General features: G+C 42.3%; 3 protein-coding genes and 2 long non-coding RNA genes across 8 annotated transcripts in view; 2 read left to right on the top strand and 3 right to left on the bottom strand.

Annotated features, from left to right (window-relative positions):
- LOC106585594 (bone morphogenetic protein 1) overlaps positions 1-39,493 on the bottom strand; it is a 67,101-nt gene extending 27,608 nt beyond the window's left edge. Inside the window, exons 1-8 of one of the 2 annotated variants that reach the window (XM_014171981.3) lie at positions 39,124-39,493; positions 11,061-11,174; positions 10,723-10,807; positions 10,293-10,436; positions 9,876-9,993; positions 8,293-8,471; positions 8,028-8,133; positions 507-631 (exon numbers count right to left, since the gene is read on the bottom strand). In XM_014171981.3, coding sequence (XP_014027456.3) covers positions 507-631; positions 8,028-8,133; positions 8,293-8,471; positions 9,876-9,993; positions 10,293-10,436; positions 10,723-10,807; positions 11,061-11,075 — 772 coding nt within the window. In that variant the 5' untranslated portion in view covers positions 11,076-11,174; positions 39,124-39,493. The remainder of the gene's footprint in view (positions 1-506; positions 632-8,027; positions 8,134-8,292; positions 8,472-9,875; positions 9,994-10,292; positions 10,437-10,722; positions 10,808-11,060; positions 11,175-39,123) is intronic. The other variant, XM_014171980.3, reaches the window with a different exon arrangement.
- A 4,964-nt stretch (positions 39,494-44,457) lies between these two features.
- Positions 44,458-55,375, bottom strand: LOC106585595 (KAT8 regulatory NSL complex subunit 3). 3 transcript variants are annotated; one of them, XM_014171982.3, is made up of 20 exons: positions 55,042-55,374; positions 54,238-54,507; positions 53,873-54,043; positions 53,601-53,691; positions 53,261-53,446; positions 53,011-53,142; positions 52,603-52,719; positions 52,393-52,491; positions 52,157-52,228; positions 51,143-51,217; positions 50,838-50,995; positions 50,567-50,630; positions 50,186-50,368; positions 47,689-47,845; positions 47,338-47,415; positions 46,744-46,920; positions 46,426-46,513; positions 46,104-46,231; positions 45,587-45,693; positions 44,458-45,491 (listed from the first exon to the last, which is right to left on the bottom strand). In XM_014171982.3, exons 2-20 carry the CDS (start codon positions 54,447-54,449, stop codon positions 45,255-45,257), a joined length of 2,532 nt encoding a protein of 843 aa, XP_014027457.2. In that variant the 5' UTR covers positions 54,450-54,507; positions 55,042-55,374; the 3' UTR covers positions 44,458-45,254. The 3 variants fall into 3 exon arrangements, with proteins under 3 accessions (XP_014027457.2, XP_014027458.2, XP_014027459.2); XM_014171983.3 differs by lacking the exon at positions 46,104-46,231 and having other exon boundaries at positions 45,587-45,677; XM_014171984.3 differs by lacking the exon at positions 46,104-46,231 and having other exon boundaries at positions 45,240-45,491; positions 55,042-55,375.
- Positions 55,376-66,853: 11,478 nt separating this feature from the next.
- Positions 66,854-73,431, bottom strand: LOC106585597 (uncharacterized). The gene is made up of 4 exons (XR_001323985.3): positions 73,293-73,431; positions 68,275-68,362; positions 68,046-68,151; positions 66,854-67,039 (listed from the first exon to the last, which is right to left on the bottom strand). It is a non-coding gene; the product is annotated as an uncharacterized LOC106585597 (long non-coding RNA).
- A 380-nt stretch (positions 73,432-73,811) lies between these two features.
- LOC106585599 (uncharacterized) lies at positions 73,812-76,072 on the top strand. Its single transcript, XR_001323986.3, has 4 exons — positions 73,812-73,951; positions 74,396-74,483; positions 75,447-75,555; positions 75,777-76,072. It is a non-coding gene; the product is annotated as an uncharacterized LOC106585599 (long non-coding RNA).
- A 783-nt stretch (positions 76,073-76,855) lies between these two features.
- Positions 76,856-133,451, top strand: LOC106585598 (anthrax toxin receptor 1). Its single transcript, XM_014171985.3, has 18 exons — positions 76,856-77,496; positions 92,959-93,030; positions 93,231-93,302; positions 94,226-94,307; positions 94,482-94,515; positions 94,672-94,751; positions 100,021-100,089; positions 100,213-100,293; positions 101,353-101,413; positions 102,079-102,177; positions 116,240-116,309; positions 116,430-116,508; positions 116,742-116,837; positions 118,413-118,454; positions 120,298-120,393; positions 120,654-120,821; positions 121,564-121,644; positions 131,089-133,451. Exons 1-18 carry the CDS (start codon positions 77,336-77,338, stop codon positions 131,545-131,547), a joined length of 1,902 nt encoding a protein of 633 aa, XP_014027460.3. The 5' UTR covers positions 76,856-77,335; the 3' UTR covers positions 131,548-133,451.
- The last annotated feature ends 4,452 nt before the right edge of the window (positions 133,452-137,903 follow it).

Below are 137,903 nucleotides of genomic sequence, written 5' to 3'. Positions count from 1 at the left end.
AATTTGTCTTACCATGGACTGATGAACATCAAGGCTTTTAGATATACTTTTGTAACCCTATCCAGCTTTATGCAAGTCAACAATTCTTAATCTTAGGTCTTCTGAGATCTCTTTTGTTCGAGGCATGTTTCACATCAGGCAATGCTTCTTGTGAATAGCAAGGCAGCTCTAACCAACATCTCCAATCTCATCTCATTGATTGGACTCCAGGTTAGCTGACTGCTGACTCCAATTAGCTTTTGGAGAAGTCATTAGCCTAGGGCTTCACATACTTTTTCTAACCTACACTGTGAATGTTTAAATGATGTATTCAATACAATAATTTGTGTATTATTAGTTTAAGCAGACTGTGTTTGTCTATTGTTATGACTTAGATGAAGGTCAGATAAAATTTGATGACCAATTTATGCAGAAATTCAGGTATTCAGGTAACACATACTTTTTCTTGCCACTGTATACACCAAAATGTGTTTGAATATTGTTTGCAATAATTGTACTGTTCTTACTGGAACACTTGTAGAGTTTGCGTGCCTGTGTGATATCCCCTTTGCTTAGCCTTGTCCTCTGGCCAATTGGCGGTCTCACTGCATTGACATCATAGCGTGGCAGGATGGTGTCCAAGAAGATTCCTCTGCATTTCAGGAGAAGAGACCGCTGTTAGATCAAAACACTGCATAACCGAGAAGGCACTTGCACATACACACTGGTACACACTTTCTCAGAAAAGACACCATTCAGAGGGCAGTGGTGAACCCTAAAGATCCATCAGCCAGCGGCTGAACTTCTGACACTAACACTGACAGTAGGCATTATTCAGTGATTTACTGAGGATGCTGACATTTATGGAAGCATCAGGCCACAGCTTTACCTGTGTGAGTCTGGCAGCCTGCAGCCAATAGGGCCTGAGCTAAGGAGTGCGATATACTGTATGGGGAGCATACAGTATATAAAACACAGTTGTTGTTTTTTATTGATATGGTGCCAAAACACCACAAAACATGCACTGGAACATTATGCCAGTTAAGAGAGTGGACTGAGTGTGATCCCAAGCCGTGCTGCCCAACAATGTGGTCTCAGGGCAATTTGTATTATTCTGTACATAAATCTGTGACACTCCTTTTAGTATGATATGATACGTTAGGTTACATTATAAATGGAATAACATACAATAACATACGTACTAGAGGATGTGTAGTATCATACGTCTTACTCGGTGGTATAATATCATACAAATTGGATGATGTACCTTCTCATACATCTTGGTTGACGTATAATATTGCACATCTTTATCGGAGACCAGGTTGCTTGTTGCGCCGTAACAACAAAGGAGAATTATGGGGAGAATTTACTTGCCGGTTAGGAGAACTAAAACAACAAAGGTTAGGCAAATTTATGTAGAAGGTTAGGTGAATTGGGTTAAGTTTAGAATATGGGTTAGGGGAGAATATTGGTTAGGGGAAGGTTAGGTAAAACGCTACAGTGGGACCCGACGCAACTCGAGCATTCAAGCTTTGGATTGCTAGACTGTCACAGATAACGCTCACCCATCCTCCCCGACCAACCTCCCTACTGTCGTTTCTGTCTCAAGTAACTAGACCATTAGTAGGTATCATACATCTTGGTGGTGCTCAGAAACACGTCAAGTATATTTTGTATGGCTCTGAGGCAAGGCGGTACCCATTCAATTTTTCTCATCAGTGAACTCAGCACAGAGAAGTGGAGCCACACCCATCAGCAGACCCATGACCCTTATCAACACTGTCAAAAACAATGACCTAACTTCAAATATTATTATATAAAAAAACAACCAATTGACTGTTACTGGTCAGTGGTCCCCTCCAAGGCTGTAGGAATGTCCTCCTCAGAGAGAGGAGGTAGTTCAAACAGGTCTGGGGGTCAAAACTGACCTCCTACTGACCTCGTCATGTGTGCTGTGCAGATGGAAGAAAAACACTATCCAATTCCAATACTAAAAACCAAACGCCCTCCTCTGACAACTCTATGGGAAAATCTAAAACTTGATTGGTTTGTTGTATGGACAACAGCAACATTTAGCATAAGGATTAAAAGTCCAAAAGAACAAGAACAATTAGAAAGATGTACAAAAATCGCATCATGGTGGCTTGCCTTTGGCTTGAAAAGGAGTCCAGAACAGTTGATGCTGAAAAACCAGACCTTTTCACACCACTTTCTCACTTGACACTTTGCTAGTTTATCATCTCCTTTTCTCTCTCTGCAATGGTGAGCAAAGCCTGGTTCCTGGCTGTTCCCATGGTGACGTACCCATCAACGCCAGGCATGTGCAAACAGAGCAGCCTGAGCTAACAGTTTAAGCACTGTCTGTCTGTCTGCCTGCCTGCCTCCAGGAGCCCGTAAGCTGGCTGTCGGTGAACAACGCCACTCCAGCCAGTGTCAGAGCAGACAAAGGGCACACTGGCAGCTCTTTATTTGAGTTGGCTCTGCTTTATGCACCAGGCCTGAAAAATGTCCCCAGCGCAGAGGGGCGGATAAAGCCCAGGGTTGGGTAACATGCCCCAGACAAAAAGCATGGGGAGCTGCCTTACTTGTCCCCAGGAGACACTTCAAAACATGAGGGCTCCCCATGAAATCTTACCAACAACAATCTCGGCAAAGGCCCTGGCTTCCCACGGTGATTTACAGTAAAAACGCTGTGCAAACACACAGGCTAATAATGGGGAAACAAAGCTAGACATTGGGACAGGTACATCAGCATCAGAGGAGGTTGGTAACACCTTAATTGGGGAAGACGGGCTCGTGGTAATGGCTGCAGCGGAATGAGTGGAATGGTATCAAATACATCAAACACATTGTTTTCATGTGTTTGATGCCAATCTATTTGCTCCGTTCCAGCCATTATTATGAGTAGTCCTGCCCTCAGAAGTCTCCACTGATCAGCATGCAGGGGAAGTGTAAACTGGAAACTGAGAAAAGCTAACAGGAGTCCCTTGTCTCCTAATAAGGTGCTCTGAAAACACACTGACCACGCTCTCAATACAATCCATTACTTTTTCATCTCTAAACAGTGAAATCATTAAATAAGGCTGGCTATACTCAGGGAAAATAGGACATGCTCAGAGAGGTTGAATGACAATAGAGCAGAAAGCATCAACAATCACAAACCTACTTCATTGTCATCCCCTGGAAAGCACATTGCCTGTACAGTTAGAAAAATAAAGGGCTAGGCAGCCCATTCTGTGCAGTGGCCTGAAAGAGTGTTTGTATCCAATCTCAGCCTCCTTGAAGAGAAAGAATCTCTCCCGGTTTCCCAGAATCCAGTTGCCACGCGCACATGGCAGGTTATTTGGGACAGGCTGCAATAGGAGGTATTGAGGAAAGGGCCAGCCTCGGTGAAAAAAGGGCAGAAAATTTTGAACAAAAGGAGAGCCAACAGCTGGTTCTCATACCAGAGAGCTGTGTAGTAATGATTCCAGTCTGGTCTGGCCACCCTCTCCTCCAGCTCTCACTCGCCTTGCATGTACCCAGGCTCACATTACATTCACACTGGGAAGCAGGGGCATGCCAAACCCCTTCCTGCAATTGGGAAAGAGGCATTGAATTGGAACAACAATCACTCCTGCCGATGTCTGTAGCTCTAGACAATTTCACATTTTGTTTATGTAAAAGATCTTTCGAAGAAAGTCCACGTCGAATTGCACAGCAGGTACCAAAAATGTATCACACACATGGCTGAGGGAGGGAACCGCATGTTACCGGTATGTTAAACTCAGTGCCAGGGTATCCCCCCCATTGTCATGCAATCCACTATAGACTGCACACTGCCTGACAAGGATGTCATGCAACCTTCATGCTGGGCTTGTATCACTTATGTAATGACAACAAATTTACAGCTCAATCTCCAACTCAGTCCCAAGTGGACCTTTTTGGCTTTGCTTTGATCTAACGGAAACAGACAGAAACAGTGCCAAACTGCAGCCTAAAAAGCGAGGAGATGGGTAAAACCCAAATAAGCATGCAGTCGTCATAGAAGCTGGGCTGGTCCAAATCTCAAACAGCCACTATGACACCACTGTCTGTATCTGTGACTAACAGGACAGCATCTGGAGAGATTTCCAGATGCATCCGACAGGGAGTCTGGGAGAAATAAAGAGGTCAGCTGGCACAGAGGGACGCACTGGCACAGTGCAGTACCAAAAACCATGACACATGCACTGCTCTCCTTTTCAAGCATACTTCAAGGACAAGAAGCAATTTCGTGAAATATGAATTTCAAATCGCAGCAGCATGTACTACAACAGCACTTAAAGAGTTTGGTTTGAGTGGATAACGGTCTTCCTGCTGTTTAGTATTACATAGATTCTACTGAAAAAAAAAAAAATCTTAGAGGGCAAAGTGTGACAAAAATAGAATCTTAACAGATTCTATCTCCGTGGCCATGAAAAAAAAAAAGCCGTGGGATCTTTTACACTCCTTTTGCCCTTTATAAAAGCTGCACAAACCATCTATGACGCCTTGATCACAAAGGCCACAATAGATCAATCATATCAACAATTTATTGAAAAATCTATAGCTTGCAGTCAGAACGCACCTGAAAACAGGATCAGTTTGATTCTGTACTCTCAGAGATTTGACTTGTCAAGTCAATGTCGGGGAAATGACATTGAATGGTCTCCATTTCCACATGGAGACCTAAACATGTTTATGTGATCATTAGTGGTTGACCTAAATCATGCTAGCAAGTAGACCTGACTTTTTTTTTTTTTTTACACCAGGGAGCCATGAAGCTAGCCAGCAGACACCTTGGGAATAAAACCCTATAACCTCCTAAAGAAGCCTGGTATGTGGGATCATGTTGCTAACGACGATCAAAGCCACTTCAAAGGGGCTCTATGTGGCATAATGAGGCAGTTCACACTATGAGAGGAGAACTTTTACAAGGAGCTTCACAGAGGTATGAGTGTGCCATGTAGCCTGATGTGCTGCAGCAGGGCCACTGGCGCTAGCGGCTCTACCTGAACCTGGGGTTGGATGTGGAGGTTTACTGGGCTGCTGCTACACACACAGGCTGCTTGAGCCAACCAAGGGAGTGATAATTGGAACAACCTGTGGCTGTGGGTAAAAGCTGGCTCATCAAAAGGTAGACACAATCAAGCCTTATGGGTAATTCCACGGAAACGGAATTGCACTGAGACTCAGATTTTTCCACTTAAAATGTGCGCCACACAAAAACCATTGATTTCAAAGTTTAACAAACCATATAACTCTACGCACAAAACCTTTTTTTTTTTTTTTTACACTGACATTTTTACCCCCCAAAAAAATTTCCTGGAAGAACTTTGCAGATGTAAAGTTCGGTAACAGAATTTTGGTGAAATCTCCCTCAGTTCTCTGTGTCCAAGTTTTCCAAAAACTCTTAACTATCTGCTCCGAATTAAGATTCAAAGACGTCTGCAGAAAGAATGGGGTGTCAGCTATGACATGACACATTAACTTTGAAAAAATCTACTTTGGTTAGAGTGGATTTACACCTGGTAACGGAATTGCGGTAACGGAATTTCATCTTGGGTCCATGATCTGTACTACACAGAAATGCATAATTATGGATATGAATGTCATTCTCTTCATGGTGATGTATCCTGAACAGGTACACAAAGGTAGAAATATGCAATATCCTCTTTTTCATATTTGGGTATTATTCCGCCCCGAAACAAGACCAAATTTGGTTGGTCCAGACCGTACCAAATCTGAACCAATCATAGACGTCTACATTTCACAACTTTGGACATTAAAGTACAGCACAGTAGCCCTCAGGAGAGTAGAGGTCAGTACAGTACATTATTGTGTACTCAACTCTAGTGTGTACTGTATTTTTTGGAAATTCCTTTACTGATTTTTTAACAGAATTGAGTTTTAATCACTTAATAATTCATAAACAAAATTGATATCAGTAAAAAGACTATAACTAATTCATAGGTCTACCTTTACTTGTCACTTCTGTGAACTTTCATTATCCTCCCTCCTAATGAGGGAGAGAAATTTAAAAATATATTTTGGTGACAGGTTTTTGGTAACAGAATGTTTATGCACAAGGCAGTTTCTTATGCTAGGCATACACTACATGACTTCTAAAATCGTAACAATTTGGACATGCTCACATTTCGCCATTTCCTTTCACAGATCTTTTCATTCCATCCACATTACAATGATTGATCCTACCCTGCGTCTCTCGGTTTTCGGAGGAAAAACATTCCGACATGCAAATAGTGAGTTGCTTTGTAAGTGTGCACATAATTATGTGCAGAAACATAAAAACACGAGACAGAGGCGCAGAATACCTATTATGAAAATATGAATAATATTTTGGGTTTCTGTCATGGTAGGACATAGAGGTAATATTGTTGGATTTCGTTTTGCATGACATGCTGAATACTCATTGGCTATTGGCAGCAGCCCTTGCCCAATTGCGTCGCAGCACTGCTACTACAAGATGATCGACCAAAATTTCAGATATGTCCAAAAATTCTCGGGACATCCGACAGGGGTATGGAACAGCCATCATTGGTGCGGCCTTGATCCGCGCGAACTATGCCAGTCCCGACCTACTGATCCTAGCTCAAATTCATAGGATTTCACCCCAATTATCAAAATGAATCTGGGACGGCCAAAACATGCCATGGCAAAATCGTGTAGTGTATGCCTGGCATTAAACTTACAGATGGCTGAACCATTTCTCCTAAACTAAATATGTGTTGATATTAGTTGGTAGGCGTCTTTATTATCTTTATTATTATGTTTTCTAAGACCCCATCTGTTTGACCAGAAATCAAAGCCTTCGCTTAATTCAACATTTTAGGATGGAAAATGGTTGAAAAATGTATATATGCCTTAATTTCTCAAAAATATAGACTCTTAGTTTTCATTTGACACCCAATTTGACATGCTCCTATGAACTTCACATGTTGGTGCTCATGGATCCTTTTACATGGAAATAGCCTTATCCAACAAATACCCCCCTTAATACATAGCTGCCACTGGACAGCGTCCCCACTGAGAGACGTAGCTACCTGAAAGACTGGAAGCAATCAATATGATATATGCCTAACCACATAATACAAAACAGACAGGCATTGTATTACATGGGGATGGTAAAGCATGCTGCAGTTTGTGTGCATTGATTTTTGTAGGTGCCCTTCTACTACTAGACTACAGATGGACTGGGTAAGGTGGGCTATACAAGATCAAAAAGTTGGGGCTGTCTAGGAAAACGTATAAAACATTCACCAGGATTGAAAGCGAAAGCTCTGTAATCCTGCTCTTTCTGGGCCCCAAAAAGCTAAATGGGCCAGATGTGTCAACTCTAATGACACGTTACTCCAGGCATCCTGGTGGATTACACTTTTTTACCCTTAGAAATCTCATTACATGGACAAGCAATATAATCCGTTCTGCATCTCACAGAAACCACATCAGTTTACCCCCTGAGCATTTCCACTGCATGCTCAAATGTAAGCGGTGACTGTTGAGAGAGTTAAAAGATCCAAGCCAAAATAAATTGGCGGAAGAGAGAGAAAGAGTAGACACTCCCAAAAAGTATTATATTCTGCAGATGTTCTTCCTTTAAGCCAAGGCACTGACACGTTCATGAGGTCCATCACTGAGTTGTGTCTTTGTCCTGCTTCCCTGTACTTTAAATTCATCAGACCAACCATCATACAGGCTAAGTAACACTGACAAGTCAGCAGTATATTTGTCCCCCAGGCTATGAATGTCAGCAGGTCATTAACTGAATAGTATCTAAGCTTCAATTTGCGCCACCTTTCCTAAGCCTTGAAGTCAGCCCCTGGCTCTAAAATTAAACAAAATAATGGAGAAAAAAAAGAGACATTGACACATTGTAGAACTATGAAGTGACTCACATGGAAAAGACCTGAAGTGAGACATGAGAGCAAAAGTGCCAGTCTGGGAAACTGCTCTCTGGCCTAAACTGTAACTGATTTCCATGATGTCTGTTCTGCTGTGTATGAAGTGGAACTTGACCCATCTCCTACCTTGAGAATGTATTCCTGGCATAGTGCATGATGCTGTCAAAGTCATACACTTCACCCAGAGAGTCCACCTCCCCTGGCTCCATCTTCAAGAAGTTATACTCCTGTCCTGTGAATGGAAGCAAGAAAACAGATACTGAAACCTGAAACCCACCATTACCTCAAATACTGTACCAGAATACTAAATAGAAAAAGCGGGAGGCTATCTCCTAGAAAGGGAAAGATGAGTGGGCTGTTCCATACACAGCCGTCTACAAAGCAGTCTTACCTGGCTGGATGTTGTCCCTGATGATGCTGACGTGTTCGTCTCTGTCGGGCCGGGTGTGCTCGTGCCAGAAACCAATCACGTGGCCCAGCTCATGCACCACTATTCCAAACTTGTCACAGTTCTTTCCTATGGAGATGGCCTGGGGACCGCCACCCCTGCGGCCCACATAGGAACAGCACCTGCAGGGTCCAACACACAGAACAAAGATCAGAGACAGGTCAACAGGCAGGGTAACAAGCTAGTTCAAAGACTGTGGTAACTGGCTACATATTAGACTAAACTAAGTCACTTTTAACTTGGCAGACACAAAGATGAGAGCATTAGCTCAAGATTGGCCATCGTGCTTACCATAGTACTATGTAAATGCTACATTTCTGTGTACATCTCAGTCATGTATTAAGAACTTGGTGAACTTCGTGTTACACCGGATATATAGAACTTTACTTCCACAAACATGAAAGTGTAAACCAGAAGGAGTGAACAAATAACGAATAAGCCAAGTGAAGTAGTCTATGGAAGGAATCCCTGTTCCTGGAGAGAGGCAGGGTCTGACCTCAACAGTTTGTGGTTCAACTCACATCTCTAATGCATATATACAGTATTAGGAAGAGCATTCTTAACAGACTTTCTAGCACGTCATAGGAAAACTAGCGGAGGTGAGGGGACCCTACATCCTAATACAGTGGTGACATTCATTGATGTGTGCTTCACTGTAGATGGAAGGTTACAATGTGTGACAGTGAAGGCTGGCTGACTTTAGACTGCAGGGCTCTCCCTCTCTCCCTCCCTGACATGAAAGGGTCAGTGTGGAAGCCTGGTCCATGGACACACACACCGCACCCCCGTAGGCCAACCAGCCTCTCTCTAATTACTGTGAGCCAGGCTTTCCTGAGACGGGCCTTGAACTTTGCACAGGACAGATGGGGCCTGCAGCAGGCCAGCCCAGAGCCCAGGCATTCCCACTAACTGCGGCCGCCTGAGTGGATAATGTCATCCCTGTTACTCTGGAGGACAGTTACCAGGCTAAAAATGGCTATCAACAGCTGGGTGGAAAAAGGTCAGTTTATGCTCCATATCCACTCTTTAATATGTTCTTCTTGGTAACGGATTTACTGTACATGCAGAGCCAGAGTATAACGCCATCAACGTGGCTACAGTTTTTGTGTGAAATCTTTTGAACTTAAAAACATGCATAGCTGGGAAAAGGACAAAATGTATAATGTGGAATTACGGGTTATGGTAAAGCTGAGGATGTCTCCCTTGGGTGACATTAAAAAAAACATGTGTGACACCAGTGCTCAGTGAAATAATTGCCTGAACTATGAGGCACAGCATGCATTCCTTGGGCATGAATGGCCATCTTTCTCAGGACTTGCAGGGGGCTGCAATTAGCACAACTCACACAGACAGACTGTGGACAGAGGGGATGAGTCAGCACTAAAGGACAATGGAGGAGTGGTAAGGAAAAGTACTTAAGCGATAACTCATTATGGCTGTGTGGATAAAGAACTGTCATGTCTGAGCAGGCTGACCAGCTACACTTCCTTCCTGAGGGAAGTGAGCCCAGGCCTGCGTGGACTTACCCACACGGACGGTAAGTGAACACAATGTAGCTCTCCTCTGTTGTCCTTTCGATAAAGGTCACGCAGGTATGCTTCTCCCAGTGACGCATGGCCTGGCGGAATATCGCCCGCTGGCTGCCTGAATGTGACGGGAAGAAGGGAGGAGATCAGTGAGGCTGACGTCCATAAATCACATAAAAAGGAGGATAAAATACCAACGCTAACAGCTTGCTCGTAGTGCCAAATTCATCCCAAGTAAAGTTAATAAAAAATATTATGTCCAATAGCTGCCAAGACATTCATTTTAATGTAGTGGATGCAAGTATGCTGAAGTATGCTTAATGGACACCAGCTACCACCTTTTAGTAGGGTACTATGTTACAGGGCGCATATAAGACACATAGGGCAAGTAAACAGCAGTGATGATGTGGGACTTACCACTGAAGTTCCCACTGATGACATAGGGAATGACACCTTCTGGCCACACCCTCTCAGGTCTGGAGGTCGCCGCCCTTTTCCTGCGGTGTGATCCTTGCCGGTTTGGCAATGCTCTGTTTCGACTGGACTCATTGGCAGAAGACCCTGTCATTCCCAATTACCAGCCAAAGATGAGGTTTGTACAATATAATCACAGAAAACCACCAAATTAAAAAGTTCAACTCTGGTGAGAACATGGTAAAAACCATGATGAGATTACAACATTTCAGCTGTTCCTAAATGGTAAAGAGATGATAATGACAATGAAGCATGCTTTATAACTTTGTTGAGCATTTTCTTTACATAAACACTTTGGGAGTGCTGGTGATAAACATGCTGTTTGTTTACAACAGGTGTCTTGGCCAACCCAGTGTTGGAGAGGAGTCATCACCTGGTGCTGAGTGGTTCATGCATCGTATGCATCTTCCTGGCAGATGCACTGGGAGAGAGTTACAAAGCCTCCTTGCATAATTGGCCTTGAGGTGGGAAAATGTGGGAACTATTTAACTGAATGCAAGTTTTCTTTCTTGGACTGGTTTGTATTGTATCATTAAGGAGACATTTTAGTCAGCACTATATAATAGCACATGCAATAATGGAGTCAGACTTTTAGAATTGATGACAGGCACGTTTACAAGAAAATGCACGCTTTAAGGCTATGGCGATAGGCCTTAGTCTTTATTCTCAGTAACCATGACCAGGTCAGCCAGCCTCACAGCTCTTGCTCACCTGTGGTTGTCTCATTGAAGGTCTGGACGGTCCGTTGGGCCACGTTTATAATCCGGTCCACCTTAAACATGCGCATGTCCTCCTCATCCAGAGCAATGTCTCCCCAAAAGGCAACTGAAACAGACACACAAAGAGAGAAAGCAAGTCAGACATATTTAAGGCGTCTTTACAATATTGTTTTGCACCATTCAATAGCCTCAAGGTTTTCCTGCTCTGCAGTCCGACAAACCCTGTCGATCACATAGGCATCCATTAAAACAGAGGGTGAAAAAGCTAGACATTCTCTCCCTCTCACACTCCCTCCCTCCCATCTCTTTGGCCCCCTCTCCCCTCTCGCAAACAGACACACAGAGTTGTGAAACAGCAGTTATGTGAAAGTTTGAATAACAGGAGAGGAATGTGGTCTGAATCTCAGAGCTCTATAAGCTCCAAGCTAAATAAGTCATACCATCAGGGGAGGGAACATCTCTGTATGACATTCAGTGGAGGACATATTCAATCAATTAATGAGAACTACATTCAAAAGCTTTCAGATCAGCATACCCCAGATGTGCTGGGTCAATCCAGTTGCCGTTGAGAAAACTCTGGGGGAATATTTCACTTTGTACCGTTAATGAGTCCTCGAGCAGACCTAATACTGTAAGATGCTGCCTCAATACTGTATATGGGGCACCTTGAACAAGTAATAAGTTCTTAATGAGGCCAAGGAGAAGGAAAAATAACCAAACAGTCACCCTTTATGAAGAATGGTATTCCTTGCTAAATGCCCTATTTCTTCGGCAGTTTGGGCAGGAGTCCTCTCCACAGATACAGGCCGCTCTGTTTTAAAAGCTTTTAAACCAGCACGTTTGCTGAATTTACGTCCTGTCCCGTGTGCAGGAGTGGACCATACAACTATGCACAAGTACTGCTTTAACAATTTCCACAATTTTTCTTTACAAAACACATTTAGTTGAAGAACAGTGCAGATGCAAAGTTCAGTAGCAGAATGACGGTTTGTGCTGTTGTCACCTAACTTTGCATCTGCATTGTTTTTGTAAATGTGTTTTGTAAAATGTTAAAGTCGTCCTTGTGCATAGAGTGCAAAGTTAAACAACCCATGCAAATCATTGGTTTTTGTTTGGCATACATTTTAAAGTGACAAATCGAGTCTCAGCATCATTCTGTTCCTGTGGAATTGCCCTTCTGGGAACTGCTTTACTGGCAAAAACAACATCAACTGCTATAGTGAAAGATGGATAACTAAAAACTGACAAACTGTGGTCTGGGAATCAAAGTGAATGCATCTTTTCAGGGCTTAAGGTTGTTTTTAGAACTCTACAACAATCATCTAAGACTGTTATAACTGAGCTATCATTGGCCCGACCATTAATAACAGTCAGATCGTGGTGTGCGTTTGTGTCAGAGAGAAAAGACGACGAAGGAAAACAATAGAGGAAAAAACTTTTTAGCTTGTGTCCCTTATCCACCAGAGGATAATTATTTAGACAATAGTTGCTGGCTGAGATGTAGCCACAGTCTCACACAAGCAACAGAGGGTCGGAGAGGGCATGTTGTGGGCTAGCAAGATTACAAGCTAATGACAGCAATAAGAAAAGGTGTAAATCTTTGCCTGCAACTTATTGCATGCTCAGAGCTCAGCGGGCAGGTTTAAAATACCATAAGTCAAAGGGATCCTATCATTTGCACTCAGAAAAATGCTCAATCACTGTGAGTGTCACCAAATCCCCAAAACATTAAAATAGACTATTCGTACTCAGCTCTAATATGGACACTCTGTGCCAAGAGTATACAGTGCCTTCAGAAAGTGTTCATACCCCTTGACTTATTCCACATTTTGTTGTGTTACAGCCTGAATTCAAAAACGATTAAATATATTTTTTATCTCTCACCCATCTACACGCAATACCCCATAATGAGAAAGCAAAAATATGTTTTTCGAATGCTTTGCTAATTTATTGAAAATTAAATATAGAAATATCTCATATACATAAGTATTCACACACACGAGTCAATACTTTGTAGAAGCAGCTTCGGCAGCGATTACAGCTGGGAGTCTTTCTGGGTAAGTTTAGGAGCGTTGCACACCTGGATTGTACAATATTTGCACGCTTTTTACAATTCTTTAAGCTCGGCCAAGTTGGTTGTTGATCACTGCTAGACAGCTATTTTCATATCTTGCCATATATTTTCAAGACGATTTAAGTCAAAACTGTAACTAGGCCACTCAGGAAAAGTCAATGTCGTCTTGGTAAGCAACTCCACCGTAGGCTTTATTTGGCATTGTGCTTTAGCTTATTGTCCTGCTGAAAGGTGAATTTGTTTTATTCCATTACTTTTTATCCCAAAAAACTCCCTGGTCTTTGCCGATGACAAGCATACCCATAACACGATGCAGACACCACCATGCTTGGAATTAGGCCTCATTGGTCTCATGGTGAAATTCCTGAGTGGTTTCCTTCCTCTCCGGCAACAGAGTTAGGAAGGACGCCTGTATCTTTGTAGTGACTGGGTGTATTGATACACCATCCAAAGTGTAATTAATAACTTCACCATGCTCAAAGGGATATTCAATATGCTTTCTTAAAAAAACTCCATGGTCTTTGTGGTTGAATCTGTCTTTGAAATTCACTGCTCATCTGAGGGACCTTACAGATAATTGTAACTGTGGGGTACAGAGATGAGGTAGTCATTCAAAAATCATGTCCTGAACTTATTAAGGCTTGCCATAACAAAGCGGTTGAATACTTATTGACTCAAGACATTTCAGCTTTCTTTTAAAAATGTATTTACCAAACATTTCACTTTGACGACATGGGGTATTGTGTGTAGGCCAGTGACACAAAATCTTAATTTAATCCATTTTATATTCAGTAACACATTTGCATAAAGTTTATTATTTAAATTAATAGGATTCATACAATACATTTAGAGATTTTTTATACTTTCAAAGACATTCAATTTGACTCCTCAGTTTCCAGGAAATCCGCCAGTGTTTTAATGTCCCAGGTTCATAATTTTGTCTTTACCTTCAACTCCGCCTATCCATGCAAGCCTATGGGGTCCCCTGGGGAGCAGCACTAGCAGAACACCCATTGGTTAAACTTCTAACGGACAGACCCCCATCAAAGGGAGTTGTTTCTAATATCTATAGTTAATTAATTCTAGCAGCACAAAAGCCATTAACTCTATCCACTGTATGGGAAAAGGATTTTACACTTGCTGACAGACAAATAAATTGGGAGACAGTGTGGAAAAATATATCTGGATCATCTAGAAACCCCAATCACCAATTAATTAATAAAAACATATCTGGTGGTTAGAGCGTTGGGCCAGTAACCAAAAGGTTGCTGGATCGAATCCCGAGCTGATAAGGTAAAAATCTGTCATTCTGCCCTTGAGCAAGACAGTTAACCCACTGTTCCCCGAAGACGTGGATGTCGATTAAGGCAGCCCTCTGCACCTCTCTGATTCAGAGGGGTTGGGTTAAATGCGGAAGACACATTTCAGTTGAAGGCATTCAGTTGTACAACTGACGAGGTATCCCCCTTTCTATCTAACACCTCAAAAAATACATCACAAGGGCATTAGTCCATCGCCATTATGTGAGTTCTGCACAACAGGGGACCTTGGTACTTTTTAGCATATGCTGTGGATATGCCCGCGGGGGGGGGGGGGGGGGGGGATGAATTCTGGGGGAAAGTCAACAATGTCATCTCTGTACTTATAGATAAAATAATGCCATTAGATCCAATAGTGATGTTGCTCTGTGATGACTCTGATTTGCACTTGTCAAAACGCCAACAGAGAGTGTGGTTGGCAGGAACCACAGCTGCTAAGAAGATTATTGTACAAAGGTGGATTCCACCTCATCAGTTACCATTGCAATAATGGTTGCTCACATTTAAGAAAATTGTACTTATGGAGCTCTCCACGGCCAGGATCCACCAGGGCCAAGGTCTCCACTCTGGACACATGGAAAAAAGCAGCAGCGGACATTTCTGAACTCTTAACCAACGGGCCTTTACATCCATGAAATTACTATGTAATATAAATGTATTTGTTTTTATTTCATGATTTATTTTACTTTCTATTTTATTTTTAAAAGCGGTGTGAATACTTTCTGAAGACATTGTAACTGATCACTACAAGCTACCAGCTGTCCATACAGTATGCAATGGATACAAACTGACTGTTACAATGCTTTTATCCTCTTGTTCTTACTTTTGATTCCAAGAACTGACAGCATTAAAGGATGAGAGAATAGAAAGCACTTCGACAAAACCAACATCAATTTGGGGCTGTCACCGAGAGGACAGGGAGCACTCTTTCCACAGTGGAAGATAAAAATGCAGCTGCAATTTGATGACTTAATTTATGAGAGTAACCCTGCTTTACCTAATACGTAATGCTACAGTAATACTAAACTGAGTTACACACAGTTATTAACATTGATTTATTGGCCTAATGCTAGAACCAACTAACCACACAACAAGTTGCAGGATTGTCCCCACCCCCACGCCACTGCCGTGCACAGAGGGCTAATGTACTTTCCGTCCATGGCTGAGACCCACTCATCCACAAAACATTCTGGGGACAAGCTCTTAATCCAGCATATAATTGTTCCCTGACAACAGCTAAGATTGAAGTGAGCAAATGCACAGCCCCGGCGGCATTAGGTCTCATTTCCCCCGGGCTTCCCAGTCGTCCTGGAGACGCTGCAGGTTTAGGGAAAGTCTCCCAGGGATTGAAAATTAATCCCCTTGTCTACTGGCTTTAATTATCCACGGACACAGACAGAATCTGTGGATTCTTCAATATGGAGCACCGGGCAGAGGACAGGATGGCAGTCATTGCACTGGCCAGTTGAGTGAGTGAGTGAGTGAGTGAGTGAGTGAGAGAGAGAATCATTATTGAGCACAGCACTGCCACCACTCTCTTTCGAGCAACATTCATTACCTAACTGACAACAGCTGCAACGATGGAATTAATTTCAACAGAAATGTAAAGGTTGAACAATTTGATAATTTCCGCTCTAAGAGATCGTTCCATTCCAGTTTAAAGATGATATGGTTCTCAGTGTCCTAACATTAACATCTATTGTGGAGAAACACAAACAACAGGCATTTTCATTTACGTGCCACACTTAGTGGCTGGGACAGAGATGCTGTTCATCACTGTATGGGACATACTGGAAAGATAAAAACAGCCTTTGATTAAACATTTGATTGATTGCACTTTGTGCGTTACACTTTCTCCCTCTCCTCCCCATCGCTGGAATGTGTCTTTAGATCATCTTAACCATCATAATAGCTTTCATCTCAGACCACCCCCATCAATCAGTTTGGCCCGTCAGATTACGCACGAGATCTCTATCAAATTAAACACCATTTGATTCAGGGAATTCCCAGGACACGGCCTCCTTGGTGTAAGATACACACCATGACTGAATTGCAGATTTGCGCAAACAAAAACCATACAACTTTATGTACAATGACTACTTTTAAGAATTTTCACTCAACATTTTACAAAAATACATTTACTAGAAGAACTGTGCAGATGCAAAGTGTGGTAACCGAATTTTGGTAAAATCTCCCTCAGTTTTTTATGTGACCATGTTTTAAATAAACTCAGAAATATCTGTTCCGAATTAAGATTCAAAGATGTCTGCAGAAACAATCGCCTGTCACCTATGACATGACACCTTGAGTTTGAAAAAAATCTGTGGTTATTGAACTACAGTAAGTGAAGTGTATTTATACCTGGTAACAGAATTTCATCATGGGTCCCTGATCTGAACACAGAAATGCAAAATTATGGATATGAATCTCATTCTCCTCATGGTGATGTATCCTAAATAAGTACACAAAAAAGGTAGAAATATGCAATATCCTAATTTACATATTTGGGTATTGTTCTACACACTTGCTATTGTTTTAATAAGCTCCGACACCAACCAAGACCAAATTTGGTTGGTCTGGACAACACCAAATCTGAACCAATCACAAATTTGAACATCAAAGTACAGCACAGTGGAGCTCAGTAGAGTACAGTGCAGTACAGAACAGTAGAGTAGAGTTCAGTACAGCAGGAGTTTTCAAACTTTTCTTGCCCAGGGACCCCCCCGCCCAGGAAAACCTGCAACCCAGGGACCCCCATCATCCCACTGCCAGCAGCATACCACCATGCATCCCACTGCTAGCTTGCCTCTGAAGCTAAGCAGGGTTGGTCCTGGTTGGCCCCTGGATTGGAGACAATATGCTGCTGGAAGGGTTGTTGGAGGGCCAGCACTCTTTCCTCTGGTCTAAAAAACAAATATCCCAATGCCACAGGGCAGTGATTAGGGATATTGCCCTGTGTAGGGTGCCGTCTTTCATGGGATGTTAAACGGGTGCCCTGACTGTCTATGGTCATTAAAGATCCCATGGCACTTATCATGAGAGTAGGGGTGTTAAGCCCGGGGGCCTGGCTAAATTCCCAATCTGGCCCTCATACCATTATGGCTACCTAATCATACCCAGATTTCAATTGGCTAATTCATCCCCCTTTCTCTCCCCTGTAACTATTCCCCAGGTCGTTGCTGTAAATAAGAATGGGTTCTCAGTCGTCAACTTACCTGTTAAAATAAGGGTAAAATAAAATGTAAAAAATCATATGTTAGCAAAAATTTTAATAAAGAGTGACGTCTTGTCTTATCATCAAGTCAACGATAATGGCAAGTAGAAGTAATCAACATTTTAAAATGAATAGATTTGGTAGACAGTTTCATTATTTTAATTAATTTTGACCTCCCCACAGTTTATTGGAAGAGGACGTGTAAACTCTTGGCGGCATAGAGCAAATGTTGCTGTTGCAAATTTTCTGCAATAAAAACAAAACAAATACACTGAGCTGAGAGAACATTTAGCAGTTTTGCCATGGCTAATGCTGTGTTCCTCTGCTCAAACATTATAACAAAACTCAATGGGCTGTGCCTGAATGGCCATTAACATTTCATTTATTTTTTTTAATTCTTCCTGACTGTATAACTTATTTCATTGTTAGTTCTCAAATAACTATTTTATCTGCTTGCCCAGAGTTGGATAAACAGGAAGAGCGAGCATGCTAACTGTTCCCGTAGACTTCCAATCATTGTGGTAGTTGGCTTGTGAATATCTAATAAAAAATGTAACCCTGCAGTAGAGTATAGTTCAGTACATTATAGTGTAGGGCTGTGACGATACCGGTATCGCAATATTTTTTCCATGGCAAAAATGAAAACGTGACGTAGGTCAAACTCCTTGGTCCTTTAAGAACCTGCTGTATGTTAAATAGTGTGCTAAAACTTGGAAAATAAATGTGACTCTGGATCACAACATAATGATGTTTGTTTCCAACTGTCACGCCCTCTCTATTTGGGTAGGTCAGGGTGTGATTTGGGTGGGCATTCTAGATTATGTTTATCTAGTTTCTTTTTTCTATGTTGGGGTTTTTGTATGATTCCCAATTAGAGGCAGCTGGTCATTGTTGTCTCTAATTGGGGATCATATTTAAGTAGTTGTTTTTCCCACCTGTGTTTGTGGGAGATTATTTTGAGTTAGTGCATGTTGCACCTCTGTCGTCACAGTTTGTTGTTTGTTTATAGTTTATTGTTTGTTTGGCTAAGTTTCACAACATAATAAAGATGTGGAACGATATTCACGCTGCGCCTTGGTCTCCTCCTTACGACGGACGTGACACCAACATGCTGTTTTCTTAAATAAGTTAAATCCGCTTCGTGTTTTGGTTCCTTGCCACGATACTAACGAGTATCGCGATGCTGGTATAGTCCCGGCCCGATTAGTGTACTTTTTTATTTTATTAATTTTTTATTTCACCTTTATTTAACCAGGTAAGCTAGTTCAGAATAAGTTCTCATTTACAACTGCGACCTGGCCAAGATAAAGCAAAGCAGTGCACACAACAACACAAAGTTACACATGGAATAAACAAGCGTACAGTCAATAACACAATAGAAAAAAAATAAAGTCTATATACAGTGTTTACATATGGCGTGAGGAGGTAAGGCAGTAAATAGGCCATAATAGCAAATGAACACTGTTGTGATAGATGAGCAGATGGTGATGTGCATGTAGAAATACTGGTGTGCAAAAGAGCAGAAAAGTAAATAAAAACAATATGGGGATGAGGTATGTAGATTGGGTGGGCTATTTACAGATGGGCTATTTACAGCTGCAGCAATCGGTTAGCGCTCAGATAGCTGATGTTTAAAGTTAGTGAGGGAAATATAAGTCGTCAGTTTCAGCAACTTTTGCAATTCGTTCCAGTCATTGGCAGCAGAGAACTGGAAGGAAAGGCGGCCAAAGTAAGTGTTGGCTTTGGGGATGACCAGTGAGATATACCTGCTGGAGCATGTGCTATGGATAGGTGTTGTTATCGTGACCAGTGAGCTGAGATAAGGCGGAGCTTTACCTAGCATAGACTTGTAGATTTTCTATGGGATTAAGGTCTGGAGACCTGGAGCCAGTGGATTTGGCGACAAGTATGTAGCGAGGGCCAGCCAACTAGAGCATACAGTGGGGGAAAAAAGTATTTGATCCCCTGCTGATTTTGTACGTTTGCCCACTGACAAAGAAATGATCAATCTATAATTTTAATAGTAGGTTTATTTGAACAGTGAGAGACAGAATAACAACAAACAAATCCAGAAAAACGCATGTCAAAAATGATTTGCATTTTAATTAGGGAAATAAGTCTTTGACCCCTCTGCAAAACATGACTTAGTACTTGGTGGCAAAACCCTTGTTGGCAATCACAGAGGTCAGACGTTTCTTGGAGATGGCCACCAGGTTTGCACACATCTCAGGAGGTATTTTGTCCCACTCCTCTTTGCAGATCTTCTCCAAGTCATTAAGATTTCGAGGCTGACGTTTGGCAACTCGAACCTTCAGCTCCTTCCACAGATTTTCTATGGGATTAAGGTCTGGACACTGGCTAGGCCACTCCAGGACCTTAATGTGCTTCTTCTTGAGCCACTCCTTTGTTGCCTTGGCCGTGTGTTTTGGGTCATTGTCATGCTGAAGTACCCATCCAAGACCCATTTTTAATGCCCTGGCTGAGGGAAGGATGTTCTCACCCAAGGATTGACGGTACATGGGCCCGTCCATCGTCCCTTTGATGCGGTGAAGTTGTCCTGTCCCCTTAGCAGAAAAACACCCCCAAAGCATAATGTTTCCCACCTCCATGTTTGATGGTGGGGATGGTGTTCTTGGGGTCATAGGCAGCATTCCTCCTCCTCCAAACATGGCGAGTTGAGTTGATGTCAAAGAGCTCCATTTTGGTTTCATCTGACCACAACACTTTCACCCAGTTGTCCTCTGAATCATTTAGATGTTCATTGGCAAACTTCAGACGGGCATGTATATGTGCTTTCTTGAGCAGGGGGACCTTGCGGGCGCTGCAGGATTTCAGTCCTTCACGGCGTAGTGTGTTACCAATTGTTTTCTTGGTGACTATGGTCCCAGCTGCCTTGAGATCATTGACAAGATCCTCCTGTGTAGTTCTGGGCTGATTCCTCACCGTTCTCATGATCATTGCAACCCCACGAGGTGAGATCTTGCATGGAGCCCCTGGCCGAGGGATATTGACAGTTCTTTTGTGTTTCTTCCATTTGCGAATAATCACACCAAATGTTGTCACCTTCTCACCAAGCTACTTGGCGATGGTCTTGTAGCCCATTCCAGCCTTGTGTAGGTCTACAATCTTGTCCCTGACATCCTTGGAGAGCTCTTTGGTCTTGGCCATGGTGGAGAGTTTGGAATCTGATTGATTGATTGCTTCTGTGGACAGGTGTATTCTTTACAGGTAACAAGCTGTGCTTAGGAGCACTCCCTTTAAGAGTGTGCTCCTAATCTAAGCTCGTTACCTGTATAAAAGACACCTGGGAGCCAGAAATCTTTCTGATTGAGAGGGGGTCAAATACTTATTTTCCTCATTAAAATGCAAATCAATTTATAACATTTTTGACATGCGTTTTTCTGGATATTTTTGTTGTTATTCTTTTTCTCACTGTTCAAATAAACCTACCATTAAAATTATAGACTGATCCTTTCTTTATCAGTGGGTAAACGTACAAATTCAGCAGATCAAATACTTTTTCCCTCACTGTACAGGTCGCAGTGGTGGGTGGTATAAGGGGCTTTGGTGACAAAACGGATGGCACTGTGATAGACTGCATCCAATTTTCTGAGTAGAGTATTGGAAGCTATTTTGTAAATGACATCGCCGAAGTCGAGGATCGGTAAGATAGTCAGTTTTACGAGGGTATGTTTGGCGGTGTGAGTGAAGGAGGCTTTGTTGCGAAATAGGAAGCCGATTCTAGATTTAATTTTGGATTGGAGATGTTTAATATGAGTCTGGAAGGAGAGTTTACAGTCTAGCCAGACACCTAGGTATTTGTAGTTGTCCACATATTCTAAGTCAGAACCTTCCAGAGTAGTGATGCTAGTCGGGCGGGTGGGTGCGGGCAGCGAACGGTTGAAAAGCATGCATTTGGTTTTACTAGCGTTTAAGAGCAGTTGGAGGCCACGGAAGGAGTGTTGTATGGCATTGAAGCTCGTTTGGAGGTTAGTTAACACAGTGTCCAAAGAAGGGCCAGATGTATACAGAATGGTGTCGTCTGCGTAGAGGTGGATCAGGGAATCACCCGCAGCAAGAGCGACATCGTTGATATAAACAGAGAAAAGAGTCGGCCTGAGAATTGAACCATGTGGTACCCCCATAGAGACTGCCAGAGGTCCGGATAACAGGCCCTCCGATTTGACACACTGATCTCTGTCTGAGAAGTAGTTGGTGAACCAGGCAAGGCAGTCATTTGAGAAACCAAGGCTGTTGAGTCTGCCGATAAGAATACGGTGATTGACAGAGTCGAAAGCCTTGGCCAGGTCGATGAAGACGGCTGCACAGTACTGTCTTTTATCGATGGCGGTTATGATATCGTTTTGTACCTTGAGCGTGGCTGAGGTGCACCCGTGACCAGCTCGAAAACCGGATTGCACAGCGGAGAAGGTACGGTGGGATTCAAAATGGTCAGTGATCTGTTTATTAACTTGGCTTTCGAAGACTTTAGAAAGGCAGGGCAGGATGGATATAGTCTATAACAGTTTGGGTCTAGAGTGTCACCCCCTTTGAAGAGGGGATGACCGTGGCAGCTTTCCAATCTTTAGGGATCTTGGATGATACGAAAGAGGTTGAACAGACTGGTAATACGGGTCGCAACAATGGCGGCGGATAATTTTAGAAAGAGAGGGATTGTCTAGCCCAGCTGATTTGTATGGGTCCAGGTTTTGCAGCTCTTTCAAAACATCTGCTATCTGGATTTGGGTGAAGGAGAAGCTGGGGAGGCTTGGGCAAGTAGCTGTGGGGCGTGTGGAGCTGTTGGTCGGGGTTGGGGTAGCCAGGAGGAAAGCATGGCCAGCCATAGAGAAATGCTTCTTGAAATTTTCAATTATCGTGCATTTATCGGTGGTGACAGTGTTACCTAGCCTCAGTGCAGTGGGCAGCTGGGAGGAGGTGCTCTTATTCTCCATGGACTTTACAGTGTCCCAAAACGTTTTGGAGTTAGAGCTACAGGATGCAAATTTCTGTTTGAAAAAGCTAGCCTTTGCTTTCCTGACTGACTGACTGCGTGTATTGATTCCTGACTTCTCTGAGAAGTTGCATATCGCGGGGACTATACGATGCTAGTGCAGTCCGCCACAGGATGTTTTTGTGCTGGTCGAGGGCAGTCAGGTCTGGAGTGAACCAAGGGCTATATCTGTTCTTAGTTCTACATTTTTTGAAAGGGGCATGCTTATTTAAGATGGTGAGGAAAGCACTTTTAAAAAAGGACCAGTCATCCTCGACTGATAGGATGAGGTCAATATCCTTCCAGGATACCCGGGCCAGGTCGATTAGAAAGGCCTGCTCGCAGAAGTGTTTTAGGGAGCGTTTGACAGTGATGAGGGGTGGTCGTTTGACCGCGGACCCATAGCGGATGCAGGCAACGAGGCAGTGATTGCTGAGACCCTGATTGAAAACAGCAGAAGTGTATTTGGAGGGCAAGTTGGTCAGGATAATATCTATGAGGGTGCCCATGTTTACGGATTTAGGGTTGTACCTGGTGGGTTCCTTGATAATTTGTGTGAGATTGAGGGCATCTAGCTTAGATTGTAGGACTGCCAGAGTGTTAAGCATATCTCAGTTTAGGTCACCTAACAGAATGAACTCTGAAGATAGATGGTGGGCAATCAATTCACATATGGTGTCCAGGGCACAGCTAGGAGCTGAGGGGGGTCTATAACAGACGGCAACAGTGAGAGACGTTTTTCTTTAGAGATTCATTTTTAAAATTAGAAGCTCAAACTGTTTGGGCATAGACCCGGAAAGTATGACAGCCTACAAAGTTCTATCTCTAGAGTAGATTGTAACTCCTCCCCCTTTGGCAGTTCGATCTTGACAGAAAATGTTGTAGTTGGGTATGGAAATGTCAGATTTTTTGGTGGCCTTCTTAAAACAGGATTCAGACACGGCAAGGACATCAGGGTTAGCGGAGTGTGCTAAAGCAGTGAGCACGCAACTATAGTGTGCTCTACTGTGTACTCTATTCTACTGTACAATACAGGACTGTGCTGTACTGTACTACACGACACTGTACTCTACTTTACTGTCCAAACTTGTGAAACATAGACGTCTATGATTGGTTCAGATTTGGTTCAGACCAGACCAAATCTGAACAAATCATGGACGTATATGTTTTGGACAAACGAAGGCCGGTCCGGACGGCCAGGGCGGACTGACCAAACTACTTTTCAATGTCCATGGACTTCCGGTGTCGGACCGTGCACAGCGGGTGAGGATGTTGGTTACAGTAAATGCCTAAATCAGCGGTGGGCAACTCCAGTCCTCGAGGACCTGATTGGTGTCACGCTTTTCTCCATCCCTAGCAAACACAGATGATTAATCAAATTGCATTCTAAACTGAAGATCATGATTAGGTGATTATTGGAGTCAGGTGTGTTAGCTGGGGCTGGGGCAAAACTGTGACACCAATCAGGCCCTCGAGGACTGGAATTGCTGTCAGTAAGATCCGGGAGAGATTACATTCATTGGAGAGAGAGAGGAGAGAAGAGGGAGAAGAGAGAGAGACAGGGGTTGTCCAGATTTTTCACACTTGCTTTGACTATCAGATGACAGAAAGAGAAAGTTTCAGCTGAACATAACAGTATGCCAGTGGAAGGGAGGACAGTAGCAGGTGACTCTGGTTTGTGACTACTGTACTGTGCTGTCCAAACTTGTGAAACATAGACGTCTGATTGGTTCAGCCAATTCAATTGCAGAAATTCTGTTAACGATTTTTCTGAAATTCTGTTACCGATTTGGTAACAGAATGAGTTTATCACTTAATTCAGAAACAAAATTGATTTCAGTAAAAACTCTAATTGATAGTTCTAACTTTACTTGCTAGTTATGTGAACTTTCATTGTCCTCCCTCCTCAATTAGAAAATATCTTAAAGATATTTGGGCTTTTGGCAACAAGGCAATGTTTCTTAAAATTACAGAACGCGGACAACATTTTCCTTAACTAAATATCAGTGTTGATATTAGTTGGCAGGGGTCTTTACTTCCACTTCATTGTGTGTTGATGTATTTCTAATAGCTTTAAATATTTCTTCTGGCAGATGTTTTCTAAGACCCCATTTCCCTCTGTTTGAAAAGAAATCAAAGCCTTTGCTTATTCCACATTTTTAGGATGGAAAATGGTAGAAAAATGTATATATGTATTTAATAATAAAATAAAATAAACAGACTCTTGGCTTCCATTTGACATGCTCCTATGAACTTCACATGTTGGTGCTCATGGATCCTTTTACATGGAAATTACCCTTACTGATCCTCTTTACTGATTATTCTCCCTGTGTGACCACCAGGACACCACATCTGGTACAGTAAAACTACAAACAACCTCTAAAAACCAACACCACTTTCACATAAAGGAAAGTAGGATCACTAGGAGACCTGGACTTCTCTAGTACTCAGTTTGCCTGAAAAAAAGTGATATTTTCCTATCGAAGACCCTGAGATGAGATCTGGAAAAGAACAGCTGACGTGGGCTTGAAATGCATTACAATGAAATGGCAATGCCTCTCACAGTGAGGGTGTTTTGAAAACAAACATGCATTTGAATTCCAATGGCAGCCAATAGTGTATTGCGTTAAGATGATTACCATCTGATGAAAAGGGCAAGTATCACTTTTCAGGTTTCATTCTGTGAATGCCAACCCTATCTGACTTCACACATGTTGGCTACAGTGTGGCAGCAGGGTGATACACTACACTCATGGCACATTTCCACATAGGATTTACCCAAAAGGCTCAGACTTTTCTGTTTCCATCTACGCGGGCCGGCACCTGTGTCTCAATGGGCCATGGCTCCGGCAGACCTGCTCTCACTTGGGGCCAAAGCTAGGCCACTGGTACTTTTCAGATATCATTTAAATAACAATGGCTAACTGTGAACTTCAACACCTTCTCACAACGCAACTGTTTTGATTGCGCAGAGGTTGTTGATTCTGATCTTTCCCTGTCAGCCCTAGCTATGGAAACATATTTTGTTACACTTAGTATACACTAGGGTAACACTGGTTTTCGAGTCAAAATGAGGCATCATTGTGCCTTCTGTGGCTGTATCTTTAAAATTCCTGAGAGAAAAATACAAACAAAATATCCAGGCACCACGAATAGTGAGGCAAACAGTGTTACAGTCTATGAAAAGCTTATAGTAAGAGGTGATTGGTGGTATTATGGAAGGTGGGAGTCTTGTAAATATTGTGCCCCTCTCCTTCTGTAAAAACAACTCCAGCTGTTATTCTTGAGCAAATGCTTACCTTGATACTTCCTCACACTGCAATTTGAGCCCAAGGCAGGAGAAAAAAAACATAACTAAAGGTGTAATTAGGAGAGATTCCGGAGAAGCCTCAGGCTAAAGCCCCAGATTCTAAGAGGGGATTACACTCCAATAAAAGCCTAGAAGTCTCATCAGGCACCACAGCAGAGATCAGTCCAGAGTCATATTATTGACACCATGAAGACAGCTTCAGCTGGAGAGCCACATGTCCAGAGCCTGTCTCTTCTAACGTATTTCAAACTCCATCAGGCCCATTAGCAGGATCTGATTTCCCACATTTATCCATGTCTAAAATGTCATCTTCAAATCATGACTGACATCGTGTTCTCCAATAACTCCCATATCGTATCTTTGCGATGCATTTTTATGGCTAGTGAAGAGTGGTAGCTACATAAGGTACAAATCAGAGATTAGAGAATTTACTTTAGAATTATCATAGTCATTAGTCAAGCTGAGATAGGCTTAAATATGCATTGTGTCATGAAGAGACATCCAAGCTTCTTTAAATAAATTAAAAAGGAGACTTTTAAAGAAACTACAGGTGGGGAAAACACTATTTCCAGATGAACAGTAATGGAGCTCAAATGAATAATTCAGACAAGTCAAAATGAATGACAAATGGGACTGAACTGTAAAGAAGTTCCCTTTTTGCTTGTTTAGCTCCTTATTATTGTTGCTTAATTAGGCATGCTTTGAGTCATTTAAATGAGCACTCCCAGAGCATTTGTTATTTCTTAGCATTGACAACAAACATATTGTTCCCACTAATGCACCCAGATTATGACCACACCATGGCACCCTAATCACCTGAAAATTACAGGAGCAAACCTATTGATGTAAACTACATTATGTGTGGGCTGGTTTGTATACGTTTCATCTTCCATGCATGGCTGCAAAGCCTTTAGATAACTAATTGCCTTGGGAGCTTTCTAGAAGCAGGTCCCAATAGTAACTAAATGGAGTTGTTCTATTTATTATTATTTGAAATTGTTTTTTTGGGGGGGGGGGGGGGTAGATCAGCATTAATACTGCAGATAGATTGTGGATTCCATCAATGTAATTGTCTGCACCATTTCCAAGAGTGTGCAAAGCTTTTTTGGTTACTACATGATTCCATATGTGTTATATCATAGTCGTGATGTCTTCACTATTATTCTACAATGTAGAAAATATAACAAATAAAGAAAAACCCTGGAATGAGTAGGTGTGTCCAAACCTTTGACTGGAACTGTATATATTGAGAAACAGACGCCTCACAAGTCCTCAACTGGCAGCTTCATTAAATAGTACCCGCAAAACACCAGTCTCAACGTCAACAGTGAAGAGGCGACTCCGGGATGCTGGCCTTCTAGGCAGAGTTCCTCTGTCCAGTGTCTGTGTTCTTTTGCCCATCTTAAGCTTTTCTTTTTATTGGTCAGTCTGAGATATGGCCTTTTCTTTGGAACTCTTCCTAGAAGCCCAGCATCCCGAAGTCGCCTCTTCACTGTTGACGTTGAGACTGGTGTTTTGCGGGTACTATTTAATGAAGCTGCCAGTTGAGGACTTGTGAGGCGTCTGTTTCTCAAACTAGACACTAATGTACTTTTCCTCTTGCTCAGTTGTGCACCGTGGCCTCCCACTCCTCTTTCTATTCTGGTTAGAGCCAGTTTGCGCTGTTCTGTGGAGGGAGTAGTATACAGCGTTGTACGAGATCTTCAGTTTCTTGGCAATTTCTCGCATGGAATAGCTTTCATTTTTCAGAACAAGAATAGACTGACGAGTTTCAGAAGAAAGTTCTTTGTTTCTTGGCCATTTTGAGCCTGTAATCGAACCCTCAAATGCTGATGCTCCAGATACTCAACGAGTCTAAAGCAGGCCAGTTTTATTGCTTCTTTAAATCAGAACAGTTTTAAGCTGTGACAACATTATTGCAAAAGGGTTTTCTAATGATCAATTAGCCTTTTAAAATGATAAACTTGGATTAGCCAACACAACATGTCATTGGAACACAGGAGTGATGGTTGCTGATAATGGGCCTCTGTACGTCTATGTAGATATTCCATTAATAAAAATCTGCCGTTTCCAGCTACAATAGTAATTTACAACATTAACAATGTCTACACTGTATTTCTGATCAATTTTATGTTATTTTAAAATGGACAAATCTTTTTTGCTTTTCTTTTAAAAACAAGGACATTTCTAAGTGACCCCAAACTTTTGAACGGTAACGTTAGTATATAACATTCTATTGGTTGCAAGAATTTTGTATAATAATTTAAATGGAAAAACTAAAAGTTTTGAATCCAGCGTTATTTTGTGTATTAGTTCATAAACCATGTGTCATGGAATCGGTACATCGAAAATCTCTTCCCAACTATTTTGTAATATATATATGGCACAGCTGTTAATTGTTTGGTCCTTAAATGAAACTAGTATACCTTTTTAACCAATTTTTCTTTAACCAATTTCGGTCTTTAATGCAGGGCCGACAAGTTCTTTACTTTCTCCCCCTTCCACTTGCCTCTTCCATTTTTGCGGTATTGCTGCAATAAGCACACCTTTCCATATAGTTTTGTTAGCTGCATGTATGACATAACTCCACCAGTCATATTTATGATATCATTTACAAAGACTATACCGTTAATTTATTTTTCTCCAAAAATAAGAGATGGAGAGTTTAGTTCTAAAATCAACAAACCATATAACAGACATTAAAAAACTATTGGTTTACAACAACGCTGATATTTTAGATGTTTTTGTTTTGTTGAGTAATATAATCACCTATCAAATTCTCTCCCAATGACAAACATCTGGCTCTTGCTGTCTAAATCACACAAGTAACATTTCACTAGATCTGTTAGAGAATAACCTTACCCGCTGGGATCACATTTTTTGAGGAGTGATTTATATTCAGTGATTTAAATATCCAGGTTTTGAACCCTTGAGTAGCACATGTGAGGTCTCTTAGAGAACATGGCCTCAAGCTACAAGCTCCCTCTGGGGCACACTATCAACAGCGCAGGACACCTGAAATTAATTAGGGAATTATCCAACTAGACTCTTCAGATGACAAAGACATCAGAGTAGACAGCTGCCTTCCAAACATCCCCTATCACCCATGATCCATTGTTTATTATCAAGTCAGAAACTATCTCATAGTCAAATGCATAAGTAATGGTGGGGATGATTAAAGGCTTGGGTTGACTGCATGCATGCAATCCTCAGGGCCAGTTAACAGCTCCTAGATAAGCTGCCAATGGGCTTCACTCACCTTATGCTGGCGTGGCCAGTCTGCCCAGCCTGCCCTCCACCTTCCAGCAGCTCTGCCCTGGCATGGCGTGAATGACCTACAGTACAGTCTGTGGGAACTGCTAGGGACAGTCAGAGGGGAGAGGAGGGGGGTGGGGGAGACAGGAAAACCACTTGCATAAGCGAGGGCTGCTTGAGGCTGGTCTCCTCCTCACCCTCCCTATAGGCTACAGCACGTCTCTTGGTAACGCTTACAGCAGAGGAGCTCAAATGCAGGGCAAAGCCTGTTGTAGCCCACAGACTTCAAATTAAATGATGTCAGAATACAAATTAGAAGGATATATGATTTAAAATCCAACAGACTCATCCCTTGAAAGAAGCTCCTTGGTAAGTCATCTACCCCATAATGCAAACTCAAATGTCACGTCAGTTTCTGCTCTCTTGAAGATCTATCATGATTTAAATACAGGAGACATTGAGCGTGACTTGCATTTTTTATATAGAATTATAGAATCCACTCATTTTTTATAAAGAACTATTTTATATAGAAAATGAGTGGATCTAATCTTAATAGGTTTTTACAGTAAACAAGTTGCTGGGATGCTGCCATGGTTGGAGCTCTGAACTAAGGCGTTTTCCATCAGATAACCTGTTTTAAAATGGATTTTCCCCATTTACAATTTATATTAATCAATTTGTAATGTTAGCAATTCTATTTTGCTCAAGTAAACAATTTATTGTTGAACTTATTGTTTAATCTTGTAATCTTGTAAGCGCACTAACCACTGTTGACCTAAAGCTAACCTTGAAAGCAGCAGACTGCTATCAAATTGACTAAATGCAATGGTATCCTTTAGTAAAAATCGATACAGGCACTAGCGATGGAACACTACACCACTGTCGATTGCTGACAGTGGTTGTCACCTTTTGCGAGAGAGCATGAGTAAGTCAGTGAGCGAGTCATTGAGTGAAGAAGTTTGAGTGAGACAGCTGAAATGGGGCGGAGGCTAGAAATGGGTGGGTGTTGTACTTAACCGTCTTTCCAGAACCTGTCCTTAACATTGCCCACGGGTACGTGTGAACATATTAACCCACTGTTCAAATGATGATGGGACTGGTCTACCATCACTACTAAAATAAGTAATTTCTTGACATGTGTGATTCCTTGACATTTGTTTGTTTGATTTTGGTCATTTGCTCTGTCTAGACAAATTAAAGATATCATGTTAGGTCAATGGAATAAGCAACGAGCAAACAACTGACACCTCGGACCTTTGATCTTTAGCAAACACTGCACATTTTTGTTTATGTGGCATCCTCAATTCCAGCCCATTCAAACCTTACTTGAAGACATACTTGGTTACATTTAGGAATCCCACTTGGAGCACTTGTACTGATTGATTTACTCTGCTTCCAGGGGGCTCCTAACCATTCAATCCCGATTTGAAGACATACTTGTTTACATTTAGGAATCCCACTTGGAGCACTTGTACTGATTGAGTTACTCTGCTTCCAGGGGGCTCCTAACCATGAGTCATGTGTCAGTTATCCTCTTGCATATCAGATCCCACATTTTCCTATTTATAAGTAAAACAATTTGCCTGGACAACTGAGATGACAAATACTATAACTTTGCTCCCCTAAACACATCTATGTAGATAGTAGAGGAAGCAACCTCTTGAACCCCCTGTAAAAACATCTCACGTAATCACGCCTTACTACATACAAGAAAAGTATAAACAAGCTATATGAAATTAGAGCAATGTGTGTGTGATGGATTCTGTATTGCAAAACACCACTTTTATTATGTTCTGCCTCTGGTCATTTCCATGTAAAAGGACCCATGAGCACCAACATGTGAAGTTCATGGGAGCATGTCAAATTGGGTGTCAAATGAAAGCTAAGAGTTTATATATATATATTTTATATACAATTGAAGTCGGAAGTTTACAAATACATTTAAACTCCGTTTTTCACAATTCCTGACATTTAATCCTAGTAAAAGTTCCCTGTTTTAGGTCAGTTAGGATCACCACTTAATTTTAAGAATGTGAAATGTCAGAATAATAGTAGAGAGAATTATTTATTTCAGCTTTTATTTCTTTAATTCCCAGTGGGTCAGAAGTTTACATACACCCAAATAGTATTGGTAGCATTGCCTTTAAATTGTTTAACTTGGGTCAAACGTTTCAGGTAGCCTTCCACAAGCTTCCACAATAAGTTGGGTGAACTTTGGCCCATTCCTCCTGACAGAGCTGGTGTAACTGAGTCAGGTTTGTAGGCCTCCTTGCTCGCACACGCTTTTTCAGTTCTGCCCACAGATTTTCTATAGTATTGAGGTCAGGGCTTTGTGATGGCCACTCCAATACCTTGACTTTTCTGTCCTTAAGCCATTTTGCCACAACTTTGGAAGTATGCTTGGTGTTTATACTTGCGTACTATTGTTTGTACAGATGAACATGGTACCTTCAGGCGTTTGGAAATTGCCCCCAAGGATGAACCAGACTTGTGGAGGTCTTAGATCTTGGCTGATTTCTTTTGATTTTCCCATGATGTCAAGCAAAGAGGCACTGAGTTTGAAGGTAGGCCTTGAAATACATCCACAGGTACACCTCCAATTGACTCAAATTATGTCAATTAGCCTATCAGAAGCTTCTAAAGCCATGACATCATTTTCTGGAATTTTCCAAGCTGTTTAAAGGCACAGTCAACTTAGTGTATGTACATTTCTGACTCACTGGAATTGTGATACAGTGAATTATAAGTTAAATAATCTGTCTGTAAACAATTGTTGTAAAAATGACTTGTGTCATGCAAAGTCGATGTGCTAACTGACTTGTCAAAACTATAGTTTGTTAACAAGAAATTTGTGGAGTGGTTGAAAAACTAGTTTTAATGACTCCAACCTAAGTGTATGTAGACTTCCGACTTCAACTGTACGTACGTATGTACGTACGTATGTATGTATGTATGTATGTATGTATGTATGTATGTATGTATGTATGTATGTATGTATGTATGTATGTATGTATGTATGTATGTATGGGAAACTATGCAGTATTTTTTTTTTTTATGTGTTATTTCAGAACACTCGCATTAACATCTGCTAACCATGTGTATGTGACAAATACAATTTGATATATATTTGTTTTTTTAATTTTAATTTTAATTAAGGCATATATAAATTAACACAATGTTGAACTAATATCAATATTTAGTTTAGGATCACTTTTTCTGCCTTCTGTAAGTTTAAGAAACATTGCCTTGTGCTTAGAAATTCATATCTTTAAGATATTTTCTAATTTCTCTTTCCCTTGTGAGGAGGGAGGATAATGAAAGTTCACAGAAGTAACAAGGAAAGGTGGACCTATCAGTTAGTTTGTGTTTTCACTGATATACATTTTGTTTATGAATTATTAAGTGATTAAAACTGAAGTCTGGAACCCTCTCTCTCTCTCTCCATCTCTTTCCTTCTACCTCATCCCCATACTATTACTTACCCTCTTGCACCCCAGTATCTCTACTTGCACATCATCATCTGCACATCTACCACTCCAGTATTAATGCTAAATTCTAATTATTTTCACCTCTAGAGCCTATTTATTGCCTACCTCCCTACTCTTCTACATTTGCACACACTGTACATCGATTTTTCTATTGTGTTATTGACTCTGTTTGTTTATGTGTAACTCTGTGTTGTTGTTTTTGGTCACACTGCTTTGCTTTATCTTGGCCAGGTCGCAGTTGTAAATGAGAACTTGTTCTCAACTGGCCTACCTGGTTAAATAAAGGTGAAATAAAATAAAAAATAAAAATGAACGCGACCTCTCCCAACTCTTACAGACACCTACCCATGAGCCCCCTCTATGTAATTTCCTATGTAATTCTATAACCAGCATCCTCCACCAAATCAGAACCATTCATAGATGGCTATGCTTGGACAGCACAGTACAGTAAAGAAAAATAAAGTAGAGCTTAGTACAATACAGTTGAGCACACTATAATGTGCTGTACTGAATCCTATTTAGCATACATCACCATGAAGAGAATGACATTCAACATATCCATAATTATGCATTTCTGTGTAGTATAGATCAGGGACCCATGATGAATATCCGTTACCAAGTGTAAATCCACTTCACTTACTGTAGTTCAATAACCAAAATATATATATTTTTAAAACGCAAGGTGTCATGTCATAGCTGACACCCAATCATTTCTGCAGACATCTTTGAATCTTAATTCGGAGCAGATATTTGGAAAACGTGGTCACATAAAAAACAGAGGGAGATATTCCTGAAATTCTGTCCCAACTTTGCATCTGCACAGCTCTTCCAGTAAATGTGTTTTTGACAAATGTTCATTGTACATTTTTAAAAGTAGTCCTTGATCATAGCGTTATATGGTTTGTTCAACTTTTAAATCATTAGTTTTGGTTTGGCATACATTGTAAGTGAAAAATCTTAGTCTCAGCGCAATTCCGTTTCCATGGAATTGCCCAAATATAGTGGCTGGTATCATGCTCAACCCAGCTTCTACTCAGTAGTTTAACAGGACAAAGAATCCAGGCCACTGGACTGAGGATACATGAAGACAGAGGAGGAGAAGTAGGAGGAGGAGAACTGAACTAACAGGGACATGAAGGACTTTACACATACCCTTCGTCTGCCTGATGCTGTCAAGCACGAACGAGACAGACACAAGCGCCAAGCAATTTAAGTACCAGGAGCCATGTCTCTTGTCTGTACCATAAATGCCTTCAGCAGATGGGGAAAATTATCTCTAGAAATTCACCAAAGACACTTTGGGAGACAGTGAATTCACAGCACATTGTTTATTACGATGACAACTGAGATATGCTCTTCCACACAAAATATATATGCCTATTCTGTTCTGAATGTTGTCATATTTGTAGAAATAAACTAGCCAGAGGATGGTGTAATCAGATCTTGATGTAATCAGAATGTATTGATTGGATTTAATTAGGCTACACATCTTACCTGGGTTATAAATGAAGCACCCCTACAACCATAGCCATAGTTTGGGGGTGGGGGTGGTGCAGCTCAGCTAAACCTAGGGTATGGCAAAGCGGGGTGTGTAGAAATACACCCGCCAGTTGAAGCTCATTTACTCTACTTATACACAATTTTAAAACAATAAAATGCTATTTGGAGAACAGCAAAAACAAACAGAAATGTCCCCCAGGCATTATCACGTCAATATTAGGTTTAAATTTCTGTGAAATGGCGTGTACAATGCACTACTCAACCTCATACATATGCTACACAGACTAATTTAGCCTACTTGGGGAACAGCGCAACATGAAGAAATAGATGCAGAATACACGCTATCAAGGCCGACATTGACACTATGCCAGAAAAATCCTGCACATGTATTGAAATAAAAGGCATACATAAAAGGAATTACTTAGGCCTACAATCGACAAGGTCAAACAACTCGACCAAGGAATGACGAAAAACCTACGCATTAAGGCAGCGTTCGTGATTCAGCACCGCTGAATGGACAGCGCCTCGGTACAGGTAGTGTATCTGTATGTAAATAGTCTGTCTGTAAACAATTGTTGGAAAAATGACTTGTGTCTTGCAAAAAGTAGATGTCCTAACCGACTTGCCAAAACTATAGTTTGTTCTCAAGAATTTTGTGGAGGGGTTGAAAAACAAGTTTCAATGACTCCAACTTAAGTGTATGTAAACTTCCGACTTCAACTGTATATATAATTTTAAAAAGCAGCCAACAAGTGCTCAACATATGTGGGAACTCATTCGAGACTGTTGGAAATGCATTCCAGGTGAAGCTGGTTGAGAGAATGCCAAGAGTTTGCAAAGCTGTCAACAGGGCAAAGGGTGGCTACTTTGAAGAATGTATAAAATACAATATCTTGATTTGTTTAACACTTTTTGTGGGCACCACATGACTCCATATGTTTTATTTCATAGTTGGGATGTCTTCACTTTTATTCTACAATGTAGAATTAGTAAAAATAAAGAAAAACCCTTGAATGAGTAGGTGTGCCCAAACCTTTGACTGGTACTGTGTATATATCTTGGCTGTTGTTTGTTTACGTGGTATTTCTCTCATCATATGGATAGTCTCCCATAGCCTAGGTTGTAGGCATAGCCGTGGGAAGTAGGGGTGCTGCTGCACCCCCTGAAAAATTGGAATAAAAAAAACTATATTATGCACTGGGCCTTAACCAGTTCTGTATTAGCATTTCGATATAGCCGTCTCTAGCGTGCCGAAAAATCTCAGCACCCCCCTCCAGCAGAGGCAACAACAAGAAACGTAGACTAAAATCATACCAATCCATATTTAAAATTGCAATGGCTGTTTACCTGTAAAGGCTGGCTTTAGGACCATGCAAAGCATTGGAGAGCAGCTTCTAGCCTGTGCGCCTTTTTCTGTCACTTTTAGAAAGCAGAGGGCAGAGACAGTGCCATTTCCTTTGCCGATAAGCTGTTTAGGCAGTGTGCTGATTGCTTTGAATTTGATGTTGGCATTTGAACTTGGTCTTGTAAGCCTTGTTGTAATCTGATAGCCAGGGGTTCATTTTAATTGGGAGGAGGGGAGTCCTTTTTTGAAACCAAAAGCTGTTTTATTGCTATTAAAATATAGGTTGTGATAGCTGTAAGCCTAATTTATTATTTTCATTTATTCGTCCAGCAGGCTATCGCAATTTTGGTTTCAAGTAGGCCTATTGGTATGAAAATAAACTACTGAACAAGAGCATTTTCCAAAAATACATGTCTTGTTTTTGGTTTCGAAGACAAAAACAATTGCAGGCTATAACAAATGTGCAGTGACAGAATGATAATTGAGATCATGCAAATAATTAATGATTATCTAGTTGGGCTAACTTTTTTTACTTCTTGCTATACCTGGCAGTACCTACAGTTGAAGTCGGAAGTTTACATACACTTAGGTTGGAGTCATTAAAACTCTTTTTTTCAACCACTCCACAAATGTCTTATTAACAAACTATAGTTTTGGCAAGTCTGTTGTGTCATGCACAAAGTAGATGTCCTAAGTAATTAATCCAACAATTGTTTACAGACATATTATTTCATTTATAAATCACTGTAAAACATGTTTTTTACATACACTAAATTGACTGTGCCTTTAAACAGCTTGGAAAATTCCCGAAAATTTGGTACAAAAGGTACAGGTACAAAAGTATCTATATCCACAGTAAAACGAGTCCTATATCGACATAACCTGAAAGGCCGCTCAGCAAGGAAGAAGCCACTGCACCAAAACCGCCATAAAAAAGCCAGACAACGGTTTGCAACTGCACATGGGGACAAAGATTGTACTTTTTGGAGAAATGTCCTATGGTCTGATGAAACAAAAATAAAACTGTTTGGCCATAATTACCATCGTTATGTTAAGAAGAAAAAAGGGGGAGGCTTGCAAGCAGCTTGCAAAGATCGTACTTTTTGGAGAAATGTCTTCTGGTCTGATGAAACAAAAATAAAACGGTTTGGCCATAATTACCATCGTTATGTTAAAAAGGAAAAAGGGGGGTGCTTGCAAGCCGAAGAACACCATCCCAACCGTGAAGCACGGGTGGCAGCATCATGTTGTGGGGGTGCTTTGCTGCAGGGGGGACTGGTGCACTTCACAAAATAGATGGCATCATGAGGATGGAAAATTATGTGGATATATTGAAGAAACATCTCAAGACATCAGTCAGGAAGTTAAAGCTTGGTTGCAAATGGGTCTTCGAAATGGACAATAACCCCAAGCATACTTCCAAAGTTGTGGCAAAATGGCTTAAGGACAACAAAGTCAAGGTATTGGAGTGGCCATCACAAAGCCCTGACCTCAATCCTATAGAACATTTGTTGGCATAACTGAAAAAGCGTGTGCGAGCTAGGAGGCCTACAAACCTGACTCAGTTACACCAGCTCTGTCAGGGGGAATGAGCCAAAATTCACTGAACTTATTGTGGGAAGCTTGTGTAAGGCTACCCAAAACGTTTGACCCAAGTTAAACAATTTAAAGGCAATACTACCAAATACTATTTGAGTGTATGTAAACTTCTGACCCACTGGGAATATGAAAGAAATAAAAGCTTAAATAAATCATTCTCACTACTATTATTCTGACCTTTCACATTCCTAAAATTAAAGTGGTGATCCTAACTGACCTAAGACAGGGAATTTTTACTAGGATTAAATGTCAGGAATTGTGAAAAACTGAGTTTAAATGTATTTGGCTAAGGTGTATGTAAACTTCCGACTTCAACTGTATGTATGTATGCATGCATGCATGTATGTATATATACACACACACACACACACACACACACACACCCCTTAAAATAAGTGGATTTGGCTATTTCAGCCAGAGCCGTTGCTGACAGGTGCAGAAAAAAAAAGAGCACACCGTCATGCAATCTCCATAGACAAACATTGGCAGTAGAATGGCCTTAATGAAGAGCTCAGTGACTTTAGCGTGGAACCGTCATGTGATGCCACCTTTCCAACAAGTCAGTTCGTCAAATTTCTGCCCTGCTAGAGCCGCCTCGTTAACCGTAAGTGCTGTTATTGTGAAGTGGAAACATCTAGGTGGAAACGTCTCGGAGCAACAATGGCTCAGCCATGAAGTGGTTGGCTACACAAGCTCACGGAACGGGACCGCCGTGTGCTGAAGCGCAAGAAAATCCTCTGTCCTCGGTTGCAACACTCACTACTGAGTTCCAAACGGGCTATTGAAGCAACGTCACCACAAGAACTGCTCATCGGGAGCTTCATGAAATGGGTTTCCATGGCTGAGCAGGTTCACACAAGCCAAAGATCACTATGTGCAATGCCAAGCATCGGCTGTAAAGCTTGCAGCCATTGGACTCTGGAGCAGTGGAAACGCGTTCTCTGGAGTGATGAATCACACTTCAGCATCTGGCAGTCCGATGGACAAATCTGTGTTTGCCAGGAGAATGCTACCTGCCTTAATGCATAGTGCCAACTGTAAAGTTTGGTGAAGGAGGAATAATGGTCTGGGCCTGTTTTTCATGCTGGTGTCCACATATTTTTTGTCATGTAGTGTATAATTAGAAGATCACATAGGCTCCCAATTAATGTCAACAGAATTGGGATTTTGAGTGGTCAGAAATGGAGATCATACATGAGGATAAAATAAACTAGGTGTGGACTCAATTACAGCACCCCCTCCAGCCGCTTGTTTTCAGTGGTCACATGAACAGCCGGTGAAGTATTAAATGCACGTCATTTTGCGCAATGACAAAACCAAGTGGGTAACACTGGAGCCTCATAACATACTAAAATGCAGCGTTTTTCTTCACGATTAAGGCCTACTTAAGTGAACGTAAGATCGGTAGAATGGATTATAATAGTTTCAATTGACAGTTCAATAGGTGGTTATTTGATGCTCTCCAATGGATCTTTATTCTTCCAAGTTATAGCCTAACTCCTTAATCTCTTTAAATAGGCTATTCTAAAAATGCCATAATGTTTTAACTACACAGAAATATCATACATCGAAAATACTTTCTATAAAGATGACAACACTTTTAAACTAATAACATGTTTGCATTATGCTCCAGTAAAAATTCAAAACTTTTTTTTCTTCCATGCTTTGAACATTATACCCTGAGAAATGACAATGTCCTTATTTTATTTCAACGAGTGCCAGCTTTCCACCACCAGCTATGTCAACAGTATGTTATGTTCAACGCGTGAATCAGCAAAACTATGACAATAGGTCAAAAATAAAGACATTTAAAATATCCTTATACCTTTTAAAACTCGATTCACCGCTGTCATCTCCAAATGCATTTCCTTCACTGACCACAAGCTTCCAGACACACAAAAGCATTTCGTGGCATGTTTGAGCTCCACATAAATGAGGTAAATAGCGTTCCAAAATCTTACCAGCTTTACAGGGATCCTTATAGTCGATCACATCTGATGTGGCAGTGGGCTCCACATAGTAGCTTGTTTCAATTGCTTCTAAATCGATCGCAGATATCATGCAAAGGCAGGGAAGAAGAAACAAACATCTCGTTGTGAGATCCATGATTCGTGAGTGGGGGGTAGGTTACAGCGAAAGACGAAAAATAAGAGATAAAGAAAAAGGGACAGAAGGAGAGAGAGAAAATGGGAGGTTTTGGGGAAATTAGATCTCTCCGGAGGGCGGGTTTAAAATCAGAGCTCAGCCTCTCCACAAAGTCTTGATTATGGGGCAGTGATTCGCTCCCTAGTCGTGCTCCGGCAAACTTCGGTGATCGTGGCACATCATCACGTTGGGCTCTATGGAGAGGAGCCACAGCGATGGGGGCCCGTACCTACTCGTCTGTAAAATACTTATTTATCTTAGTCTTTAAATACAATCCCTAAACTTAACAAACATGATTGCATTGTGTAAACACATTTCATTTCAACAGCACAAGATCGAAATGTGCATGGTCAATACTGGAAAATGAAGAGCAACCAGTCTTATGTTTTTGGGTACCATGTGTTCCTGTACATATGAGAAATAAACTAGACTTGATTTGTGTAATTTGAAGGTAAGTCGAAAACCTATCATTCCAAAGTTACAAATAACATTTTGTTTCATCATCCCAAATGATCACACCCCTCTGCTCCCATAGTCGATATATAAAGAAAGGCCAATGGAGATGGATTGACACACACAGCACACATACTTTTATTCCTGGCTGGCATTGTCATCACTAAACTACTCAGGTGATTTATAAGTCACACAGTTCATCGTGTATTTTGTCTAGTTGTAAAGAGACATTAAGCTGTTTATCAGAGACAGGCTTCCCCAGACACAAGGCAGAACCCTTCCGTAGATGTGACAAAGATACCACAGCCTTATTATCACTTGATGAAATCTATAAATCAGATATCAAACTAACTATGCAATTAGAGACAAAAATAAAAAGGGAGTTATAACTCATACTGTGTATCATTAAGAACCAGAGTTAAAACAGTAATGGTTTTTACTGAGTTGAGCGCCACCTGTTGCCAACACATGGAATGATCATATTTTACACCAGTTATAGAAATATTTTACCTGACAAGAAAAACACAACTTATTAGTAATCTAAAAGTAAACACGAAGGATGACAAAGATTGATTATTTCATTATTAACTGAATACAAATGACTCGACAGCAAACATGTAAAATATCAAACATTCCTACCTGTTCCACTGATCATGATACTGCACAAAATGATCAATTGTGCAAACTTGAATGTAGACAATTCAAAGTTTGCAAAAACATGTAGATCAGTCTGCAAAGACAAATGAGTTAGCGTTTGATTTGTCATTGCTGAGTTAGCATTTGATTTGTCACGTGTCTCATCCCAGTGATTTGGGAGTGAACAGGATGGAGCTGTGTTGACTAAATACAAGTGACATTTTGACACAAAGATCCTGATCAAATGTGGCCTGAATCATTTCTCAGTAAGTGGGGGTCTCACTCAGTAAGCATGGGAAGCAACCAAGCAAATATGTCCGTTTTGGAGATTTAAAATACACTACATGGCCAAAAGTATGTGGAAACCCCTTTCAAATTAGTGGATTCAGCTATTTTAGCCACACCCGTTGCTGACAGGTGTTTAAAATCGAGCACACAGACATGCAATCTCCATAGACAATCATTGGCAGTAGAATGGCCCGTACTGAAGAGCTCAGTGACTTTCATCGTGGCACCGTCATAGGATGCCCTGCTAGAGCTTCCCCGGTCAACTGTAAGTGATTTTATTGTGAAGTGGAAATGTCTAGAAGCAACAACGGCTCAGACGCGAAGTGGTAGGCCACACAAGCTCATAGAACTGGACCGCCGAGTGCTGAAGAGCATACAAATCGTCTGTCCTCGGTTGCAACACTCACTAAAAAAATCTAATCAAATGTTAATTGATCACATACACGTTTAGCAGATGTTATTGCGGTTGTAGCGAAATGCTTGTGTTCCTAGCTCCAACAGTGCAGTAGTATCTATCTAACAATTTAAACAATACACAAATCTAAAACTGAGTTCCAAACTGCCTCTGGAAGCAACGTCAGCACAAGAACTGTTCATCAAGAGCTTCATGAAATGGATTTCTATGGCCAAGCAGCTGCACACAAGCCTAAGATCACCATGCACAATGCTAAGTGTTGGCTGGAGTGGTGTAAAGCGCGCCGCCATTGGACTCTGGAGCAGTGGAAACATGTTCTCTGGAGTAATGAATCACACTTCACCATCTGGCAGTCCGACGGACGAATCTGGGTATGGCGGATGCCAGGAGAATGCCATCTGCCCAAATGCATAGTGCCAACTGTAAAGTTTGGTGGAGGAATAATGGTCAGGGGCTGTTTTTCATGGTTCGGGCTAGGCCCCTTAGTTCCCGTGAAGGGAAATCTTAACGATACAGCATACAATGACATTCTAGAAGATTCTGTGCTTCTGACTTTGTGGCAAAAGTTTGGGGAAGACCCTCTCCTGTTTCAGCATTACAATGCCCCCTGTGCAGAAAGTGAGGTCCATACAAAAATGGTTGGTCGAGATTGGTGTGGAAGAACTGGTCTGCACAGAGCCCTAATGACTGGTCTGCACAGAGCCTTGATCTCAACCCCATTGAACACCTTTGGGTTGAATTGGAACGCCGACTGCGTGCCAGGCCTAATCGGCAAACATTAGTGCCCGACCTCACTAATGCTCTTGTGGCTGAATGGAAGCAAGTTCCCCCAGCAATGTTCTAACATCTAGTGGAAAGCCTTCCCAGAAGAGTGGAGGCTGTTATAGCAGCAAAGTGGGGACCAACTCCATATTAATACCCATGATTTTGGAATGAGATGTTCGACGAGCAGGTGTCCACATACAAAGCTTAATGTAGAAAGTGTTTGAGACAAACACTTGCAGACCACATTATAGATCACTCTGTGGTAGGAGTGAAACATGGATTGCCTGAAGGAATGGATATTACCATGAACTGTGGGGAGGTTAGTCCAACAGCAGTCTCTGGCTGTCTTCCTGACTGGCATACTTATCCCCTGTTTATCACAGACAAAGCCTGGCTTATATAAGAGCTAAAACATACTCTCTCCTCTATCTTGTCTGACTGTTACCCATGTGTGTAATGAAGACACAGTGCAGAAGAATAAGGTATGAAGATAATGATGTGCTTGTTCAATGCTTCACTACTAGCCAATGATGAGCTATTCAAACTTACATGAAAAGCTCAAAATGATGGTGAACCTCTGTTATAACAATCATGTCCTCTCACCTTGCTCTTGTTCCATTTAAAAGTCAAATGTTTGTGATCTGTAAATACACATTTACAACACAGGAGTAGTCCACCTATTAATAAACACAATCAATGTCACACACATATTTTTGAAACATCTTGCCAGGCCAAAAAGCTTTATAGAATTCCTCTCATGAGATGGAGGTCAAATTATAAATTAATTGACCCAACTGGAGCCAAACAAAGTTACAGAACAAAGCATATAGAAAAAGACTGTTAGGGCTATCCTTTTCAATGATGCTGAGGATTCCAAAATGTGACAAAATACCTTCAATATTGTATGCCCTCAACTGTCAACATATGGCAGTTGGGTTGATGGAGAGTGCCTGTAGCAGAATGGAGACTCATCCACTATACAGCTAGTCATCTCAAACCATGGGGAATGAATCCTTTACGTAATGCAGTGTTCATCTGCTGCATTGGGGTGGGAGTAGACATAAGGGCAGGGGGTACATAAACTAACCCATATCTACATATCTGAATAGTCAGATCATAGCTCCGTTCAGGATGATGGCATCACATTTGGCATCTGGCATGATTCAGTCATCACGGTCATCATTAGGTCATCACTGAAAAAGAGGATATACAGTGTACAAAACATTAAGAACACCTGCTCTTTCCATGACAGACTGACCAGGTGAATCCAGGTGAAAACTATGATCCCTATTTGATGTCACTTGTTAAATCCACTTCTGTGTATGAAGGGGAGGAGACATGTTAAAGAAGGATTTTTAAGCCTTGAGACATGGATTGTGTATGTGCCATTCGCAGGGTGATGGGCAAGACAAAATATTTAAGTGCCTTTGAACAGGGTATGGTATTAGGTACCAGCTGCACCGTTTTGAGTGTGTCAAGAATGACAATGCTGCCAAGTTTCACACTGAACAGTTTTCCTGTGTGTATCAAGAACGGTCCACAACCCAAAGGACATCCAGTCAACTTGACAATTGTGGGAAGCATTGGAGTCACCATGGGCTAGCATCCCTGTGGAACTATTGACACCTTGTAGAGCCCATGCCCTGACAAATTGAGGCTGTTGTGAGGGCAAAAGGGGGTACAACTCAATATTAGGATATGTTTCTAATGTCTGTTCCTATATGTTCCTAACGTTTTGTACACTCAGGATATTTGGTAACAATCCATTGTTTTAGAAAATGTGATAAAAGTTAAGATATGTTTGCTGTTTGTGAGGAGACAGACTTTCATATCAGGATGTTTGGACAGCATTCGTGCCACCCACAGCCTAGCCCAGTGCAGTCATTCTGCTGGGCTGTCCTCGCAGCGTCACAATTATATTTTTGGGGGCTCTCAGCCCTGCTGCCAACACACAGAGATGGCATGGGTTACACACCTACTCAGATCTTTTAACTAGATCTGGGTGTCAAGCTTAGTTCAGACAGAATTTTCCCTCAGACACAGCAAAGCAGGCAACTTTCCAACTGACATTCCTGAACAGCGAGTGTCTAGCAGTGTTAATCCGATGGGGGAAAAAAATATTTAAATCAGATCAAATATTTCTTCAAATGAAACTAAGTTCCCAAGGGCGTATTTGGTGTTTTGGCTGTATTTTCATGTCTGGCTTGCTTTTCTCAATGACAAGAACAGTCCATGTCAAGAGACGCAGTGAGGAAAGATCTCAATTGCATACTCCTCGCGTCCTCTCTCCTTCTCAAAACCCATTGGATGAGAAAGCCAGAGGTCCCTGTCCTCAAATGGGTTTTGTGTAGAGGACACGAGGTGTATGCAATTGAGATCTTCCCGTATATACAGGATTTCTACTGGAGTATGTAGGGATAAAAATAACTTGTTTTAGTCTTAGCGTAAATGATTCATCCAGGTTCGAACTTTACACAGAATTACAGAAATAAGCCTCCAAAGACAACAGCAATCCTGGGGAAGGAGTGGAAGACTTGGATATCTTAACAGCAACATCCATTTCTCAATAAAAAAATAGGAATGAAAACATGGGTTATTTTCCAGTCTTTATTGCAATGATAGAAACAGAGATGGTATGCCGGATGTGAATATTATTGCCTTCAACTCTTCTATTCCCTCCAAAGTGAGTCTGTGGGTCCTTGTGCGCATCTGGAAGTATGGCTGCTGCTTGCAGGTGATTTATATAATATTGTAACATGAAGACTATCTTTACCGAGTGGACGTATGTGGTGAAGAAATTCATTCTGAACAGGGCCATTGACATATTCTGTAGTCATGTGACATTTAGTCATTATTAAAATGCATTCATTTTTGGCCCTCCTGATTCACAATTCTTGTGACATCGATTTTGTATCAAGAGTTCCATGTATTCAAAGCAACATCACGCAAATATGAACATGCCATTGACGGATTCTCATGTCAGCATTTCGAACATTTACATTTGACATACCTGCAGACTTCCATTGATTCAGGAACAATAACTATTAAACTTGACTTCATCAAACCTAATTCTAATGTCACATCCCCCCGGATCATGGTATTCATTGAGGTTTTCTTTATGGCTCTTTCCAAACATGAACATTTGTACAAAAACACATCCCGTACGATACAAATCTATATACTCGATATTACACGGCTGCAAGTCTGGCTTTTCAGATACTGACAACACCTAGGATCTTCATAGATGACTATCTGCATACACATTACTGATCATGCTGTCCACTATCTGTGTCACCCATCTGTAGTGTGGCCAAAGTGAACTGGCAATAGGGCCCGTCCTGCAATTCTAGCTTTCCCGAAACAAGGGGTTAAGGAGTTAACCCCGGGCATTCAGCGTGGCCGCCGTGGTCTGGCAGTTCGAGACGTACCGGCGCTCTGGGTGGAGATGTGTGGCAGGCCGGGGAGGCCACTCGCCAGCTTGGCCAGCCCGCCGTTGTTGAGTAGCTGGTGGATGGCAGTTGTCTTGGTCAGCCCTCCAGTGGAGACCACAGGCACTGCCCGGATCAGAGTGCTGCTGCCAGTACCTTTGGAGTTAAGAACCTGACCCTGGGGCTTCCTACCGAGGGCCTAGGGAGAGAGGAGAGGTAGAGCCTGTCAGTAACAATGAGTCAGCACACACAGACACAAGGATACTTTTAGCAGGTTTTTGAGGCCGGTTGTACCTGAATGCTGCCCATGCTAGCTGTTGTGCTGGGCAGGCTAGGGGATTTGGTCACTATCTCCTGTAGACTGAAACTTAGGCCGTGGAGGAGGCTGCTGGCAGAAGGTGCTGCACACAAACACAGCGAGAATGATTCAGCACAGTTCACATTTAGACACAGTCAATATAGGAAGCTCAACAACACAATTGCTGGTGACGACAGTTGAGAACCACCCCTATTTGTCCATTCAAAATAACGACCTTGAAAAAAACAACCAGAGACATTGCAGGGGTAACGCAAAAAGTAATCAATAACATTGTTTGCGCAGATCGGTTCTCGTGAAGTGCTCAAAATCATGACATAAAACAACTCCACTTTAGTCCCATTCTTTTTACATTGATTCTCTGTTCCTCTGCATAGCAACTAAGACATCTGTGAAAATATACTGTACAACATATTTGGTTGTAGTTCAGTGTTCTGTGAGATAGATCTGCTGCAGTGCCGGGTTAGGACAGTCGTGCAGGCAGGTAGGAGATACCTTGGGCAGTAGCAGGAGCTTGCACCTGGACTTGTGAGGAGGACCCTGACACCATGCAACTCTGCAGATTGTGGAAAGAGCTGGAACCTGAGCTCTGGGCACTAGACACCCCTGTCAGACTACCAGACCTGCATTAACACACACAATCAATCTACTCAAAGTTGCTCCGATAAACAGAGCTGCTGTGGTAGCTACCCTCCCCATAGTTTATTTTCTATACAATAACTTCCAACCAGTTCAGAACTCAATCCGTTTGCAGCACACACCACTGCCCAACGGGAGAGAGTTTGGAAAGTTGGAGATCATGGTGTGTCAGGCCTACCGCGGGGCTGTGAGGAGTCCAGAGACTTCCTTGGCTCCAGACACAGTCTGTCCCACAGTCACAGTCAGGGGCTTCCCAGAGGGTGCCACTGCATTGGAAAACAGACCATGAAGAGAATAAGCCAAATCTGATTGGACAACGCCACAATATAACATTGACAATGGTTTCTAATGAGTTTTGAAATGGTGGAAATGACTATGATCCATATAAGCCCTACAAATATTTAAATTAACTTGGAAACAATTTCTAATTTTTCTTTACTGAATCATTCATTTAGAGGAGCAGAAAACTGCCCAAACTTAAATCTGAGCCAGTTACCTTCCTGTGCTGCAGAGCTGACAGCGCCCCCTGCGGTCTCTCCATGCAGGATGGTCACCTTGATCTTGGCTCTCTTTGAGGCCTTGGTGGGAGTAGGGCTGGGCGTCTGCCTCCTCTTCAGATGGGCCTTCAGCTCGTCTCTCTCCAGGCTCTCAGTCTGCTCACTGGATACAGGCACTGAAACACAGACAGACATCACTGACTGGGATATACAAACCAGACCACTTCAACCCTGATAGAAATTCTCAAAATTGTTATATGACCCTGTAAAAAATGTACATCAATTATCTGGTAACCTAACGTAGAAAGCGTAAAAGAAACATCTAAAACTAGTTCCCCTACATACTGGTCTTGACGAGAAAAAAGAAGTAAAAAAGGGAAGGTTCTCTTCTGCATTGTTCAATAAGTCCAGTAAATGTGGAGGAGTTCAGATGGAGTGTCACCTTGTTAACGTCCAAAAGCGGAAGTCGCGTCATAGGCTCTTTCCATTTCCCCTGAAAACCGGAACATCCAGTAGTTGGGGACTCGGCAGAAGCTAATGATCTGGCAGTAAGAGGGAGATGGCAGACAGAAGAGAAAAAAGGAGATACTTACCAAAGATACAGGAGGGAGCGCCAGGGGGAAGATTTTTCCTCACAAGCATGTTTTGTTTCATAAAAGCAGCAAACTGGGCTGGAATGAATTAAAAAGGTAGAAGGAATAGTAGAAAGAGAAGGGATGAAAATATATCAGTCATGTTCCATTGTGCCCTTCTGTTGTCGTGACTGCTCTAACAAGATTCATGTCTAAGAAAACTATTTTCACCATTCAATATTTCATTCACATTTTCCCAAGCCCACATTGTCAATGGAGGTGACTGACTCATTAGAACAAACTCACACAAACAAATGTGTCAAATGTGAAAACTGTGTGTGTGTGTTCATGCACGCTAGTAAGCCCACAAACCTTGTGCCTGCTTGTGTGTGAGCACCGTCCCAGACCGCTGCATATGGGTCTTGAGGAGTTGTGTGGCGGTGATCAGGCTGGACTTCTGTGCCGGGGACAGTCCCGAGGTCTTTGGCTTTGGGCCGGAGGTGGGACTGCTGCATACACTGGACCGGTCCTGAGGACACAACCAGAAAACACGGCTAATCAAATGAGCAGCAATGTACACTGAGTGTACAAAACATTAGGAACACCTGCTCTTTCAGTGACAGTCTGATCAGGTGAAAGATATTATCCCTTTTTGATGTCACTTGTTAACCCCCTAAGGTCAATGTCTGCACCTCGTGGAAATGGAATTAGCGTAATAATACAAAATCCCCATACGAATCTGTCAGCCTAAGCTACATATGTTTCTTTTATTTGGATGCCGTCTCAAGCCATCCAACACAATCTCACTCAATTCATGCAAATATGTACAAAAAGTATTTCAGCAGATTTTGTGATTTTGTGTGTGAAAAGACCCCAAAAATTTAACGACTTAATTCGTAGGAAAATAATTATTTGTGGGCAAACTTCGGAACAATCTTTTGAAAGTTAGAGCAATGCATGATGGGCAATGATGTTCTACACTGACTTTTCTTTCTGACCCACATTTATTTATATAATAAAAAAATGAAGTGATAACGACCCTTCAGTAATTATTCAGACCCCTTGGCTTTTTTCATATTTTGTTTCGTTACAGCTTTGTTCTAAAATGTATTACATTGTTTTTTTCCCCCCTCAATCTACACTAAATACCCCATAATGACAAAGCAAAAACAGGTTTAGACATTTTTGCTAATTTATAAAGAATAAAACAGAAATATCAAATTTACATATGTATTCAGACCCTTTACTCAGTACTTTATTGAAGCACAAGCCTGGCACACCTGTATTTGGGGAGTTTCTCCCATTCTCTGCAGATCCTCTCAAGCTCTATCAGGTTGGATGGGGAGCGTTGCTACACAGCTATTTTCAGGTCTCTGCAGAGATGTTCAATCGAGGTTCAAGTCCAGGCTCTGGCTGGGCCACTCAAGGACATTCAGACTTATCCCGATGCCACTCCTGTGTTGTCTTGGCTGTGTGCTTAGAGTCGTTGTCCTCTTAGAAGGTGAACCATCGCCCCAGTCTGAGCGCTCTGGAGCAGGTTTTCATCAAGGATCTCTCTGTACTTTTCTCTGTTCATCTTTCCCTCGATCCTGACTAGTCTCCCAGTCCATGCCACTGAAAAACATCCCCACAGCATGATGCTGCCACCACCATGGTTCACCGTAGGGATGGGGCCAGGTTTCCTCCAGATGTGACGCTTGGCATTCAGGCCAAAGAGTTTAATCTTGGTTTCATCAAACCAGAGAATCTTGATTCTTTAGGTGTCTTTTGGCAAACTCCAAGCGGGCTGTCATACGTCTTTTACTGAAGAGTGGCTTCCATCTGGCCATTCTACCACAAAGGCCTGATTGGTGGAGTGCTGCAGAGATGGTTGTCCTTCTGGATGGTTCTCCCATCTCCACAGAGGAACTCTGGAGCTCTGTCAAAGTGACCATCGGGTTCTTGGTCACCTCCCTGACCAAGGCACTTCTCCCCCGATTGCTCAGTTTGGCCAGGTGGCCAGCTCTAGGAAGAGTCTTGGTGGTTCCAAACTTATTCCATTTAAGAATGATGGAGGCCACTGTGTTCTTGGAGACCTTCAATGCTGCAGACATTTATTGGTCCCCTTCCCCAGATCTGTGGCTCGACACAATCCTGTCTCGGAGCTCTATGGAAAATTCCTTCTACCTCATGGCTTGGTTTTTCTCTGGCATGCACTGTCAACTGTGGGACCGTATATACACAGGTGTGTGCCTTTCCAAATCACATCCAATCAAGTCTCATAGCAAAGGGTCTGAATACTTATGTAAATAAGGTATTTCTGTTTTTATTTTGAATACATTTGCAAAAAAATTTAAAACCTCTTTTTTCTTTGTCATTATGGGGTATTGTGTGTAGATTGCTGAGTTGTTATTTTAATTTTATACATTTTAGAATAAGGCTGTAACATAACAAAATATGGAAAAAGTCATGGTGTCTGAATACTTTCCGAAGGCACCGTATGTGCCATCCAGAGGATGAATGGGCAAGACAATATATTTAAGTGCCTTTGAACAGGGTATGGTAGTAGGTGCCAGGCACACCGGTTGGAGTGTGTCAAGGATGGCAATGGGGCAGAGTTTCACGCCCAACAGTTTCCCGTGTGTATCAAGAATGGTCCACCACCCAAAGTACATCCAGCTAACTTAACACAGCTGTGGGAATCTTTGGAGTCAAGATGGGCCAGCATCCCTGTGGAACGCTTTTGACACCTTCTAGAGTCCATGCCCCGGTGGACTTAGGCTGTTCTGAGGGCAAAAGGTGTTCCTAATGTTTTGTACAGTCAGTGTATATAATTCCTAGCATTACCTTGCTAGTTTTCCTAAGCGTGACTGAGTGATGCAGGATGTACCTCGGAGCCTGAGATGGGTACTCTGAGGGCAGGGGAAGAGGGGCGGGCCCTCTCCAGGTCAAAGGGTAACTCCCGCCAGGGCTGCTTCTTCTTCTCTGTGTCCAGGTCCCTCAGCTCTCCGGAGCCGTGGCCGTGGCTCTCCGCCCGCTCCAGCACTCCCGACAGGAAGTCTGCTATCTCATCCTACACACGAGAGACAACAGGCATGTATATCTGCATCAAAAGCATTTCACTGACACTATATGTGAAGAGTTTGATGGCCATGGATTAATTCTCAAAATTCATTGGAGTTTTTGTAGAAACTCCTGCACTTAGCCAACATTGTCTGAATAAAACAAACATGGTTCCTTTCCAAGACAAGGACAAGAAAAATGGACCAACCTGAATGCAGCGATCCACCATGGTCTGTGTTAGTCCCTCTGATTTGATCTTTGTTGAGTTGATTCTGAGGAAAGACACCATTTAATCATGACTGAGAAATAAACTGAAATGCCCTCAAATTCTTCAATTGAATAGCCATGCAGAAAATGACTATGAGCAGTCAACAAGTTTAAAATTGCTTTTTAAAATTCCAATGTCTTCATATATATTTCAATAGCGTGTGAAGACCACTAACCCTCCTCAGAGTAAACCCAGGGTAGGCTTAACCCACCTGAGGTTGTCTTCAGCTCCCCCCACCACCACCATGCTGTTGTCGACTCTAAGTTTCTCTCGGAACTCCTCCATGGCCTCTGTGCCACACTGCAGAGCGTTCTGACCAACCACAAACAGCACTGGGGTCTTCATGTCCAGTAAGGGGTCGTCCACATCCTGCCAGTCAACAATACAAATACAGTCAATACAAGTCTATGACTCACATCCCTGACCGGTGAAAGAATGTTGAAACTGTAAGACAAGTAGAAGCATCATATTCTAATGTCTCCACAAGGCAGAAAACATTTGAGCATATTTCCTTACCCCTCTTGACCCATTGATTGTTAGCAGAGGAAAGCCAAGACACACCACAGCGGTCAGGTACTCCATGAGGGAGACCTGGGTGAGGACAACCACGTCAATATGTGCACCAGTGTCACATCCACCCATCGCACACATCAAACCACGGATTGGTTTTCAATAACCAACAGATGTATATCTTTCTGAGCATCACAGAGAATACTCTTAGAAAATGCGGACACCATATATACTGAACAAAAATATAAACGCAACATGTAAAGTGTTTGTCCCATGTTTCATGAGCTGAAATATAAGATCACAGACATGTTTCATATGCATAAAAAGCGTATTCCTCTCAAATGTTGTGCACACATTTGTTTACATCCGTTAGTGAGCATTTCTCCTTTGCCCAGATAATCCATTCACCTGACAGGTGCGGCATATCAAGAAACTAAACAGCATGATCATTACACATGCATCTTGTGCTGGGGACAATAAAAGCCCACTCTAAAAATGTGCAGATGTCTCAAGTTGAAGGAGCGTGCAATTGGCATGCTGACCTCAGGAATGTCCACCAGAGCTGTTGCCAGAGAATTTCATGTTAATTTCTCTACTATTAGCCGCCTCCAACGTCATTTTAGAAAATTTGGCAGTACGTAATACGGACCTCACAACCGCAGACCACATGTAACCACACCAGCCCAGGACCTCCACATCCCGCTACTTCACCTGCGGGGTCGTCTGAGACCAGCCACCCGGACAGCTGATGAAACTGAGGAGTATCTGTCTGTAATAAAGCCCTTTTGTGGGGAAAAGCGAACTCTGATTGGCTGGGCTTGGCTCCCAAGTGGGTGGGCCTATACCCTCCCAGGCCCACCCATGGCTGCGACCCTGCCCAGTCATGTGAAATTCATAGATTAGGGCCTCATTTCTTATTGACTGATTTCCTTATATGAACTATAACTCCTTGAAATTGTTGCATGTTGCGTTTATAAGTGTTCAGTATAGACATAGACAGTATTCATAAAGCAGCCTTACGTGACAGGCGATGAGAGCTCCCACATTCCAGCCAACCAAGATAATGGGTTTGTGAGGGAAGTGACTGTGGACCTGGTGAATAAATGCATTGAAAAGCAAATGAATAGAAGCAAATGAATAGACAGATCAGTCTGGTACATAATATTCAAACAACAATCTCAAATTAGTAGCAACGGTCAAATCCATTAGGAACATTAATCTGGATACACAACTTCAGATTCATAGAACAGCCTTACCTCCATGACTTTGGCGCGGGCTGTGGCCAACAAGTGCTCCAGACACTGAGTGATGCCCACATTGGCTCCACTGTTTACATGGGTATTTACTGGGATGACCTGGGATAGACACATTATACAGTAATTCAATTACTTGCCCAAAAGCCTATTGGGTGTGAATAAAACACAGAGACGCAGTCACACTTGAGTATGAATAGAATAGATACAAACCTTTCCCAAGCAGGAGAGTTGTGACTGCCAAAATCTAAATCGGCGTGGGGTAGAAAGAGCAGGATTGGTGGGACCTGATGGTACAATTAAGATGAGTGGGGAGCCAGGAAGCTTGCTCTGCAATACAAACAAGCACAAAGATAGGCATCTGGTTATCATCACATCATTTGGGAAATGTAATCAAAGTAGTGCAAATCAAAACAGTGGTCAAAGTAAGACAGTTAGCCGAATAAAACAGTATAAAAATGAAACTACTAAGAGCTTTCTCTTACTGCCACAACTATCACTTTCATCCCTATTATAATTTGGAATGTGTGTTTGTTTCCATTGTCCTATTCATTCTTTGACTGCAGTGAATTCTGATTGCTCCCAGCACCACTGACAGGGATATCAGCATTAGAGACGTACCGGTTTGTTGTGAGACAGAACGCCCACGGCTGGATCCCAGGGCCTCTTCAGGAGCAGAGAGAGGGCTTCTGCACCAGCCGCTCCAGTCTTTACTGACGACGTCAGCAGCATCCTGTCAATCAGCAAGGGCAACTGCACAGACAGAGAGGAATGGTGAATCATCCTGATAGAATGTATCCCTCTTTATAAGAATGCATGTGTCATAACATCAAAGTATAATCACATTTTGAGAGAGAGAGATAATGAGTACCTTGCTCTTGAGTGTCTGCAGTACGTCCAGGTAAGCAGCCAGCATGGCCAGACTGAGAGACTCTATCAGGGTGCTGTGTAGCCACTGGGTCAGTTTGGTGTCCCAGTTGACACTGGCCAGTGCATGGCGCACCTTCCGGGCACATTTGTCCACAGCAATCCTGCGCAATACTGGCTCATTGGATGCCTACGAGTCAGAAGGGATGGTGAGACAACAGGGACAGGAACTTTGATAGTCATTCAAACTGAAACATGTCAATGCAATATTTTCGTGTTGAATCACTTTTAAAACAAAATCGGCACCACATACAAAAGCATTTAGGTGGTGTTTATGAACTCACATTTTCATTGGCAAGCCGGGCCAGTCTTTCAGCTTGCAGAGCTTTCAGCACCTTATTAAATAACTTGTTTTGAGTGACCGACCATCCAGCCCTGTAATACAAGCAGTGTGTACCAGTAATGAAGTTTGAAGATGATCACTATTTGCAATGGAGATTGAGACACATTAATAATTTAGGAAAAAAGTGTATACAAGAGCTGAGCAAACAAGGCAACTGCACCACAGAAAACTCTATAGGGTTATTCAAAGGGATGTTGGGTAGAGGCCACTCACTTGTTGATGCGTTCGTCCCAGTCATCAGGGGGTGGGGGACCATCGGCAACTGTGCGAGCAAATAAAACATGTCGCTCACACTCCTTCATAACACTGCGTGCTTTCTGGTTGTCATAGAGTGGAATAGGTGTAGGCGTGACAGATTCCACATCTATTGACAGATCTGATTCCCTGCAAAAGACACAAACATACTTCAGTCAATGTTATCCAGTTTTAGCAGTCACTTAATTATTGCCTTGATAAAGTTACAAAATTAAATTTGTTCTGAGGCAGAAAGATGGACATGTCTTCAGTGTTGTCATATGTGTGCATAAAATAATTTGGACATTGAGTCATTAGTGAGGAATATGAGGGTTGACACTCACGGAGTGGCATCAGGTTGGCGACGGGGTGTGACGAACAGCATGCGCGTGGGCCGGGCACTGCTGGCGTCCGGGTGGACATTCCATGGCTTGGCATAGCTGTGGTCCAATAACACCAAGTCCTGCTCACGCTCATGAACAGACAACTGGAACATCAAGGATGTACCCATCCTCTGCGCTGAAGTCTGGAAGTCCCTGTCCCCACTACGGTACATCCTCTACTGGAGCCCCAAGGCCCTACAGCTCTGGCAGAGTGGTCCTTTCAACACAAGCCTGAAGGGGGAGGCACCATGATCAATATCATATACGTCAAAACATAATGGGACATCACGTCATGTGAGTTGGACCACTCATCTTTAACCCACAGCTGGTTCGTTACAAGCATCCTTCTTATGCATTGGCTTAATAACCAACTTTGTAACGCTAGCTAGCTGGCTAGTTAGCTAACGGTATTATTTTAGCTAGCTAGATTCTTTAGAGATGTTCTCATAATGTTGATAGCATGCAACATGCGTTTGCTTCATGCATGGCGGAGAGCGAGCTGTGCGCTGTTGACGTTACTTTATTATGTAGCTGGCTAACTTGCTAACGTAAGCTAGCTACATGGCCTAGACAGATGCGCTAACTCTAACTAGCTAGTTAGCTACCTAACAACACGAAATATGCATTACACTAACGTTAGCGCATAGCTTACAGAAGGGGTAACTAACAACCATACCGGGCATTACAACGTGGCTACATAGCTAGCTAACTTGGCAAGCATAGTCGCATTAAAGCTAGCACGCGCTAGTCGTATTGGCTACTCACCTTTTCATACTACTACCATTGATAGCATTATGTGATTGCAATCGAAATATCATTTAGTCCAAATTCAGTCAAATATAAACGTCAAAATCTAAATTCCGTGTAAATGTTCACATTTGAGGACTACTCGGCCTCGGGTTTCTATAAATCATTGATTATAGCCGACTTCCTTTTGTTTTGAGTGGGCGCGTGCCACTGTCAGTACACGGATGCAAAACACCGCCTGGATAGCTATTTCCTACGGGCGGTGCATGTACTGGGGTCTTGGCCCGCGCCTGCTCTGAACCCTGAAAAGCAGTGGCTCTATGTAAACCAGATGGTGAAGAATGTATTAAAAATCTACTCAGTACACAATTGTCAGAAAATGTCATAGAAACTGCATGGTGGATTTCCGTACGACGTTTACCAGTGCGTGCCGTAGTAAAGTGGAGCTGTTTTGTTCAAAGTACATTTTGTCCTATGCCTAATTGTTATGATGATGAGAGTTTAGAACACATTTTATGGAACTGCTACAACACACTGTAAACCATGTTATGTAATAATGAATTGATGTATTGATGTGAATGCTGATGTGTATTTATATGAACTATTATGATTGCAAAATGTAAAAACAGTCGATAAATATGATTTTAAACCAATAACCCCTTACCCTAATTCAAACCCTAATTGTATCCCTAAATCTAACCACTTAGCTTAAAATAGTCTTTGTCCTCATGGGGAAGTGGGAAATGTCCCCACAAGGGATAATTTTCCTTTATTTTACTATCCTTGTGGGGACTTTGGGGTTTTAGGTCCCCACAAGGATAGAAGAACCCCCCCCCCCGCAACACCACCACACACACACACAATTTTTTTAAATCTGAATTATATTTTCTATTGATATTTTACTGGCAGTAAATGAGAGACAACACCAATAACTTCCCCACACCACCAAAGTACAGGCATGGCACAGCTCGATCATTCTTAAATACATCATATTTACACCTCTTCATATCAAGTTCCGTCATGCAGTCATTTGGAACGTTGCAGGGGAATGCAGCCCTACACCAAACAAATCAAATTAGCAAATTATATTGTACAGTTCTTTATTTTCATTAGAACCAACAGTGAACTACTTTTATTCCAACAAACTGAAATGGTAAAGACAACTTGCCATGATTATGACCATTTTTAACAACATGTTTGAATCATGTTTCTTACGCATGGCAGCACATCTCATCCACTGTTCCTCCACCTAGATCCTAGAGAATGCCATGTACCATCCACATGGTCCTGGCAATGGATCATGCCTAAAAAGACACCATGTGATTCATCAGAGTAGGCTTCCTAACACAGCACTAGTTTCTGAAATGTAAAACATAGTTGACATTCTTCTCATTAATTTATGCTCTATAGGCTAATGTAGGCCTATATGTTTTGTCTTGTTTGTTGAGGGGTTGTTGTCTTGTCCTTTGCCTGGTTTCATATTTTGAAAGATGACACGCAGCATGGGACAGTGGAGGCAGAGCAAACAGGATTACAGCTAGAGCTGTACCTATAGGAAATGAGAGAACAATCAATAAGCCCTACAGATAGATTTTCAGTTACATTTTTGTTCCACATTGTGTTAGCAGTTTAGTTTCTCACTCACTATGACTTTGCCTCAATGCCCTTTACTTCTCAGCTTATTATCTGACATACCTAAAATGTAGCTGAATTAGATATTGTCGTATTAATAATATCCCCAGAGTCTATTGACGCACCGGTACGTCAATATAAGTAACATAATAAAACAAATCTGTCAGTTTAAGCTAGATATACAGTATCTGCATTTTTGTTGCATGGGCTGCATCTCAATCAATCGCATCCGCCTATAAGCGTCTACAAGCTCCACTTCATTGATGTGCGTACACGTGGGTGGAGTCGTTTTTTTGTGGCAGCGGACTCTTTAGTTTCGTTCCACCCAGAGAGGAAGTCCATCTTGTGTAGTGTATATCCACTAAAGGGCTTGGTGAGCCAGATTATCTTACCAAGGGGCGGAGGCACTCTTTGGCTCTAGTTAGTAACGACATTTGAACTTCCAATCTGGTGTTATGCCTGTTTACAAATACGAGGAAGCTACCTAGCTACATGTCAGCCTAGTCTGGTGTTATATGCTTTACGACACTACTTTCTTAACCACAGAAGAAACAAACATGTCTCTATTTGAATTGCAATTGCTGCAAAATGGGAAGAAATCCCCAGAGATTTTGGGGATCATTGGAATTATCAGTTTTGTGCAGGAGCTGTCAGTGCCGGGAAAAATATTCGGATCCGAGCTCCGGCAAACTCGGGCAGCGAGTACTACAACTACAAGGGCTTTTAAGCAATGGTCCTGAAGGCAGGCTGCGATCCAAGGTACTGCTTCACCATGATCGACGTGGGCATATATGGTCCGGAGGGAGATGCGGGAATCTTCCCATGACGCAAGTTTGGCTCCCAACTCATTGCAGGCCAGCTGCCGCTACCAAGGCCGGAGTGCTTGCGGGGAACCCAAACATAGAGCCCATATTTCTTCGTGGGATACCAGGCATTCCCTCTGAGGATAAACCTGATGTGACCATATCCAGATAAGATATGCTAACTAAACTCAGCAAAAAAAGAAACGTCCTCTCACTGTCAACTGCGTTTATTTTCTGCAAACTTAACATGTGTAAATATTTGTATGAACATAACAAGATTCAACAACTGAGACATGAACTGAACAAGTTCCACTGACATGTCACAGTTGTCGTATGGATTGGACCAAAACGTAGCGGGAATATTTATACTCATCTTCTTTTTATTTTGAAGAAGGAGAAACAACTAAATACGTATATAAAAAAGAACAAAACGAAACAGTCCTGTCAGGTGCACAAACACTAAACAAGGAACAACTACCCACAAAATCCCACAGAAAAACACCCCTCTTAAATAGGACCTTCAATTAGAAGCAACGAGGAGCAGCTGCTTCCAATTGAAGGTCAACCCAACAACACCACATAGAAATAGATATACTAGAACTAACATAGAAATAGACTAACAAAGAACATAGCCCAACAAACCCTGAAACACTCTAAACAAACACCCCTCTTAAATATGAACATAGCCCAACAAACCCTGAAACACTCTAAACAAACACCCCCTGCCACGTCCTGACCAAACTACAATAACAAATAACCCCTTATACTGGTCAGGACATGACACATGTGACTAACAGAAATTGAATAATGTGTCCCTGAACAAAGGGGGGGTCAAAATCAAAAGTAACAGTCAGTATCTGGTGTGGCCACCAGCTGCATTAAGTACTGCAGTGCATCACCTCTTCATGGACTGCACCAGATTTGCCAGTTCTTGCTGTGAGATATTACCCCACTCTTCTACCAAGGCACCTGCAAGTTCCCAGACGTTTCTGGGGGGAATGGCCCTAGCCCTCACACTCCGATCCAACAGGTCCCAGACGTGCTCAATGGGATTGAGATCCGGGCTCTTCTCTGGCCATGGCAGAACACTGACATTACTGTCTTGCAGGAAATCACGCACAGAACGAGCAGTATGGCTGGTGGCATTGTCATGCTGGAGGGTCATGTCAGGATGAGCCTGCAGGAAGGGTACCACATGAGGGAGGATGTCTTCCCTGTAACGCACAGCGTTGAGATTGCCTGCAATGACAACAAGCTCAGTCCGATGATGCTGTGACACACCGCCCCAGACCATGATGGACCCTTCATCTCCAAATCAATCCCGCTCCAGAGTACAGGCTTCAGTGTAATGCTCATTCCTTCGATGATAAACGTGAATCCGACCATCACCCCTGGTGAGACAAAACCGTGACTCGTCAGTGAAGAGCACTTTTTGCCAGTCCTGTCTGGTCCAGCGATGGTGGGTTTGTGCCCATAGGCAACGTTGTTGCCGGTGATATCTGGTGAGGACCTGCCTTACAACAGGCCTACAAGCCCACAGTCCAGCCTCTCTCAGCCTATTGCGGACAGTCTGAGCACTGATGGAGGGATTGTGTGTTCCTGTTGTAACTCGGGCAGTTGTTGTTGCCATCCTGTACCTGTCCCGCAGGTGTGATGTTCAGATGTGCCGATCCTGTGCAGGTGTTGTTACACATGGTCTGCCACTGCGAGGGCGATCAGCTGTCCATCCTGTCTCCCTGTAATGCTGTCTTAGGCGTCTCACAGTACGGACATTGCAATTTATTGCCCTGGCCACATCTGCAGTCCTCATGCCTCCTTGCAGCATGCCTAAGGTACGTTCACGCAGATGAGCAGGGACCCTGGGCATCTTTCTTTTGGTGTTTTTCATAGTCAGTAGAAAGGCCTCTTTAGTGTCTTAAGTTTTCATAACTGTGACCTTAATTGCCTACCGTCTGTATGCTGTTAGTGTCTTAACGACCGTTCCACAGGTGCATGTTCATTAATTGTTTCTGGTTCAACACGGTGCATCCACCCCACGTTTGTTGACAACTCCAGAAACACTGGGGACCTGCGTCCAGGAGAGTGGAGACAGCTTCCTGGACCCAAGAAACATGTAAATGTTGGAGTGTGGCTTGGAAAACATGCGTACATAGGCTCTCTTCTTCTGGTTGATGTCTGTTCATATGTCATGTTGTGAGCTACACATTTGGTTTTGCTGTTTGGATTTTGCTATTTTTCTTATTCACATTTTACAAATCACAATAAAGACTACTATAATGAAAGTCACTTCATCCTTGTTGTTTAAGTTTTTCATATTTTTTGGAGGCTAGACCCTCAAGACATATACCTAACCTTGTGTCATGGGTGGTGGCCTTTCAATGAGGACTTTCCTGCTATGGTAAATGGGTGAGAATGGCTGTCCAGCTGTAGACAATAAGGCTAGACCCTCGAGTCATTAACCTGATCTACATAACACAAGGTTGTACATGGTCATGTGTAGTGAGTGGCCTTTCAATGGAGACCTTCCTGCTATGGTACATGGGTGAGTATCCAGGTGTAGACAATAAGGGCAGACCCCCGAGACATTAACCTCATCTGCATATCTCATGTACAAAGCAGTACAAGTTTACTTAGTGACTAATTCAAAACAGTAATGTTTTCTGTCACAAGTACAAATAACCAATATGTATTTACTCTCACAAGAGGAAAATAGTGATATGTAAAACAATGTAATACACAGGTGAAAAGTGTGATGAAAGTAACATGTGAATGAGGAAATACAATAAGTTTAAATATATATATATACATACATACATTTGAAGTCGGAAGTTTACATACACCTTTGCCAAATACATTTAAACTCAGTTTTTCACAATTCCTGACATTTAATCCTAGTAAAAATACCCTGTCTTAGGTCAATTAGGATCACCACTTTATTTTATGAATGTGAAATATCAGAATAATAGTGGAGATAATGATTTATTTCAGCTTTTAATTCTTTCATCACATTCCCAGTGGGTCAGAAGTTTACATACACTCAATTAGTATTTGGTAGCATTGCCTTTAAATTGTTTAACTTGGGTCAAACGTTTCAGGTAGCTTTCCACAAGCTTATCACAATAAGTTGGGTGAATTTTGGCCCATTCCTCCTGACAGACCCGATGTAACTGAGTCAGGCTTGTAGGCTCCTTGCTCGCACACGCTTTTTCAGTTCTGCCCACAAATTGTTTATGGGATTGAGGTCAGGGCTTTGTGATGGCCACTCCAATACCTTGACTTTGTTGTCCTTAAGCCATTTTGTCACAACTTTGGAAGTATGCTTTGGGTCATTGTCCATTTGCGATCAAGCTTTAACTTCCTGACTGATGTCTTGAGATGTTGCTTCAATATATCCACATAATTATCCCACCTCATGATGCCATCTATTTTGTGAAGTGCACCAGTCCCTCCTGCAGCAAAGCACCCCCACAACATGATGCTGCCACCCCCGTGCTTCACGGTTGGGATGGTGTTCTTCGGCTTGCATGCATCCCCCTTTTTCCTCCAAACATAATGATGGTCATTATGGCCAAACAGTTATATTTTAGTTTCATCAGACCTGAAGATATTTCTCCAAAAAGTACGATCTTTGTCCCCATGTGCAGTTGCAAACCATAGTCTGGCTTTTTTATGACGGACTTGGAGCAGTGGCTTCTTCCTTGCTGACTGGCCTTTCAAGTTATGTTGATATAGGACTCGTTTTACTGTGGATATAGATACTTTTGTACCTGTTTCCTCCAGCATCTTCACAAGGTTGTTTTACTGTGCTGTTGTTCTGGGATTGATTTGCACTTTTCGAACCAAAGTACGTTCATCTCTAGGAGCCATACTTGCGTACTATTACTATTTATACTTGCGTACTATTGTTTGTACAAATGAGCGTGGTACCTTCAGGCGTTTGGAAATTGCTCCCAACGATGAACCAGACTTGTGGAGGTCTACAATTAGGTTCTTGGCTGATTTCTTTTGATTTTCCCATGATGTCAAGCAAAGAGGCACTGAGTTTGAAGGTAGGCCTTGAAATACATCCACAGGTACACCTCCAATTGACGCAAATTATGTCAGAAGCTTCTAAAGCCATGACATAATTTTCTGGAATTTTCCAAGTTGTTTGAAGGCACAGTCAAATTAGTGTATGTAAACTTCTGACCCACTGGAATTGTGATACAGTGAATTATAAGTGAAATAATCTGTCTTTAAGCAAATGTTGGAAAAATGACTTGTGTCATGCAAAAAGTAGATGTCCTAACCAACTAGCCAAAACTATAGTTTGTTAACAAGAAATTTGTGGAGTGGTTGAAAAACTAGTTTTAATGACTCCACCTTGGCCAAATACATTTAAACTCAGTTTTTCACAATTCCTGACGTTTAGTCCTAGTAAAAATTCCCTGTCTTAGGTCAGTTACGATCAGCACTTTATTTTAAGAATGTGAAATGTCAGAATAATAGTAGAGAGAATGACTTCAACTGTATATAAAAAAGGGGAATAAAACAAAGTAGATTACCCACCACCCTAACATGTGAATAAGACAAATGCACACAACACCAGTTTTTGGGGTGAGACGGAGGGCTCTGTCTCACTCGAGAGCGGACGGAGCGGACAAACAGTACTGATCGATGTTCCTATGAAAGTACATTGTCATGTCCCTGAGAAACAGGAGACATTGATCAGCAGGAGTCATCCATCTGCTGCATAGTGTCCAAAAGACCCACAGCTGTCTTCCTCTTCCGGCCATTGCAGCTGGGTCGGGGAGATGGGGCGGAGGTTAATGGAGTTGCAGGGCAGAGATCAAGGGTGCGCCTGGACGGTACTTTGGGTGTTGGTGAAAAGGGCCTGGGCGTTGGGAAAGGGACCGGGGAGGTGATGAACCAGGCTGGGGAGATGATTAATTAAGGGGCGATGAACCACCTGTAGATGGGCCCTCGGGGCTCTGCTCTGTCTCTGGGCTGTCCAAGACACCAACACCCTCCCACACCTACAAGCAGATGGCGAGTACATTAGAATACAATGCAAACAATCTTAAAACATCTCCATGGTCTCCTTTGAGTTAAAATGTTTAACCAAAAGAACTGACTTTATAAACATATCAATCTAATTATGTTTGAACTAGCCCATGCTAATCATTATGATTTGACAACACAGGCACTGAATATTTCCCAATCCCAATTTCTCCTATCCAGAAAAGAGCTGATTTCACATGTTCTAACTAGGTCTGCTAAACATAAAATCACAAACACATACAAAAGATCTCGGCTTCATGACGAGTACGTTAATGGTGATCTGGCCTACCACTGTTGTGTCGTCAGCAAACTCAATGATGGTGTTGGAGTCGTGCTTGGCCACGCAGTCGTGGGTGAACAGGGAGTACAGGAGGGGACTAAGCACGCACCCCTGAGGGGCCCCCGTGTTGAGGATCAGCATGTGTGTTGTTGCCTACCCATACCACTTGGGGGCGGCCCATCAGGAAGTCCAGGATCCAGTTGCAGAGGGAGGTGTTTAGTCCCAGGGTCCTTAGCTTAGTGATGAGCTTTGTGGGAACTATGGTGTTGAACGCTGAACTGTAGTCAATGAACAGCATTCTCACATAGGTGTTCCATTTGTCCAGGTGTGAAAGGGCAGTGTGGAGTGCGATTGAGATTGCGTAATCTGTCGATCTGTTGGGGTGGTATGCGAATTGGAGTGGGTCTAGGGTTTGATGGATTTGATGTGAGCCATGATCATCCTTTCAAAGCACTTCATGGCTACTGTGGTAGTCATTTAGGCAGGTTACCTTCACTTTTCTTGGGCACAGGGACTATGGTGGTCTGCTTGAAACATGTAGGTATTACAGACTCGGTCAGGGAGCGGTTCAAAATGTCAGTGAAGACACTTGCCAGTTGGTCCGCGCATGCTCTGAGTACACATCCTGGTAATCCATCTGTGAATGTTGACCTGTTTAAAGGTCTTGTTCACATCGGCTACGGAGAGCGTGATCACACAGTCGTCCGGAACAGCTAGTGCTTGCATGCATGCGTCAGTGTTGCTTCCCTCGAGCATAAAAGGCATTTAGCCCATCTGGTAGGCTTGCGTCACTGGGCAGCTCACGGCTGGGTTTCCCTTTGTAGTCTTTAATAGTTTGCATGCCCTGCCACATCCGATGAGCGTCAGAGCCGGTGTAGTAGGAGTCAATCTTAGTCCTGTATTGACGCTTTGCCTGTTTGATGGTTCATCTGATGGCATAGCAGGATTTCTTATAAGTGTCCCGCTCCTTGAAGTGGCAGCTCTAGCCTTTAGCTCGATGCGGATGTTGCCTGTAATTCATGGCTTCTGGTTGGGATATGTACGTACGGTCACTGTTGGGACGACATTGTCGATGCACTTATTGATGAAGCCGGTGACTGAGGTGGTATACTCCTCAATGACATTGAATGAATCCCGGAACATATTCCAGTCTGAGCTAGCAAAACAGTCCTATAGCGTAGCATCCGCGTAATTGACCACTTCCGTATTAAGCGAGTCACTGGTACTTCCTGCTTTAGTTTTAGCTTGTAAGCAGGAATCAGAAGGATAGAATCATGGCCAGATTTGCCAAATGGAGGGCGAGGGAGAGCTTTGTCTCTGTGTGTGGAGTAAAGGTGGTCTAGAGTTTTTTTTTTCATCTGGTTGCACATGACATGCTGGTAGAAATGAGGTAAAACGGATTTAAGTTTGCCTGCATTAAAGTCCCCATGCCATTAGGAGCGCCACTTCTGGATAAGCATTTTCTTGTTTGCTTATGGCCTTATACAGCTCGTTGAGTGCATTCTTAGTGCCAGCGTCGGTTTGTGGTGGTAAATAGGAAGCTACGAAATATATAGATGAAAATTATCTTGGTATATAGTTTGGTCTACAGCTTATCATGAGGTACTCTACCTCAGGAAAGCCATACCTCAAGACTCCCTTAATATTAGACATCGCGCACCAGCTGTTATTGAGAAATAGACACACACCCCCCCAGCCCTCATCTTATCGAACGTAGCTGTTCTGTCCTGCCAATGCACGGAAAGCCAGCCAACTGTATATTATCCGTGTCGTCCTTCAGCCACAACTCGATGAAACATATGATATTACAGTTTTTAATGTCCCATTGGTAGGATAGTCTCGAACGGAGCTCATCCAGTTTATTCTCCAGTGATTGCACGTTGGCCAATAGAACGGATGGTAGAGGCAGGTTACCCACTCGCTGATGAATTCTCACAAGGCACCTTGATCTGCTCCCCCTTTATCTCCTTCTTTTCTTGATGCGAATGCAAGGATTTGGGCCTTGTCCGGGAGCAACATTAAAGGAAAATCTTTGTCCAGTTAGAGGTGAGTAATCGCTGTTCTGATATCCAGAAGCTATTTTTGGTCATAACAGACGGTAGCATCAACATTATGTACAAAATAAGTTACAAACAATGCTGAAAACCCCCCACAAAATAGCACAATTGGTTAGGAGCCTGTAAAACAGCAGCTATCCTCTCTGGTGCCATTTTGAACATACAAATATTTTTTTCTTCACTTGTTTTCCAAGGTGGTGTTATTCTTCCTCACACATGAAATGGCTCCTCCAAACTAGAATAATGTCTTTGTATGGGTGCAGAGGCTCCTGGTTGTGCCCAGCGTTACCAGCTGTCAGCACCACCAGCAACCTTACAGCACCAAGCAGGACTGTTAACCAGGAGCCTCTGCACTTCCTTATTTCTGTGTCTTCATCCAGTATTCTTCAGCATTGAATAGAAGTTATCCGAAAGGGTGCAGTGGCTGCAGTGGAAGCACTAGCGGTTCTGGGGGGGAAGAGTATGAAATAATTTTTACATAACTAATTTTTGCTATCGTTCTTTTTTTTTACATCCTTTATTAGACAGTGGCAACGATGATGATTATGAACATGGTCTTTGCCTGCTAATAGGGATAAAAATGATATGACAACAATAACGTCTAATGTAACTGGCCACTCTAACAGTACAACTGGCCCCAGCTTGGCCCCACCAGTTGAAATGGTCTAGAACCGCCACTGAATGGAAGGCAGAGAGTTCTCTGATGCTATGAATCCAGTCTGTCTCAATTGAGTCAGGAGGCTCTCATCACTGGGTTGGGGACAAGCACAGGCTGCACACACATGCACTGAGCCTCACAGCAGCGCACTTCTCTTATCTTGTTCTTTTCTTTTGCTCTTTCTTACTGTTGGGAAATAGGACAGGGGAAGTGTATTCCAGGCAGCTCCAGAGAAACCTATGTAATTGTGTCTAACTTAAAGTCTCCTTCCACAACTCTGACTTTATTTTCCTTTTTTCACATGGTTGAAGAGGTAATGAAGACAGAGAAATAAAGGCAAACTATTCCCTTCTACTGCCACCTAGTGGTGATAATCAGTGTGACAAGGTTCTATACCAGGAGCTCATAAGATCAGGTCAAATCACATTTTATTTGTCACATGTGCCGAATAAAACAGGTTTAGAATTTACCTGAAATGCTTACTGTAAAGTCTACATTTGTTATATTCGGTGCATGTGAAAAATAAAATTGTATTTAATTTGATATGAGCTCCTGGTATGGAACCTTGTCACACTGATTGTCACCACTAGATGGATAGTTTGTCTTTCTGAAAGTTTCAGTCTGAGGAGTATAATATACCTGAGGAGTATAATATAAAGCAGCATAAAGGTGTTAGCCAGCTAACTTGCGTAAATATACTGAATTAATTTTTATTGTGTAGAAAGATAGGCTTGTAATGGTCTAACTGATTTAACAAACGAAAAGACATATGTACCTTTAGCTTTTTTAATAAATAAAATCAATAGTCATTTCTGGTTGCTTATCAAAGTTAGTTGGCTAACTCATTGATTATGCTTTGTAGTAAATATCTCTGGACTTCAAACCTGTTACGTTCAGTTTCTTCTAAATTGGGAATAGATTAACTAAACATTTCATAACCACAAAACAAATAAGTCAATGACCTGAAACAAACACTGTCAGTACATGGTGTGTGTGGACTTAAGGGGGACATCTGAATTTAAGGTCCTTTATGCAACAATGCAACACTGCAAATAGCCATTTTAAGTCGTTTTTTTACTGGCTTGAACTAGACCTTACAAAAACACTCTCACATCTTTGTGTATTGATATTTTTCTGGCAGTAAATGACAGTTAACATCTATCATGATGTTCTTGAAGTAAATAAAGCACGGACACCCTAAGGTGAGGTGTTGAATAACAGAGGATGATCTATACAAATGAAACAGAAAGTTGCTCACTAACACGCATCTTTCTTTTTCATTTCTATCATGATGTTTTTACCATTTCTATTCAACCAATACAATTAATCAGACACCAAAACCTTCACATTTGACACAAAGTAAGCTGACAACATATTTTATTCATTGTATACTGAGAACACAGTGAAGTAAACAATTCACTTCCCCACAGAGCCGAAAATAGGGCATGAAATTGAGGGATCACTCTTCTTAACCACCTTGAATTCACATGCCTTTTGGTCCCACTCCTTCATGCAATCATCAGGAAAATCATTGGGAGTTGCATACCTGCAATCAAACAATCAACACCAGCAAATCATTTTGTTGTGTAAATCAATTGAATTTCACTCACCCAGTCTATTAATTATCGCCTGAGATTGCTTGTGTGGATATATTGAGAAGATAACAATGGGTTGTATATTTGTGACGTAGAAGTCCGTCACTGGCCGCGGGCAGCATTTGGTACTTTAACGCACGCACACATTCATCACTCCTCCCTGCTCCATTATCAGATAAGTTAACTTCTCTATCTTAGTACATACATTTCACACTTACTTCAGTAACCAGTTAGGGTATAAAGAAATAAAGACAGGTGTTCATATTTAATATTAGCAATATTTAGTATACTTATCGATGTTATGGATGAGCGCGGTTGTTTGTTCTGTTCCTCTCTCTCTCCATCTCTATAGTTTACGGGTATGCTGGATAAGGACCCGAGCTAAGGGAATTGGGCTTACTTTGTAGTGCCTGACCGGAATGGCTCATTAATGTCAATGGAGATATTGGAAGACACTGTCAGTAGTGATGTCATTTTGTAAATGTTATATTGTGATGTTGTTTCATAAACGTGTTGCAATATATATTTTGGTATGTTTAGATAAATGGAAACTGTAGGTTGAATAGGTAATTGCTTAATTAATTAGTGTTAATTGGTCTGAGGGGAGGGGATACCCCTACAAAAGGAGCCTCTCTTTCAGTTCAGAGTGGCATTTTGGATTGAGCTGTGGGTGGGGCAGCTTTGTTGTTAAGCTGTCCCATAAGGTATATGTTTGATGGCAGTGCTGTTGTTTTTGTTCCGGAATCACTATGTAAATAAACACCTTTGCACAGAAGAATTTTTGCGGCTCCGCCATCTTTTTATCTTTTATAGAGGTTAGGTTTTCCAGTTTAGCCTTCTGGCCTACTCTACGTGACAATATTCCTTTAGTGTGACAATACAGACTGGGAAGGCTGAGGGCTACATAGACCATGCATTTGGTGGGTGCTAGAATAAAGCTGTGTTTACTGTCCTTACCCCTGGCAGCATGTTAAACAATCACAGTCCATGCAATCACTGTTCCTCCAGCGGGAACCAACAGGATGCCATGTCTTGTCCTTGTCGTCACGACAATGGGTTCTGCCTAAACAAGAAAACAATTTAAAATATTGTGTAGGTTTGTTGTCTTTTCCAATGTACTAGCGTAATTAAAAAATGTTTGTGTTTATGTGGGTGGTTAGCTGGTTAGCTTAGTCTTTTACTTTACCCGGGTCAGAAGTCATAGCTTTCCTGTAGCAATAAGCATGGAACAGTGGCAGTAGCGCACACAGGATTAAAGCTAGGGCCAAGGACCTCTTCACAGGGAGAAGGGAGGGAAAACGTATGTTATTGAGGGGAATAAACAAGCCATTGGTCTACCGTTGAACCTTCAAAACATTGAAGATAAAGAACTAGAAAAGGGAACTGACACATTTAAACATGTTAAAATAATTGTTAATTGACCCTACTCTAGAAAATAAATACTGGTAACTTTATTTTTCCAATGTCTTTTCTCTATTGCGTCGTTTAAATCCACCATCCATTCAGACTCAAACAAAGGGGATTTTGCAGTATTTATTTTTATGTCCACATTATCATATCAAAATGAAACCCCATTAGGCTACTTGCAGTGCATTTGGAAAGTATTCAGACCCTTTGACATTTACACATTTTGTTACGTTACCACCTTATTCTAAAATGGATAAAATATTTTTTTCCATCATCAATTTACACACAATACCCCATAATTCCTCTTTGGAGATGGGAGAACCTTCCAGAAAGACAACCATCTCTGCATCACTCCACCAATCAGGCCTTTATGGTAGACTGGCCAGATGGAAGCCACTCCTCAGTAAAAGGCACATGACAGCCCGCTTGGAGTTTGTCAAAAGGCTCCTAAAGGACTCTCAGATCATGAGAAACAAGATTCTCTGGTCTGATGAAACCAAGATTGACCTATTTGGCCTGAATGCCAAGCATCACATCTGGAGGAAACCTGGCAACATCCCTAAGGTGAAGCATGGTGGAGGCAGCATCATGCTGTGGGGATATTTTTCAGCGGCAGGGACTGCGAGATCGAACATATCTGAAGAGACCTGAAAATAGCTGTGCAGCAACGCTCGCCATCCAACCGGACAGAGCTTGAGAGGATCTGCAGAGAAGAATGGGACAAACTCCCCAAATTCAGGGGTACCAAGCTTGAAGTCTTGAGGCTATAATCGCTGCCAAAGGTGCTTTAACCTCTACGGGATCGGTGTCCCTAAACCAGGACGGTTGTTGCTAATGTATGCTAATGTGACTAGAATGAAGTAGTATACAACAGCCAACTTTCCAGGATATAGACATGTCTTAACTGGGCAGAAAGCTTAAATTATTGTTAATCTAACTGCAGTGTCCAATTAACAGTAGCTAGTTTAGTTTAAAAAATAACATGGCGTTTAAGGAGAGTGTACAACAACAACAAACTTGTATCACTGCAACTGATTTGATACGTTCACCTCTGAAGGTAAATAATGTACTTAAATTCAGTAATCTTGCTCTGATTTGTCATCCTGAGGGCCCCAGAGATAAAATGTAGCATAGTTTTGTTTGATAAAATCAATTTTTATGTTAAAATGTAGGAACTGATGCCTACAGTTTGACCCCACTGCTGTCTCTGGATCCACACGCACCTCAATCGGCCATCTAGATGTGTGAAAGTTAGTGTATAAGCGAATGATCCATCATGTATGACATTCCTGGGAGCTTGTAAACTTGAATTCTTTATAACCATAGCATTTTTGCATGTTCTCAATAGTTATGTACTTGAAAATGTATCAATTGACCAATTAGGCACATTTGGGCAAACTTCTAGCAGACACGATACAAAATATTGTGCAGTAATGTAATTCTTCACTGGATCAGTCTGAAACATTGCACACACACTGCTGCCTCCTATCTGAAAATATGGCCTTTCTCTTGCATTTCAAAGATGACGGAACAAAACATTTTTGGAAAACGCATGTTTTTTTGTTTGCGCAGTATAATACTTTACTGTGAGGACAGACGCATGGAGACGAGAAGCAAGAACAGGGAGTGAATATTTAATGGGTAAACAGAAATAAAACAAAATAAGGACTGGGTCTGGACAAGGGGAACATAATGACATTAATGCTGACACGGGGATGAAACTGAGGAAGTGACAGATATATGGGAGGCAATCAATAAGGTGATGGAGTCCAGGTGAGTCCAATGAAGCGCTGATGCGCATAACGATGGTGACAGGTGTGCGTAATGATGGGAAGCCTGGTACCCTCGAGCGCCAGAGAGGGGGAGCGGGAGCAGGCGTGACATTTACCAGATCTAATGTGTTATATTCTCCTACATTAATTTCACATTTCCATAAACTTCAAAGTGTTTCCTTTCAAATGGTATCAAGACAAAGGAGATGATTGTGTACTTCAGGAAAAAGAGGACCAAGCACACCCCCATTCTCATTGACGGGGCTGCAGTGGAGCAGGTCGAGAGCTTCAAGGTCCTTGGTGTCCACATCACCAACAAACTAACATGGTCCCAGCACACCAAGACAGTTGTGAAGAGAGCACGACAAAACCTATTCCCCCTCAGGAGACTAAAAAGATTTGGCATGGGTCCTCAGATCCTCAAAAGGTTCTACAGCTGCACCATCGAGAGCATCCTGACTGGTTGCATCACTGCCTGGTATGGCAACTGCTTGGCTTCCGACCGCAAGGCACTACAGAGGGTAAAGCAAACGGCCCCGTACATCACTGGGGCCAAGCTTCCTGCCATCCAGGACCTCCATACCAGGCGGTGTCAGAGGAAGGCCCTAAAAATTGTCAAAGACTCCAGCCACCCTAGTCATAGACTGTTATCTCTGCTACGGCACGGCAAGCAGTACCGGAGCGCCAAGTCTAGGTACAAGAGGCTTCTAAATAGCTTCTACCCCCAAGCAATAAGATTCCTGAACATCTAATCAAAAAGCTACCCAGTGTCACGACTTCCGCCGGACTCGGTCCCTCTCCTTGTTCGAGCGGCGTTCGGAGGTCGACGTCACCGACCAGCTAGCCATCACTGATCCACTTTTCATTTTCCATTTGTTTTGTCTTTGTTTTTTACACACCTGGTTTCAATTCCCTCATTTCATGTTCATTATTTAACCCTCTGGTTTTCCCCATGTTTGTGTGCGTGTTTGTTTTATTTGTAAGGCTGTATTCTGACGGCTGGTATGTTGTTACCGGCTTTTGTATTTATGCCCGTTTATTTCGTGGTACCGGTATTTTTCCAGCACCATAGTATTGTGTTTATACTAGTGTTTTCTTGAATTAAATACCTTGTCCACGCATCTCAGCTCTCCTGCGCCTGACTCCTTTCACCAATTACCCACAGCCTTGACACACAGACTATTTGCATTGCCCACCCCTCTCCCCCTATTTTACACCGCGGCTACTCTATGTTGTTATCATCTATGCATAGTCCCTTTAATAACTCTACCTACATGTACATATTACCTCAACTAACCAGTGCCCTCGCATATTGACTCTGAACCGGTACCCCCCTGTATATAGTCTCGTTATTGTTACTTTACTGCTGCTCTTTAATTACTTGTCACTTTTATTTCTTATTCTTATTTTTAATTTTTAATTTCACCTTTATTTAACCATGTAGGCCTGGCCAAGATAAAGCAAAGCAGTGCGACAAAAACAACAACACAGAGTTACACATGGGATAAAGAAACGTACAGTCAATAACACAATAGACAATCTGTATACATTGTGTGCAAATGAAGTAAGGAGGTAAGGCAAGAAATAGGCCATAGTGGCAAAATAATTACAATTTAGCAATTAACACTGGAGTGATAGATGTGCAGATGAGGATGTGTTATCCGTATTTCTTTAAACTGCATTGTTGGTTAGGGGATTGTAAGAAAGCATTTCATTGTAAGGTCTACACCTGTTGTATTTGGCGCATGTGACTAATAAGATTTGATTTGATTTGAAGAATATGCATTTCCTTCCTTCAAGTCCTTAGCTACAGGCAGTTAGATTTGGGTATGTCAGTTTAGGTGAAAACCAAGCCATGAGGTAGAAGGAATTTTCGATAGAGCTCCGAGACAGGATTGTGTCAAGCCACAGATCTGGGGAAAGGTACTAAAAAACGTCTGCAGCATTGAATGTCTCCAAGAACACAGTGGCCTCCACCATTCTTAAATGGAAGAAGTTTGGAACCACCAAGACTCTTCCTAGAGCTGGCCAAACTGAGCAATCGGGGGAGAAGTGCCTTGGTCAGGGAGATGACCAAGAACCCGATGGTCACTTTGACAGAGCTCCAGAGTTCCTCTGTGGAGATGGGAGAACCATCCAGAAGGACAACCATCTCTGCAGCACTCCACCAATCAGGCCTTTGTGGTAGAATGGCCAGACGGAAGCAACTCTTCAGTAAAAGACGTATGACAGCCCGCTTGGAGTTTGCCAAAAGACACCTAAAGAATCAAGATTCTCTGGTTTGATGAAACCAAGATTAAACTCTTTGGCCTGAATGCCAAGTGTCACGTCTGGAGGAAACCTGGCCCCATCCCTACGGTGAACCATGGTGGTGGCAGCATCATGTTGTGGGGATGTTTTTCAGTGGCATGGACTGGGAGACTAGTCAGGGTCGAGGGAAAGATGAACAGAGCAAAGTACAGAGAGATCCTTGATGAAAACCTGCTCCAGAACGCTCAGACTGGGGTGATGGTTCACCTTCCAACAGGACAACTACCCTAAGCACACAGCCAATACAACACAGGAGTGGCTTCGGGACAAGTCTGAATGTCCTTGAGTGGCCCAGCCAGAGCCTGGACTTGAACCCGATCGAACATCTCTGGAGAGACCTGAAAATAGCTGCGCAGCAATGCTCCCCACCAACCTGAAAGAGCTTGAGAGGATCTGCAGAGAATGGGAGAAACTCCCCAAATACAGGTGTGCCAAGATTGTAGCGTCATACCCAAGAAGACCCATGGCTGTAATCGTTGCCAAAGGTGCTTCAACAAAGTACTGATTAAAGGGTCTGAATACTTATGTAAAAAAAATCTCAAGGGGTCTGAATACTTTCTGAATACACTGTATGTTACTGGAGTTATAGTAAATTACAGTAAATTAGCAGGAACACAGCTTCTGGTGTTGTTACATATCATGGAAAATCAACCAAATATAAGGACTGTTCTATCACCTTCAAAATACTGAAAACATAACATGCAAAATGACCTACCATGATTCACACGAATGTAGACTGGATTGTAATGTAATTCTACTGGAGTTCTTGTAGGGAAGTACATGGTTTTAAGTAGTGGGTCTTTTGGAAGTAGCCTGCCTTTGGAATTAAATAAAGGGGTGGGGATGGGGAAAGAGTAAACAAAAGTGAGAAACATGCTTACTATGTTAGGTTCAGGGCTAGGGTTAGGAGTTAGGTTTAGGGTTAGGGGTTAAGATTAGGGTAAGGGTTAGGTTTAGGATTAGGGGAAATAGGAGTTTGAATGGAAATACATTTTAGGTCCCCATGAGGATAGAAGAACAAAATGTTTGTGTGTGTTTATAAAGTCTGGGTTGAGCCAGTAAACAAGAAACTTCATAGCTTCAAAATATGTCCAATAAATTATATATTTTTATATATTTTTTCTCTGAATTAATTTTACCACTACATATCATACACACTAAGGGCTATTTACAAGTTGCTCTGTTGCGTAGAGGACCTTCAATTCTGATTTACCTAAAGTCCACGTGCACTATTTACTGACAGTGTTTGACCCCAGCCCATGTTTGATTCCAAAGGTAAGCTACTTCCAAAAGACCCACAAGCGTGTGAAGTTCTCTACCCTAGAAGATCCCTAGAATTACCTTAGAATCCAGTCTACATTCTTGTGAATCATGGTAAGTTTCTTAAAATTTGGCATGTTATGTACAAGTTAGTAGGAATTTGGAGGAGCTGGAACCGTCCTTGAATTTGGTTGATGAAGCTGTGTTCTTGTTCTAACTCCTAATGGAAAATTGGTGATGGGGTTTCAGTTGCACGTTTTATTTATCACAACGTGGACATAATAAATACTGCTGGCAAAATGAATCTTTTGAACTCCCCCACATATGTGTTTTAAACCGGAATGGATGGTGGATTTAAATTACATAGTAGAGGAGGGCATTGGACAAATATTACGTTATTTTATAACCTAGGGTAGGGTCAATGATAAGCTCAAAATGTAGAAATGTGTCAGTTCGGTTTTGCTAGTTTATCTAGAATTGTTTTGAAGGTTCAATGGTAGGCCAATGGCTTGTTTATTCCCCTCAATAACATATGTTTTCCCTCTCCTCTCTGTGAAGAAGTCCTTGGCTCTAGCTTTAATCCTGTGTGTGCTGCTTCCACTGTTCCATGCTTCTTGTTACACGAAGCCTATGACCTTGAAGCCAGGTGAAGTAAAAGACTATTAACCCCCCCCCCCTCACTCACACACACACACAACATATAATAGTCTGGTTACCAGTCTTTTTAGCTTTTTAGCACTTCTGTTATTTGTCAAAGAGACTGGCCTTTCGGCAATCTCAACGTTCAATATGCAGCTGGATTTCCGACAGAGTTGCTCATTGGTTGTTGGAAATAACATTCATATATTCCATGACAACATGTGGAGCCTCAAAAAAAGAATTAGAATTATAACAAATTAAAAAACAAACATTTAGAGGTTAGCTAGGCAAGTTGTTTATTTTGAGGCTTAAAATCAAAGCCAGGGCCGACTTTAGCCTTTTACAAGGTTCACCTGTGTAATGATCATGCTGTTTAATCAGCTTCTTGATATGCTACACCTGTCAGGTGATGGATTATCTTGGCAAATGAGAAATGCTCATTAACAGGGATGTAAACAGATTTGTGCACAAAATTTGAGAGAAATAAGCTTTTTGTGCTTATGGAAAATTCCTGGGATCTTTTATTTCAGCTCATGAAACATGGGACCAACACTGTACATGTTGCGTTTATATTTGTGTTCAGTATATTCAGTTTAAGAATTTAGACTTGAGCTAGCAACTGTTGACAGACTGGTTTTTGTCTGGACAACAAAACATGATTGCTTAGCAACCGTACACCAAAGCTGGAACATCCATCTGTGGAGAAAAATAGAGATAGAGTTCCAATTTGCATAACTTTGTGATTGATGATAGCTATGGGGGTTACCAAATCAGAATCAAGTCCCCTGATCTCCTCCAGCTCATTAATGATAGAATGGTGATATTTGAAGATTAAAGAAAGGCCAGTCTCTTTGCAAATAACAGGATTGCTAAGGAGTGGAATGTTGGCTAAAAAGAATGATATGCAGGCTACATCAAATACACAAATACAACAAACATATACAATATGCTATACTATTTTCTTGTTTAGGCATCATTACCCATTGCCGTGATGACAAGGACAAGACATGGCATCCTATTGGTTCCCACTGGAGGAACAGTGACTGCATGGACTGCACTTGTAATTCATGCTGCCAGGGGTACGGCTTTATACTATCACCTACAAAATGCATGGTCTATGTAGCCCTCAGCCTTCCCAGTCTGTATCTATCATTCTAAAAGAATATACAATCCATTGTAATCTTCTCAAAATATCCACACAAGCAATCTCAGGCGTTTATTAATAGACTGGGTGAGTGAAATTCTATCGATTTACACAATATTTACACAATTTACACATTTGTTGATTGTTTGATTGCAGGTATGCAACTCCCGTAGATTTTCCTGATGATTGCATGAAGGAGTGGGACCAAAAGGCATGTGAATTCAAGGTGGTTAAGAAGAGTGATCCCTCAATTTCATGCCCTATCTTCAGCTCTGTGGGGTAGTGATTTGTTTTCTTCACTGTGTTCTCAGTATACAATGAATAAAATATGTTGTCAGCTTACTTTGTGTCAAATGTGAATGTTCTGTTGTCTGATTAATTGTATTGGTTGAATAGAAATGGTAAAAACATCATGATACAAATGAAAAATAAAGATACGTGTTAGTGTGCAACTTTCTGTTTCATTTGTATAGATCATCCTCTGTTATTCAACACCTCACCTTAGGGTGTCCGTGCTTTATTTACTTCAAGAACATCATGATAGATGTTAACTGTCATTTACTGCCAGAAAAATATCAATACCAAAATATGTGAGAGTGTTTTTGTAAGGTCTAGTTTAAGCCAGTAAAAAATACTTCAAATGGCTATTTGCAGGTTGCATTGTTGCATAATACACCTTACATTCAAATTTCCCCAAAAGTTTACACACCCTTTACTGACAGTGTTTGTTTCAGGTCATTGACTTATTTGTTTTGTGGTTATGACATTTTTAGTTAATCTATTCCCAATGCAGAAGAAACTGAATGTAACAGGTTTGAAGTTTAGAGGGGTTTACTATAAAGCAACCATAAATAACTATTGATTTTGTGATGTATTAAATGTCTTTTTGTTTGTTAAATTAATTAGACCATGCCCATTTCAAGGTTATCTTTCTAAACATTAAAAAGTTAAATCAGTATATTTATGCTGGTTTATAGTCTACTCCTCAGGTAAACAGACTGAAACTTTCAGAAAGACAAACTATCCATCTAGTGGTGACAGTCAGTATGACAAGGTTCCATACCAGGAGAAAATCAAATTAAACTGTATTTGTCACATGCACCGAATACAATAGTTGTAGACTTTACACTAGACATTTCATGGTAAAGTCTACACCTGTTGTATTTAGTGCATGTGACAAATACAATTAGATTTTATTTCATCTTATGAGCTCCTGGTAGTGATTGACACCACTAGATGGCAGTAGAAGGGGATAGTTTGTCTTTCACCTCTGTCTTCATTACCTCAACCATGAGAAAAAAGGAAAAGAAAGTCACGGAGTCGTGGAAGGAGGCTTTAAGTTAGACACAATTACATAGGTTTCTCTGGAGCTGCCTGGAATACACTTCCCCTGTCCTACTTCCCAACAGTAAGAAAAGAGCAAAAGAAAAAGGCGAGATAAGAGGAGTGGGCTAATATGAGGCTCAGTGCATGTGTGTGCAGCCTGTGCTTGTCCCCGAGCCAGTGATGAGAGCCTCCTGACTCAATTGAGACAGACTGGATTCATAGCATCAGTGCATTCTCTGCCTTCCACTTCACCCTTTTGGATAAGTTATGTTCAATGCTGAAGAATATTGGATGAAGATACAGAAATAAGGAATCATTTTTTCTCCACTTGTTTTCCAAGGGGGTGTTATTCTTCCTCTCATGTGAAATAGCTCCTCCAAACTGGAATAATGTCTTTGTATGGGTGCAGAGGCTCCTGGTTACCAGTGCTGCTTGGTGCTGTAAGTGCGCTGGTGGTGCTGACAGCTGGTAACGCTGGGCACAACCAGGACAGAGGGCAGGGTGGACCATCCTGCTTCGGGGGCTTTGACCTCTACTTCGTTCTGGACAAGTGAGTTTGTCATTCATCCTTCTCTTTCCACCTCACCTTCGCTGCTTGTCATGTCTATTGGGGGCAGAGTTTAGATGGGGAACTGTTGGTTGTTGAGTGCATCTTGTAAAATCTGTGAACTTCGACTTTAAGACTAGGTAGATAGTGACCATCTTATTTCATATTTCACCAAAGCACAATTCATGTTTAATTTGCAGAAACATCTTGTTGTCACATCTGTCGTTGCCAGTCTCAATGTTTCAAATTTTGTCATGATGTCATACTTAGACACGTTCAGGAATGTTATTGTTATTATCATGCCCCCTGGGGCCATATGAAGCAATTTACATTTTATTTTGCCATATGCTGGTAATAATGCCCATGAAAATATCAAATTGCCAAAATGTCAAAATGAAAGGCTCACAAGCGTTTTCTCAATGGTTATTACACTTATCAAATAAACAATCTGATATTACATAATTGCTATATTTATGTATACTTTATACAATGTTGAATGCAGTCTGACTAGAAATGTAATATAACCTAATGGGGAAAACATATATTTTTGGTTCCTGTATCTTTGACAACCAGTATCTTATACAAGGTGAGTATGATGGTGGGACAATGATCGAGCATTTGGTCCAACTATCTGTAGTTGTCTCTTGTGAATTTATGGTAAGCATGGGTAAAAGGCCAGTGGAATTCCCCTTTGGGCCGGGATGAATGAAGTGAGCAAGATGCTTTCTTGTAAAGTTCTCAGGCCACGCTTTATGGTCCATGATAGATCTGGATTGCTGGTGAACAGTGGCACATTTGATACTCCATCAGTCACATACAGTAAACATGCATAAGTTGTGCAGGCTGAGCTCTTGTTGAATCACAACAGTCAAATCAATATCTTTTTTCTCCATGCTTTACTACAGTTGGGCAAAGAGGCTGAATTTAACTGATCCAACTACAATCCAATACCTCATTTAGGCTACTCTATGAGGTTCTCAAATTCATTTATAAGTAGAGTTTCCCTGTCACTTCTACAGTAGTTCTACAGTAGTGTTAGTTCACCCAAATGACCAAATTACATATTGGTTTCCTTAACCTCCACTAAAAAGGCCTGATTATTGTGAGCAAAGACGAGACAGACCTAATGATTGGGTAAACAAATGGAGCCTCATCTGGTTCTAATAGATGTTGCTACCTTCTGGACTTCAATACTTTAAAACTATAACTTATTGTTTGGATGATTATCTGTCTAATGTGGAAGAGCAGGCTTCATCTTCTTCCTCTTTCATTTGGGCCTGCCTTTCCCTCTCTTCAATTGTTTAAAAAGCATTTTACTCTTGGATGAAGATTGATTTTAAATTTTCCCCTTAAATCAGAATGCCAACTCTAGGCAGACATTTCTGTGGTGGCACAACATTTAGCTAAGTGGAACTTCAGACAGAGATCTGGAATTGTAGGATCCAAAAGACAGATGTGGAGAGAATGATGAACATTTACATACTCTACCTACTGCTGTGTGTGTGTGTGTGTGTGTGTGTGTGTGTGTGTGTGTGTGTGTGTGTGGTGTGTGTGTGTGTGTGTGTGTGTGTGTGTGTGTGTGTGTGTGTGTGTGTGTGTGTGCACATTGTTTTAGCTAACAGAAGAATACATGTGAATACAACAAGAATATTAGACACCCAGCACTGTATTACTCTGTGTATTTGCTTGGATTTGTACTTGCTGTCCCCCTAATTCTGTTATAGTCATTCCTCTGCTGCGCTCTTCTACCTGCTCTTCCTTTGTTTGAATTGATATCCTTCCCCTTTTTACCATAACTGTCCTTCTTCATTCTCTGTCTGTTCATCACTCTCTGTATCTCTGTATCTCCTCCTCTCTGTGTCTGCAGAACCCTTTTTCCATTAGGTCCAGATGTTCCAATGTTTCAGCCTTTTGGCTGCGCTGTCTGTGCTGAGACTCGTATCCTGTTAACAATGGAAAAAGAGAAATGCTTAAAGAGAGAGAGAGAGATAATAGGGCAGTGAAATGAGAAGATGAGAGTAAAGACAGGAATTAAAACAATGACACACACACACACACAGAAAGAAAGAGTATCTAACCTACTGTCTCGCAATTTGATGGTGAGAAACGTTTCGTGAGTTTTCTTCTCTATGGTCATTTGCAGTCAAAAATGTGATTTTCATGTTTTTTATATATACTGCTCAAAAAAATAAAGGGAACACTTAAACAACACATCCTAGATCTGAATGAAAGAAATCATCTTATTAAATACTTTTTTCTTTACATAGTTGAATGTGCTGACAACAAAATCACACAAAAATAATCAATGGAAATCCAATTTATCAACCCATGGAGGTCTGGATTTGGAGTCACACTCAAAATTAAAGTGGAAAACCACACTACAGGCTGATCCAACTTTGATGTAACGTCCTTAAAACAAGTCAAAATGAGGCTCAGTAGTGTGTGTGGCCTCCACGTGCCTGTATGACCTCCCTACAACGCCTAGGCATGCTCCTGATGAGGTGGCGGATGGTCTCCTGAGGGATCTCCTCCCAGACCTGGACTAAAGCATCCGCCAACTCCTGGACAGTCTGTGGTGCAACGTGGCGTTGGTGGATGGAGCGAGACGTGATGTCCCAGATGTGCTCAATTGGATTCAGGTCTGGGGAACGGGCGGGCCAGTCCATAGCATCAATGCCTTCCTCTTGCAGGAACTGCTGACACACTCCAGCCACATGAGGTTTAGCATTGTCTTGCATTAGGAGGAACCCAGGGCCAACCGCACCAGCATATGGTCTCACAAGGGGTCTGAGGATCTCATCTCGGTACCTAATGGCAGTCAGGCTACCTCTGGCGAGCACATGGAGGGCTGTGCGGCCCCCCCAAAAAATGCCACCCCACACCATGACTGACCCACCGCCAAACCGGTCATGCTGGAGGATGTTGCAGGCAGCAGAACGTTCTCCACGGCGTCTCCAGACTCTGTCACGTCTGTCACGTCTGTCACGTGCTCAGTGTGAACCTGCTTTCATCTGTGAAGAGCACAGGGCGCCAGTGGCGAATTTGCCAATCTTGGTGTTCTCTGGCAAATGCCAAACGTCCTGCACGGTGTTGGGCTGTAAGCACAACCCCCACCTGTAGACGTCGGGCCCTCATACCACCCTCATGGAGTCTGTTTCTGACCGTTTGAGCAGACACATGCACATTTGTGGCCTGCTGGAGGTCATTTTGCAGGGCTCTGGCAGTGCTTCTCCTGCTCCTCCTTGCACAAAGGTGGAGGTAGCGGTCCTGCTGCTGGGTTGTTGCCCTCCTACGGCCTCCTCCACGTCTCCTGATGTACTGGCCTGTCTCCTGGTAGCGCCTCCATGCTCTGGACACTACGCTGACACACACAGCAAACCTTCTTGCCACAGCTCGCATTGATGTGCCATCCTGGATGAGCTGCACTACCTGAGCCACTTGTGTGGGTTGTAGACTCCGTCTCATGCTACCACTAGAGTGAAAGCACCGCCAGCATTCAAAAGTGACCAAAACATCAGCCAGGAAGCATAGGAATTGAGAAGTGGTCTGTGGTCCCCACCTGCAGAACCACTCTTTTATTGGGGGTGTCTTGCTAATTGCCTATAATTTCCACCTGTTGTCTATTCCATTTGCACAACAGCATGTGAAATTTATTGTCAATCAGTGTTGCTTCCTAAGTGGACAGTTTGATTTCACAGAAGTGTGATTGACTTGGAGTTACATTGTGTTGTTTAAGTGTTCCCTTTATTTTTTTGAGCAGTGTATATTTCCACACTATGAGTTTAGAAGAACACAGTACTGTGAAATTGTGAAAATTATGATAATTTATTTTTAGTGTAAGAGCTGTTTGAAAAGACTGCCTGAAATTTCAGCCTGTTTTGGTGGGATGGCGTTTTGGCCTGCCTGGTGACATTATCAGGCGGTAAATTACACTAATAGACCAAAAAGAAAGAGAGTTCCAAACCTGTCTGCCAATAACAGCTAGTTTTCAGTTTTCCCCTCCCAACTCAGACCACTACCAGACAGTCCTATCAAAATTCTTGCTTGAGAAATTGCTCTTTGCTAAGAACCCAGCTAGCACATTTAGTTCCTTGGACGTTGTGTGAACACATGTTTTTGGTTTCCTATTGGTTTTGGGAACGGAAGGGAAAATGTAGCCTTTTCTGAGAATTTTTTTTTTAGGTTGCAGGGAGGTTCTGAGAACGTTTTACTCTGGTTCCTTGAACATTTTCCTGGGAGGTTTTATTAACAATCTGAGAACAGAAATTATAGATTATTTGGAAGTTTTTTAATAACTTCCTTAAAACTTTCCCTGAATGTTTCAATAAGACTTTTAATAAAACTGTTATCTTATTTTGGGTTAACCCTTTTAAACTCCAAGCACAGATAAAACACATGGAAATGAATCATGCTTTAATCATGCAAACACATTTCTTTTTTATTGTGATACGGCATCAGTGAGATTCAAACCGATAATCTCTTTTCTATCCATGGAATTAGTACATTGTGCCAACAGGATGGAAACAAGCACTAATTAAGATCAGGTGTGGCCAATTAATGGGGGAGGCCAACACACCTGAACACACTTAACAAAATAGAGGATAGAGAGAGTTTTATTGATGCCGAGAATGGAATGTATACGTTTTTAAATCATAAAAAAAAAAAAAAACATACTCTGAACGTTACTAAAGTTGTCTTAATATCCTCGGAACAATTTGAGAACATGACTTTAAATACAGTCATGAGAAAAAGCAAGTACACTCCCTGGAAAGTTGTATTTTTTTGGACATATTTGGACAGGTGGATATGTAATCTTCACTTCAACACTATTGACAGATAAAGGAAAACTAATTTAACAAATTACACTGAAAGATTATACTTTGCAATCATTTATTCATCAAATCTACAGAAATGCAATTCCATAGTGCGGAAAAAACAAGTGCACCCTTAGCTTCAACAGCTGGTGTTGCCCTCTTTGGCTGAAATAACTCAATGTAGCCATTTCTTACAGTCTATCAGTCTCTTACATCGACTCAGAGGAATTTTTGCCCATTCTTTACTGTACTGCTTCAACTGTGTCATGTTTAAGGGCTTTCTTGCATGCAAGTCTCCCCATAGCATTTTGACAGGATTGAGATCTGGGCTTTGACTTGGCCATTCCATAACCCTCCATTTATTATTTTTGAACAATTCTGTTGTAGGTTTGCTTTTGTGTTTTGGATCATTGTCCTGTTGCAATATCCATGTTCGGTTCAGCTTCATCTATTTGACAGATGGCCTCACCTTTTCCTCAAGAATTCTCTGGTACAATATTGACATTATGGTTGACTCAATAATGGCAAATTGGCACGTCCCTGAGGTAGCAAAGCAGCCCCAAACCATAATGCTACTGCCTCCATGCTTTACGGTTGGTATGAGGTTCTTCTATTCAAAGGCAGTGTTTTGTTTTCGCCAAACATGGCATCTGGCATTGTGGCTAAACAACTCCCCCTTTGAATCATCTGTCCAGAGCACATTGCTCCAGTAGTTTCAGTCTTTACCCAGGTGTTGTCTGGCAAACATCAGTCGTGTCTTGGTATTATTTTTTGAGAGCAGAGGCTTCTTCCTTCCTGACCTCCCATGTAGGCCAAGTCCCTTTCTGACAGTTGACTCATGCACATTGATTGTGGTAAGAGAGGCATGTTGATCCCTTCATGTTACCCTGTTTTTTTTTAAAGTCTTCTATGACATCTTTTGGTCAGCTCTTGGGCTGAATTTGGTGGGATGACCTGTCCTTGGTAGATTGCCAGTGGCCTGGAATTTTCTCCATTTGTAGTTGACTGTTGGACAGTGAAATGATGCACTTGGAATTTCTTGGAAATTGATTTGTAACCCCCTCCCAGACTCCTGATCATCAATTATCTTTACTTTGAGGGCCCCGGATAGGTCTTTTGATCTTGGAATTATGTGTTACCAAACATCCATATGGTTAAGACTAAACCAGACCAAGTTTCTAATCTTAATGGAAGGCTGGACCCTCCCAAACCCGTAGGAAACTTTATGCTGAGGTACTGAAATTCCCACAGAAGAATGTTGTTTCTTAACATTCTTGGACAAATTTGAGAACATTACTTTAAAAAGAACCACGAGGAAACATTATGCTGAAGTATTGAAATTCCCACAGACCGTTGTTTCCCAATGTCAGACAAGTTGGAGAATGTTCCTAGAACATTATCAAAATTGAAATGCAAACATATTGTAACTTTTAGGACCCTTTCTTTTAAAGTAATGAAATACCACCCCCAAAAATGTTTTTTAAGATCCTTAAATGTGCTCAGAATGTTCCAAAGCCAAATAATTATCCTGCACCATTCCCAGAAAGTTGTGGGAAGGTTGTGTCATGGAAATTCTTACACAGGGACACTTGAAGTCAATCTTAAATGAATCATGTTTATTGTCAGCGCACTGGAGAGGTTCCAACCAACTCAATGAGCCATAGTACACATGTCAATCAGGAGCTCTGCCTGGGCAGTCCCAGCAGTTGTCTTATATACGGCTATACACAGACAAGTTATATTTGCATGATTTAGCATAATTAATGAATCATTACCATTTTCTTTCATTCATGTGACTGACCAATACTGGTTCATAACATGTGACAGACCAATACCTCACAAGGCTTCTCTCTAAGCTGAGACCTTATAACTGAGATATCTTTCGTTCTTGTTCTCAAAATAAGGTCTGGGGTACTGTCAAATTGCAGCTACTGATAGTGAGGATTCGTTCAGACAGCCACTTGCATGAACACAGAAATTGGTTTATAGAACAGCACATAAATAGAACACAGAAATTAGTTGTAAGAAAAGCACAAATATTAAAATTCCATTACATTCCATCCTCTTATCACTTGTGTCATAATAATCATTACATTTTTAAGTAAGCATTTAGATTTTAGCTTCTATATAAAAAAAATGATATACTCCTATTAAAGTAAGGGAAATCAACATAGAAAATAATTGAAAACCTTTCATTCTGGGTTGTACAATCTACTTAGTATGGTAATACTGTAATCATAATAAAGGTTATATTTCTATTAATGGGAGGGAGTATCAAAAATAGTTTGAGGTGAATAAATCTCTCAATTGTTTCCATATTTCTTACCACAATCGGGTTGCATTGACTTGTTTTTAACTAACTGTCCCTTGGACATCAACTTAGTTAAAATATAAAACACTGTTGTTTAACAATTCTAATAAGACCTTCAAAAGGTTGGTGCTTGCTCATCAGCTCAGTGTTCCACATAATAATTAAGGGTTTAGATGACCTTACCCTCAACTTAAAAGAAAACATCCTTCAATCATTACCCATCGTCCTTATCTACAGCAGGAAATGGGGGCTCATCCAGAGTTGGCAGCTCATTAGTTTCACCATCCTCTGGAGGAGCAGAAAACATGATAGCTTCTGAAATCTTACCAGCCAGAGAGGCACAGATCACCTTACAGCATTTTAAGAACAATTCACAAGGAAGAGAGAGAGAACATGTTATAACAGTTTCACACCAACCTTGCTACTAAGAAAGACCCTCACTTTCCTCATCACTTGTGGTAATGACAGATTGGTATTTTAACGCATTCTTAGTTTAAATTAGTATATGTTTCACAGTGTGCAGACGTCCACAATCAACCTGATATCCCAAATAAACAATTTTGGATAAGCCTAAATCAATTTGGTATTTTATTAGGATCCCCATTAGCTATTGCAAAAGCATCAGCTACTCTTCCTGGGGTCCACACAAAACATGATATAATACAGAACATCAATAGACAAGAACAGCTCATGGACAGAACTACAATTACAGGCACGGTTGACCAACCCCCTCCATCCCCGGCACTCATCCTTCCTTTCCTGGCATTTTTTCATGTTCTTCTTCAGATAGTGTTTCAGTTTGTCCTTTTAATGGCACATGTTCAAAGTGGATGACCCTTGATAATGGACCTTACAGTCCATTATGTCTTTATCCATTTTCCTACCAGTACACCAGCAGCATGCGAGAAGTTTGAACTGGATCTCTTTCCATGCTCACTCCACATAGACCCATGTTGCACTCCTGAGAGAAAAAGCATGAGAGAAAAGGCAGTTGATAGCTTCTGGATGCTGGGTACAGGTTGCTGGCTCAGACTCAGGTCTCATTGTAGAAGTGGTGAAGGACCATACTGAACGCTATTTTTGTGATTTTCAGCCGATTAGAGGGGGTGTTGAGGTTCACACGGTTCTCGGCCGAATTATCTTCCATGCATCTAGATACCATCTGTAGTCACCTTCGCCATAACCTCGAGAGAGGACAGACCAGAACAACAGTTTAGTTTAGAATAACACCCCCCCCCCCCCCCCCCCTGAATTGGCTTATCTCACTGCAGAGTTACAGGTCAGAGAGTCAGAGGGCTAATCCTTAGGGAGAAATCCCGACCATCCAGCAGACCCAATCTGGTGAGATTTGTTATTGAAGCAAGACAAAAACTAAGAAAATAAAACAACAGCAATACAAATCTATCACTCGAGGTGAGGGAAAACTTCAATTAATTTGGAGTAACTGTCATCCATTACCAACATCTATTTTTTCCTTTTACAGGCAAGCATGTGAAGAAACCAATTTTCATATTTACGAAAGGGCCCCAGGGGACTGGTAATTCCCCCTTTGGACACATGACTCACATCGTGAATCATGCATCCCCAAAAAAACAATACTGCCTGTTAAATCAAAAATAAACAAATTAGAATAACAAATCGAATTCTCTCTTGATATCTTCATAAAGGACATAATTGTGTCCCATAAGGTAATGGTAAAATAGACTAGAGACAGTTCTCTCTCTCTCTCTCTCTCTCTGTGTCCTTCTCATGGTGTGAATCACACATAGGACTATTCTTAATTATTTGTTTTTACAAAGCCCATAAAAAGACAATGTCTCCTGTATTTCAAAAATTATGTTTGAGAGTGATCTGTGTGTTTAAGCAGTAGTGATTGAGGTATTCCTATTGGGAAAGGAGACGAAGTTGAGGGAAACATATATGGAGACTAGTGAAAGTAACAAAGTGAATGGTAATTGGCTTTCATATAGGAATCCAATAATGCAATATCTTAGTAATTTGAAAGAGTAAGACAAAGGGATGAGCATTGGGACTGAAATTAAATTAGAGGCTGCTCACTCTTCAAGGCCTGGTCCACTGCCCTCCTGTTTAAGCCATCTGTTGTTTGGGTTAGAGATAACCTTCCTGTGGAACAATAGATAGCCGCCAGTACACACTGAACTCAAACAGGCTGTGAGAGACACAGTGGAGTGGGGAAATTAGGGACAGTTTGTACATAATTCTATATCAATGCAACAGGTCAAAAAGATTAAGATTACAAGATAGTTGTTTACTTTAGAAGGTGCCGAATTCAGCTTTATGGGACACCGTATCATCTGATGTGTCTGAAGTATAAATGTGTCTGAAGTATAGTTCTGTATACGCATGGGTTTATTGAGAGTTCCTGCTCAAGATGCAGTAAACTCGTTTAACTCTTTAGTGACAGGGGGCAGTATTTGGAAATTCAGATGAATGACATGCCCAAATTAAACTGCCTGCTACTCGGGCCCAGAAGATAGGATATGCATATAATTAGTCGATTTGGATAGAAAACACTCTGAAGTTTCTTAAACTGTTTGAATGATGTCTGTGAGTATAACAGAACTCATATGGCAGGCAGAAACCTGAGACAAATCCAACCAGGAAGTGTGGAAATCTGAGGTTTGTAGTTTTTCAAGTGATTCCCTATCCAGTATACAGTCACTTAGGGTTCATTTTGCACTTCCTACGGCTTCCACTAGATGTCAACAGTCTTTAGAACCTTGTTTCATGCTTCTACTGTTACTGGGGAGAGAATAAGAGCTATGGACTGCCTGAGACCAACGAGTTGTCACACAGGTGCGTCGTTCCTTCTTTTTCCTCTGTAATGAATACGCTATTGTCCGGTTGGAATATTATCGAAGATTTATGTTAAAAAGACCCTAAGGATTGATTGTAAACATCGTTTGACATGTTTCTACGAACGGTAATGGAACTTTTTGACTTTTCGTCTCGAGTTTTGCGCTTGCGCATTATGCATTTGGAATAGTGATCTGAACGCGCGAACAAAACGGAGGTATTTGGACATAAATATGGAGTTTATCGAACAAAACGAACAATTCTTGTGGAAGTGGGAGTCCTGGGAGTGCATTCTGACGAAGATCAGCAAAGGTAAGTGAAGATTTATAATACTATTTCTGAGTTTTGTTGACTCCAGAACTTGGTGGGTAACTGTATAGCTTGCTTTGATGGTTGAGCTCTGTAACCACATTGTCCGATTTCAAAAAGGCGCGAAAGCAAAACATTAGATTATGTTAGGACACCACTTAAACAAGAAAAGCCACACAGCCATTTTCCTAGCAAGGAGAGGCGTCACAAAAACCAGAAATACAGCTACAATTAAGCACTAACCTTTGACGATCTTCATCAGATGACACTCATAGGACATCATGTTACACAATACATGTATGTTTTGTTCGATCAAGTTCATATTTATATCCAAAAACAGCATTTTACTTTGGCGAGTGATGTTCAAAAAATGTTTGCCTCCCAAAACTTCCGGTGAATGTGCACATTAATTTACAGAAATACTCATCATAAACGTTGGCAAAATATATAATAATTCATTAAGAATTATAGATAGACTACTCCTTAATGCAACCGTTGTGTTAGATTTCAAAATAACTTTACAGAGAAAGCACATTGTTCAATATTCTGAGTACAGAGCTCAGCCATCAATGCAAGCTATACAGCTACCCGCCAAGTCATTGCATCAATAAAACTCTAAATTAGTGTTTAAATCTTTCCTTACCTTTGCTGATCTTCGGCGGAATGCACTCGCAGGACTCCCACTTCCACAAGAAATGTTCATTTGTTCGATAAAGTCCATCATTTATGTCCAAATACCTCTGTTTTGTTGGCGCGTCCAGAACACTATTCCAAAGGCACGATGAGGGAGTGCAAATCAATAGACAAAAAGCTCAAAAGTTCCATTACCCTTTGTAGAAACATGTCAAACAATGTTTACAATCAATCCTTTGGGTGTTTTTAACATAAATAATCGATAATATTCCAACCGGACAATAGCGTATTCATTACAGAAGAAAAAAAAAATGCTAGCCATGTGTGAAAGCGCATGAAGTAACTACATGACCTCAGAGGGTCCACTGCTTGAACCAGCTGTTATTCCCTCAAAATTCACCATAGAAGCCTCAAACAACTTTCTAAAGACTGTTGACATCTAGTGGAAGCCTTAGGAAGTGCAACATGACCCCACAGACACTGTAGTCTGAATAGGCAATGGTTTGAAAGACTACAAGTCTCAGATTTCCCACTTCCTGGTTGGATTTTTCTCAGGTTTTTGCCTGCCATATGAGTTCTGTTATACTCACAGACATCATTCAAACAGTTTTAGAAACTTCAGAGTGTTTTCCATCCAAATCTACTAATAACATGCATATCCTAGTTTCTGGGCCAGAGTAGTAGGAAGTTTAATTTGGGTATGTTTTTCATCCGGACGTCAAAATACTGCCCCCTACCCTAGAGAAGTTAACTGACTCCAATAACACACAACGACTGTTCATTTACCTGACTCCAATAACACACAACGACTGTTCATTTACCTGACTCCAATAACACACAACGACTGTTCATTTACCTGACTCCAATAACACACAACGACTGTTCATTTACCTGACTCCAATAACACACAACGACTGTTCATTTACCTGACTCCAATAACACATAATGACTGATAATTCACCTGACTCCAAAAACACTGAGATCATTACAGGGGCTGCATTATAAAACACATTGACATTTAGGCATTATGACTGATCATTTACCTGACTCCAATAAGATCATTACTGGGCCTGATTTACAAAGACATTGACATGTACAGTACCTGTCAAAAGTTTTATTTCTACTATTTTCGACATTGTAGAATAATAGTGACGACATCAAAATTAAGAAATAACACATATGGATTCATGTCGTAACGAAAAAAAGTGTTAAGCAAATCAAAACATATTTTATATTTGAGATTCTTCAAAGTAGCCACCCTTTGCCTTGATGACAGCTTAGCACACTCTTGGCATTCTCTCAACCACCTTCACGTGGAATGCTTTTCCAACAGTCTTGAAGGAGATCCCACATATGCTGAGCACTTGTTGGCTGCTTTTCCTTCACTCTGTGGTCCAACTCATCCCAAACCATCTCAATTGGGTTAGGTCGGGTGATTGTGGAGGCCAGGTCATCTGATGCAGCCCTACATCACTCTCCTTCTTGGTCAAATAGCCCTTACACAGCCTGGAGGTGTGTTGGGTCATTGTTTTGTGGAAAAACAAATGATAGTACCACTAAGCGCAAACCAGATGGGTGGCGTATCGCTGCAGAGGTAGCAATGCTGGTTAAGTATGCCTTGAATATTAAATAAATCATAGACAGTGTCACCAGCAAAGCACCCCTACACATCACACCTCCTCCTCCATGCTTCACGGTAGAAACTACACATGGGGAGATAATCCGTTCACCTACTCTGCGTCTCACAAAGACATGGCAGTTGGAACCAAAAATCTCAAATTTGGACTTAGACCAAAGGACAGATTTCCACCGGTCTAATGTCCATTGCTCGTGTTTCTTGGCCCAAGCAAGTCTCTTCTTCTTATTGGTGTCCTTTAGTGGTATCTTTGCAGCAATTCAACCATAAATCAAATCAAATACATTTATTTATAAAGCCCTTCTTACATCAGCTGATATGTCAAAGTGCTGTGCAGAAACCCAGCCTAAAACCCTAAACAGCAAGCAGTGCAGGTGTAGAAGCACGGTGGCTAGGAAAAACTCCCTAGAAAGGCTAGAACCTACGAAGAAACCTAGAAAGGAACCAGGCTATGAGGGGTGGCCAGTCCTCTTCTGATTGTGCCGGGTGGAGATTATAATAGAACATGGCCAAGATGTTCAAATGTTCATAGATGACCAGCAGGGTCAAATAATAATAATCACAGTGGTTGTCGAGGGTGCAACAGGTCAGCACCTCAGGAGTAAATGTCAGTTGGCTTTTCATAGCCGATCATTCAGAGTATCTCTACAGCTCCTGCTGTCTCTACAGCATTGAAAACAGCAGGTCTGGGACAGGTAGCACGTCCGGTGAACAGGTCAGGGTTCCACAGCCGCAGGCAGAACAGCTGAAACCGGAGCAGCAGTACGGCCAGGTGGATTGGGGACAGCAAGGAGTCATCAAGCCAGGCAGTCCCGAGGCATGGTCCTAGGGCTCAGGTCCTCCGAGAGAGAGAAAGTAAGAAAGAGAGAATTAGAGAGGGCATACTTTAAATCACACAGGACACCGGATAAGACAGGAGAAATACTCCAGATATAACAGACTGACCCTAGCCCCCCGACACAAACTACTACAGCATAAATACTGGAGGCTGAGACAGGAGGGGTCAGGAGACACTGTGGCCCCATCCGACGATACCCCCAGACAGGGCCAAACAGGCAGGATATAACCCCACCCACTTTGCCAAAGCACAGCCCCCACACCACTAGAGGGATATCTTCAACCACCAACTTACAATCCTGAGACAAGGCCGAGTATAGCCCACAAAGATCTCCGCCACAGCACAACCCAAGTGGACTGAAGGCCTGATTCACACAGTCTACTCTGAACAGTTGATGTTGAGATGTGTCTGTTACTTGAACTCTCTGAAACATTTATTTGGGCTGCAATTTCTGAGGCTGGTAACTCTAATGAACGTATCCTCTGCAGCAAATGTAACTCTAGGTCTTCCTTTCATGTGGCGGTCCTCACGAGAGCCAGTTTCATTATAGCGCTTGATGGTTTTTACGACTGCAATTGAAGAAACTTTCAAAGTTATTGAAATTTTCCAGATTGACTGACCTTCATGTCTTAAAGTAATGGACTGTCATTTCTTTTTGCTTATTTGAGCTGTTCTTGCCATAATATGGACTTGGTATTTTACCAAATAGGACTATCTTCTGTATACCACCCTACCTTGTCGCAACTTAACCGATTGGCCCAAACGCATTAAGGAAAGAAATTCCACAAATGAACAAGGCACACCTGTTAATTCACATGCATTCCAGGTGACTACCTCATGAAGCTGGTTGAGAGAATGCCAAGAGTGTGCAAAGCTGTCATCAAGGCAAAGGGTGGTTACTTTGAAGAATCTCAAATATTTTTTCCTTTGTTTAACACTTCTTTTGGTTACTACATGATTCCATATGTGTTATTTCATAGTTTTGATGTCTTTATTTTTCTACACTGTAGAAAATAGTAAAAATAAAGAAAAACTGTTGATTGGAATTGCAGGTATTATGACTGATCATTTACATGACTCAAATAACACTAAGATCATTACTGGGGCTGCATTATAAAAACATGGAAAGTAATCTGAGAAGAATGATGTCACTGCTCTGCATCATATCTTTGGGGCAGTCCAAAGATGGCAACTATCTAATAAATCCAGAGTTATACACTACTGTACACTGTGGCTCTTCAACCAAGGTTACGTGTTCAAATGGAATGTGCTTCCAAAGCTATGTCGTCATTTTCTGGTAGGAAGAGAATACAGGCCGGAGTGTTGCTACAGTAATGGAGCCAGACAGCTTGAGGAACTGTATAACAATTACACACAGGCAGGGAAAGACTGCATGCAGCCAAGATAAACATCACAAACTGTAATAGTTGGATAGGATGAAGCGTGTACACTAGGTGGGGATACAGCATGATGTGCAGAAGAAGTAGCACAAAGTTAAGTAGAAATCTGTTAGTTGATTACAGAAAATATTGTAGGAAGTGCAAAGGTTTGGTGTGCATATTTGATGCACATTCAAGCCTTTGGGTCAAACACTCTTTGACTGTAGAGAAGGATCCACATAACAGTGAAAATGTTTAACGGCAGACGCTGCCTTCCTACAGATAAAGTACAATTCGACCCCCCTGACTCCCTTTCACAATCAGGTACCTTAACCTCTCAATTTCCTCCAGTGTCACGTTCGTTGGAATGATCGGACCAAGGCGCAGCGGTCCACATAATTTATTAGAAAGTGAAACTTAGAAAAAAATACAAAACAATAAACGAACCGTGACAACAATGCAACTACACAAACACATTCTCCCATAACCCACAGGTGGAAAACATGCTACTTAAGTATGATCCCCAAATAGACACAACGATTACCAGCTGCCTCTAATTGGGAATCATACAAATCACCCAAACATAGAAAAACTAAACTAGAACCCCACATAGAAAATATAAACTAGATTAACCTCCCAGTCACGCCCTGACCTACTCTACCATGGTCAGGACGTGACATCCAGACTGTTATGCAAACTCCTCATCAACATGTCATCTCACTTCGCAGATCTGGGAGTGTGCAGCACCACTGGGTTGAAATCTATCACTTTGTGGAACATCTTGTTCACAAGTTCTTAAGGTGAGAATACTTTATCCCACATTGTTTAAAGGCCCTGTAATGAATATAAACTTTAGATAAATTCAATATAAACACAAATATTAACCATTAACCACATGGTGTGGGTATGATGTATTTCATTGCTTGTTGTGATTGTTAGTGTACTGACAACAGAGATAACATTAATATAAATGGTCTGGGTATTGTTCATTTCTCTCCAGTCCACAGCTGCGCATGTCCTTCATTGTGTTCTCTACTGAGGGAAGGATTTTGATGCGGCTTACAGAGGACAGGTAAGGGAACAATCTTTTTTTCTTAGGATAAAGGTATTACGTCTGCCCAAGATGTCAGCTATTTGCTGATTCTGAACTGAGTTGATTATCAAGAACCCAGAAACCAGATAAACATGCAGGATTTGTTTCATTGAATTAGAGACATAAAAAAATCACAATACCCTCACATTGAGCTCAACTGACAATGCTGTCAATCCCTTGGCAAACTGTATGCTTCAGCATGTGGCTTATAATATATCATGTGTTGCATATGTGTCTAATCTTTCTTCAGGCACAGTTTCCACACAGGCACTGAAACTTTTTAAATGTTTATGGTTTTCCTGCTATCTCATTTTACACAAGACTCATTTCCTTACTCTCTGCTGGACAGTGTCCTGTGGCAATAGATCCCCAAATCTCAGCTTGATCTCTTAAAACCTGAAGCACACACAAAGCCCATCACTACTCTCTGAAATGGAATGCCACTTCAGTAAATAAATTGTTTCTGTGCTTATTAAAAACAATTGTCTTTGTCATTTCATATCTGTCTGTGACTGCTTTTAGTTTAGGGAGAAGATTGAATTTCACAAGAAAACAGTAAAAAATAAAATCTGTTAAATATTAATGCACAATTCTATTTTTAGGGTTGAAAGCGACTCACTTGTCATTCAAGATTATGGGCATGCATGCATGCAGTTTAATGCTGTACCCAGTGTTTTAGTTTGACAGTATGATTTAATAGTAGCACACCAACCACATGTATCACTATGATGACTCTATTTACATCAATACCTATAGCTACTTCTTTAATGTCTTGCAATTTACAATTTTCATAGCTTTATAGCTGCAGTTATATCAATGAGACAGGGACTTCTGCAGGGTGAGGGGTGATACATGATGAGTATGTACTGCCCTCTCATCTGTCTTTTGGTCTGCTTGCTCAGGGAGCAGATTCGAAAAGGTCTGGAGGAGCTCCAGAGGGTACTTCCAGGTGGAGACACCTTCATGCACGAAGGCATCCAGAGGGTGAGCTGTCTGCTTTTAGCTGAGCTCTGAGCTGTAATCTATCTCCACTCTGGCTCAAGAACAAAGACCATGGTTCAGAAACAAAATGGCACCTGTATCAGTATGAATAGTTGCTTTATTCACAGGACAGATTTAGCCAGTGTCCTTTTTCAATCCATTCCTCTTCTTTTACAGGCCAGTGAGCAGATATACTATGGAAACTCTGAAGGTGTGTAGTTCAATAATAATATTTCAATTTATTCCTGTTATACGTCTTGCGTCATATATTAGTTTCTCAAGTATATGTTTGTCTATCATTATTATTATTTGAATAGCTCTGTGGCCGCATTTAGATCTGAATCAAAGGTTTTGTGTCTGTTTATAGGATACCGTACCGCAAGTGTCATTATCGCTCTCACAGATGGGGAGCTGCATGAGGACCTCTTCTACTATGCTGAGAGGGAAGTAAGCACAACCTGTCTATTCCATTTGCTTTGGCAATGTAAACATATGTTTCCCCTGCCAATAAAGCTCTTTGAATTGAACTGTATTTAATTGTGTGAAGAGAAAGAGAGAGAAAGAAAGAGAGAGGTCTGAGGGCATCTGCCTTTGGCCTAACGAGCAGGAACCCAGACTTCATCAAATAAATTGAAAATACAGACATTGTAATCCTACAGGAAACATGGTATAGAGGAGACTGACCCATGGGTTGCCCTCTAGGTTACAGAGAGTTGGTAGTCAAATCCACCAAACTACCAGGTGTGAAACAGGGAAGAGACTCAAGGGGTATGCTAATTTGGTATAGAGCAGACCTAACCCACTCTATTAAATTAGTCAAAACAGGAACATTTTACATCTGGCTAGAAATTCATATGGAAATGATCTCAACAGAGAAAAATGGCCTTGTGTGCTACCTACACTACCATTCAAAAGTTTGGGGTCACTTAGAAATGTCCTTGTTTTCCATGAAAACATACATGAAATTCGTTTTTTAGTATGTAAACTTCCGACTTGAGCTGTATGTATTTATTCCATAAAAAATCTGCCGTTTCTAGCAACAATAGTCATTTACAACATTAACAATGTCTACACTGTATTTCTGATCAATTTGATGTTATTTTAATGGATGAAAAGTGGGCTTTTCTTTCAAAAACAAGGACATTTCTAAGTGACCCCAAACCTTTGAACGGTAGTGTATATCCCCCCCTAGTAGAATCCCCATACTTTAACAATAACAGATTCTCCAACCTAGATGGGGAGATCAACCATTTCCAGGCCCAGGGACATGTACTTGTCTGTGACGACCTAAATGCCAGAACTGGACAAGAACCTGACACTCTCAGCACACAGGGGGACAAACACCTACAGTTGAAGTCAGAAGTTTACATACACCTTAGCCAAGTACATTTAAACTCAGCTTTACACAATTCCTGACATTTAATCCTTGTAAATAATTCCCTGTTTTAGATCAGTTAAGATCACCACTTTATTTTAAGAATGTGAAATGTCAGAATAATAGTAGAGAGAATGATTTATTTCAGCTTTTATTTCTTTCATCATATTCCCAGTGGGTCAGAAGTTTACATGCACTCAATTATTAATTGGTAGCATTGTCTTTAAATTGTTTAACTTGGGTCAAACGTGTTGGATAGCTTTACACAAGCTTCCCACAATAAGTTGGGTGAATTTTGGCCCATTCCTCCTGACAGAGCTGGTGTAACTGAGTCAGGTTTGTAGGCCTCCTTGCTCACACATGCTTTTTCAGTTCTGCCAACAGATTTTCTATAGGATTGAGGTCAAGTCTTTGTGATGGCCACTCCAATACCTTGACTTTGTTATCATTAAGCCATTTTGTCACAACTTTGGAAGTATGCTTGGGGTCATTGTCCATTTGGAAGACCCATTTGCGACCAAGCTTTAACTTCCTGACTGATGTCTTGAGATGTTGCTTCAATAAATCCACATAATTTTCCATCCTCATGATGCCATCTATTTTGTGAAGTGCACCAGTCCCTCCTACAGCAAAACACCCCCACAACATGATGCTGCCACCCCCATGCTTCACGGTTGGGATGGAGTTCTTTGGCTTGCAAGCCTCCCCCTTTTTCCTCCAAACATAACGATGGTCATTATGGCCAAACAGTTCTATTTTTGTTTCATCAGACCAGAGGACAGTTCTCCAAAAAGTTCGATCTTTGTCCCCATGTGCAGTTGCAAACCGTAGTCTGGCTATTTTTTATGGCAGTTTTGGAGCAGTGGCTTCTTCCTTGCTGAGCGGCCTTTCAGGTTATGTTGATATAGGACTCATTTTACTGTGGATATAGATACTTTCTACCTGTTTCCTCCAGCATCTTCCCAAGGTCCTTTGCTGTTGTTCTGGGATTGATTTGCACTTTTCGCACCAAAGTACGTTAATCTCTAGGAGACAGAATGCATCTTCTTCCTGAGCAGTATGATGGCTGCGTGGTCCCATGGTGTTTATACTTGCGTACTATTGTTTTTACAGATGAACGTGGTACCTTCAGGTGTTTGGAAATTGCTCCCAAGGATGAACCAGACAAATCTGACCCCAATAACTACCGTGGGATATGCGTCAACAGCAAGCTTGGGAAAATCCTCTGCATTTTCATTATCATACATTCCCTCAGTGAAAACAATGTACTGAGCAAATGTCAAATTGGCTTTTTACCTATTTATGGTACAACAGACCACGTATTCACCCTGCACACCCTAATTAACAAACAAAAAGACCAAAACAAAGGCAAAGTCTTCTCATGCTTTATTGGTTTCAAAAAAGCTTTTGACACAATTTGGAATGAGGGTTTGCTATACAAATTGATGGAAATCTGTGTTGGGGGAAAAACATACCACATTATAAAATCAATGTACACAAACAAGTGTGTGGTTAAAATTGGAAAAAACACATGTCTTTCCACAGGGCCGTGGGGTGAGACAGGGATGCAGCTTGAGCCCCAACAAATTGGCAAGGGCATTAGAAGAGTCTGCAGCACCTGGCCTCACCCTACTAGTATCTGAAGTAAAATGTCAACTGTTTGCTGATGATCTGGTGTTTCTCTCCCCAACCAAGGAGGGATCTTCTGCACAGATTCTGTCAGACCTGGTCCCTGACAGTAAATCTCAGTAAGACAAAAATAATGGTGTTCCAAAAAATTCCATCTAGACTCCATTGCCCTAGAGCACACAAAAAACTGTACATGCCACAGCCTAAGCATCTGCGCCACAGGTTCCACAAAGCTGTGAACGATCTGATAGACAAGGCAAGAAGGGCCTTCTACACCATTGAAAGGAACAAAAAATTCTACATACCAATTAGGATCTGGCTAAATATACTTGAATCAATTATAGAACCCATTGCCCTTTATAGTTGTGAGGTCTGGGGTCCGCTCACCAACCAATAATTCACAAAATGGGACTCTGCATGCATAATTCTGAAAAAACGTACTCAGTGTACAACGTAAAACACCAAATAATGTATGCAGAGCAGAATTAGGCCGATACCCGCTTATTATCAAAATCCAGAAAAGAGCCGTTAAATTCTACAACCACCTAAAAGGAAGTTATTCCCAAACCTTCATAACAAAGCCATCACCTACAGAGAGATGAACCTGGAGAAGAGTTCCCTAAGCAAGCTGGTCCTAGGGCTCTGTTAATAAACACAAACCAAGCCGCAGGACAGCAACACACACAATCAAATCATGAGAAAACAAAAAGATAATTACTTGACACATTGGAATGAATTAACAAAAAAACCTGGCTCTCAAGTGAAGACAGTCTATGTGCACACTGCCCACAAAATGAGTTGGAAACTGAGCTGCTCTTCCTAACCTCCTGCCAAATGTATGACCATATTAGAGACACATATTTCCCTCAGATTACAGACCCACAAAGAACTCGAAAAACAAATCCAATTTTGATAAACTTCCATATCTATTGGGTGAAATACCACAGTGTGCCATCACAGCAGCAATATTTTTGACCTGTTGCCACAAGAAAAGAGCAACCAGTGAAGAACAAACACCATCGTAAATACAACCCATATTTATGTTTATTTATTTTCCCTTTTGTACTTTAACTATTTGTTCATCGTTACAACACAGTATATAGTCATAATATTTGAAATGTCTCTATTCCTTTGGAATTTTTGTGAGTGTAATACTAACTGTTTATGTTTGATTGTTTATTTCACTTTTGTTTATTATCTATTTCACTTGCTTTGGCAATGTAAACATATGTTTCTCATGCCAATAAAGCCCTTTGAATTGTATTTAATTGAGAGAGAGAGAGAGAGAGAGAGAGAGAGAGAGAGAGAGAGAGAGAGGGAGACAAAACCACAAATTGTAAACAGAACTTGCACTCCTGTGGTGTCACAAGGATTAGACCAAGGTGCCGCGGGAACGTATATACTCATTTTCTTTATTTTTATTAAAAGAAGGAAAAACAAAAGAACCACGTATACAAAACAACAAACGACACTAAACAGTCCTGTCAGGTGCACAGACACAAAACAGGAGACAACTACCTACAAATCCCATAGAAAAAACACCACTCTTAAATAAGACCTTCAATTAGAAGCAACGAGGAGTAGCTGCTTCCAATTGAAGGTCAACCCCATTAACTCAACATAGAAATAGAAAGACTAGAACTAACATAGAAATAAACTAACAAGAACATAGCCCAACAAACCCCGAAACACTCTAAACAAACACCCCTCTTACATAGGAACATAGCCCAACAAACCCCGAACCACATAAAACAAACACCCCCTGCCACGTCCTGACCAAACTGCAATAACAAATAACCCCTTATACTGGTCAGGACGTGACATGTGGGCACAGATCAAACACCAGCACCATATACTGTACATCACCTCAGTAACACTTTGATCCCCTCTTTTCAGAGAAGGGAAAGGAGGTCAAAGCGTCTGTGAGATTTATATCTCCCATCTGCCCGGTGAATTAAAAAGGCCCAGACATTCGCCACACATCTGCAAAAGGAACCAATGATTTACCCCCCCCAGATTGGGCTGGGATTGGGAGTGCAGGTGCAGCAGGGGTGCAAAGCTGGGGCTTTTTAATCACTTCCAAACACCCCTGGACACATGCAGACAGCAAGGCCAGACACTCAGACATTGATGAAGTGAGGCTGATATCTCTCTCAGTAGCTTTCAAAATGTGTGGGGAAAGTGTCACTTACCCTGAACAGGGAGCCTTGCAACAATAGTTTGAAACTTCCTGTCACTCATATTGAATAATATTGTCAGCTTAGCTCTGTAGGGCCTTCTTTCAGATGTTCATGAAATGTAACATTTGGCTCATGGGCTCTATTGGCTCTAGTCTACAGGCTATAGCCAATAAAGGGTTTCCTTCAACGTCTAATTCTTTTTAGAAACGATATTGAATATCAGTCAGCCAGAGGTCAATGCTCTTAGCTATTTGTCAAATCTACACATCGGTGTCCAGAGTACACTTTCAGAAAAAAAGTGTCCCAAAAGGGTTCTTCGGCTGGAACCAAAAATAGTTCTTCAAAGGGTTCTCCTATGGGAACAGCCGAATAACCCTTTTAGGTTCTAGATAGCTACAGTCTTAGAAAAAAAGTGCTATCTGGAGTGTTATCAGTGTTTGTGTTTTGATTGATGCACTGCAATGCAGTGCTTTAATAGGTTCCAGGTGTCGACAGTCTTTACTGTTTTTTCTCCTCTGTGAATACCTGTCAGGCCAACCGATCGCGGAGTCTGGGTGCCTCAGTATACTGCGTGGGGGTGAAGGACTTCAATGAGACACAGGTGTGTTGACGCATCTTGCTTCATTGTGCTCTGATTTGACTTGGTCTCAAACTGCATCTCCAACGTAATTTGGAAAAGAGGTTGGTGGGTGTGTAGAACTGTAAGACACTTTTTTTTTTTCAGCTGGCAACGATTGCTGATAGCAAGGACCATGTCTTCCCAGTGAATGACGGCTTTGAAGCACTGCAGGGGGTCATTGATTCGGTAAGAGGTTCAGACTTGACGACTAACACAAGGAACCCACTGGGCAAAAACTCAATGTTGTTTCCACGTCATTTCAACAACAAAAATTATACGTGATAAGGTTGAATCAACGTAAAAACTGATTGAATTTGCAAAAAGTCATTAAGGTAAGGAAATGTCATATTTTTTTTCATCCAACTTGTAATCTAAATAAAATGTTATTGTGACATTTTTGGAAGATAACTTAACCAAAAACTGACATCTGTGCCCAGTGGGAAGGCTAGAATAACAGCATCTTTAATGTACACTGCACCATCCATCCAGAGATTGTGTTCAAAACTTCTCACTGCAGTACATATCTAAATCCATTAACACGTTAATCAAATAGGAAACAAAGGAGAATAGGATTAAAGAAAACAATAAACAGAAATATTCTATCCATCAAAACTCACCAGAAACAGAATTTCAGGAAATCCTGCTGTGACTCTGACTTCCCAGCTTTTGATCCAAGCTAGTGGAGTCTACCCAAACAGGATCAAAGTGTATGCATTCATTCATTATAGCTTCCACCTCAAAGGTATTGACTTATATTTTTGTATCCGCTCAAACTATTTCAATACCGGAGGAATGAAAGAAAAGGAGAGTCGTGGAGAGGCCATTGTCGCCCGGGCACTGAGTTCCTCTAACAGAGCTAGAGGTCAGTCAGACAAGTTGACTGGCATCTGGAGCCCATTAACAGCATGCTGAAAGCTGCTGGCTCAGACTCAATGAAGAAGGACAGCATTCAGTAAATCAAACCGATTTTCAGGGTTACAACACATACTTTCTCTGAACAGTGGGGGTATAGAGAGAGACGTACACCCAGAACACAAGAACAGAGAGGGGCACAGAGAGGAGAACAGGAGACATTAAGCAGACCCTATAAATGAGGTGCACAGGTACACACTGATACTGTAATTCCCAGTAAAAGGAGTATAGGGATTATATTATTAAACCAATACCCTCAATAAAGCAACACACAACGCTCTGTAACAAGCCAGACCTTGGCCCAAAGCCCACATGTCTCTCTTAATCCCACAGATCTTAAAGAAGTCCTGTATTGAGATCCTGGCAGTGGAACCCTCCAGTATCTGTGCAGGAGGTAAGTGTATAGACCTCTGACCCATATTTATCCTCTCTGGCCTCTCAGATAATTTAATCAGACATTTAAAGGCCCCCTCATATTGGAGCGCACAACAGGACGAGAAAACCAATCTGACTAGCAGGGCCAGCAGACTGGTGTGCAGTAATTATCTCCTACACACAGTAGCAACAACTTCTTTTGTCATGAACGATTCAACCTGGACCTTGTCCCAAGAAAACTACTGTACTAAGGACACAAATAATTGCTTTCTCTCTTTTATCTGATGTGTAATGCTGTTGTCATTGTCCATTCTACAGTCTTACAACCCACCACTTTCCTCACTGTAAAAATAAGTATTTACGCTTCATGTTTTCTGCGTTATGTGGTATTGGCTCCAGAGAGCCACTAAATCCCCAAATGTCTGGACAACTGCAGTTAAAGTCTCATTGACTGCAAAATCTCAATTCTTAAGGCATTCAGATAAATCGTTTATCTTCAACAACCACTATGGTCAGGGCATGGTGGTTTAGAGTTTGTTGGCTGAATGTGACCAGAGTGTGAGATGCTGGGATGATAGACTCAGATGTTAGCTTGAACACATGGTGTGACAAATTCAGTTCAGTTCTACACTCTAACTGGCTGTATGCCTCCTCAGTCATTGTGTTTCTCTCTTCCCTCTCTAGAAACGTTCCAGGTGGTGGTGAAAGGAAATGGCTTCCTCCATGCTCGGAATGTCCATAAGGTCCTGTGCAGTTTCCGAATCAACGACACACTCACCAAGAGTAAGTGGAGCACCAACATCAAAACTAATAAACAGTGGACCTGTGTTCTGTTTGTTTTAAAGACATGTTTATAATGCGTAAAGAATTTGCTAATCATGCAATAGGACACACAAAGTCGTATTTACTGCAGCTGTAAGAGTAAAACTGCTCAGGAAATATATGACAGACGTGGTGTTATGAGTTAGACACAGTAAAAGTCTATGTTTTCTTATTGATGTCTCATAATGCTTCCCAAAAGTGACGTTCAGGAGATCAGTAGGGGTTCTCTATGCCCAAATAAGTGCCTATGCCATTTGTTTCTGGTATTACTGTTTTTTGATTTTAAAGGGTACATTTGTACTTTAATGGCCTGGGACTGTGCCAGAGCTAGAAGATAAAGGGAAACAGTAGCACACACAAGGCAGTCTGGGGAAAAGCCCTGGAGGCACATCCAAGTTCCCCCTGTGGTCTTGAAGTGGCTTAATGGATGTGTGAAACCAGCCCCCTCTGATGCATGCCAACATATAGCTGTGGGAGGGCATGCTCTAATTACAAACAAAGAGAAAATATAATCTGGGCCTGAGAGGAAGGGGATGAGGGGATGTTTAGGCCGGAAGTGATTTATACCCTCAACAGCTGAATGTCAGGACAGGGTCTGGAGCAAATAAATAGGCATAAAGTTGATTTCCATTCTAAGTTATTGGCCTTCATTCTAAAGATCTGAATGGCCATGAAGAATTGAATCTATGGAATGTGATAGCAGATCAAAGTACAGTCTTCAGCTGCGTTCAATATTACGGTTTTATACTTTTTACAGTATGGTGCTACTTAGCAGGAATGACCTGAGGACTGCTAGCAAATGTCTTCTATTCTGAATTAGTGTTGAAGAGAACGGTTTACGGTGACCCAGAATGTAAATTGTTTGTATGTAATTTAACATCCAACTCCCCAAGCGGAAGACATGGAAAACATTTAGGAAAAAAGGATACACCACCTCTTTGTTTACTTCCCTCCTCCATCCCTTCTTTCAGATGTAAACCCAAAGATATGTGTACCAACTGTCCAGTAGAATATGTTTACCCTTAAACAGCTCAGCCATTTCAGACACAGCAGGTGCCATCTCTAAATGGCCACTGTTGGCTCATTGTTTCTTGTGGTTGAGTGTCATTGGCTTCATTTGATTGATTCCAATCATTCCACGTTGCGCTCTTCTATAATCTGCAGAACTCCTAATGCACCCCTTGACCATCACCACAGACACCACCACTCCTCTACCGCCTCTCCATATTCTCCAAAGGCTCCAGCCCTCGTAGGAAAGGAGCAATGTGTAGCTACATGTGTTCAGCAACTGAATGTCTGAGTCCATGTCTCCAGGAATAGCAGCAGCAGCAGATACAGGCCCTCCAAGCTTTGGCAGTGAAGAGACGTCGGGAGCATTCCTTCCTCCCTGTGACAGATGCTGCCCTGATGGCTCCAGTGAGCATCATCTTGGAGATACAGTGCCTTCGGAGAGTATTCAGACCCCTTGACCTCCACATTTTGTTGCGTTAGAGCCTTATTCTAAAATTTATGAAATCGTTTATTTTCCTCATCAATCTACACACAATACCCCACAATGACAAATAAAAACAGGTTTTTAGAAAATGTTGCTAATTTATAATAAGTATTCAGACCCTTTACTCAGTGCTTTGTTGAAGCACCTTTGGCAGTGATTACAGCATTGAGTCTTCTTGGGTATGATGCTACTTGCTTGGCACACCTGTAATTGGGGAGTTTCTCTCATTCTTCTCTGAATATCCTCTCAAGCTCTGTCAGGTTGGATGGGGAGCGTCGCTGCACAGCTATTTTCAGATCTCTCCAGAGATGTTTGATTGGGTTCAAGTCCGGGCTCTGGCTGGGCCACTCAAGGACATTCAGAGACTTGTCCCAAAGCCACTCCTGCATTGTCTTGGCTGTGTGGTTAGGGCCGTTGTCCTCTTGGAAGGTGAACCATCGCCTCAGTCTGAGGTCCTGAGCGCTCTGGAGCAGGTTTTCATCAAGGATCTCTCTGTACTTTGCTCCGTTCATCTTTCCCTCGATAGTCTCCCAGTACATGCCGCTGAAAAACATCCCCACAGCATGATGCTGCCACCACCATGCTTCACCGTAAGGATGGTACCAGGTTTCTTCCAGACGTGACGCTTGGCATTCAGGCCAAAGACTTCAATCTTGGTTTCGTCAGACCAGAGAATCTTGTTTCTCATGGTCTGAGAGTCTTCAAGTGCCTTTTGGCAAACTTCAAGCGGGCTGTCATGTGCCTTTTACTGAGGAGTGGGTTCCGTCTGGCCACTCTACCATAAAGGACCATCGGGTTCTTGGTCACCTCCCTGACAAAGGCCCTTCTCCCCTGATTGCTCAGTTTGGCCGGATGGCCAGCTGTCACGTTCGTCATAATAATCGGACCAAGGCGCAGCGTGAGTAGTGTTCCACATAATTTATTAGAAAGTGAAACTTTAGAAAAATACAAAACAAAATAAAGAATAAATGAACTGTGACTACAATGCAACTACACATAAACAATATCCCATAACCCCATAAAACAATATCCCAATATCCCATAAAACAAGCTACTTAAGTATGATCCCCAATTAGAGACAACGATTACCAACTGCCTCTAATTGGGAATCATACAAATCACCCAAACATAGAAAAACTAAACTAGAACCCCACATAGAAAATAATAACTAGAAAAACCCCCTGTCACGCCCTGACCTACTCTACCATAGAAAATAAGATCTTTCTATGGTCAGGACATGACAGTACCCCCCCCCCCAAAGGATCGGACTCCGACCGCAAAACCTGAAACAAAAAAGGGAAGGTTGGGGGGGTGTCTAGTGTCGGTGGCAGCTCTGGTGCAGGACAAAGAATCCTCTCATCCTGCGGATCCGCCAGCATTGGAGGCGGCTCTGGTGTGGGATGAAGAACCCTCTCATCCCGCGGATCCGCCAGCTTTGGTGGCGGCTCTGGTGCGGGCCGAAGAACCCGCTCATCCTACGGGTCCAGCCATGGACCCAGGCTGAACACTGTGCCTGGACTGGGCACCAACGCAGAGGAAGACTCTGGCCTTGGAGCTGGACTGGACGCCGTGCTTAAACTGAGCATCGGCGCAGGGGAAGACTCTGGCCTTGAAGCTGGAGGTCCCGAACCGTTGATGGAAAAATCGAAAGAAATCAGCCAAGACCTCAGAAAAACAATTGTAAACCACCACAAGTCTGGTTCATCCTTGATAGCAATTTCCAAACGCCTGAAGGTACCACGTTCATCTGTACAAACAATAGTACGCAAGTGTAAACACCATGGGACCACGCAGCCATCATACCGCTCAGGAAGGAGACGCATTCTGTCTCCTAGAGATAAACGTACTTTGGTGTGAAAAATGCAAATCAATCCTAGAACAACAACAAAGGACCTTGTGAAGATGCTGGAGGAAACAAGTACAAAGTATCTATATCCACAATAAAACGAGTCCTATATCAATATAACCTGAAAGGCCGCTCAGCAAGGAAGAAGACGCTGCTCCAAAACCTCCATAAAAAAGCCAGACTACGGTTTGCAACTGTACATGAGGACAAAGATCGTACTTTTTGGAGAAATATCTTCTGGTCTGATGAAACAAAAATAGAACTGTTTGGCCATAATGACCATCGTTATGTTTGGAGGAAAAGGGGGGATGCTTGCAAGCCGAAGAACACCATCCCAACCATGAAGTATGGGGGTGGCAGCATCATGTTGTGGGGGTGCTTTGCTGCAGGAGGGACTGGTGCACTTCACAAAATAGATGGCATCATGAGGATGGAAAATTATGTGTATATATTGAAGCAACATCCCAAGACATCAGTCAAAAAGTTAAAGCTTGGTCGCAAATGGGTCTTCCAAATGGACAATGACCCCAAGCATACTTCCAAAGTTGTGGCAAAATGGCTCTTGAGGACCCCTTCGAGATACAATCCCGCTAAAGGGATTGGTTGGGCAACAACCAGTGAGATAGCACGGCGCGAAATTCCCCCCAAAATAATCTCAAAATTAAAATTCAAGTATTATACGGCATTTTAAAGATACTCTACTCGTTAATCCAATCACATTGTCCGATTTCAAAAAGGCTTTACAGTGAAAGCAAAACATTAGATTATTTTAGCATAGCACCTTAGCAAAAAAAAAAGCCATTTTCCAAGCACGGATAGCCGTCACAAAACCAGATATACAGCTAAAATTAAGCACTAACCTTTGACAATCTTCATCAGATGACACTCCTATGACATCATGTTAGACAATACATGCATTTTGTGTTCGATCAAGTTCATATTTATATCCAAAAAAACAATTTCTACATTGGCGCGTGACGTTCAGAAAATGTTTTCTCCCCATAACTTTCGGTGAATATGTTACGGCTTGGTAATCGTGGAGGAGGAATGAGGCGCAGGAAGCAGCGAACACAGGGTAGTGGTGTTTTTAATATACACTCACACAAAAAACAAATGTTCCCACACACAGGGGAGAAAATACATACGGCGTCCAACAACGTCGACACGAACATAAGCCGTCTAACAAGAAACAATCATTAATCCCGCACGAACAGGAGCGGGCCAGCTAAACTAAATAGCCCCTCTAATGGCTAATTGACCACAGGTGTCACAAAATAAAAAAAGGGAAAAGCAAAAGGGAATCGGTGGCAGCTAATAGGCCGGTGACGACGACCGCCGAGCGCCACCCGAGCAGGAGGGGGCGCCACCGTCGGTGGCAATCGTGACAGTACCCCCCTCCTGACGCGCGGCTCCCGCAGCGCGCCGACACCGGCCTCGAGGTCGACCCGGAGGGCGAGGCGCAGGGCAATCCGGACGGAGGTGGTGGAACTCCCTCAACATAGATGGGTCCAGGACGTCTGCCGCCGGCACCCAGCACCTCTCCTCCGGGCCGTACCCCTCCCAGTCCACGAGGTACTGTAGGCCCCTCGCCCGGCGTCTCGAGTCCAGAATGGCCCGTACGCTGTACGCCGGGGACCCCCCGATGTCCAGAGGGGGCGGAGGGACCTCCGGCACCTCATCTTCGTGAAGGGGACCAGCTACCACCGGCCTGAGGAGAGACACATGAACGAGGGGTTAATACGGTAATAGGAAGGGAGTTGCAACCGATAACACACCTCGTTTATCCTCCTCAGGACTTTGAAGGGCCCCACACACTGCGGCCCCAGCTTCCGGCAGGGCACGCGGAGGGGCAGGTTCCGGGTCGAGAGCCAGACCCTGTCTCCCGGTGCGAAGACGGGCGCCTCACATTGGTGGCGGTCAGCACTCCTCTTCTGCCGCGCACTGGCCTCCTTTAGTGAGTCCTGGACGGCTCTCCAGGTCTCCTTGGAGTGCTGGACCCAATCCTCCACCGCAGGAGCCTCGGTCTGACTCCGGTGCCATGGTGCCAGGACCGGCTGGTAACCTAACACACACTGAAAGGGTGATATGTTAGTAGAGGAGTGGCGAAGTGAGTTCTGGGCTAACTCAGCCCAGGGAATATACCTCGCCCACTCCCCTGACCGGTCCTGGCAATACGACCTCAGGAACCTGCCCACCTCCTGGTTCACCCTCTCCGCCTGCCCATTGCTCTCGGGGTGATAACCGGAGGTCAAACTGACCGAGACCCCCAGCCGCTCCATAAACGCTCTCCAGACCCTGGTTGTGAACTGGGAACCTCGATCAGAGACAATGTCCTCCGGCACCCCGTAGTGCCGGAAGACATGGGTAAATAGGGCCTCCGCAGTCTGCAGGGCCGTATGGAGACCGGGCAATGGGAGGAGACGGCAGGACTTAGAGAACCGATCCACAACCACCAGAATCGCCGTGTTCCCCTGAGAGGGGGGAAGATCTGTCAGGAAGTCAATGGACAGGTGCGACCATGGTCGTTGTGGAACGGGGAGGGGCTGTAACTTCCCTCTTGGTAGATGCGTAGGAGCCTTACTCTGGGCACACACCGAACAGGAAGAGACATAGGACCTCACGTCCTTAGCTAAGGTGGGCCACCAGTACTTCCCCCTTAGACTCCCCACTGTCCTTGCCTCACCAGGATGACCCGCAGTAGGTAGCGTGTGCGCCCACCGAATCAAACGATCACGAACACCGAGCGGCACATACATGCGCCCCACGGGCACCTGCGCAGGCGCAGGTTCCAACACCAATGCCCGCTCGATGTCCGCGTCCACCTCCCATACCACAGGTGCCACCAGCCTAGACGCTGGAATGATGGGAGTTGGATCGATGGGCCGGTCCTCCGTGTCATAGAGACGGGACAGCGCATCGGCCTTAGTATTCAGGGAACCCGGTCTATAGGAGATGGTAAACCTAAACCGGGCGAAGAACATGGCCCACCTCGCCTGACGTGGATTCAGTCTCCTCGCTGCCCGGATGTACTCCAGGTTTCGGTGGTCGGTCCAGATGAGAAAGGGGTGTTTAGCCCCCTCAAGCCAGTGCCGCCACACCCTCAAAGCTTTAACCACTGCTAGCAACTCCCTGTCCCCCACATCGTAGTTACGCTCCGCCGAACTGAGCTTCTTCGAAAAGAAAGCGCAGGGGCGGAGTTTCAATGGCGCACCCGAGCGCTGTGATAGCACGGCACCCACCCCAGCCTCGGATGCGTCCACCTCCACTACAAACGCTAAAGACGGGTCCGGGTGCGCCAACACGGGTGCGTCGGTGAACAGCGTCTTCAACTTCTTGAAGGCTCCGTCCGCCTCCGTCGACCATCGCAAACGCACCGGCCCCCCCTTCAGCAGTTAGGTAATGGGAGCCGCTACCTGGCCAAAACCCCGGATAAACCTCCGGTAGTAATTGGCAAAGCCTAAAAACCGCTGCACCTCCTTCACCGTGGTTGGAGTCGGCCAATTACGCACGGCCTTAACGCGGTCACACTCCATCACCACCCCCGTGGTGGAAATGCGATAACCCAGAAAGGAGACGGCTCGTTTGGAAAACTCACACTTCTCAGCCTTAACGTATAGGTCATGCTCCAGCAGTCTACCAAGCACCTTGCGCACCAGGGACACATGCGCGGAGCGGGTGGCGGATTATATCAGAATGTCATCGATATAGACAATCACGCCCTGCCCGTGCAGGTCCCTGAGAATCTCGTCAACAAAGGATTGAAAAACAGCTGGAGCATTTTTCAACCCATACGGCATGACGAGGTACTCATAATGGCCTGATGTGGTACTAAAGGCGGTTTTCCACTCGTCTCCCTTCTTGATACGCACCAGATTATACGCGCTCCTGAGATCCAGTTTTGTGAAGAACTGTGCTCCGTGAAATGATTCCACCGCCGTAGCGATGAGAGGTAGTGGGTAACTAAACCCCACCGTAATAGCGTTTAGACCTCGGTAATCAATGCACGGACGCAGACCTCCCTCCTTTTTCTTCACAAAAAAGAAACTCGAGGAAGCGGGTGAGATGGAGGGCCGAATGTACCCCTGTCCCAGGGATTCCGTGACATATGTCTCCATAGCCGCCGTCTCCTCCTGTGACAAGGGGTACACGTGACTCCTGGGAAGCGCAGCGTTAACCTGGAGATCTATCACACAATCCCCCGGTCGATGAGGTGGTAATTTAGTCGCCCTCTTATTACAAAAAGCGATCGCCAAATCGGCGTATTCAGGGGGAATGCGCACGGTGGACACCTGGTCTGGACTCTCCACCGACGTGGCACCTATGGAAACTCCTAGACACCTACCTGAACACTCCTCTGACCACCCCTGGGGAACCCCCTGTTTCCACGAAATACGGGGATTGTGACCAGCCAGCCAGGGGACCCCCAGCACCACCGGAAACGCAGGCGAGTCAATAAGGAAAAAACGAATGCATTCCTTATGATTCCCCTGCGTTACCATGTCCAGTGGCACCGTAGACTCCCTGACTAGCCCTGACCCTAATGGTCGGCTATCTAGGGAGTGCACGGGGAAAGGGGAATCTATCGGCACCCGCGGAATGCCCAACTTAATGGCAAGTCCACGGTCCATAAAATTCCCAGCTGCGCCTGAATCGACTAGCACCCTATGCTGGGAAGAGGGAAACAATTTAGTAAACAAAACAGGTAAAAACACATGACCAACAGGGGGTTCTGGGTGAATCTGGTGCTGACTCACCTGAGGTGACCGAGAAGTGTTCTGCCTACCATCTCGACTCCCAGACTGGCTCCTCCAGCACCGGTCGGCCGTGTGTCCTCTCCGACCACAGCTGGTGCAGGAGGAGCCACCTCCTCCGGTGCCCCTTGGCACGGCCCCCCCTACCTCCATAGGGGTAGGGGCGGGGGTGCACGGGGGTGGAACGGGCAGGACCCTCTCCGAACGCCCGCGGGCAGCCAGCAAATTGTCCAGTCGTATGGACATATCTATCAGCTCGTCCAGGGACAGAGCTGTGTCCCGACAGGCCAGCTCCCTGCGGACGTCCGCCCGGAGACTGCAGCGGTAGTGGTCTACGAGGGCCCTGTCGTTCCACCCCGCCCCAGCAGCCAAGGTCCTGAAGTTCAGCGCGAAGTCCTGGGCACTCCTCGTCTCCTGCCTGAGGTGGAACAGCCGTTCACCCGCTGCTCTTCCTTCCGGAGGGTGGTCGAACACGGCCCGAAAGCGGCGGGTGAAATCCGGGTAGTGGTCCCTCGCCGAGTCTGGACCGTTCCAGACCGCATTAGCCCACTCCAGAGCTCGGCCCATCAGGCAGGAAACGAGGGCACTCACGCTCTCCTCCCCCGTGGGAGCAGGTCTGACGGTGGCCAGGTACAGCTCAAGCTGGAGCAAAAACCCCTGGCACCCAGCCACCGCCCCATCGTACTCCCTCGGGAGCGTCAGACGAAGCGCACCAGAGCCAGACGTCATGGGAGGCGAAGATGGCTGTATCGGGGGAGGTGGAGGTGGAGAGAGGATACCACTTCTCTCCCATCTGTCCATCCTCTCCATCATCTGGTCCATTGCCGATCCGATGCGATGGAGGACTGTCGTGTGGTGGAGTACGCGTTCCTCCATCGAGGGCAGAGGAGTGGCCGCTGCTCCCGCTGATTCCATGCCTTCTATCGGGGTGCGGGATTCTGTTACGGCTTGGTAATCGTGGAGGAGGAATGAGGCGCAGGAAGCAGCGAACACAGGGTAGTGGTGTTTTTAATATACACTCACACAAAAAACAAATGTTCCCACACACAGGGGAGAAAATACATACGGCGTCCAACAACGTCGACACGAACATAAGCCGTCTAACAAGAAACAATCATTAATCCCGCACGAACAGGAGCGGGCCAGCTAAACTAAATAGCCCCTCTAATGGCTAATTGACCACAGGTGTCACAAAATAAAAAAAGGGAAAAGCAAAAGGGAATCGGTGGCAGCTAATAGGCCGGTGACGACGACCGCCGAGCGCCACCCGAGCAGGAGGGGGCGCCACCGTCGGTGGGAATCGTGACAGAATAGGCACATTTAATTTACAGAAGAACTCATAAACGTTGACAAAATTTATAACAATTATTTAAAGAATTAGAGATAATCTACTCCTTTATGCAACCACTTTGTCAGATTTCAAAATAACTTCACGGAAAAAGCACATTGTTCAATATTCTGAGTACAGAACTTAGCCTTCAATGCTAAGCTATACAGTTAGCCTACAACCACAGCGTCGACAAATCTCTAAAAATATGTTTGAAATATTTTCTTACCTTTGCTGATCTTCGGCGGAATGCACTCAGAAGGGCACCCCCTTCCACAAGAAATGTTAATTTGTTCTGCAAAGTCCATCATTTATGTCCAAATACGTCCGTTTTGTTGACCCATCCAGAACACTTTACAATGCCATGTGGCGTGGATGCAAATCCATAGACGAAATGGTCAAAAGTTCCATTACCGTTTGTAGAAACACGTCAAACGATGTTTACAATCAATCCTTTAGGGTATTTTTTAATGTAAAATTGCGATAATTTTACAACCGGGCAATAGGTATTCATCCCAGAAGAAAAATAAAAAACAACGAAGTCACATGCACGCGCGCCATAAGACACCTGTCCTCAGACTGGCCAGTGATTGACTGAGACACAATTTTCTGCCCGGTAACAGGTGACGGATGAAACCAGTTCCTAAAGATTGTTGACAGCCAATGGAAGAGTTAGGAGGTGCAACGTAAATCCTATGTCACTGTAGTTTTTCAAGGGATTCAAAAGAAAAACTACATTTCTAATTTCTCCCACTTCCTGATTCAATTTTTCTTAGGTTTTTGCCTGCCATATGAGTTCTGTTATACTCACAGACACCATTCAAACAGTTTTAGAAACGTCAGAGTGTTTTCTATCCAAATCTACTAATAATATGCATATTCTATTTTCTGGACCAGAGTAGTAACCTGTTTAAATTGGGTACGTTTTTCATCCGGCCTTGAAAATACTGCCCCCTAGCCCCAACAGGTTGGACAACAAAGTCAAGGTATTTCAGTGGCCATCACAAAGCCATGACCTCAATCCTATAGAAAATTTGTGGGCAGAACTGAAAAAGTGTGTGCGAGCAAGGAGGCCTACAAACCTGACTCAGTTACACCAGCTCTGACAGGATGAATGGGCCCAACTTATTGTGGGAAGCTTGTGGAAGGCTACCCAACACGTTTGACCCAAGTTATTAAACAATTTAAAGGCAATGCTACCAAGTACTAATTGAGTATATGTACTTCTGACCAACTGGGAATGTGATGAAAGAAATAAAAGCTGAAATAAATCATTCTCTCTACTATTATTCTGACATTTCACATTCATAAAATAAAGTGTTGATCCTAACTGATCTAAGACAGGGAATTTTTACAAGGATTAAATGTCTGTATTTGTGAAAAATTGAGTTTAAATGTATTTGGCTAAGGTGCATGTAAACGTCCGACTTCAACTGTATGTAAATAAGGTATTTCTGTTTTTATTTTTAATACATATGCAAACATTTCTAAAAACCTGTTTCACTTTGTCGTTATGCCATATAGTGTGTGGATTGCAGAGTATTTTTATTTATTTAATCCATTTTAGAATAAGGCAGTAACATAACAAAATGTGGAAAAAGTCAAGGGGCCTGAATACTTTTCGAAGGTGTAACAGTATAGCTTCCGTCCATCTCCTCGCCCCTACCTTGGCTCGAACCAGGGACCCTCTGCACACATCAACAACTGACACCCACGAAGCATCGTTACCCATCGCTCCACAAAAGCAACTAATTCAAGGTCTCAGAGTGAGTGGCGTCACTGATTGAAACGCTATTAGCGCGCACCACCGCTAACTAGCTAGCCATTCGACATCGGTTACACTGGCACTGTTTTAAAGATGAAAATCCACCCCTTGTGAGGAAATGCCCAGTAACCGGAGTAATCATAATTTTATTGGGATTGTATAGTCCTTCACAAATCTTACTTGACAGACAGCAGTACAGCTATGTTATTGTATTCTCTGAAGCAATGTCATGTTAATGTCATGTTGTCTCAGTATTGGTTAAATAGGCTGGTCTGCACTGTTGGAGCTAGGAACACAAGATTTTCGCTACACCTGTAATAACGTCTATTAAATATGTGTATGTGACCAATAACATTTGGCTGTAATTTCTGGTTATTTATTGAGTAAGCTTTAACAGTGGGCACATGTCTGCACTCAGTAGTAAATCTTTACATTACCTTTTATCATGCGCACAGAGTAAACTGTGTAATAAAGTGTTGTGACATGAAGCAAAGCTGTTGGCGGCAGCATCTAGATCCCTATGGTATTAAATGTTAGAACCCTTCACCTGAGAGAGGGACCAGAGAGTCCGTTATAGTCAGCCAGTCAACCAGTCTTTCTGTCTTAAAAGAGGCCCTCAGCTCTCTCGGTCCCCTTTGATAGCTTAGTATAAGGTGGGTGACCGCTGAGTTGAACTCTGAATGAGATATCTGGCTGAGTTTGTGTTGGCTCTGAGCTCAGCTTGGCAGCCTGCAGTATTGATCTCCTCCTGGTCCCAATTCCTCCCCTCCATCCTGCAGGGTGTTACTGGAGAGGAGAGGAGCGGTCATCCGTTTGCTGTGGAGCGCTCATGTTGATTTCCTCAGTGCAGGGGTATGTTAACCCTGAGCCAGGATAAACAGGCAGTCTTGGGCGATGACCATGCTCACTGGATCTGTTTTCCAACGTTTCATAAGTTGGACACAGAAAGAATAGAGGTTCTCTTTAAAAATGAAGGCTTTTAATCATTGTCTTTGTCTCTGCTCTGTCAAATGGGTGTACGTGTCAGGACTAGGCTATTGAACTATGGTCCTTAAGCATCTCTGTATTATATTAGATTGGTATGTTAAATGAGTTACCATCAAGAGAAATTACAACTGCTCTCTGTTGTGATCACTAATCATGTCACAGTCCAATACTGAAAATCCAATAAGATAATGTCATTTCATGATCATTAGTCAATGAACTCCAGACATCAGTTGAAGAGAGATTTGGGACATGATATACAGTGCCTTCAGAAAGTATTCATACCCCAGCTGCGACAAAGCCTGGGCTCAAACCCAGAATCTCTGGTGGCACAGCCAGCACTGCGATGCAGTACCTTAGACAACTGCGCCACCAGACATTCTGGGTTCGAGCCCAGGCTCTGTCGCAGCTGGCCACGACTGGGAGACCCATGGGGAGGCGCACAATTGGCCCAGCGTCGTCCAGGCTGGGGAGGGTTTGGCCGGCAGGGATATCCTTGTCTCATTGCACACTAGTGACTCCTGTGTCGGGCCGGGCGCAGTGCATGCTGACCAGGTGTACTGTGTTTCCTCCGACACATTGGTGTGGCTGGCTTCCGGGTTGGATGTGCATTGTGCATCCTACACACAATACCACATACGACAAAGTGAAAAAATGTTTTTTATTTTATTTGCTAATTTATTGAAAATAAAATACCGAAATATATAATTTACATAAGTATTCACACCCTTGAGTCAATAGTTTGTAGAAGCACCTTTGGCGCCGGTGATTACAGCTGTGAGTCTTTTTAGGTAAGTCTCTAAGAGCTTTGCACACCTGGATTGTACAATATTTGCCCATTATTCTTTTAAAATTCTTCAAGCTCTGTCAAGTTTATTGTTGATCATTGCTAGACAGCCATTTTGATAGACTGCCAAGTCTTGACATATATTTTCAAGCCGATTTAAGTCAAAACTGGAACATTCAATGTCGTCTTGGTAAGCAACTCCAGTGTAGATTAGGCCTTGTGTTTTACGTTATTGTCCTGCTGAAAGGTGAATTTGTCTCCCACCATGGCCTCATGGTGAAATCCCTCAGCAGTGTCCTTCCTCTCCGGAAACTGAGTTAGGAAGGGCGCCTGTATCTTTATAGTAACTGGGTGTATTGATACACCACCCAAAGCCTAGTTAATAAATCACCAAAGGGATATTCAGTGTCTGCTTTTTTTCTTTTTACACATATACCAATCGGTGCCCTTTTGTGCGAGTCATTAAAAAACCTCCCTTGTCTTTGGGGTTTAATCTGTGTTTGAAATTCACTACTCGATTGAGGGACCTTATGGATATTTGTATGTGTACGGTACAGAGATGGGGTAGTCATTCAAAAATCATGTTAACCACTATTGTTGAACACGGAATGAGTCCATGCAAATTATTATGCGATTTGTTAAGCACATTTTTACTCCAGAATGTATTTAGGCTTGCCATAACAAAGGGGTTGAATGCATATTGATCCAAGACATTTCAGCTTTACATTTTGCATTAATTTCTAAAATTCCCTACAAACAAAATTCCACTTTGACAATATTGTATATTTTGTGTAGATCAGTGACACAAAATCTGAATTGAATCCATTTCAAATTCGGCCTATAAAACAATTTGTTTTTGAAAAAGTAAAGGGATGTACATACTTTTTGAAGCCACTGTACATCTAAGCTCCTGATACATGTCTGCATCAGCGCCACTTCTCGAAAGGTCAATGGATTCTGATGACTGAAATGGAAGTTTGATCTGTGCAGTCTGAATTACACTCTGACTACAGCAGAACCATTATGGTTTGTGTATGGGTGACCCTTCGTTCTCCTCTACTCCTCTAGGTGTGAAGCCATTAATAGTGGAAGATACATATCTCCTCTGTCCTGCCCCCATTCTACAGGAAGAGGGAATGTAAGTACCACCATCACTGAATGAATGTCAGGTTTTATCTTTATCTGCTATTCATCTGCTGATATTTCTGTCACCCATCCTCACCACACTCTATCTCTTTACACTCCATCTGTGTTCCAGGGCAGCCAACCTCTATGTCAGCATGAATGAAGGTCTTAGTTTCATCTCCAGTTCAGTCACCATTACAACTGTGAGCTGTGTAAGAACAAAATGCACCACACCACTGTGCAACACATCTATGTGCTATGCAGGACCCCATCAAAGATTCACAGGAAACAATAACTGTCTCAAACTATGCCTTATTATGTTATTCCCCTGTAGTTACACAATAACAGGCACTTGAACTTTCTGATGGTTCTCAGCCTTTGCACTGTTGTGTAGCTCAGTAGAGACTGAGTTTGACCGGTGTCCCTCACTCTCTGTCTGTCCCAGTCTGATGGAACCATCCTTGCCATCGCCCTGCTCATCCTCATGATGCTCTTAGTCTTCATGCTGCTCTGGTGGTTCTGGCCTCTCTGCTGCACTGTGGTGAGTCACATACACTATCTGTCACATTCACACTCATGGACAGTGTCTTACAAGCTTTAACTTTTTTTAATTAAATGCAAATTGCCCTATACGGTAGGTAAACTTATGTGTAGCTTACAGCATTTCCACTAAGTCTTTTCTGAGACAACTCTTTATACTATTTATACACTGTGATCATGGATTTATTTTCCAGAGTTATTTTGTCTGACCTTGGCACACTCAGAGTACCTTACCTACCTGAACAACATTTCCATGGTGAGACGGTTATGAGTTAGTGAAGGATGAGACTCCTTGGCCTTTTTGGCCTCCAATTGATTTTGTTAGTCCATTATGCCCAGAGGTCACCAGAGGTCAAAGCCCAGTGGTAAATGTGTGCTGAAGTAATTAGTCCCTCTGTTGAAGTCATTTGTTCGACTGGAGGTCACAGAACCGCTGCCCCCTCAGCTCATGGAGGTCAAGGGCAATGTAGCTTCTCAGTATTGTTCTAGTATTTAGACAAAAACATTGAGAGAAGAGAAGAAACTTACACCATCATCAAGATATGGGAAGTAGGTTACACAATCACACAGTGTTCATGTTTGCCAAAGCTCCTAAAACAAATTCCATGAGGTCACATCTCTTTCCCAGAATTCATAGGTAAGTCATTCTCAGAATAACTCCATGCCAACTCCAATCTACTGCCTCTCCCTCCCAACCATGCCTAACAAAATGCAACACTTCTGGTCTATGGTGTGTATTGCCCTTTCAATATCTGTTCTACCAGCCTGGAAACAGAAAAGTTGGAAAGACGCAGAAAAATATGCCAGTTTTTACTATGTTACTCTCTCTCTCCTTACCTTTATAGTTCTTGTCAGTTATTTTCGGTGGAAATCCTTGCCCAGCACTGTTTAGGAAAGTGATGTTAGGTTACCATGGGAAATCAGCTAGTATTCCAGCCTTTGGGAAGCACAGAGGAAAATCAGTATCATTTCAAGTCATGTATATTAATTGTCTTGGCCAGGTTATTTTCTAAGTGCTTACAGTTATAGTTGCTCAACGTTTTGTTGGCCATAGACACACCACAAGCATGTCTTTTGCTATATATTGAGAAGTGGATCTGAGGAAAATACAGTTTTATCTATATTTACTAAACATTTAAATGATTCTAATATTCTACTACATCATCACAGGGCTCTGCCTAAATCCAACAGGAGGAGCTGGTAGTCAAAAGCTGTCTGTAAAATGTTTTAAGATGTCCTTTTCCTGCAATTCGCTTTACACAGGTTTCCTTGAATTTCATCACAATTGTAAACAGAAAAACAAGTGCGCATGGAGAATACACTCGCATGCCCTTTACTCTCCCCCACCCCATCCCTCTTCTGCTCCCCACCCAACCAACATCCCAGGTTTAGGAATCTGGATGGCAGATTTCTAGGTCAGTCGCTTGTAAATAGTCGAACAAGGGAGAGAAAAAAACTATTCCTGAGCCATGTGTTTTCATGTAACCCTGTGTATGTGTATTTTGAAGTACATGTATGTTTCCTTACATGCTCATTACATGAATGTAAACTCTTTCTCTTCACCCCCCAACAACAGATGATCCATGAGCCACCACCACCAGTACTGGAAGACAGTTCGGTAAGAAAAAATACATGAAAAAAATAAACCCTTTATTTTGATTAATGTTGGAGTGTGGGTTAGATTTTCCACAGTATGTCTGACTTTATAGTTAGAGATTGTCTCTGGAAGGGTAGAGAAGTCTCTATTCCCTCACTGTGGCACAATGATATGGCTCTAAATGTAATGGCCATTAAGCAGAAGAGAAATACACTTTCAACCATTTCTTTTATAGGTAAAGTAATAATACTTTTGGTGGATAGTTTTAGTGAACTAGAGAGATGCACTACTGTAGGCTACCAGGTTATAGCTGACTGACTGACATGTAGCAAAACCATTTAGAATGTTAATAGGTGTTGCAAACCATTGCTTTTGGTCCATTTTCTTCAATTATCACAAACCTCACTGACCATTTGGAATATTCCCCATGATTTTATAGACTGACATATGACCAAGATATTTCTTCCGCCCATTTGCTGTGGTTTTGTCTTTGAAGTAGTGTCAGATAGATATGTAGTACTGTATCCATCAACCAGAGCATGGTCAGGACAACACCCTCCCACTATGAAGACCTGTCTTTTTCCACGCATCATGTAGTCCTAAACCACCCCTTACTCCCCGCAAATACATTCTGATAAAAAAGGCAGGAGATCGTCCTTGAACAGCCCCCTTCTCTGGTCACTGTACAAATTGATAATCAATTTCTATACCCCCCATGTACAGTATGATAAAAATAAAGCTGAGAATAATTGTCCCTTTACTTCACTGTCTGGGATTTTCTTTTAGTTTAAGGTTTCAACTAAGGCCTTATTTAAGAGCCATCTGTTTGGAGTCCTTTCCTTGAAATCCCTCCAGACCTCTGGAAATTCACTGACTAATCAGATGAAACAAACAATACTTCACAACAATAAAAACTTTCACGGTGAACAACAAACAACACCGCAAAACAACACAAACATTTTCAACTGTCAACAGAATTCTATCAAATTTGACTCATTTGAATGTCAATAAGCTTTTTTACAGCACACACTCTTTTCATAAATGTTGCAATTATTTCCTTTTAGTATAGACCCGTTTTTTTGAGGGGGGTGGGGGGTGCGCGACTATGGTTGTCATCAGGAAAGAATAGAGAGGCAGGTGTATACTGTAGTGACACAATCCAAGTACTTGTCTTCTCAACTGATATTATTATGTTGATACCAGTGCTTCTTTTAGATGTTGATTTTGTAAGATATCGATTGTCGTAAAATCACCTCATTAACCCGGCACATGGACTGTCCACACAAAATTGGTGAAGTAAGCATCTCCCCCACTCCAATTCAATTAGATCATATAGGAGGTATCTCCTCCAGTTTTCTGTGAAGCTCTTTGCCCATTGTCTGTGTCTCTCTGAGGGTCAGTGAGGGTGATGGCGTCAGCCTATTGTTATTGCCACCTCCTCCCTGGCAGGCCCTGATCATAGTCCTGATGGATTCAATTAGTCTGAATCTGGGCTTGTGAAAGAGCTGAAACATGAGGAGGTGGGCTGTGGGCTCTGCCATTTCCTCTGATCTGACGCACGCCACGGAAGGGGACTGGAGGTAATGAGGCGAGGGGGAGAGTGAGTAGATGGAGACTGACTTAGACAATAAAGGAAATCATACCCAGGACCTGAAATATTAGACTGAGAGTAGGGTATATGGAAGATGGAGAGGCAGGGGGCTTGGTGTTTAAACTGTATCACAGAACCAACAGTGTCCGTGTGTGTGAAATGATCAATCATCTCAGACCTATATTTTTATTAACCCTGTCTTAGATACTGTGAACCAAATGTGAGATATTGACACCTGTCTTTACACACTATCTCTATTTCCCCCCACTTCAGGATGAGGAAGAAGATGGGATGCCCAAGAAGAAGTGGCCCACGGTTGATGCTTCCTATTATGGGGGCAGAGGTGTGGGTGGAATCAAAAGGATGGAGGTGAGCTTCCCTGAAGCCCTGTTGTGTTTAAGTTCTGACAATCAGCTTTCATTCCTACTACTGTACTTCATACTACAGTAATGTACCTGCCCTTCCTCACAATCTACAGCTGTCCTCTCCATGCTATTTGACATAGGAAGACTCTGTTTGAAAGAACAGCAATGGCAAACAACCAAGCACACACTTAGTGGTTGAGCCGACTGCTCGAATGTGGTTGAAATGAAGCTAGACCGGTCTGAAAACCTCTTGTTATTTGTCAGGTGCGTTGGGGTGAGAAAGGCTCTACTGAGGAGGGAGCCAAGCTGGAGAAGGCCAAGAACGCCAGGGTGAAGATGCCCGAGCAGGAGTTTATACAGACCCCGACTCGCATCCTCAACAATGGCACGCGCAAGCCTCCTGGCCCTCATAAGTGGTACTCACCAATTAAGGTATTGACCTGGACAATATACACTGCACACACAGTTGTCAAGTTCAATCACATACTCAACATAGGTTCCTGTATATATGGCCATGTATTTGACTGATAGGATGGGTTGAAGCTGGAGTTTATTATGTAGGCATTTCATATTTTAGTGTTGGGGTCCCAGTCCTTACATGACCACGGGTATGGAGCCCCTACACACAGGGCCAGGCGCTAGTTAAAGGCATTGTTCTATATTTACATTTACATTACATTTAAGTCATTTAGCAGATATATGTATATCTATATGTCTTGACAGTCAGCAGGGGATGGCTAATTGAAACCAGATACACACTGGACTGACCTCCAGGGGACAAGGGCTGCAGAACCAGTAGTTTTGTGTAAAAAAAACAGATTATTTTTGTTCTGCCCCCTTCCCCAGCCTCTTAGCAATGGCTGGGTCTATGCAGAATTCACAATGAGCAAATATCATTTGTTCAGGTTCTGGCTTTGATAATAATCTGGGTCAGCTGTTTTATAATGAAATTGAATTTCAATCTACAAAGTGAACACTCTAATTGGTAACAGATAGACATGCATTGAGAAAATTATGAAGTTATGGGTTGAGTTCGAAGATAATCCCTGGAAATTCATGTAAAGTATTAGTATAGTGTGTAAATGTATGTTGCATAGCGACTTATAGTCACACCAACACAAAGCCATACACAAAAAGAATCTTATTGGTATTGTGTACTGCTCTGTGATTGCAGGGCAAGCTGGATGCTCTGTGGGTTTTGTTGAGGAAAGGCTATGACCGTGTGTCTGTGATGCGACCACACCCAGGAGATAAGGTAAGACCTAACAAGCTGGATACATGTAGACAGAGCAAGGTTCATGTGAGGCCCCCTTCTACAATCCAACTCTGCCTGCGTCATATGGAATCCAGGGCTCTATGAAACACGTCATGGTTTCCACTGGAGGAAAATTGAATTATTTTTGCAATTTCCCTGATCAAGCAACCTGTAACTAACCGGCGTATAGTAACACAAGTGTTCTGTACATGAGTCTCTAAAACATACTGTAGCTATACTATTATATTGCCACATGATGTTCATTGACCTGTTTAAATCTATCAGAGGTTGTGACTTTCAACTATTAAACAATAAGATTTTTAAATAAGTTATATTTCAATAGGGAACTATGAAATCCAAGCAAAAAAAATCTTGTGTTAACATTTTTACTTGTAATTTGCTAAGGGGTATAGTCCATTATTCCATTAGAAATAGACTATAATGAACTCCCTCCTCCTCCTCCTCCTCCTCCTCCTCCTCCTCCTCCTCCTCCTCCTCCTCCTCCTCCATAAAGCCAGTCTGTGTTTTTATTTGGTGACGCATGAATCAGGCTCTGCATGATGAGTACATTTTGAAGCAACAGAATATGTAGCAACATAAATGGGCACAGCTGCCAGTAATAAAGCACACATACTGTAGAAAAAGAGGACTGCTGGGAAAACTACAGTAGTAGTGAGCTGGCACCCATAACTTTAGAAACCCCCCGAGAGTTACAGGCTGTGTTGAGAGTTACAGGCTGTGTTGAGAGTTACAGGCTGTGTTGAGAGTTACAGGCTGTGTTGAGAGTAACAGGCTGTGTTGAGAGTAACAGGCTGTGTTGAGAGTAACAGGCTGTGTTGAGAGTTACTGCCTGTGTTGAGAGTTACTGCCTGTGTTGAGAGTTACTGCCTGTGTTGAGAGTTACTGCCTGTGTTGAGAGTTACTGCCTGTGTTGAGAGTTACAGGCTGTGTTGAGAGTTACAGCCTGTGTTGAGAGTTATAGCCTGTGTTGAGAGTTATAGCCTGTGTTGAGAGTTACAGGCTGTGTTGAGAGTTATAGCCTGTGTTGAGAGTTATAGCCTGTGTTGAGAGTTACAGCCTGTGTTGAGAGTTATAGCCTGTGTTGAGAGTTACAGCCTGTGTTGAGAGCTGTGCATACGTAGGTTGTTGGTGGCACCTTAATTGGGTAGGACGGCCTCGTGGTAATGGCTGGAGCGGAATTAGTGGACTGGTATCAAATACATCAAACACATGGTTTCCATGTGTCTGATTCCATTCCTTTTGCTCAGTTCCAGACATTATTATGAGCTGTCCTCCCCTCAGGAGCCTCCACTGGAGCTGTGGTCAGGTTCGACTGGGCTGTGCTGAGGAGAATGAGAACAGGGTGGATGGAGCTAAAGTGCATTGTCAGCAAAGTTCTTCAGTCATGTCATCTGAGGGATGGGCTCAAACAAATAATTCTCCAAAGATTTTAGCATTTTCCAATGTGGCTGATTTATTAGTTTTTTCTTGTACATAAAGCTATGTGGTTAATTGTGTAACTTGTTGATGCGAATGTGAAGATATTACAGTAAAGTACACAGCAGGGCGAGGGGAAGCATTGTGGCCAGCAGGGGGCACATGAAAGGCCTGTTACACTAACTGAACACATAATGACCAATGAGGCTTTTTATACTGTCTTCTTAGGTACAACTGCTTACTGCAGCTCCATTGGTCTGCACACCCCACCGTAAGATGGTGAATAGAGACAGTGGAAATTACAGAGACATCAGAAAACTTGGAACGCTGTCATGAATTTACCTTTGCTAGCACATGAGGGGAAATAAGACTTAAAAAGCAAAAATAAAAACTAGCAGACTCTATTCTAATGCCTATCACACTGTAAATGACTGCTGACATTAATAACAACTAAGCCGTACATAATTAAGAGTAGGAGTGAAACCTCGTCTCCATAAAGCTGTTAGTTCATTAGTACACAGGAAGCTAGGCAGAGACCTCTCTAGTTTTCTTGTTGACTCTCAGTAAACAAGCCTGCTCTGGTTGCAATTAAGATCTCAAGTTAAGGCATTGTTTTTATAGTTTCCTCCAAACCAATGCAGCTGTGGGAGGGAGAGAATCTGGCCAGGATTCCAGCAATACTCCCACTGGACATCACATACTCAGTCCGATTCCCTTTATCCAATGTTCCAGTGCACTGACAGGGCTAGTAGGGAGAGAGCTGAGCCCCTGCTTCCTCTCCTCTGCCCCTGCGTTGGTGCCAGGAGAGAACAACTTGCCCCTCTCACTGAAGCCACAGAAGTTCAAGGCCAAGTGCAGAACTGCATAAAACAGGATCCCCAGTCAATGGAAAAATGTAAATCTTCATGTAAATAACAACATTTTTAGAAGACAATCATGGTACCAATAATTGCGTCTAATATACCAGATGTATGTCCTTGAACCAATAATTTTTTTAATCACACACAGAACAAGTTATAAGGACAAATTAGTTGCTAATGGCAGACTGAGGACCCTGGTTGGCCTTAAACTAGAGTTATTTAATAAGAGGGGGGAGCACTGAGCTAGCCTGCAACATCACTTCCTGGATTAGCTCAAACTGCGCATGTTATGTGTGATTGAGATGCCATCTTAACCAACTTCATTTGGCTTCTATGTGCTATTGAGTCTTCACATAGGAATGAATGGTGTCACATGATCAATGGCTTTGTCCATTCACATACAGTCATTGGTTGGGGCTCCAATGAGGAGCTGTACTGTTTTCAATTTAAGACACAAAGAAAACATCATGCTGTGGTGGCACACAGCAAGGGTTGCATCAGCTGTAGATATTTCATCCACATTTGGTATTCATTGTTTGACGTCTTAGTTTGTGCTTTGAAGTCAGAGAGCTGAACTCAAGAAGTAAAACATATTTGTATTCCTTTCAGGTAGTCTTTCATAAATGTACTATTTTTCAAAGGTCAGGGGGCAGTAAAAAAAAAAACTGCTCTGCTACGTGAGTCAAGGGAATAGGAGTGTTGATTTGAGTTAGTGGTTCAACCTCAGGATTCCCAACAGCAGTCAGTAAAGGTCTCACCAGCCTGCCTCAGTGCTCCTAGAGGATGAGGCTTATCCTCTCACTTCAGTCCTCTCTCAGGCTGCTCCACAGGGACTAAGATAGACCCAGACAACTGGTAACCTATCCACTATAGTTGGATTGTAAGGAGAGAGGTAGGTAGGCACAAAAAAGGGTATACACGCAATATTGTCACTGACAATAATCCTGACAAGAGGAAAGCTCACACAGAAAGCAAAGAATGTACTTAGGGTTATTGTTTAATTTCCAAAACATAAGCCAGTGTTCCAAAACACTGGCTATTGTTTGGAATATAAATGCATAAATACATCCAAACTAAACTGCCTCCTCTTCCTAGTATCCTGATGGCTAATGTCCAATTGCTGGAAAATAAACTTTGTGAACTCACAGCAAGGTTTCAATTGCAGAGGGACATCAGGGAATGCTGTGACTTTGTTTTTACTGAGACGTGGCTTACCAACAATACAATCGGCTCTGCTATTCAACCAGATGGCTTCTCCATATTTTGAATGGATCGAATGGCGGCTTCTAGTAAGAGTCAGAGAGAGAGGGGTATGTTTTCTCATAAACAATTCCTGGTGGACCTAAGTTGAAAACATTGCGAGCTCCTGTTAACCCGACCTGGAGTTTCTGATGCTAAAATGCCGACCCCACTATATGCTGAGGGAATTCATGTGTGTTATTATAACAGCTCTGTACATACCGCCACAAGCAAACACCAAGACGGCACTCAGCGAACTGTAGAAGATCATTTACATTTACATTTTAGTCATTTAGCAGACGCTCTTATCCAGAGCGACTTACAGTAGTGAATACATACATTTCATGCATTTATTAAAAAAATATATATGTTTTTGTACTGACCCTCCGTGGGAATCGAACCCACAACCCTGGCGTTGCACACACCATGCTGGCGTTGCAAACACCATGCTCTACCAACTGAGCCACAGGCTCATTAGCCAACAAGAATCCTCTCACCCGGAAGCAGTCTTTATTGTTGCGGGTGACTTTAGTGCAGCTTTTGACATTATCGATTATAGTCTGCTGCTGGAAAAACGTACGTGTTATGGCTTTACACACCCTGCTATAATGTGGATAAAGAGAGGGTGTTCTTTAATGGAAGCCTCTCAGATATAATCCAACTAGAATCAGGAATTCCCCAGGGTAGCTGTTTAGGCCCCTTGCTTTTTTCAATTTTTACTAATGACATGCCACTGACTTTGAGTAAAGCCATGTCTATGTATGCGGATGACTCAACACTATATACGTCAGCTACTACAGCAACTGAAATGACTGCAACACTCAACAAAGAGCTGCAGTTAGTTTCAGAGTGGGTGGTAAGGAATAAGTTAGCCCTAAATATTGTCACGACTTCTACCAAAGTTGATGCCCCTCCTTGCTCGGGTGGTCGACGTCACCGGTCTTCTAGCCATCATTGATCAGTTTTTCATTATCCATTTGTTTTGTCTTGTCTTCCTACCCACCTGTTTCCAATCCCATTAATCATGTTGTGTATTTAACCCTCTGTTTCCCCTCATGTCCTTGTCGGTGATTGTTTGTGATGTTATGTTACGTGGGTTTATGTATCGGTGTGCGACGGGTATATTTTACCCATGTTATTTTGTACTTCGATTTTGGAGTTTGTTTTTTCATTAAATACTCCAGATTAACCAATTTGATTTCTCCTGCGCCTGACTTCCCTGCCACCTACATACACGAATATGACAAATATTTCTAAAACTAAAAGCATTGTATTTGGAACAAAACACTCACTAAACCCTAAACCCTAAACCTCAACTAAATCTTGTAATAAATAATGTGGAAACTGAGCAAGTTGAGATGACTAAACTGCTTGGAGTAACCCTAGATTGTAAACTGTCATGGTCAAAACATACTGATGCAGTAGTAGCTAAGATGGGGAGAAGTCTGTCTATAATAAAGCAATACTCTGCCTTCTTAACAACACTATCAACAGCATACACATGGATTTAGTACTGTAGATATGTGGTAGTGGTGGAGTAGGGGCCTGAGGGCACATAGTGTGTTGTGAAATCTGTGAATGTGTTGTAATGTTTTTAAAATTGTATAAACTGCCTTAATTTTGCTGGACCCAAGTTTCAGAAGAAAGTTATTCATTTCTGGCAATTTTGAGCCTGTAATTGAACCCACAAATGCTGATGCTCCAGATACTCAACCAGTCTAAATATGGCCAGTTTTATTGCTTCTTTAATCAGAACAACAGTTTTTAGCTGTGCTAACTTAATTGCAAAAGGTTTTTCTAATGATCAATTAGCCTTTTAAAATGATAAACTTGAATTAGCTAACACAACGTGCAATTGGAACACAGGAGTGATGGCTGTTGATAATGGGCCTCTGTACGCCTATGCACAGTAGATATTCCATTAAAAATCAGCCGTTTCCACCTAAAATAGTAATTTACAACATTATCAATGTCTACACTGTACTTCTGATCAATTTGATGTTCTTTTAATGGGCAAAAAATGTGCTTTTCTTTCAAAAACAAGGACATTTCTAACTGACCCCAAAATTTGGAATGGTAGTGTACATATACAGCTGAAGTCGGAAGTTTACATACACCTTAGCCAAATACATTTAAACTCAGTTTTGCACAATTCCTGACATTTAATCCTTGTAAAAATTCCCTGTCTTAGGTCAGTTAGGATCACCACTTTATTTTAAGAATGTGAAATGTCAGATTAATAGTAGAAAGAATGATTTATTTCAGCTTTTATTTCTTTCATCACATTCCCAGTGGGTCAGAAGTTTACATGCACTCAATTAGTATTTGGTAGCATTGTCTTTAAAATGTTTATCTTGGGTCAAATGTTTTGGGCAGCCTTCCACAATCTTCCCACAATAGGTTGGGTGAATTTTGGCCCATTCCTTCTGACAGAGCTGGTGTAACTGACTTAAGTTTGTAGGCCTCCTTGCTCAAATTGTCTATAGGATTAAGGTCAGGGCTTTGTGATGGCCAGTCAAATACCTTGACTTTGTTGTCCTTAAGCCATTTTGCACCAACTTTGGAAGTATGCTTGGGGTCATTGTCCATTTGGAAGACCCATTTGCGACCAACCTTTAACTTCCTGACTGATGTCTTGAGATGTTGCTTCAATATATACACATCCTTTTCCATCCTCATGATGCCATCTATTTTGTGAAGTGCACCAGTCCCTCCTGCAGCAAAGCACCCCCACAACATGATGCTGCCACCCCGTGCTTCACGGTTGGGATGGAGTTCTTCGGCTTGCAAGCTTCCCCCTTTTTCCTCCAAACATAATGATGGTCATTATGGTCAAACAGTTCTATTTTTGTTTCATCAGACCAGAAGACATTTCTCGATCTTTGTCCCCATATGCAATTCCAAAACGTAGTCTGGCTATTTTATGGCGGTTATGGAGCAGTGGCTTCTTCCTTGCTGAGCAGCCTTTCAGGTTATGTCGATATAGGACTCGTTTTACTGTGGATATAAATACTTTCGTACCTGTTTCCTCCAGCATCTTCACAAGGTCCTTTGCTGTTGTTCTGGGATTGATTTGCACTTTTCGCACCAAGTACGTTCATCTCTTCCTGAGCGGTATGATGGCTGCGTGGTCCCATGGTGTTTATACTTGCATACTATTGCTTTTACAGATGAACGTGGTACCTTCAGGCATTTAGAAATTACTATCAAGGATGAACCAGACTTGTGGTGGTCTACAATTGTTTTTCTGAGGTCTTGGCTGATTTCTTTAGATTTTTCCATGATGTCAAGCAGAGGCACTGAGTTTGAAGGTAGGCCTTGAAATACATCTGCAGGTACACCTCCAATTCACTCAAATTATGTCAATTAGCCTATCAGAAGCTTCTAAAGCCATGACATCATTTTCTGGAATTTTCCAAGCTGTTTAAAGGCACAGTCAACTTAGTGTATGTAAACTTCTGACCCACTGGAATTGTGATACAGGGAATTATAAGTGAAATAATCTGTCTGTAAACAATTGTTGGAAAAATTACTTGTCTCATGCACAAAGTACATGTCCTAACTGAATTGCCAAAACTATACTTTGTTTTGCAATGTAAATGGTCTGGGTAGCATTTTTGATTAGATGTTCAGGAGTCTTATGGCTTGGGTGTAGAAGCTGTTAAGAAGCCTTTTGGACCTAGACTTGGCGCTCCGGTACCGCTTGTCGTGCAGTAGCAGAGAGAACAGTTTATGACTAGGGTGGCTGGAGTCTTTGACAATTTTTAGGGCCTTCCTCTAACACCGCCTGGTATAGAGGTCCTGGATGGCCGTAAGCTTGACCCCAGTTATGTACTGGGCCGTTCGCACTATCCTCAATCGTGCCTTGCGGTCGGAGGCCGAGCAGTTGCCATACCAGGCAGTGATGCAACCAGTCAGGATGCTCTCGATGGTGCAGCTGTGGAACATTTTGAGGATGTGAGGACCCATGCCAAATCTTTTCAGTCTCTCGAGGGGCAATAGGCTTTGTCGTACCCTCTTCACATCTGGCTTCTTCACCTGCGGCATGGTCTGAGATCAGCCAGCCACATAGTGGATGAAACGGTGGGTTTGCACATCCGAAGAATTTCTGCACAAACTGTCAGAAACCGTCTCAGAGAAGCTCATCTGCATGCTCGTCATCCTCACCAGGGTCTTGACCTGACTGCAGTTCGGCGTCGTAACTGACTTCAGTCGCAAATGCTCACCTTCGATGGCCACTGTCATGCTGGAAAAGTGTGCTCTTCACAGTTGAATCCCGGTTTCAACTGTACCGGGCAGATGGCAGACAGCATGTATGGCGTCGTGTGGGAGAGTGGTCTGATATCAACATTGTGAACAGAGTGCTTCATGGTGGCAGAGGGGTTATAGTATGGGCAGGCATAAGCTACGAACAATGAACACAATTGCATTTTATCGATGGCAATTTGAATGCACAGAGTTACCTTGATGAGATCCTGAGGCCCATTGTTGTGCCAATGTGCCACCATGTTTCAGCATGATAATGTTTCAGCATGATAATGTTTCAGCATGATAATGTTGTTGATAATGTTGCAAGGATCTGTACACAATTCCTGGAAGCTGAAAATGTCCCAGTTCTTCCGTGGCTTGCATACTCACCAGACATGTCACCCATTGAGCAGTTGGGATGCTCTGGATCGACTTGTACGACAGTGTGTTCCAGTTCCCGCCAATGTCCAGCATAATTTTTGCACAGCCATTGAAGAGGAGTGGGACAACCTTCCACAGGCCACAATCAATAGCCTGATCAACTCTATGCAAAGGAGATGTGTCGCCCTACATTGAGCCAAATGGTGGTCACACCAGATACTGACTGGTTTTCTAATCCACGTCCCTACCTTTTTTAAAGGTATTTGTGACCAACAGATGCGTATCGGTATTTCCAGTCATGTGAAATCCATAGATTAGGCCCTAATGAATTAATTTCAATTGACTGATTTCCTTATATGAACTGTAACTCAGTAATGTCTCTGAAATTGTTGCATGTTGCGTATACATTTTCTTCTTGAATTCATGCTACACACATCACAGCTGTTGCTACCAGACTTTTATTACACTGCTCAATTTATACACTTGCTATGAATTGTGCCTTCATACGTTATACTTATGCTAAAATCTATTATTCTATTCTATTGCAATTTACTTTATGTTTGTATTCTTACCTTTTATTATTTCTTATTGTTGTTGCATTGTTGTGAAGGAACCTGCAAGTAAGCATTTTGTTGGACGCTGTCTACCATGCGTATCCCGTACATATGAATAATACACTTGAAACTACATGAATCTAAAAGCATAGGCCTATGTACTCTCCGTTCTTTGCGTTGATATTGTTTGGGATAGCATTACAAACATCTTCTTTTGACTAAAAGTTTTGCAGCAAGGATTTTTCTTTGGATTTAGCACTGACACTATGCAGACATGAATTATGATGACAAATCACAGCATGTGTGTTGGTCTCCCTAACCCAGTCATTTGAAATAGAAATGTTGATGGTGGACAGTGCACACATGCTCTTAAAAAGGTTGCCATGCTGTAGGAACATGTGTTGTAGCAATCAGTCCATTCAATTTGTGACAGTTCGAAGCAAGAGACATTTTTATGCCTCCAGCTAAGTCAACTGACCAGCATAACTGACAAAGCAATAGAATAGCATAAAATAAAATCTCCTCACTGGTGTCTGTGAAACAGCAATGTGACCAACTTTCCTAATTTTTATCATGAGATCTGTGTCTCTTAAATATGTATAGAGACTGGAGAATGTATACCTTTATTACTTTTTACTTTGAACCACACCACCTCTACAACTGACCAGTGAATTCAGAAATAATACATTGCGTTATTCTAACCTTGTCGCTCTCTTACATTTCAGGGCCGATGCATGAACTTCACCCGGGTCAAGTCCAATCCTCCTCGCTACCCCCACTACAACCATCACTCAGCCCCCATCTACACCCCTCCAAGAGGCTGCAACCCACCACCTCCCCAAGGCAAACTCCCCCTTCCCACCGGCAGCCCCCCAGCCTCCCCCTCTCCATCCTCCACCTCCACACTGACTCCACTGCCCTCAAAACCCCCTCCTTTTTCTACCACTCCTCCTCCTCCCATTACTCCACCTCTTACCATCACACCTCCACCTTACACTCCTCCTCCAACTCCAGCCCTTCCTCCAACCACTCTGCATATACCCCCTCCTCCTATGTGCCCCCCTTCCCCTCCACACCCTGCATCCCCAACCAGCTCCCTGCCCCCACCCCCTCAGGCCCCTCCTCCAGGACAAGGCTCCCTGCCCCCACCCCCTGCCCGCCCACCACCGCGCCCCTCTCTGTAAATCCTCAGCAGTGATTGGGAAGGCAGGGGTTGACTAGTACTAGTACAAGGAAGATCAACAGGAATCACAACTGTCCCCTCCTTCTACTGCCACCCAGAATATCTGTGTGGCTCACTCGCTTGTCAGCTATTTGTTTACAGTGGCCCATGTACACATGTAGGTCAAGAGTACAAAGGGAAGTTGTACTTGAGGTTCCAGGGATATCTCCTGATGGACAGCTTTCCTTATAGACAGATCTATGATGTCCATAGCTGGCCAGGTCTGCACAAAACACTGTTACCTTGCCATGGCAATAAGGGCTAAGCCCATCTGTCCATTCTACAACCAACAGAAAAATGGATGGATATCGTCGTAACAAAGTAAAGTCAAGTGTTGGATGGTTGCCTGTTCTTAAATAATGAACTGAGGCTCTTGAGAGATGGCTGAGGTATTAAGTTCAGATTTTTTTTTTTAGATGTCTCCAAATGACATTCCAATAATGTATCAGTCTGAATTTTCCACATGCAATATTTGTTTTTCACTGACAAACAAGTTATTATGAGCAGCGGAAGGATTCTTAGAATCACAAAAATGTCCCAGTGCCAAATGCCCTGCTGCATTGCACAACTTCTGTCAAGTCGAGGACAATTTTTCTTAATGACAGCATAAAGGATGATTTTACACCTTAAATGTGCCTTTAATTAATAACAGAATGTTATTGGAGAGCAATTACATTCCAGTGGTTTAAGTCATTTGTTCATCCATGTGACAGTGTTTGATTCATATGATGGGTCTTTGTTCATTTATAGCATGTTTTATACATATAGCGTGTATAAATATGTCTTAATTTTTGTCTTTGTATTGTCCATTCAGTATTGGATAACTATTTTGCAGAGTATGATGGTTGTGGTGAAAGAAATAATCATTACGAATAAATGACAATAATCGAGTCCTCACAATTATGCCAAATTCCTCAATCAGCACTATCAATGGTTAATGTTATATAGTTGGGTTTACAATGTTGTATTTCATCTCAAAATGTTATGACGTATATATATCTTTGGCCTTCCCCCAAAAATGTTTTAAAATGTTTTTGTCATTGCTGCTCCTGTGGTTCAATGTAGTTTATTGAATTCACTTTTTTTTTTTTATCGAATTACATATTGTGTAACTGACCAAAGAATATAATAGGGTAATGATGGTTAGACTCTGAACCGGGCCATGACGACTTCAACTATTGATGCTAAGTTTATAGGCAGTCTATGGGTCAAATTATTCCAAGCACAAGTTGGATTATGTAATGCTTTGAGTTGCCCATAAAACAGGATGAGTTTTATGTAAACACACTTGATGAAACTATATGTCTTACTATCACACCCAGACACACATGTAGGCAGGCATCTGCATGTGTGGTTCTGTGCCAGTGACTGGGATCTTGTCCACACAATGGATCAGAATCTCCCCTGCAGCATTAGACACTTTACTATACCTCCAGATGAGGTGTAATATAGGCCAGGCCTTCTGCCTATCCATAAGAGAAAGATTGGAGACAATCATGGAAAGTTGGCTTTGCATTGAGTCAAGTTCATGAAAGTACATATTGATGTACAGATGTCTGATTTTGTATAGTAAAAGGCGCATCCAAATATTTAGCAATCTGAATACGTGTAGCAAAGGAAGGTATTTTAAGTTGGGTCTAGAAAACTTGAAGTGGAGTCACTCTCTGTGTTCCTTTGTGAAGGAATGATATTTTCATTACAGACTTATTGACTTTGCACCTGCCAGGCTCTCAGGTCAAAAGAAGTGTACTGTAACCTGGAAACTGGAAAGCAAGGCAGTATAAGCAAGTACAGATTTAGCTGTCATTGCTATGTAACCAATTGTAATTTAGAATTTATGAAGTAAACGTTGAATCCTTGAAGTAATTTTTTGAAATTGTGTCTTTTTTATGATTTGTTGTTATGCACACATACACTGAGTATACAAAACATGCTCTTTCCATGACATAGACTGACCAGGTGAATCCAAGTGAAAGCTATGCTCCCTTACTGATGTCACTTGTTAAATACACTTTAATCAGTGTAGATGAAAGGGAGGAGACAGATTAAATAAGTATTTCTAAGCCTTGAGACAATTGAGACATGGATTGTGTATGTGTGCCATTCAGAGGGTGAATGGGCAAGACAAAAGATTTAAGTGCCTTGGAACGGAGTATGGTAGTAGGTGCCAGGTACACCGGTTTGTGTCAAGAACTGCAATGCTGCTGGGCTTTTCACACTCAACAGTTTCCTGCATGTATCAAGAATGGTCCACCATCCAAAGGACATCCAGCCAACTTGACACAACTGTGGGAAGCATTGGAGTCAACATGGGCCAGCATCCCTGTGGAACGCTTTCAACACCTTGCTGCTCTGAAGGTAAAAGGGGGGTGCAACTCAATATTAGGAAGGTGTTCCTAATGTTTGATTTGCTCAGTGTAGTAAAATGCTTGTATGTGACATTTAAAGTGGCGAGAGCAATGTCTTGGATTGAAAAACACTGATTTAAAGCAGATTGATACAATTCTTGACCTGTGAAATGTACTATTTCGATGTACTTCATGGTGCTCTTAATGACAAGGTGCAAGCAGGCAATGTCCCATTGTTTAAACACATCACCAGAGACTTGTAAAGAGATTAGTAGACTTACCTCACATTTCATAAAGCCACCCTCTTATCCCCAAACCCCACCCAGCTGGATAATAGGCATGCTCCAAACTCATTCTGGAAGACATCCACATGCCATTTTTAATGAACCTATTTCAGTGCCTCTTTTAAAAATGTTCAATATTAAAAGCATACAAAAGAGAAACATTACATTTACCAGCTGGTTAGATATCACTGAAGCAACATGTTTTTCAGCCCCTTTCGTTTGAAAACCTTGCTCCTACTGTTGTTAAGGATGTTGGAGTCACTGGGTTCACCAACTATGCACCATTTACTAACAGTGCACAGACTGTACCTCCCTGCCTCAATCATAGAAAAAAATTATCAATCTGATTCGTGGCTAACAGCATCCAGATGTTCATATGTTGAATTATGTCACATCTACAAATGGAGTGAGCTATCTAGGAAAATATTAGACATAATTTAATCTGCAGGAAATGTGGAAAGGCTGGAGGAAAGGCGTGCCAGTATTAATTATACATTACATAATTGTGTTTTGGGCATATAGTGGGAGGGATATAGGGGACATTTGGACCAAATAAAACAATTGTTCACTTGAATCCTCAAACTGAGGAATAAATATATACCAAATATTACTATGTATTAATCAAATAACAACAAACAACCTATAGACAAAAGGCTTTGGTTGCTTTAAATGGTCTATAGAATATTATCCTTTTTGTCCCTAGATCCCAGAGAAAGGAAATATAATGCTCAGGTGCTTTCATTGACCCCTTCCATAGCAGCCAAACACAATGCAAGAAATGTCTTGGCAGAAGTTGCACACTTTCCACTCCTCATTTCTTCCAAACCATAGTGTTCAAATTCACTGTGTTGTCCTAAGGAGGCCAGCCCTCATCCATCTATAAAGCACTGTTAACACTGTATCTGGTAGCCCCTCACACTGGATTCAACAGAAGGCAAATAATAACTCAAGAACATTATAGCCCAGTAAATCCAGTAGAAAGCATCTGGTTATTCTTTCTGGGAAGCAAACTGACAGTCAAGTATTCTTCAACTGCGATAAAAGTCAACCGATCACGGCTGTAAGACAAAATGCTCTGTTAAACTCCTTGGTTGAACACACCCAGTCAGTAAACTGATAGGAGTAGGCATCAACAGTAAACACACACAAAAAGCTGTCAATGGACTATATAATAGTCTTCATAATGAGCAGAAGAAATGAGTGCAGATGGATGAAATGAGACAAGGAGAGGAAGCCACTTTAAACTGTTGAGATGCACCCTTGGCAAGGTGTGGCAGCTGCAGCAGCTGTTGATAGTTATTCAAGATCAGAGGTAATTGCACTGTTTGCCACTATATTACAAGCTTTGCCCTTGTGAGTTCATATTGAGGACTGATAAACCCAGAGAACTGAACACTTGAGCAAAAATGATGCTATAACACTGAAACGGTGTGTACCAACAAAGGACTTTTACAAAGCCCGCTGTCGTCTTTTTGACAGTAAAAGATCTTGAAGGACTAAAACATATTTTCAACAATGTTCACTATGGTTAGAGGATTTAGACTTTTTGGCTCTGTGTATAAGGCTATGGTTGCCTTTAGTGATTGCACAACTCCTGCACTTGAGGGCATTTTAGCACTGAGCCAATGCAATGAAACAATTCTGGAGGCTGCTCTTGTTTTTACCAACTGTTGTGCATGTTTTCTTTCAGCCATACTGAAGTTCAACACAGCCTTTAGGGTGATGCTGTTAGTTGTCATTTCTCATCAGGGCATAAATGTGTGTTCAAGTGTCAATGATCGCTGTTATACCTCCAAGGCTATTGGTTCCAAAACTGGCCAAACTGAGAAAGGCTTCAAGACCACCCAATCAATTCTGCAGGCTTGTTCAACTCTTTGTCAGTGCTCCCTGTCAGTTTGTTCAGCCTTCTTAGCTTTCAACAGATTCATTGCACCAGGTGTCTGTGCCATGTTGGTTCTACGGGGGTACGTGAGACCAATGTTCTTCACCATCAGGACTCTCACTGGATACTTTGCAGAGGCACTTGCCTTCATTTGGGACCTGATTCATTGCTGCAAGGAAGTGGTCTTCTCTCAGCAGTTGCTCCTAAAGAAATCACTCCTGTTTCTGAGGTGGCTCTTTGCATCTTTACCTGGCCACTTTGTCTTGGAATGCATATTGTTCTAATGACTTTTCCTCCAGTAAAGTAACTTGAGTAACGCTTTTCTTTTTAAATCTTTTAAAGGAACTGTGCATCCTAGGACTATTGCTTCAACTTCCCTTCAAGTGTTTGTTTTCAATTGCCATATTAACTATTAAAATGTTTCCTTAATTCTTAGTTGAATCATTGTCCAACTGCATATTTAGAAATATTGTCAAGTTAGTGTCTGCCATAATGGCAATTTTTATGGATGATAGGGAAATTGTTAATCCATGGGCATAATTGTGAGTACTTAATCCTACTGTACACTGTCAAAGCCCATTCTAAAAAGACACTGAAAGTATAGTACTATACACTATTGCAACAGTCATAAATAGTGCCCCACAAGTTTCCAACAGATGTTCCAGGGTCTGAGTGTTAGTGCAGTGGCCTTGGCCATACTTCCTGTCAAAGGCCTGCATTTTTACATGAGTTACTAAAGCACTTCCAGTATAAAACAGGGTCTTTGCTAGGCTCTTTCAATGTAGGCAGATACAAGGGCTCAGTAAATGTAATACAATGAAAACACAGACGCAAAGACCGGTAAACCTTCACGTGGGGAAACCCCTTTTTTTTAGTAAATTAAGGCTTGATTGCAAGATCTTAAACCGAAAGGTGAAATACAAATAAGCTAAGAACCTGTCTCGAGTTGTCAGTGACCCTTTTGCAGTCAAACAAGCATACTGCTTTACTCCTTGGCTTATAAAGACACATTTGGGAGAGCCCACAGCAGCTACATAGTCAAACACGCTTACTGCATTGCAAGTGCTCTGCCTATCAAGTGTCTAAAACCACATCTTTGGTTACTCAAAGCAAAATGAACATAGCATGGTGTTTTTTGGGGGGGATTGCATAACCCATATGTTCAAGAGGTCTCTACTCAGTTGCTGTATAAAAAATTCTATAGAAAGGAAAACCATTGTCCCAATATTGCAATCAAATTGGTATGGTGGCAGGGCATTGGTCGACAAAACGTTGGTGCAGATTACGCTCATCAGCAACTCCATTTCTCTTGGAAAAGGAGTTGAGTTATTGTAAAACAGCGACCCAAACTGAGCCCAGGCAACAACAACAAAAAATAGGCTAACAAGAACAGAAGATTTGAATATTGCTAAACTGTCAACAAGTCACAAGGCTAGTAACATGCCTACAGAGTAATGAATGTTGATCATTGGTCCACTAGTACTCATTGTCCATCTTCAGGAAATTGATTGGGTAACTTATTAAATTATCACTTAGAATTTTACTGACGCATGATTATGCCAGGACAGTCAATTATTCAGACAAACTCTTGCCTAAACCAAGTTGAACTCTCCTATACGTCTGCCAAACCACAATGAGTGAATCATTGTCAAGTTGCTTTTGTAACCTCACCAATGATTCAAAACAAATAGGTGCACAATAGTGAACACAAGCAAGTCTGTAGCAAATTTCATATTTCCCTTAACACCTTCAAAACTTGTATAGGAGACAAATTCTATTGATTTGTCATCATGGTATTTTGAGT

The sequence above is a fragment of the Salmo salar genome, chromosome 24 (assembly GCF_965601325.2).
Source record: "Salmo salar chromosome 24, fSalSal1, whole genome shotgun sequence".
In the NCBI taxonomy this organism is placed as follows: Eukaryota; Metazoa; Chordata; class Actinopteri; order Salmoniformes; family Salmonidae; genus Salmo; species Salmo salar.
The sequence above is the reverse complement of the archived record's forward strand: the minus strand, read 5'-3'. Positions and strand labels throughout refer to the sequence as shown.

Excerpts from the sequence above, each read along its gene's own strand:
- LOC106585598 (XM_014171985.3), top strand. The coding sequence starts at position 77,336 with ATGTCTTTGTATGGGTGCAGAGGCTCCTGGTTACCAGTGCTGCTTGGT. Across the intron at positions 100,294-101,352 it reads TGCAGGGGGTCATTGATTCG|ATCTTAAAGAAGTCCTGTAT; the intron begins GTAAGAGGTTCA and ends TTAATCCCACAG. Across the intron at positions 116,838-118,412 it reads GGCCTCTCTGCTGCACTGTG|ATGATCCATGAGCCACCACC; the intron begins GTGAGTCACATA and ends CCCCAACAACAG.
- LOC106585595 (XM_014171982.3), bottom strand. The coding sequence starts at position 54,449 with ATGTACCGTAGTGGGGACAGGGACTTCCAGACTTCAGCGCAGAGGATG. Across the intron at positions 53,143-53,260 it reads TGCAGACACTCAAGAGCAAG|TTGCCCTTGCTGATTGACAG; the intron begins GTACTCATTATC and ends CTGTCTGTGCAG. Across the intron at positions 50,369-50,566 it reads TGGTGGATCGCTGCATTCAG|GATGAGATAGCAGACTTCCT; the intron begins GTTGGTCCATTT and ends TCTCGTGTGTAG.